Source organism: Tinamus guttatus, unplaced genomic scaffold (assembly GCF_059628265.1).
Source record: "Tinamus guttatus ecotype Peru unplaced genomic scaffold, ASM5962826v1 Tinamus_guttatus_pri_ptg000125l, whole genome shotgun sequence".
Taxonomy (NCBI): Eukaryota; Metazoa; Chordata; class Aves; order Tinamiformes; family Tinamidae; genus Tinamus; species Tinamus guttatus.
The window spans coordinates 489,199-633,377 of NW_028288659.1; the positions used below are offsets into that span (position 1 = coordinate 489,199).

The 144,179-nt window shown below is 41.1% G+C and overlaps 3 protein-coding genes across 6 annotated transcripts in view; 1 reads left to right on the top strand and 2 right to left on the bottom strand.

Annotated features, from left to right (window-relative positions):
• Positions 1–30,927: 30,927 nt before the first annotated feature.
• YARS2 (tyrosyl-tRNA synthetase 2) lies at positions 30,928–36,570 on the top strand. The gene is made up of 5 exons (XM_010222244.2): positions 30,928–31,694; positions 32,899–33,066; positions 35,065–35,220; positions 35,564–35,734; positions 36,212–36,570. Exons 1-5 carry the CDS (start codon positions 30,928–30,930, stop codon positions 36,369–36,371), a joined length of 1,422 nt encoding a protein of 473 aa, XP_010220546.2. The 3' UTR covers positions 36,372–36,570.
• Positions 36,571–41,907: 5,337 nt separating this feature from the next.
• DNM1L (dynamin 1L) lies at positions 41,908–74,409 on the bottom strand. Of its 4 annotated transcripts, XM_088521538.1 has the most exons (20): positions 74,195–74,409; positions 64,117–64,264; positions 58,672–58,710; positions 57,447–57,493; positions 56,842–56,913; positions 56,161–56,247; positions 55,186–55,348; positions 53,621–53,741; positions 52,829–52,960; positions 52,330–52,536; positions 51,992–52,112; positions 51,319–51,474; positions 51,026–51,115; positions 50,186–50,278; positions 48,574–48,630; positions 47,396–47,473; positions 45,440–45,607; positions 44,683–44,792; positions 43,742–43,901; positions 41,908–42,793 (listed from the first exon to the last, which is right to left on the bottom strand). In XM_088521538.1, exons 1-20 carry the CDS (start codon positions 74,294–74,296, stop codon positions 42,737–42,739), a joined length of 2,208 nt encoding a protein of 735 aa, XP_088377664.1. In that variant the 5' UTR covers positions 74,297–74,409; the 3' UTR covers positions 41,908–42,736. The 4 variants fall into 4 exon arrangements, with proteins under 4 accessions (XP_088377664.1, XP_088377665.1, XP_088377667.1 ...); XM_088521539.1 differs by lacking the exon at positions 58,672–58,710; XM_088521541.1 differs by lacking the exon at positions 47,396–47,473.
• A 10,953-nt stretch (positions 74,410–85,362) lies between these two features.
• FGD4 (FYVE, RhoGEF and PH domain containing 4) overlaps positions 85,363–144,179 on the bottom strand; it is a 65,489-nt gene continuing 6,672 nt past the window's right edge. Inside the window, exons 2-17 of the mRNA XM_088521543.1 lie at positions 120,819–120,983; positions 114,725–114,905; positions 111,423–111,909; positions 104,050–104,139; positions 102,313–102,458; positions 97,725–97,881; positions 96,513–96,651; positions 95,569–95,627; positions 94,778–94,924; positions 93,111–93,283; positions 91,065–91,095; positions 90,792–90,887; positions 90,268–90,393; positions 88,500–88,640; positions 86,595–86,735; positions 85,363–86,403 (exon numbers count right to left, since the gene is read on the bottom strand). Of these exons, the coding sequence (XP_088377669.1) occupies positions 86,146–86,403; positions 86,595–86,735; positions 88,500–88,640; positions 90,268–90,393; positions 90,792–90,887; positions 91,065–91,095; positions 93,111–93,283; positions 94,778–94,924; positions 95,569–95,627; positions 96,513–96,651; positions 97,725–97,881; positions 102,313–102,458; positions 104,050–104,139; positions 111,423–111,909; positions 114,725–114,816 (2,283 nt within the window). The 5' untranslated portion in view covers positions 114,817–114,905; positions 120,819–120,983 and the 3' untranslated portion in view covers positions 85,363–86,145. The remainder of the gene's footprint in view (positions 86,404–86,594; positions 86,736–88,499; positions 88,641–90,267; positions 90,394–90,791; positions 90,888–91,064; positions 91,096–93,110; positions 93,284–94,777; positions 94,925–95,568; positions 95,628–96,512; positions 96,652–97,724; positions 97,882–102,312; positions 102,459–104,049; positions 104,140–111,422; positions 111,910–114,724; positions 114,906–120,818; positions 120,984–144,179) is intronic.

A 144,179-nucleotide genomic window follows, 5' to 3' on the forward strand; every position in this document is an offset into this window, starting at 1 on the left:
AGGTAGAGACATAGACCATCCTGTAAACAGAGATTGCTACTGAGGGCCAGCTGTGCAGTGTTCCCGACTGACTGTATCTGAGTGCTCCTGCAAACAATTTGTTTGCACTTGCAAGACCTTGCAGGACATCTTTGACTAGCATTACTGACAGAGCAAAGGATCGGGCATTCTCTGTCTTCAGGCTCTATAATTTTCTGTCTTTGGGGCTCAGGGCCAAGAATCCCGCGGCGTCACCTCGCAGCACCCCCAGGAGCAGCCCATGCTCTGTCCTCACGGTGCAAGCCCCGTCGCAGATACACAGGAGGAGGCACCGCACTGGACACAAGGGAGTCGCCCTGTGCAAGCTCAGCCTCCCCGTGCTGCTCCCAGGGGAGCCGGGGGGCTGCCCCTCGCCAGGCCTCGGCGGCACCAGCACTCACTCTTGCGCTGCCGCCTGCAAGGGGCCACGTGAAGCCATGTTCTCACTTCAGGTGGGAGGTAGCAGCTTCTGACCCATAAACTTGTGTCACTCTAACAGCTCAAGCGCCAAGCAATAGTATCTGAGATAGCTAAATGAATGAAGTCTCAGTGTGAATTAAACACTAGCTCTGCAGTGTTTAATTAGATTCAGTGTCTACATTAGACTCATACCTGCCGATTTCAGCTCCAGCAGCTCCCTCCAGACTTTCTCACTTGAATAGCTGCTGCGCTGTTAGACCTCAGCTCACATTCCTGATTCAGGCTGCAGGGCCAGCTCAGGGGCTAGATAACATGAACTTCACACATCACTTAAATTGAGCCAAAGAATTGGAAACCGGAGCAAAAAAAGAGACCGGAGAAAATGTAAATTTTAGCTTGACATCACAGTGCACCAAGGGCAAGGCGTGAAGAACCTGTCATTAACGTGACCATGTGAATTTATGTGTGCCCTGTTGGTTTTGATGGTGCATGGCATCTGCCCAGTGAAACTCCATCAGGGAGATGTGTTGTCATATAGACATGATAAAAAGAGGAGGGTTTTAGCAGATGGTATATGCAGGATGGGGTTTCCCCTTCTCTCCAATCATGCTTTGTGTATTTTAATAGGTTTGTGTATGATAAGGAAATAAACCTAGTTTATCTTATTTCACATGTTCAGAGCCAAAAAGATGTTAATAGACATAGTAGAGGGATTACCAGCTCAGGATAAGAAATTTCAGATCTTCTACTACTATAAAGCTTAGGGATGTTGCTTGTTCCCCCTAAGAAAACGTGTGCCTACCTCATGCATGTCTTGCCTGTGACATACCTAGCCCCAAAAGGCTGCAGTGACTTCCTACCCCACCCCCGTTAGCCCCAAAGGGAGCGTGTTGCCCCCCCATGGGTCTTCAGGGAGGGTGCAAAAAGAGTCACTTCAGTGAGAGGAGGAGGCGGGAGAAGGTGAAGGCCCGCAGCACCCTGCCCAGAGCAGCCGCTTGGCACAGCTCGTTTCAGGACCCTGCGAGGTCAGACCACAGACCAGGTTCCCAGCTCACATCAGGAGTCCCCAAGGCCTGACACCCTCTGCAATAAGCAGGAACAGGAGGAGGTGCCACTGAGGGCCCGGCAGCTCCTCAGGCAAGAGCCAGGTAAATTGCAGGCACTGTGCAGGCAAGGGGCACAGTGGCAGGACTGCAGAGAGCTAAGAGCTGGCTACAGGTAAATTACAACCATAAATAAGGTTTCTCACCTGAAATCTCATGGTGGAAAGAGGCAAGAGCAATGTCTTTCAGAAAGTTCAAAAACTTCCTGAAGCCTGCGAAGGTCATAAAACAACTGTTGCAGCCAGACTAGCTGTATTTGACTTGGAATAACAACAAAATAAACCAGAAATGTTGCAACATCTGTGCTGAACTCTGGCTGGAAGACACACTGTGCTTCAGGATACAGGAGCACTCTGGTTTAACTCTGAACACCTGACACTAGGAATGGCCCAATCAAAAGCCGTGCAAGAGTGTAAAAACCTCACAGATCTTCAAGGCTGGAGAGCCTCGGATGCAGCACGCAGGCTGAATGTAGCAGAGATTAAAACATGCCCTTTAGGAAAAACAATGCTGTAGGCAAAAAATCAGGAAATAGTGGAAAAGGGGGAAATGCCTTTTCTACGCTAAAACTTCGCCTGTGCAGTGAAAGAGCTTTTGGCAGGGACGGTCCTAGTGTATTTGTTTGTACTGTGGTCACCGTCGCGCTCACACTGCGTTTAAGACAAGGCGCCAGGTGCAGACGCTGCAGCGGGAACAAGGGCGGCTTTCGGGGCCGACCCTCATCCCTGCCCGGGACTGGCAGCGCCGCAGGCTGGAGGGGCTCCCTGCTCACCGCGCGCTGGTGCGTCAGGTGCGCTCGCCTTTCATACACGTAGGGCTCTGCAAGGCCGGGATTTTCGTGTTACTTTTTGAAAATGAAAATAAAAAGGACCTGAAGTTGCTCTTTTTATGATGCTAGGAAAGCAAAAATATACAATTAGCAAACTAACTGTACTTATTAAATGCTATTGTTTCTTAACTTGAAAAGCCCAAATGAAAAGAGACAGAAGAGTAATTGTCTTCTGGACTAAAGGATAAAAGGAGAGGCATTTGGAAGAGCTGCCAGTGCCAAACAGCTCAGCAAGGAAAGGGACAGGGAAGTTAGAGCAGAGGGAAGCAGTCAGGGGCAGGGAAGGGAGCTGGCTTGTGCCTGCTGAGTGAGGGAGGAATGCAAAGTCTGTGGTGAAAAGCGTTATCAGACGGGTCCAGGCAGTAAATACTACGCTGGCAAAAAGCATGGGATTGGTAAACTGTGAGAAAACAAACAAACAAAAGAAAAAAGAAAAAAAAAGAGAAAAAGGATAAACAATTGGTATGGAAAAGAAATTTCAGAAGCTCAGCAGAAGCTCAGCTCAGAAAACAAGACCATGTGGGCAGTCTTGCGGCCCCTCAGTGCGAACTGCAGACCTTGGTCAGGCCAAACGCAGCTCCCTGCCCAACACATAGGTGCAAGGAGCAAATGAGAAGCTGGATTTGGTATTGCCAGGGTTTATGGCTTCTCTGAGTTTTGTTTTGCAGGTCTCTGAGGGAGGTCCCACACAGTGGGCTCAGGTAACCCATGCTAGTCCAGTCTGGCAGTCACATTTTGTGCAATGCCATCTGCAGGCTGGCCAGCGCTGAGCCGTCCAGACAGACCAGTGAGCATCACCTGCCCGCTGAGGACTTACTTTTAATTTTTTTTCCTAATTAATTCAGTTATTTCCTCTTGTTGCAATACAGACAGGGTCATCATGCTTTCTGATAAGGACTGTAATTAAAGACATGGTGGATAGTAAGATAAATGCAGATAGTAAATAGGGCACAATGGATTCTGTATTCTATAATATGTTTATCCAGTAAAATAAGTAGATCTGAAAGGCATGGGTCTGGTTTTTATGGGCAAATTTACATCCCTTAAAGAAAGGGTCTATGGACATGGAGTTGTTAAAAGTTGCAGGAAAAAAAAGGAAAAAAAAAAAAGATGCATGACATGAGGTGTCCTAATCAAAGAAGATACTGGAGTGCCTTTGGCAGAACATTTGCTGGTGAACATTGCGGTTTCAACGTGTGACTTTTTGACAAAACGGCATATCTGCTGCCCTGTCACCACGTGGGCGGCCCCTCGGACAGGGCGAGAGGCCCGCGCCGGTGCTGCAGCAGGGACCCTCATGGCGCCTTCCACCCCCATGCACAGGGGTCTTCTCCTGGTCTCAGCCCTAGGTGTCCCTGCCTGGCGCCTGCATCCTTGGGCTGTCCAGTCAGGCAGCGGCGGGCCAGGCCCCGGCTCCAGGGAAGAGCTGGATGCCCCGTGCGGGCCTCCCGCAGCCCTGTCCCGTGCGGGGCTCCCGCAGCCCTGTCCCGCGCGGGGCTCCCGCAGCCCTGTCCCGCGCGGGGCTCCCGCAGCCCTGTCCCGCGCGGGGCTCCCGCAGCCCTGTCCCGCGCGGGGCTCCCGCAGCCCTGTCCCGCGCGGGGCTCCCGCAGCCCTGTCCCGCGCGGGGCTCCCGCAGCCCTGTCCCGTGCGGGGCTCCTGCAGCCCTGTCTCGCTGCGCCTTCGGAGACACTCGGCACAGCGGCAGCACCGCGCTCGGCCGGCCCCATCGCCTTCCGCAGCGGGCACGGAGAGGCAACCACAGGGAGCACCTCAAGCGTGACTTGGGGCTCCACTCACTGCTCTGTGGCTGTGGAAAGGCCCCTTCTGCTTTTAATTTTTCCCCCGACTCTGCTGCCAGCGCCAAACCGAGGCTCTCGGGAGGGCGGCTACGAGACCCCACATGTGGCAGCCCTGACGGGCGCTGCAGGCCACGGGCTGCGAGGCCTGTGCGAAGCGCGAGGGGGCTGGCGCGCGAGCGGACACCAGGCCCGCGGGGCGGGCGCTTCGGCAAGGGCTGCTGCACCCGCTCTGCTGCCAACCGGCGCTTCCTGCACGCCTTGCAGGCCAGGAGCACGCAGTCCTTGCGAAAAATGCACTCAGCAACCGAGATATGAGAGGCATATTAGCTGCAGTTGGCAAAACTCTCGGAAAGTGCACGTCCGTGCTCCGGTTCTCCTTTGCAGACAGAAAATAGCAGTTACTTGATTCTCTTCCAGGAGAGAAAACAAAGGTAAATAATATGTAACCCTGGTCAACAGTTACCGGCCTCTCATGCTTTTATACAAGCAGTATTTTTTATTCTTTGGCACAAGTTGGTACAACTGGCAATGCTGCACACATGCAGCTGAAAGCTGCACTAGTCGTTTTTACTGTGGCTTGGTGGGCTGTCTCTGAAGGTGCCATCTCGCTGACAAAGTACAGACCAGAGATAATCCTGCACCCCAGCACCTTCGCTCCTGATCAAAGATGGGGCCACGTCCTGTAAAACATTGCAATGAAGTTGCATATTGTTTAACACCATACATTTCAAAGCTCGCTCCCAGAGGAAAAAAAAAAAAAAAGAGAGAGAGTTGGTGCAGGGTGGAGGGGAGGGAGGCACCGAAAACAGAGGTTGCAGCTGTGGCTTGTGATTTTTCTTGCCAAAACTGATAAACATCTCTCTGGGTCCACATTTATTAAAAGGGCAATAACGTGAATGCAAAGCTGGCACCCAGGAAGAGGGAGCGGGCTGCAGTACATCTCTGCGGGGTGGAGAGTGCTCCATGCACACCAGGGTTTTGCTGCACCCCTCCATACAAAGATCTGAGGATCCAATAGGATGAGGAGGAATTTAGGGCTCTGTGAGGGACACCCCTAAAACTGCTCAGAGGTTTCAGAGGATCTCAAGATTTCTTTCTAATCTGCCTCTTCACTGGAAATAAATATGTCAGGAGAAGAAGTCTAACCCATCATTCTTCACATGCAACATAATTTCTGATGGGACAAAGAAGCACCATGGCAAGTGTTTTTGCCTGTTCATTACTCCCTGAAGGGTTTGTCAGAAAGTGCCTTTGGTACCACTGTTCTAGTCACAAGGGCCTCGTATTTCCCCAGCCCGTTTCTCAGAAACTGTATCACAATGTCTAAGGTGGTGTTTGTGGGAATATCCCAGCTCCAGTATTTCTGAGTAGAGCACATATTAAAAAGCCTTGGACACTCATATTCTCCCCTGAATGCAGCTCATTTAATGGTCGCCAGCTCCCACCCAACTGTTGAATTTAGCAGGTCATCTCACCACTTCATCACATTCCATCGTCTTCTCCCCTTGCTTCTTCACACCATGACTTGGAACCTGAGAGGTCTCTGCTGATCCCTGTAGTTCTTAGCTAATGAGAACAGCTTCCTCACACCTGCACTGCGCAGCGCACTGCACTTGGCACCTGGCTGGTAACTTGTTTGAAAGCTCCTTGTATGAGACACCACCACGTTTTAAACCACTGTCTCCATGACCAGCTTTCCGTTTTAATGGCTTTGGACCACGGAAGTAGCTCTGTGAGAGCTCAGCTTGTTACTCTCGCCAAGTTTCACTAGATGTAGAAAAACTACATTTTTCAAAAAAAAAAATGTAACCACACCCTGGATTTTCAAGTCCTATTAGGAGCTTTCTGTAACTGAAACTCTCTTTTTATCTATGAAACAGCAAAGTTTAGACTGTTTAAAAATCATTTGCATTCTTTGACTTGTAGTTTTAAATGCTCGTCTCTAATACAAATAGTTTTAAGGGCTCAGGAGCTTTGACCTCCTGTTCTGCCAGCAGTATCCCACAGACCTATCTGGGCAGAGCATCTCTCCCTGTTGCCGTGTACTAAAAACATCATTGCATGTGCTCCTCATAGCACCAAACCAGTCTGACGCTGTCCTAAACAATCTTTTAATTTCCTTAGATATGCATTCTTGCAAAGGCATGCTGCCTTCGCAGCCACTCTGCACTGCTCAGGCCTTCTCTAGGGGAGCATGTGGCCAGGATTTGCTGTTGAAGATTAATCAAATCCATGATTTGCCATCCCCAAGTATTACCATCAGCTTTGAACAAGCTTAAAAAGAGCTTCGCATTCTGATAGGAATATTATTCAAGGGGCATAGACTGTAGGTTTTGTAAAAACAAGTTTTCTAGGAATACTTTGGCCTTCCTCGGAACAGGAACAGAAATGTGACCAAGTTGTGTCAGGGTCTGTGTTAGGGACACCCTCATCTTTACACACTAACTGAAGCACTTGGCCAACAGAGACCTTCTAACATGCAGCAAGTGCAGAACTCTGCCTCAGGACTTGAATAACTGCCGGCCACCAGGGCAATTGCGGACTAACCAGTGGAGCAGCCACCTCATTGGGGTTACAGCAGACACCAAGTTAAACTTGAACCAGCTGTGCGTTTTCATTGTGAATAAGGGAACCTACCTTATGAGCTATACTAGGAGAAGCGTGGCCAGTAGACCAGGGAAGTTGTCATTCCCCCTCTGCTTGGCAAAGAATAACCTTCAACCCCTTCAAGTTCAAGGAGGGACATGCCAAGCAACTGGAGCGGATCCAGCAGAGAGCCACCAAGATGATGAGAAATCGAGGGCACATAAGCACTGAGAAGAGGTTGAATGACCTGGGCTTGTTTGGCCTGGTGAAGACGAGACAAGAGGGTGATATAAAAGCAATGTGCAAGTATCTGAAAGTGAGTTCCAGAGACAGCAGACCAAACTCAGCTCCGGAATGAGAGGTGGCAAAACAAGGGACAACAAGCTAACATTTGGGAGGTTCAAGGTGGGCATTAGGAAAAACTTTCTTACCGGAAGGGTTGTGTTGCTCTATAACAAGTCACCCAGAGATACCAGGGATTCTTGACCTCTTGGAGTCAACCAACCTCCATCCTTGCAGGTTTTAATGATACAGCTAAAAATCCCTAACCATACCAAGTGACAGTCCTACTTCACGGGGGAGGATAGACTAAGATTCTGGTCTAGTGTGGCATAGTAAAATTAACATGACAGTTTGGTTTGACTTGCAGGAGAGCTACCTCAGTTGTTTCTGTTTTGTGCTAGGTGGAAATGGCTAAGGAACATCTCCAGGATCACCAAGATAGTTGCTGACAGTAGCTGACACTTCAGTGACGCTTACAGTGTTTGCCCTCCTTTATTAACATGTAATCACTACAAGATTTTAAAAGCTTCTTGGCATAAACTGAAAGAAGGAGAAACCAGTTTAGGAAGGAGAGAGAACATCTTTGAGCTAACTGTAACTTAAAACTACAAATATTTTTTCAGTTAAAGGCCCTCTCATTCACTAGCTGGGGATTCAAACTCCTGCTCAGGCATAGAAACAAACCAAAGTAATATTTTTTTTCCAAACAATTTATTTAGTTTGGCCAAAGTAACTAGAACAAGATGTTTTGATCTTTTAGTAGCATCAAGAAAATCTCTTTTCTATTGCCTAGCAGAGAGCTTAGTTTCACTACTTTGTAGAGTGCTGTTCATATTTTTGAGTGTTTCTATCCTTTCCTGTTGTTGCTCAAATCAAAAGAGCATTTCTGCCTCTCTGGAATTTTGTACAACCCAACCCTTATTTGAAAGGAAGAACAATGTTGAAAACAAAACTAACTTACTGACTTTTCCGAAGTAGGTTTTAAAATCAGTGCAACATAAGAACTTACCCATATTTATTTTCAGAACCTATTGTATTTTTCCTTAAGCCTTGATTTTTTGCCATGCTGACAGCTTCCCCTACTGCACTTTCATCCTTCTGTCTTTGCCCTTCGGTGTAATTCTCACATTACAGCTGTGGTAGCCACCACCAGTCAGACTGCACCAGCTGTGAAAATTCCTTTAATCAACTCACTAATCAGGGGCTTACACATAAGACCCACATCAAGAAGTAGTCAGATCTGTTAAATGAATTAGTGAGAGTCTTGCATACCTGATGAATGAACAACACAGACAATAGTGAAAAAGGTCTCAGATAAGGAGGAAACCTAACCTCACTCATTAGCCATTCTCACCAGCTATAATCAGCAGACAGCTTCCAGCCGGACTCAAATCTTAGAGCCCTCAGTGCAAATAACACTATAACATGACCCTTGCGTTTTTCTGTAGGGTTACAATGGATGCAAATTATAATGTTTACAGAGCAAAGATACTACAGCTATTCATTAGTTGGAACTTGGATGTATACATTCATTTAGGTTTCTTAGCCCTCATGCTTCCTGTGGTTGTTTTCCTAAAGATATTAAAATGGTGGTGGAAAGTGCAGAGTGATAATAACGTACTGTAGAAGTCTCCAAAATTTTGGAGTGCTTCTCAGCCACATCCTGAGAAATCAAATGAAAGAACTTCATACAGAAATAATTTACTTGTTACATCCCCAAGGCAAAATCCCACAGTAAACTGCTATTCTAAGTGCAAAAAAGAACATGCAGGTAGTTTGTTCTCAAGATAACTCCTGCTTTCTTTCTTAGTTTATGTAAAATTTAATCTGCAAAAAGACCCAAATCTCAGAGATTACACTGCAGTGACCTCAATTCTGGTTCTGTGAAAATATATGTCCTAATTAGCACTAATTGAGATTCATGCAGCCTTGCAGGGCCCAAAGGCAGAGTCAGAAGGTAACCCAGTGAGTGGAAATAAGTGTTTTAGGAATGATCAAAGACAGCATCTTAGAAACACATTACCCTGGAGACTCCCTTTCAAGATGTTTAAGGCAAAGGCCTTAAACATCTTGAAGCCTAATTCTCACTGTAAGTCTTGTTTAAAAAATGGGATTTCTATTTCTAAAGCACATAGGCTCTTAAAAAAATTATATAACACCATTTGGGGAAAGAGCTTTAGTATTTTCTCAGCCCACACAAAAGGACAGAGGAAATTATAGCCTGAACACTGTGCTGAAATCTCATGCTCCAAATAGAATGATGAAAAAGACCAACAGGTTTTATGTGTGCCTGAAGACTACTGGATTCCCACACCCAGAGATCGTCTATTTACAGTTGCTCAGATGTTAAATCAATGAAAAGCTCTTGGCATTGGTAAAATCTTATATGAAGTTGGTGCTGTCCAAAACAACCAGTCTTTCCTGGCATCATCTAGAATATCAGTGGGTTCAGACACAATGCCGAAGTAAGACTAGGAATACACAATTCCACATCAGCCATGAGACTAAAGAGATGAAGAAAACCTTCCAAGAGACCAGGCAGGGCACAAGCAGGTCGAGGAGGGGATCCTCCCCCTCTACTCAGCTCTTGTGAGGCCGCACCTGGAGTACTGGGTGCAGTTCTGGGCTCCCTTGGACAAGAAGGACATGGAGCTTCTAGAGAGGGTCCAGCGCAGAGTGACAAAGATGATGAAGGGACTGGAGCATCTCTCGTATGAGGAAAGACTAAGTGAGCTGGGCCTGTTTAGCCTGGAGAAGAGAAGACTGAGAGGAGATTTATCAACAGGTACAAGTACCTGAGGGGAGAATGTAAAGAGGATAGGGCCAAACTCTCCTCGGTGGTGGCCAGTAACAGGACGAGGGGTAATGGGTACAAATTGAAACACAGGAAGTTCCACCTCCATGTGAGGAAAAACTTCTTTACTGCGAGGGTTACAGAGCCCTGGCACAGGCTGCCCAGAGAGGCTGTGAAGTCTCCTTCTCTGGAGATCTTCCAAACCCGCCTGGATGCCACCCTGTGCCACGTGCTCTAGGTGTCCCTGCTGGAGCAGGGGGGTTGGACTAGATGATCTCTAGAGGTCCCTTCCAACCTCAACCAGTCTATGAGTCTGTGATCCTGTGAATTTAGATAAACTCACCACTTGACACTTTTTTAGAGTTTGGGTGGATTTGGCAATTTATAGCTCTCTGACCTGTATTTGGCCATTGAATAGTTTATTTTATTCTACTTTATTTTTATTTTATTCTATTTCATTTTTATTTTATTTAGTTTAACTTAGTTTTTGGAACCATTGAATTTATATGTTGTGACACAAGTTGAAGACACCTGCTTCAAGTAAGGTTCTTTCTTTTGCTTGTTCCTGACAAGTTATTTTCAACAGCTGTTAAACAAATGTGATGTCTAAAATAATTGTCAACAGCCCGAGCAGCACTGTGTTCATTAGTGTTGTGACTGCTTACAGCCTGGCTGGTTCGGGAGCTGTGTTGGTTGGCTGGGCTTTATTCCATCTTCAAGGTCAAACAACTCCCTTCTACTTTTGAAGATTTATTACCTCTGACAGACAACTGTAGATGAAATATATTTAACAACTCCTACACACTTACTGTAGGAGCTTTCTCATTCACTGTGTTAGCTCAAGGGCACTCTTTTGCCAGGAGAGCTTTTACATCACCAGGGTTGTTTGTAGAAAGGTGCGAAATCTACTCGGGTATATTGAATTAAAATGTCTATCATATATACATATATGTGTCTGTATACACATGTTTATGAACACAGGTGATAAAAAGAATGGCCTCAGTACTGAGGGGAATAAGTGTTTGTGTAAAATTACGTTTTTCAGTCTGTCTTCTCATGTTTCCATCATACCTTATGAATGGAAAAGGTGAGGAGCAGTTTAATCTTCAAATTAAATCAATATTCTTAATGACAGCCTCATGTTTAAACCCACAAGAGTTGAGACCACTTTATGGGCAACTCAACCTGCTCTAGTAATGGCAATTTTTGACTTGCCTTACTGCTCACTAACATTTTGTGTGGTTTAAATGCCTCCACGCCAGCGAAACGCAGGTAGAAGGCTGTAGTTCTAAAAATTAGTGCACTTTTTTCTCAGCAACATTAAAAACCACACAGGACAATTAAGGCTGGCTAAGCAATTCAGGTAACGCTCTGAACCTGCCTGAACCGCTCTCTCATCTGAATGTGACATACCACTTACAAGCCTCATTTGGCCAGAGGCTGTAATTTACAGCACCTCAGCATTATGCTGAGATACTTCAACGTCTCACACGGCACAGGCCCATCCCATGTCAAGAGAGAGCCAGATGTACAGATAAATGCTTAAAAAAAGAGCTTACATTGGCTACCATCCCTGTAATCCTGGAAGTTGTTGTTTAGGTGCCAAATTTAGGTAGAAGCTTTTGCTACATTTTGAGTGCTGCCATTAAAGCTTGTACGTAGCATGTTTTATGGTTACTAAGTGAGGTTCTAAGCTGGACATTACCTGTAGAAAAACGAGAACGTGACGTATTTGTATAAGCACTTTTAAATCCCGTGTACACAGACAAGAGAAGCAGTGACTTACATAACCACGAGCTCTGCAAATTGAACTGGCACCTAAAAAAAAAAAAGGGACACACAGAGGCATGTGTTTGTGCAAACTCATGTTGTCCGAACCCTGCAAAGAAGAATGAGATTTAGAACAGTAAACAGCTCAGGCAAACTTGAATAGCTGGTTTTTCTAGCCTAGTTTGGGTTAGGAACCTCTTATTAGAAACAAACCTTTTGTTTTAGACTACTGGTGTGATAATAATAATAACAATACTTCAAATATAGTCCTTTGAAACATATTTCTGCAAGAGTCCGAAAAATAAAACCACACAAGAAAATAGCTTCTGTAATGTGTGAAATGTTAAAATTAATGCTTATCCAGGCCAGATTTGAACATTTCTAGAGAGAAACCTTTCATGCTGAATGTAGCTGAGGGGTGCCAGCATGTCAGAACAACCCCAAGCTCTGCACACATCCAAGAGCAGTTTCTCCACAAGGTTCATGCATGGATGTGTGTGTGGCAGCGAGGGGTTGCCTCAAAGCAATACTTTCTGTAGAGGCTCCCTTAATACAGAAATCCCAAAGCAGAAAGTCAGGCCATCGCTGAAGTCTCAGCATCAGATTTCACTACCTGTGAGAACTCTGTCTGCACCGCTGGCGAGCTGACATCCCAGGGGAGAACAAATCCAGGGCCTGTATGCCAAGGAAGACAGCATCCAGAGGCTTTAAAGAACCATACAGAGATCTCATCTGAAAAGTCCTCACACTTCATGTTCAGAACATATTAGGCTTTATGGTCTTTACCGAATAGAAGCCGGTCTAGCTCCTTTAAGAACAATACTAAAAACTGTATATTTGTTGCATGGCGAGAACGAAAGAAAACAGCTTAATTAAAATGATCGGCTCTTCAGACAGTGGAAGATATTTTGTATTTCAGCTCTATATTTCTACAGCTCTGCAGAAAATACATTCAAGAAGCTTACCTCTGTTCAGATTTCAGCTCAGATTTCACCTGGAAGCCTTACCTTGGTATCTGTGCTAATAAAAACAAGCTTCATACTTTAATATCACCTGTGCTTTATATTCCTGTCTTTTCCAGATCTATACTGGAAGATGCCCAGGTACATAGTCATCTAACACTGTGTCTGAACTGACACACACACACACATATATATATATTATATATATATATATATATATGTATATGAACTGACAATTGTCTCAGTAGTCTAACTTCATTCTCGTTAGCCTCAGTACATTCTTAAAATTGGCAAGTCAACTGCCTAAGCTCATTTTCAACTTTTTGAATAGTTCAGGCAGTGCTCTAAGAGACTAGGACCCTTGAGCTACATGCAAAATACAGCTAAGATTAATAGCAAGGAGACTAGAGTATAGAACTAGATCCAAAAACAAGTTAATCACTAATTTAGTAAATTACATATATGGCAGTTGTCAGGGTCTAGCAAAATCCATCCTGGAATGATTAATGTGAAACAGTCCCTGAAGAAAAATGATTATTTCACAAGAGGTGAGGTTCAAAAAGACCACAGAGAGATAAACACAGTATGTATACTTAGAAAAAGCAGGCAGGCATTTACAGACCAGTCGAACTGACTCTAGTCTCTGGTAAAATACATAAAGTTGCATTTTAATGATAAATAAGGATGGAGGCTAGGGGTTCTTGATACAGTGCTTGCTAAGGATCTATTAAGTGATCTCATGATGGCTTCTTTCACTCAGTTTTGAAAAAAAATCATCTACTACTCAAATTAAGCTGGCACAATAATAGGGGAATGGGCTCTGAACCCAAAACTACTGTATTTTTTACACAAGCTCAAAGAAAGAAGACTGGCATCAAGCAAAAAGGCATTTTGTGATTCAAGGTGAGACTTAACTAACTCAGAAAAGCGGTTGCCTCAAGGTATTATATAAGGAGCCGTCAGCTAATTGCAGATTAAGCCTCTTTGGGAAGGGTCACTCTTCAGTGTGATCTGGATGCTGCCTAGTTTTCCATAGCTGCAGGTATTTGCAACACTTCCTCAGTGAAATCAGTTAACACAGCAACATTCAGCGGTTTAATGGAGCACTTAAAAGCCACGTGCTTGCTCAGAAAGGGATTTACTGTGGACACTGATGTAAAGGCAAGGAGCCATGACAGCATCACACAGCATGGGGAAAGCCTTTGTTGCGATCTAGATATCACTGCTGGCTCAACAGTGCAGTTGCACAATAATTCAGAGCAACTTACATGGCCCCATTCCCTACACATTCCCTAGACCTCCCCTTGCTTCATTTCTGGCGTTTATTTGACGCCTCCTCCTCTGCTTTCCCCCTTCTTTGCCGTGGCTGTTTGCCACCAGTTTGGCTTTCCAAACATCTTGCCCTGGCTGGCATGAGGCAAATGTGGCACCAGGCCAAGGCAGGCACACGTGGCCACGGGCAGGCTGAGGCTCTGCCTGGAGAGGCCCCGGCAGAGCTGAAACTGGCCTGTCTCCAGCCTTGGCTATAGCTTTGACATGCACCTCCTGCCTGTATCTCAAGCACTTCAGAGGGAGAACTCCTACTGTAAGTTCCTCGGAGAAATTGAGACCACAGTGACAGTAATCAGTACTCCCAGCTATCTTTTTCCCCCGCTATGTTACGCAACTGAATTATATGCGTGTTTCAGGAGACACATGAGCCCTACCACAGACCTCCAGGCAGTCCTATCACTGACCGGTTCTCTGTGCCGCATCTGCAGGTCTGCACTTTCAAGGTATGATGAGTGAACCAACTCTCAACAAGCGCAGGGCTATTTAGTCAGAAAACAAGCGCTCCAGGAAGAGGATATCTTAATGTTCACACACATGCCTGTCCTATCAGGTCATCTTTTCACATAGTAAGCCAGAAAAGTGGGTAATAACCTTATATGTTAGTGTTTGGAGTACTTCTCCCTTTGCTTCTCCTTTAGAGGATGAGAGGAGTAATAACATTTCAAGTCTCCTCTTGCTTCAAGCTATGTGACTCAGGTTCAAGACCTGTACTTCCTCCATCAGGAGACAAGAAAAAACCTAGAAGCCTTCTATCTTGCATTGTTTCTTGATCACAGATTACATTAACTAACTGCCTCAAAAGTAATTCATTTCACAAAGGAGCCTCTTAGGTTGCCCACTGAGTCAGGAGGACAACCACTAACCACTAAGCCATGAAGATACACCCCATTTCCTTTGATTACAGTAATCTAGGAAGAGCTGTAGTATCATGTATTGCATGCAGCCCGTAAGCCTACGCCACTGGAATATTACCCAGCAATTGAGATCTTTGTTCTTGGCCCTGGCCAAAGCAAGAGCCTCCTGTTTGTTTGGAACTGTTGAGGATTTGCACGGTTGAGTTGGAGCTTCAGAGAGCCTTTTCATCATCCAATCCTGTCTGGCCAGATCTTTCTAGATGTTTAAAGACACTTGATGCTACAAGGATTTTTTGTTCTAGTAGAGTAATACAGCAATATCCTGAAATCACAATACAAGTGTAAGGTATGCTTAGCTAAGTACAACCACTGCAATAAGCAGTTCAATTACAGTATCTGTGATCCCCATTACCAGTCTCTATAATATGCCCACCATTATGACACTGGGCATCACCAGCTGCAAGGAGAAATACATCGGCTGGAATCAACTCAAGCCTCTTGTTCTCCTTGAAATCTTTTCGTTGTTCAGTTTTTATACTCTCCTTGGGCTGAGCTGCAGTTTTTATACTCTCCTTGGGCACTTGCTCCCACGCTGGACTGGGAGACATTTGCACTCTTGATCAACAAAAGGAGAACCATTTATACAACCAGTTGATCATTCAACAGACATAGTCATTTATCAAAAAAAAAGGGCCACCCTCTGTAGGGATTTATTGGTGGGTCACAAACCTGCAAGAAGTGCAGCACCTCAGCCATAAGGAAGCCAGGCACTGATAGCTCCTGGTCAGACCAGTGAGATTTAGGGAAGGGACTAAGTTAAGCACCTTTGCACCAGAAATGAAGCTTGAGCATCGGGGCGCTGAAAGCTCGGGGTGCAGCTATATTTACACACGAGCACTGTGCAGTTCATGCTGAGAGGGGAGTTGCCTAACGCAGTCTCACCTCACCGAGTCCTTTGTCTGTGGCCAGGGTTTGGTCCCACAATCTGCACTCGATGAGCAATAGCTGATTACTTGGGTGAATAAAAGACTGTTAGAGCTATTTCATTTACAACTGGCCAGCTGGACTCTAGACGGCAAAGCCGCACCCATGCACAGCTTCGGTTTAAAAGGGATTGCTTTCATCTTGCAATTTAGTTTCCACAGAGAGGCTCTGCCTGGCCTTATCTATTTACGTGTGAGAAGTCATCTTCTCCCCCTGAATCTGTGCATCCTGTGCACCCTCACTATTGCAAGAGGAGAGCTCTGCCTCCCACCACGTCAGTCCATGCTGGCTTGGCGTTGCCCTTGGCCTCAGCCCAGCGCTGTGGGGCGGCCAAGGCAGGTGGGGCACGAGCGCCCGCTTGGGAAGCGCGCGCTGACTCACTGCGCTCTGCATCCCCGGCCACACCTCACAGCTTTATGGGCAGGAAGAATATCTTTTATTGGAGCCACTGACTAAACGACATTGCCTTGCTGCTGGGACAGGGCGGGTGGAGGTCTCAGGAGGTAAGAGCACTTTCCTACTTGTAGCTTTCCTTTTGTGAAGTGGAGCACAAAAAAAAAAAAAAAAACACAGAAAAAAAAAAGCCAGGGATGCACCAAAGTCACCAGTACTTTCAAAAGTGCCACACTCCAGGCAAAGGAGCCTCAGACCCATCAAGATCACACCTGCCTTTCCATCCTGCAGCATGATAACACTGGTCAACCTCTCCTTCTCTGGTGCTGCTGTAAATATTTAGGTCTAAACAACATAATGAGACAGAATGCTTCCAGAGGCACCATGGCTGGGACATCGGGAGACCTGGTCCGCTTCCAGAGAGCATTTCTCCTGCAGCTGCAACTGAAGCCTGTCCCGAGCAATTAATCTGCATTCCTGTGCTATCCAGGTTCCCAACGTAACAGCCTGCTTCTCATGATATCCTTTGGTTAACAAAGTCCCACTAACCTCACCCTTTCTTGAACTAGTCACAGTTTCTTCAGTAGGGTGGACTCGTGTGTGCTTTCCTAACTGCCAACACATTTATCTCTTTTCCAGGAATTTTGGATTCCAGGACATGTATCTACATAAGACTATGATTTACTGAATATTGTCGGGGCCCAAGAGCTTTTGGACATCAATTCTACTTTGATTCTGCTATGCCAAGACTACTTTTAAAGGCATTTAGGGTGTGGATTTAACTTGAAACAGATTTAGGAAATAAAAATGGCAGGCTATCACACAAACAAAATAAAGAGTATTGCTTCGAGATCTCATAGGGCCTCTGATTCTGATAAGAAGGTATCCAAGTAAAACATGAGGAACTATGACAATAAATCCATTGTTTACTGCTCTAATATTCAGAACTTCAATATTGTTTGCAGTTTCATGTGAAAGCGCCCCTATCCCAGTTGTGAAAATGAGCATTAAAAAAATACAAAAAGGAAAAAACATATTTGGCCTAATTGAATAAGCATACTTTTAATTGAATAGTTGCTCTTACTTCTTTTAGTTATAAAACCCCTTTTAGACTTTTAACTCTGTGATAGTTTGATAGTCCTTTTAGATGGTATTGTACATCTGAGACATTGTGGGGAATGAGACAAAGTTAGTTGGGGCCAAAGCTGTTGTTGTTGTAATGTTTTCCTGTTTCCTATGAACAAACACATAAAAATGGAGAGAAAAATGGAAGCTGGAAAAGGGAGCTTTTGACCCTGCCACTTTATTTAACTTGAACCATTATTACTGAGGAAGTGAAAAAGTTTAACTAAAACATCCCTCCCTCACACCAGCAACTGAGCTTCTAAAGGAGTCATTTTAGTGTCTCATAGCAATTTTGTAAGGATCATATTCGTCAAATAAACTAATACAAAGCAAACAAATTAGATGAACCAGGGGGAGTCTGGGGGCATTTCGGCCAAGGGTGTTTTCCAGTTCAGGTTTTTGGCAATCCAGCAGTGGTGTAGGGAGCCTGAAGAGTCAGGAAACAGTCTGGCAGTTCTGATCATCTCAGCACTTACCCAGGCAAAGAGAGAGGTCATGATCCCACAAAGCCTACTGAAGTGTCCCTGTTACAAGTACCTTAGAGGGTTGAACTCTAGCAATTTCCTCGCTTTCCTAGAGGTTTGGTTGGTTGCTTGGCTGTTTTTCTTTTATGGTACCACCTTAACATGGTGATTTCAAATTCAACAGCCTGGCTCAAGCCAGCTGCTGGCTCCATCTTTTACTTATTTTTCCTGACAATTTTATAATATCAAGTTGAGCTGGAGGCATTACAATTGATGATGTAGATCAAGCCCCTAGAAACAAGCCGGGTGCCCAGTGAACAAAAAGGCAAGAAACTGGTTTCTAACACCTTTTGATGAGCTCCAGAGAAAGCGAGCAACCATTTGGTGCAAACCCCCCTTCCCTGGGGCTTCTTGGCAAGCAAGGAGAACAAATGAATAGCTCAGGCCACATTTTCATTTCAGTTATGTAGAATTGGGAGATATTTTGGTTAACATTTTGATTCTGAGTTAAATCCCGTTATCTCTGTATGCCAAAGGGAAGAAAGAACAACAACTATCAAGAGCTAGGCAGAAGGTCCCAATGTCAGGGAGACCATGGCAGGATCCGCGCTGAGACGGGAGAGGGAGATTCCTATTTCCTATGGGGAAGAGGCTGAGAAGGGGGAGGAGGAAAAGAATGATATGGAGGGAAGCCGTCCTCATTACGAAACTGAGACAAATGAGCTTGGGCTTAAACTATGGAAAAGAGTAGCCAACTAGAGGGGTATTGGAAAAGGCATCGCTATTCAGCATAAGATTTCTAAGCTCTTCAGCTGGATATACAACAGATGAGCAGATCACATTTCAGATGCCAGGAACCCTGTACAAAAAAAAAAAAAAAATACTTGCAGGAAATAATGAACCAGGAAAAGGCTAATGGGCATTTGCCTCATTAAATACTCACAGATGTAACAGGAGAGACAGAGGCAAAGACCCTTTAGAAAATACTTGAGAAGTCATTAGTTGTGCTTAAAGAACATGCTCATGGGGGTCACCCAGACAGATGAGTTATGGCCAGTTGGAGATATGGGTAGGAGTGAAGTGATAACATGAAAATTACACACTCAGAGAAGAAATCTGTCTCTGCAGTTGTTCTCACTGTGCCTCAGATTGAACTGCATTTCTGTATTTATGCCAAGCACTTTTTCCTGCACTACCACATACCTTTGGGTTTATCCAGAGGGGAAGTGGTAAATCTGAGAGTATAGAACAACAGAATAAAAACATAGAAAGTTTAAATTGTGTCCCATCTCCCTGAAAAAAAACTTGCAGAATATTGGCTCAAGTACCTATCCAGGGATACGCGAGCAGCATTAATTTGTTTCTTTTTAAGAAACAGCTTTCTTATTTCATTCCCCAGTTAGCTCCATTCTATGCAAATGTCTGCCTTATTAATCCCAACAGAGGGATGGCTATGCTTTTATCACTGAACAATTATTTTCAGAGATAACAAGCCTGTTGTAACTGCAGTAATAGTTGGAACTCCTAACACCAAAGGAAGGAAAATCATAGCCCTTTAAATTTCCAACTTGAATAATTTTTTTGCTTCTCTCACTGTGGCAGTTCATCCTACACCCGTGCTGACAGTGGAGGCCGCAGCAGATTAGAGACACACTAGTGCCACTAATGCCACTAACTAAACAATGTTCCTTTTTACTTTTATTTTTTTGTGTGTCTCTGGATTACAAGGGAAAACAATATCTATGGAGCCAAAGTTTCCAAAACCAATGGCAAACTAAGGCTGTTCTTGTATGCAGCACAAACACAGGTTTATCCAGCTTTAGAATACTGAATTGAGAGGTGCTTTCTTGGTTACTTGGTTTCACCTAAGGACTAGCCTCTGTCTGTTCCGTTTGAAACACCTCAGTTATAATGTCCCAAGGAAAAGCCTGCCTGCTGGAACTGCTGCCGAAATGCCATCCCTGTAAGCACTGGTAGGTGTTGAGAGAGGGCTAGGGGTGTGATCTGCATCAGGTGGCTGTTGCTATCACTGCACAAGAACAAACTTGCTGGAGGCTGGCGTGTTGATCTTGCAATATCAAGCAACCAAACAATTACCTCTGGGCCTCACCCGCAGCACCCTTCAGCTTCCTGCTGACCAGCACAGGTAGTGGGAAAGCCCAAAAAAGGTTGAATGAGGCCCTTTTGCAATCCTATGTGAACATATAAACTACTCGGGGGAAAAACTGCCTTCCGAATGAGCAAGCCTTTCGCAGACAGGGACAAGCCACTGAATCCATTTCTTAATCTCTGTACAAGACTGATCCCAGCAGTAGTCTCAGTTTAGATGGCAAAGAACTGACATGCACACCAGGGCTTTCAGCACAGATGTTGTCATCAGGTTAAAAATCACACTCCTGCACAGCCTGTCCAAGGAGATCTACAGTTTCTGTAGTTTTAATACAGAAAAGTCACTATTCCTATTTTACTCTGCTAGGGTTTATGTGAAACAAAGTACACAGTAAATTAAGTCTGGTTTACATATGTCATGAAACACATTTGAAAATAGACAAAATCTTTTTTTGGGGAGGGCGGGGGGTTAATTGATGTGTATTTAATTTGCCATTTTTGCTATACTTGAGACACAATAATGGGACCTCCCCCAGGTTAATTTAATACAGTTTTGTGAACAAAACATCTGCTTCACTTCTCAAAGCAAATGAGTTTAATTTTTTATTACAGGGTAGATTGCATTAACCTTTCTAGCTATTTTTCTCCTGAGAAAGCACTTCCAAAGTTCTCCTGACAAAATATATTTCACTCCTTAAGTAGATTTACACTGACAATTAAAACCAAAATGAACACAGACATGATCTTATAAAAAAAAAGGCAATCTTCTGAATAGCAAAACTGTGAATGCAAAATGCAGCCTCAGAGTTGCTTGCAGCTCCAGCTGATAACAAACTCCATCCAGCACAGTATGTGTACCAGCTACAGATTAACCAAACTAACCAGACCCCTGAAAGTTAAGGCCTGACATCAGGAATGTGTTTAGTTTCCTCATTTACCAAAAATTCCTATGTCCACACCAGAATTCCTGTGTCTGCACCAGGAGAAGCTGCCTGATTTATGTCAGAAGATCCCTGCCCCTGCATTCCAGGCTGACCCAGGACTCCTCCTTATCACCAGGACAGTCTCAAGATCACTCAAGGGATTGCTAAAAGCCTGCAGACAGCATGTGTGCCCTCCTCTTCCCTGCACCCCCAAACAGCACAGAACAACCAAGGCACTGGACTGGACTCTTCTAATGTCTTCCAAAAACCGACAGCAAAAACACATATGCCGGGAAGGCCGCGCTCACAAGAGTACGGGGAGCTGCAGTGACAGGGTAGCAAAGCACCCAGCGGCTGCTCCCTTTGCAGGGCTACAGGCATCAGAGATGGCCAACTAGAAACTGGCACCTTTCCCCCCCACTCCGCCAATGGCCTTCACAAACCACTTGGATTTTCGGCTCAGATATTCAAAGGGCAACATTTTTTTCCAACAGTTATGCTGAACGGAAAAACAACAGAAAGTTGCTTATTTGATGCTGTTACAAAACACAGGGTTATTCAGGATTAAGTGCAATTGTTTTGGCTTAGTTGAATTGTAGCCATCTATTTGTATGAGGCGCTTGCCTCAATTTATTTTGAGTAATAGCAAGTAATTCATCCTAACGTGTGTAATTAGAACTGAAATGTAGCATCTGCCCAGGCCTCCTATCTAGGGATAATGGGAATTATAGGCTTATGAATTAATACTTTGTAGAACTGCTTAACAACACGACTGGTAAAGATTAATCATCTATCACAGAGCAACAGATGAACTAATATTAAAAATTAAAGAAAAAAAGACAAAAATCATGCTGCTTAGCACAAAGGAGACCCATTATAAACACAGTGGAATCTACATATAATGAAACTAAGTTAATCCTTGACATAAATCCACTACTAGGAGGGAGAAACATCAAGAACACATTTTGTTCTCTGTTTCTGCAGACAGCCTGGCAAAATGGAGAGGGAAAAGTGATGGTAGGGACGTCCAAGGAAGCAGAGGGCAGGAGTCAAAGCCAGCATCGGGACAAACTTGCTCTGCATTGCTGTGGGTTGCTTTCCAGGTCGCTTTTCATGGATGCGACTTGCTTGTTTTTAACATTAGTCCTGAGACAGTTTCCTTTGCCCTGGAAGTACCGGCCACAGAAACGGCTGTGTTTTCACAGCGAGATTTGTCAGGTGCAGTGAGACACCCTCTGGCAGGTGGCTGAAGCTCTGCAGAAGGGCACCAAGGATCCCAGGAGCAAAGCCTCCTCCTGCATATGTGTGTGTAAGAGGCTGGAAGAGCAGTATATAATCAACATAAACTGTATTTTGGAGGGCAGAGTTTTCGAGTCACCCATCAGCAGGAGAAGAGGTGGTCGGGACGCAGGGAAAGGGGAGCTGCTGCTGCTCAGGAGGTCCCTGCTTCCACCTTACCAGCGATCACCACATGCTGCATGGCAAGGATCCCCTATCAGTGTGGCCACACTGTGACCGAGAGGATCTTCATCCTTACCATCATCTTTAATCCACAGGAAGGACCACGGCCCCCTCCCTCTCCACACCCTTACCCCTTAGCTGGACGTTAGGACAAACGGAGAGGAAAAGACAGGACCGACCAGAAGGACAGACCACAGCTGGCCACCCTGTCAGCAGCTCACACATGACAGGAGAGGACTAGGGCAGCCACATCCTACCCTCTGAGTGCCTCCCACTGTGGGTGCCTGCAGAAAGGCAGGAGGAGCTTTCACCTGGATCAGCTTGACATACGTGAGCTGCAGGGAGTACCTGAGCACCAGCAAGCACAGCAGGATCCCTCCACGGCTCCCAGATCTGTACAGCTCTTGCTTTTCATACATTACCGATACCTGCGCTAGCCAGAGGAAATGGAGTCTTCATTTCATTAGGGAGACCCTCTGACCCCTAAGCCTGTTTGTACCGCCCAGTACTGAAGATGAATGACAGCAGCATCAAAACCAAAGATGATCTCCTGTCATGCTAAAAGCTGCCATTGACTAAAGCAGTTTTTGTGTTTGATGGTAACCACGTCTTTGCTAGTAAGTCTTTTTTTTTCCCAGAACATTTGCACTTTGCAGGCTAAGCAATTAAAGACATGAGGATTGTGCTGTTGTATATCAATCAGAAAATATAAATAAAAAATATCTTCAGGGAAGGTACTGACATGGAAATCTCTTTGTAGTCTGGAAAGAGCAAGTAGAATACGAATAAAAGGCTTTCAACTGTGTTAAAGTACAGTCCCATAAAAAACACAGCCTGAAAAATATGGTAACTTACATAAAATGAAATAAATGAAGCAGAAATGTCACTATAAGAAAACTCTTTTTCTTAAAAAAAGCACCATGTAGCACAGGGCAACCAAGCACAATTTTCGGCTAATGACTGCCTGCATTTCTAAGTACATTTTTTTCTCCCAGTAGCTGCTGCATAATGTCTTAAACTGGTGTCTCAGTGAAGCTTTCACAACTGATTTATAGTCTAACAATTATATTTAATGAGAAGATTTACATTTACCCATGAGTGACTGTAACTGAACCCTTTGTATCCTGATTATTGCATTCTTTGATTCTGCTTTGTTATCCATCACTCAAACCAACAGTAAAATTGGTTTTAAGAGCAAAGCAGGGGTCTGCTTTAGTCTGATGTAGTCTGAGACACAAGCCCTAACTAGGCAGCTATCAAAGAACAGAGAGGATTCCCTTTCTTTTTCAGTGTTTTTTACTGTAGGAGAGTAGCACAAAGAAGATGGACAACTGCAACAAACGCTGAAGAGCTCCAAGTCAAACAAAGAGCAATTTTGCTAAACCTCTTCAATGAAGTAAGTTTATCTGAAGTATCTTTTTTTCTCAGCTGTTTTGTCCCCTCCTCAATCATCTCATCTACACTCCTTGCAGTCACCAGTTTTGATCATTTTGGTTCCAGTTGTTGCCCTCAGCTTAAGCTGAAAAAATACTTCACTGAGTGAACACGGCTCTCAACACCTCTTAGTTCTTGGAGCTGGGAAAGGAAGGCAAGTCCAGAGGGCTCTGCCAAGACTGTTGGGCCCATGATACCTATCTTGTACTCAATAGCTAGGAAGAAGAATTTCAAAGAACCAAAAGAAACAAATTAGGTAAGATAGATGAGAAGGGAGAATAAGAGAGGAGCAAAACTTAAAACGTTTGTCAGACCATGATAAATTCCTTAGCATATTTCAGAGTTAACCGTTATTCTGAATTACAGACATTAGTTGCAGTGTTTGAGGGACTCTTCTACCAACTAAAAAATGGGCCCCACAGTTCTGTTTTGTTTTCTAAAAGTTACTTTCTGATATTACCTGTGTTTTCTTCTTTGCTCAATGTGTCTGGCCTAACACCTGTCTTCAGGCCACAATCCGGTTTCTCTGGAAGACAGGGACCAGACGGCCAACTGCACATGCTTCAGCCAGCTGGGAATCTCCACCGTGAGGGAAATCCCTCTGTGCTTCCCCTTTTTGTCTTTTCCTCATGTAAGCTGCAGAAACTTCGGTGTTTCCTAAAAGAGCAATAGGGCAAAACACATATGTGTGTATATATACAAACATGCACACACATATATGTAATTTTTTTAAAAGCTTTCATATATATGTATATAGATATAACCTAAAAGGTTATACAGCAAATAATAACTGGTAAAGATGACCCACTGATTGTGCATGACCACAACATCAAATCAAGTTATGCAAGAGGCTCCTTTACCTACTACTATTAATGAAATTGTTGCTTATAAAAAAAAAAAAAAAGTATGTTTGCTGGTGTGCTCATGCAGAAGTGCTGAATAATGATTTCCTCAAGTAGAATTACCTGAAGTTCACACACAAAGCCAAGTGCTAACATACCTGGGCTTTCCCCCTGCCATTTAGCAGGCAGGAGTTATCCCAGGTTTTGAAACAGCTTGTCCTGTTTCAAGCTGAGCAATGTAAGCAGCTGATTGCACCCTCGAGCAGGCAGCCATGCTAAGATACACGTGGATGTACTGAGGAACTGTATTTCTATTCACTTCCGAGGAAAACTAAGCAACTGCAGAAGGAGAAGCAAAAAGTCATTTTTTTGCCTGGCTCTCGTGCCACTGGAGTCCCACAGAACTGAAGATGCCTATCCGTTGCCCTGAGCTATCTTAACAGTTTAAGGATCTCCTTAAGCCTTCATTACTCAAGTGCTGACTAAGCAACGTTGACTTCCGTGGACCTCTCCCAGCTTCCAGTTGCTGTATCGTATAGGATTGGCAAAGGGAGTGTGAGTGAGAGGCCAAACAGCACCATGTTACAGCTCTGGGAACATGGCTGTAGTGTGGCTGACAACGAGTGCGAGCGTTAGGCTGCCCCAACGCTTTTCTGCTGGCAGGGCCTGCAGCAGGTTCCTTCTAGACTTGACTGGAGAGGTTTTAGTACTTGGCCTGAATCACTGCCAAGCAGCAGTATTTCTGGCTGCTCTTCAGTCTCTGCTAAACTGGTGAGGCCGGCATGATAAAACAAGAGCTAAAAACAGTGTTCTAGGCCAACAAAATATTTGGCTTTGACTCACTGCAACTCACAGCCAGCAAGACTCACTGCATTTTTAATGCCTCGCAACTCTGGACTATTGATTTTTACGAGTATCACTTAGAAGTGATGCAATGTCCTTAAAGCATCAATAGCAGCAGCTACGATAAAGCTAAAATTGTGGTATAGGCAGGAGGGAAATTGTTTTAACTTATGGACTAAGAGCTAGATTTAGGAACGATTTAATGTTAAGAGCTGCAAAAAAAGATAGGCACTTCTCAGGAAAATCAAACGCACCCTCTGAAGGCCTCCAGCACCCCTAGACCTCCTATTTTTCATTAAAGGACATGTCCATGCCACTCACACACAGTACTGCTGCATTCGGGCTGCCTGGAGCTCTGCTGGAGCCGAACTCAAGGGCAGAGCTGGGAAGCAGCATCTGCCAACTGCCCCATCTTGCAACGGTGGAAGAGTCTCTCTTTAGAAGAACCTATAGGAAAAGACTCTTTTTTTGCCATGTTTTCTAACAGACTTAGGCAGTACAGTGAGCCCATTCATTACATAGGATTTTGTTTTATTGCGAAGATGGTAAAAAAATCTACAATCAATCACATCAGTTTTCCCATGTTTGAGCTTTCTGTTTTACACACAGCTTCCCTGACATAAACAGAGAGATGTGTTACAAGAATTTAAAGTTTCTTAAGCCTCAGCTGATAAGAGCAGATACACATTGCATCTGTACCATCTGTACAAAACTGTTGCATTCTGCAAAACCTTCACTTCTTACTTGGATTATTATAGCAAAAACACGGGTATTTCTCTCCCTCCAAAAATGGCACCATTAGATGGACCACTGGACTAATGTCTAAATATATCTTCTGTCACACTGCAATTTAGAGTATGGCTGTCCCTCATTCCCCATAGTTTCTTCACACTCCGAATCTGTTTGTAGCAACTCCTGATTCATTTTGTGAATAAATTATGAAGGCATTTGGGCACAAATTATCTCTATATTCCATGTTCATTAACAGGACCTTGTAAAAAAGCAGCTCTGGTAACAAAAGAAAAGGTGCTTTTCGCTTCCCTGCTTTTGACACAAAGAATTTTTTGTAACCTGCCAAGTCAAGGCACCACAACTTCTCCTGATAGCAGAGAAACACAACCCATATTTTAGCTGGATCAATTTGGCTGTTGCTATTTAATTTCAATTAAAACATCCACTGACTTCAAGGCAGCTGATTCTTGGCCTAACAAATGCAGAACAGATTAACAGAAGACTGGAAGAACAAATTAGAATTAAATTTGCAGCTCTGAACAGAGAATAGAAAGTACTTTGTCACCACTGCTAGAAGCCATCCCATGCCCTAATGGAAAATCCTGGCACAGTCCGGGCAGATTTTAAAGTGATTCCTGGGAGATATTCTGGGCTGTTTGGCCTCCTGGTAAGATTAGCAAAAATACTTCAGTAATAATGAGGAACCAGCTTTTCAAAGATACATCCTCTTCTCCTCTCTGCCTTCCTCATAGCCTTTAGTAAATTCCACCCTGAAGAGCACCAAAATTCAGGGAAAGAGAGAAGTGATTGCTGCAGGAGAAAAGACACTGAAACTAGGCACCTGGAGTGGAGGATTTACCATAATACTGGGCATTTCCAAGAAGGGCATTTCTTTTTCTAGAAGAATATGCTATATAGCCTCTCTTTTTAGCACTATACTTTCACATTCTTCCTTCTCAGGGAGAAGGCTGCTTAGCAATCTGCACTGCTGCCATTATCAGGGTCACAGCCCAGAAAGGTGGCCTGATAAAAGGCAGAAATTCTTCATTTGACACTACAGAAAACTATAGGTAGGCAGAAATACTCTGAAAAATCTTTTGCTTGTGACACTGAGTTTAATCACCCTTCTGCCCATAAAAGCAAGCATATGTGATCTCTGAGCAATGGCTCGTGACAGGTTTATATCTAACACCTCGCCCTAGAGCTGGCAAATGTAGGAGAAAGCTGTAAGGGAAGAACATCTGCCATCCAGTTCCTCAAACTTCTTCTTCCAAAGCTCCCTTTAATTTCCCAAACACCAGCCAGCCTTTTGAAGCTTATTTCATGTAATCTGCCAGGAGCATGGCTGGAGGTTTGTGTGGCTGCAGGCTCTGCAATATGTAAACAAGAAAGTCAATGTCTCCACACAACCTCCAGAAACGAAGTGGCTTGAGGGATCATATACATTTTCCTAGAAGAAAGCTACTGTTATCAGCTTTGAAGACAAAGTTTAGCAATGATCTAAGCAGGTAGCATGAAGCTTACAGATAGCCTGTAGTTATAGGCATCACAGCCAGTTACAGATAGGCAGATAGTTACAGGCATCGCAGCCCAGCTGCCTTTCAAAAGTATGTGCGCCTGTCAAACACCAGTCCCCAAGCACAGAACAAAGTTACTTGGTGGACTCAGGGGTCAGTCTTACGCAGAGGAGAGACAACTCTTTCCTTCAAGTTTTAGGAACTGCAAAACTTGAATTTTGTGAGAACGAGAGAATTCCTGCATCCATGTCTCCTGCACAGGACTGCTTGAAATAAGACAGGAGGAAAACGGGCTGGTAGCAGTAGTTGAAGTTACACAGCAGTCACAGAAGCTCTGCGCCCAGCACATGAGAGCACTTGTGCACCTGGTTCACACACCAAATTTTGTCTCCAATGCTTCTAATAAAAATTCACATCTCAAAAGTTATTTACTTCTTAAAGTAAAGCTGCCAGTTGTGTCCCCCTCCTTTATATTGCCACTTATATACTAAAGCACAAACTTGTATATATTTCCATAAATATGACTGACTTTGCCACATAGCACCTCTTTGAAAATAAGATTTCTCATAAAGTGCCCTGGTGAGTGAAACAAACAGCTGGAATAGATGCCCTCCAAACAATCATACTACATGGAGGGAAGACAGGAACACGCTGCTGTCACTGCTCTACAAATAACAAAACGCTCATCCATAACAATTTCCCCATGTCCAAATCAATACTATGGTTAATATAGTGACATGAGACAGAGGCCAAGAGAACTTTCCATTCTTCGTACTACAAGAGATTTGGGGGCTATTTTTTTTAATCTATTGTATTTCAATAAGGAAAAAAAAAAAAGCTTTTGTAAAATAGCATTGACTTACACTGAAAGGAGTAATGCTGAAATAAGGAAAAAAAAAAAAAAGGCATGAAAACACTTTTTTTCCACTACGATGGAAGGAAAAATAATTGCTAAAAGTCAGTGTAGAAGACAAAAATACTTGTGTCCCAAGCCTGAAAACGACACAAACACTTTTAACTGCAAGAAAAGGTGAAAATTACCTGCTTGCATCTATTACCTGTTTGCATTTAAAACACTATCTAATGTGCTTATAAACCTTACAGGAGAGCAAGAATCACCAATTCTGAAAAGTGACTGGAGAACCTGGACAAGAGAAACAGAATTCAAGGGAGTGAGGCAACCACTTTTCTGAGAAACGCACAAATACAGGGCGTCCAAGAGCCTTTGGACCTCCAGAAGGCCAGGAGTTAAGGCCAGGAGAGGACTCCAGCTATCCTTACTCACAGCAGGACAGCTTCATCCCCTTTTCAGGCCTAATTTGCTTTTAACAGCAGCTGGATTAGGAGCTCTGCATCCGCCGTGGACTCTTGAGCCTCTTAAATATAGGTTATCAGTTACCAGCTACACAGCAGGCATAAAAACAAGCTGTCTCTCTTGGCTTCAGCATGGTCAGTTATGCAGATGTGCAGCACTTATTAAATACTGACAGAGTCATATACTGCAGTGACACTGTACTTCGGTTTTCTTAGCTAATACTGCAAAGCTAACAGCACGTTGCAAACAAAATTTAGTCTATGAAGCTCTTGTACTGCCACCTAGTGACACAGATATGTCTAACTCCTCGGTTTTAGAAGGCGGCATTGCAGAAAATGCAACTATGAACATCATTTTCTGTTACACCATCCACATTTTCATGTATCATGCCTTGTGTCTGTATACATCTGAGGACAGTCATTATGGATCTAGGCTGTGTACTGCTAATTCCTATGAGATTGAGGATGTTGCACCAAACTCAGAGTTTCAGCCACCAAAACTGATTGTCTCTTTTGCCAAAGAGTAAAAACTCATTTTCTTAGTAATACCAACTTTCCTGAGATTGTAAAGTGTAGTGATCAGTAAGCCTCTATATCACAGAACGGTTGAGGTTGGAAGGGACCTCTAGAGATCATCTAGTCCAACCCCCCTGCTCCAGCAGAGACACCCAGAGCACGTGGCACAGGGTGGCATCCAGGCAGGTTTTGAAGATCTCCAGAGAAGGAGACTCCACAAGCTCTCTGGGCAGCCTTTTTGAGGGTTCTGTCACCCTCACAGTAAAGAAGTTCTTCCTCACATGGAGGTGGAACTTCCTGTGTTTCAGCTTACACCCGTTACCCCTCGTCCTGTCACTGGCCACCACCGAGAAGAGTTTGGTCCCATCTTCTTTACATTCTCCCCTCAAGTACTTATCCATATTCACCAGATCTCCTCTCGGTCTTATCTTCTCTAAGCTAAACAGGCACAGCTCACTTAGCCTTTCCTCATAGGATAGAGACAGGCTCTAGTCTCTCAATCACCTTCATTGTTTAACACTGCACCCTCTCTAAAAGCTCAATGTTCTTCTTGTACTGGAGAGCCCAGAACTGCACCCAACACTCCAGGCGCGGCACCACCAGAGCTCACTAGAGGCACAAGATCCCCTCCCTCAACCTGCTGGCAACGCTCCTCCTGATGCAGGCCAGGATCTTAACGCAGCTTCAAGCAATTTGAGTGTATCACTACAAGCGAGCAAACAATGTAAACACACCTACTGTGCGGAAAATCTCACTGTCAGGAACTGAATGTCCAGAAAGGAGACAGAGGAGTCCTAAAACTTTATTCGAATAAAGGGAGAGCCCACCGGGCATATACCTGTGAGATCTCTCCAATTGCTGGAGGACGCAGCCCCCCTTTTATCCGAATTTCCCGGCCGACGGACACCCTCTCCTTTTCCCCATTGGCCAAGGTACTCAGAAGTTACAGCCTTCCTGGCCCGCGGATACCAAACTCTGGCCTCCCGCCATCTGTTCTCACCTAAGGTCACCTGACTCCTTTGTCCCCCTTGCTGAAGAATGTGGGGGAATTGCCCTATTTCCCTCCTTTGTGAAGGCCCCCACCTCTTGGCAGATGGCTCTTTTTGTCCCACTCGCTCATGGCTCCGCTTAGTCTCCCCTCCCTTTGTCCTGCTCTTCAGCCAGGCAGGGGGAAATCCCCTTATTGATGAATACATAAACTTGACATAAACTTGAGCATTCCGTTCACCACAAAACCTGTCAAACTCTCCCACACACAGGCATGTATACGTGTGTAGACACACACACACCCCATTCTGCTATCGCACAACGTCCTTTGCAAGCTCCTAACGACCGGAGGGCTTTTAGGCACAACTGCCTTTTAGAGCTTTACTTTAAAGCAAAGGAAACCCATGCACACCGAAGACTGCAAAGGGGACAGCAGCCGTAACGTCTGTAACGGCGGTAACGGCTCTAACGGCCCCGCCCTCGCCCCGCCCCGCGCCCGCCCGCCGCTCTCCCGGCGTGCGCGGCGGCGGCAAGATGGCGGCGCGCGGCGCGGCGGCGACGGCGGCGGGCCGGGCTGCCCTGCGGCGGCTGCACGAGCAGGCGGCGCCGCGCGGGGTCGCCCCCCGGCAGGGGCTGCTGGCGGCGCAGTGCGAGCGCGGCCTCTTCCAGGAGGTGTTCCCGGCGCGCGCCGCGCAGCAGCAGCTGCCCGCGCTGCTGGCGCCGGGCCGCCCGCCGCTCACGGCCTACTGCGGCTTCGACCCCACGGCCGACTCGCTGCACGTGGGCCACCTGCCCGCGCTCATGGCGCTGCTGCACCTGCAGCGCGCGGGCCACCACGTCATCGCCGTGGTGGGCGGCGCCACGGCGCGCCTCGGCGACCCCAGCGGGCGCGCGGCGGCGCGCGAGCCGCTGGGCGCGGCGCGGGTGCGCGCGCACGCGCGGGCGCTGCGCGCGGCGCTGCGCCGCCTGCTGGACAACCACCGCGAGCTGTTCTGGGCGGGCGGCGGCGGCGCCCTGGGCCGCGCCGCGCTGCTCGACAACGCGGCGTGGCTGGGCCGCGAGCCGCTGCTGCGCTTCGCGTGCGGCGCCGGCGGGCGGCTGCGCATGGGCGCGCTGCTGAGCCGGCAGGCCTGCCAGGCGCGGCTGCGCAGCGCCGAGGGCATGAGCCTCGCCGAGTTCCTGTACCCGGCGCTGCAGGCCTACGACTTCCTGCACCTGTGGCGCCGCCACGGCTGCCGCCTGCAGATCGGCGGCGCCGACCAGATGGGCAACATCATGTCCGGCTACGAGCTCGTGAGCAGGTACCGCGCGGCCGGGCGCGCGCGCGCTCGCGGGTTTGCACGGGCGCTTCCGCCGGGCTCTGAAGCCCGTGTCCGTTAGGAGTTAACGTTTTATCTCTTAACCAAACGTCATGTGTTCTGTTGGTAAAGCCGTTCTGTGATCCCCTCTAGCCATCTGCTGCGTCTTCTGCAGACCTGCGGGTTGTGTGTCGGTATTTGCGTTTCTCCTCTTGGAGAGGAAGTGGAACCTTCCAATGATGGGTCTTTGTTGGAGTCTGGGGAAGTCACCCAAGGAAACAAGCCAAGGGGAAGAGAGTGCATGGCAATCGTGGAATCATTATTGTTGGAGAAGACCTTCATGGTCATCAAATCCAACCGCAAACCCATCACCACCCTGTCCCCGATGCCTGCTAAGCAATGTTCCTAAGGGCCTCATCTACACATTCCTTGAACACGGCCAGGGATGGTGACTCCACCACTCCCTGAGCAGCCTGTTACAGCGTTTGACTACTCTCTGTGTAGAAATCTTTCCTAATGTCTAACCTGAACCTCCCCTGGCACAACTTGAGGCCGTTTCCTCTTGTTCTATCTGTAGTTATTCTGGAGAAGAGATTGACCCCCACCTCACTGCAGCCTCCTTTCAGGTAGTTGTAAGGAGTAATAAGGTCTCCCCTGAGCCTCCTTTTTTCCAGACTAAATAACTCCAGTTCCCTCAGCTGCTCCTCATAAGGTCTGTGCTCCAGCTGTTTCACCAGCTTCGTTGCCCTTCTGTGGACATGCTCCAGCACCTCCATGTCCTTCTTGTAGTGAGGGGCCCAAAACTGAACACGATGCTTCTACTTCACTGGCTTCTTTCGAGATGTTAGAGAACCAGCATGGAAGAAAAGCATTTAGCTGTCCCAAGCCCACAAGCAGCTTTAGCTAGTGCTTGGAGCCCAGGAAGAAAAGACACAGGACACTTGACACTGCTACTGCTTTCGAAATTACCTTTTTAAAATACTTATTTATACCTCCTCACTGCACACAAAGGAACTTTTAACTTCATTTTTTTTTTACCTAAAACACCCTGCTCAAGATACTGCTTTGGTTTATTCTTTATTTTTTGCTGGTATTATTTCCCTGCCTCTGTAAAGTGTAGAGGAATCTTAGAGAATGCTTAAGTTTTATTTGAGCTTACCAAGATATTCAATATTTGTTTATTTTAATGTGTGCTCCTCCTTCTTAGGGAGACAGGAGAAGATGTGTTTGGAATCACTGTACCTCTTATTACGAGCACCACTGGAGACAAACTGGGAAAGACTGCGGGTAATGCAGTTTGGCTGAACAGAGATAAGACTTCTCCATTTGAGCTGTATCAGTTTTTTGTCAGACAACAAGATAACATAGTTGAAAAGTGAGTAGTTGCTCTTCAGATGCCCTTTTGTCATCATTTCTAAGACCTGCTCCGAGCTGTTCCATGTAACCGTTTCAGATAGGTGCAACACGAGGTCATCTAACTGTTACTATTTCCAACAGTAGTATGCAGAAGTAAATGTTAACAATAATTATATTTAATATTCTTGCTAAGCAAGCGTTACTGGTTCATAAACACATAGGATAGTAGGACTTGTTTCCATGCTGGCATATGCATCGTAAATCAGTATTCAGGTATGAGTAAAGCATAATAAATTCTAATCTGCCAATCGAGTGACTGAAAGCTTTTTAACTAGTGGTAAACAAACACACACAGTTCAGCATCTGGAGCTGCTTCCTATTACATGCTGCATTATTCCACCAGAAGAGCCTCATGAAAGAGTGAATGTGTCTGGAATAGGAAAAAAACTACAAAGCTCAAACTTCTGATTGTTTCTGAGTGCGTAGAAAAAGGTATACATAGGACGCAAATATGCTATGTAGCAGCACAATTTTAAAGTGGGAAAAATGATACAATTTCAAGCTCCCAACAGACAGTGTGAATGTATTTTCAGGGTAGAGCTTTTCAGCAGTCAGGTTGAAGTTGTTGTTGCAAGATAAACTATTAAGGAAAAGGAGCAGAGCAGAACTCAAAAAATTGCTTGCTTCAAAGGTAATATTAACCACTACCTTGGGCTATCATTTACATATTTCTAGTTTTGGAGTATGGAAGCAAAGATTTTTTTTTTTCACATTCTTATTTGCTGCTTGCCATTATAATGGATTGATGGGCAAACAAATATCATGAGACTGAGGTGAAGCAAAACTTGAAAGATGTCTGCCTGGACCACGTATGTTTTTTAAGGCATGTTGTAGCATATATGAAAACAAAATCCTGAATGGCCATCTATCAAGGTAGGGCAGTTCCAAAAATGCTTTGGATTAATTTTGCTGTCCCCGTCAGCCACACACAGCACTTGTATTTTCAATGACCAACCTAAAAATACTAAAATTGTATCGTGAAGACATGAAAGAGTAGCAAAAAGCTCAGAAAAAAAACATTCGATATGTTACCTTCTTTGATGGCTAACCTCTGTGTTGGAATGCCAGTGGCATGGCTGAAAATAAAGAGCTAATAGCTTTATTTAAGGTACTATGTTTAGATTTTCTTCAAAAAATTTTCTTTAAGCTCTACTATCGCTGTGACATTTGAGTACTCATGATCCTGGCACACCTACTTGCCTTTCGCACTGCGACCTCTTTCATAACCTAGTTACCTCTCTGAAGTTTACTCCCCGGTATTTTAAACTTAAATTCTTCATACATAGCACCTTTCAGCAGAGAGGTGTGTGGGTACTTAAGATTCAAATGTTTCATGCTTTCAGACTTCAAAGGTAAAGCTCCCCTTTTTAATAAACAGCTTTAATGACAGCACACTACTGCAAGTGTATAGAAATGGGATTTGTTGTAAAGAGTATGCTTAGGTTGTGCACATCTAAATCCCTGCTCATTGTGAATAACCTTCCTGTTGAGATACTCAGTCATTATGTGGCGTGCCTTTGTACCATAATCACCACACCATAGCAATGGTACTTTGCTTTATCATATTGTATTAAATACGAAGATCTATATAATAGAGATCCATGTAGTAAAGCATTCCATTTATAGATGCACATTTGTAATAAGACCTGTAAAGTAAGCATTTCATGGGAAAAGCAAGTTCTTGATTGCATTCTGCATTATTTTCCAAGACATGATGCTCCAGGGAATATTAAATTAACAAAAAAGCCCACAAATAAACATGTTAAGTTGAAGCACGTGGGCCGGAACAAAGAGTTCTTTGAAAAGATGAAATATCTCTAGTACAGATTTCATGAAGTGCTTCAGAATCATTTTAGTGATGTTAATGCAGTTTGAATGGCAATCAGAGCTAAGGTGTACAGCTACATAGACAGGTATGACAGCTGTATAGACAAAATCATTTCTTCCCTGCTTGTAGATACCTGAAACTCTTCACCTTCCTTCCTCTTGAAGAGATTCACCACATCATGGAAATGCATGCTAAAGAACCTGAAAAATGGGGCCCTCAGAAGCGACTTGCTGCAGAAGTCACGAAGCTTGTTCATGGTAAAGAAGGGCTGGAATCGGCCAAGAGGTGAAGTCTGATTTGTCAAGTGGTTTTCTTCCAAGTTTGTTTGATGATAGTTAGCTGTGGCTTTTCTGGGGCTGCTTTCACGAAGCTAATTGGTGCTCAGCTCTTACAAGAGAAAAACGTAATAATTCTGTAGGCTGAAAGGAAAATATATTAAAGAGCCAAATTTGCATATAATAAAATGTTCACTGGGGGATATGTGTAACTCCTCAGTACCCCTGGCAGGGTGCAGACTCTTCAAAGAAGCTGAGAGGGGAATAATTTGTTTCATCTCACTAGTTGAACTGCATTTTGTGTGAAAATGAGGCTAGAACTGTACTGTGCATGATCATACTTGTTTTCACAGGTGTACTAAAGCCCTGTACCACAGCAGCGTGGAGGCCTTAGAAGCAATGTCTGACCAAGAGTTACAGGAGCTCTTTAAACAAACCCCTTCTGCTGAGCTGATGTTTGAACCTGGCATGAGCGTGCTCGATTTGTGTCGCAGAGCAAATGCCATTCCCAACGGACCCAGCGGGTAGGCTAGCAGTTGTGCTTTTCACTGATACTTCACCTAGGTGGGCTGCATCAGAAATTAAACAACAAAAAACGACAGCCAAATGGGCTAATACCTTCTTAGGAACCTGCATACCAATGTTAAAGAAGAAGGGGCAATAGACCTCATTCCACTTTGAAGCAGAAGTGTACGAGACGGGAGTCTCTTGTACCTCAGTTGTAGATTAGATTAGAAGTGTAGATTAGAAGTGTTATGGCAGTTGATGAAGGTACAGACAGGAATAGCATTAAGTTACCTTATGTTCTCCGCCTCTCAGAAGAAATGGGAGAGGCAGAGGCTAAGGTTGATTCCAGTCACTTTTCACATGGACTGAATTTAGATCTTAAAAAAAAAAAAAAAAAAAAACTTCTGAAATAATTCTTAATTGAACTTTGGTTACTTTATAGCAATAAGTAATTTCCTCTTAAAGCTACTTTTGTTTTTTGCTCTTTTCTTAAGGTACCAGAAAATCACAGATGGTGGAGTTTCCATAAATGGGATTCGAGAAACTAATCCTGAGGCTATTCTTGTTGTTGGACAGCATATTCTCAAGAATGGAGTATCACTACTTAGGATTGGAAAGAAAAATTACTACATTATAAAGTGGCTGCAGTTGTGACAAAAGGTTATTTCCTTAAAATAAGGTATCATTTAGGCACTATTGTCTGAAGAGGTACTTGCAGATGTTTCTATACAGTGTATTACTGTACAGCTCACAAAAACTGTCTAGGGAAAAACTACCATAGGGTAGTTTTTCTTAAAATGCAAGAAACAAAATAGACTGAAGGGGTTCAAATAAAGGCAGCTAAGATCCCGAAGATGAATTACTTCATGTTTTATTTGCAACAGTGAGTAAATCGTAAGGCTTGCTAAATACTGAATCAGAAAGTTACTAATAAATAGAAATTCTTAACAGATTTCCCCCCATCTGCTGCACCTCAGATTCCTTTAGGATAGATCATACTTAATTCACGTAGCCCTCAAACTGCAAACAAACACCAGGAAGAGCTGCACAATCTACATTATGGACTTGCATTTGGATTTTTCAACTCTATAAGAATTAATGTTTTAACAGTTGGGCGCTTTTAACTGACAGCATTTAAAGTTAATCTGGGGGCTGTGAATGTTAGCTGTTACCTATGAAGTGTAGCCAGGTCTGAGTGACAGTTTTGTCCTGTCCACTAGGAAGCAGGAACGTACAGAAACATCAAAAATACCAAAAAGGAGCAGCTGGAATTGCCATGGGACCAGGCACAGCTAAACTGCAGGACTGGAATGCTGTCATGGGCAAATCTTTCATCGTTTTATCTTGCATAGAAGTTATGCCATGGAAGATTCTCTGTTATTCAAAGCACCATTTGTAAGAGGATATGCACAAGAAACCAAAACGATTAGTTTCAAAGAGGAGGACTATCTTCTCCTCCTTAAAATCTCCGTTCTGAGGGAAGAAAAAGAGTGACCTGCCCCAAGTGCAGAATGCACAGCAAGCTGAGGAAAAGCATCTTGGAAACCAGCAAGGGGAGGGTTTGCTGTTGTCCACTGGGGCTTCGTCCTAACAGAGAAACCTGCCTCGGGGATAAGGGCAAACTCCCTAAAACCAGCATATCTTTAGACCAATCCTGTTCAAAGCAAGCTGGGAAAGATGAGCTGTAGAGGGGGAGGAGAGTGGCTAAGTCTGAGCCATGTGAGTTTCTTATTGGTCATGTATGGGACATGGTGCATAAAAGCTTTCTAACTTAATATTGTATAATTTTGCTGTATGTAAGAGGGAAAAAAATGAATGTAAACTTACAAGAAATTTAACATCAGCCTCATGGATGTCTTTTATGCCTTCTGTGTGTTGTTATTAAGAGCCTGAGTAGTATTTGTTCAGTTTCTTTAGCCCTGTGAATTACATGGATGCATCTGTGCTAGCTAAAAAGCAGAGCAGCTTGCTTACACGCCTGAAATCACGAAAGCATGAAATAGAGTTCATGGTCATTTCAAGTTGTTCTCTTCCTCTGATAAATCTTAAGCTGGGGTTGGGTTGCTTAGACAAGAGAGGGCGTCCAGGGCCTCTCAACACCATCTGAACACCACAAACTCCCCTCCCTGTGGTTACCAAGACCTGTTTTGCGTACAAGCCTGTGCTCAAACTACTTACAAGATAGGTTGTTACTGTACTGGTCCTCTAGCAGTCATTTGAGGGAGCTGTGGCTGAGCAGCTACAGTGATTCTCTTGGCGGTGCCTTTTGTGTCAGCACAAAGTGGTGACACAAGCTGACTTACAAGAGAACTGCTTGGGTCCTGGATGCAGTGTTGCCTCCAAGGTCATCTTCACTCTTCGTAGGCCAACAAGAAAGAACCTCATCCTCCTGAGGTTAGAATTAGTCATAGTTCAGCTGGAATAAAAACCCAAGTAGGAAAACAAAGGAAAAGTTAGCAACTATCAAAAAGCCTCATATACTAAATTTAGAGGGAATTTCTTTTGGAGTTTATTGGATTTTGTCTTCTTCCTTAGGATAAAGCCAACGTTAAGGTGTCCGCACTGTCCTTGAAGATTTCAGTGGAAATAAATTTATAGTAGCTTCTTTATATCAGTTTGTTCAGATTATTAAACTGTAATATGACAGTGAACTAATAGTATTAATTCAGTCTCTAGCTTCATTTCTTCATTTACCTGCTTGAGGTAAGGAGAGTGAACTTATCTTTTTTTTATTATTATTATTTTATTTTTTAAATACATGAAGTACGTACTTACCCACCTTGAAAAAAGAAAAAAGGCCCTACCTCTCTTCTCAGCTCCCAGAATCAGTCTGTGTTACATGATGAAGCACCTTCAGGCAAAGCAGTGATCAGAGCTTTCTGAGAGAAAGCAGAAAAATCCTCAAATCACATAAGCCTGAAATACAGTACAGGGCTGCTTCCAGTTGTTCTCTTCCTCTGATAACCCTTAATAGAAGGGAGGAAGTTAAATGTTTTACCAGAAGTGTGTTGACTTCAAAGGTTTTAGAAACCTTGCCCCTTCTGTGATTAGAAGTGTTACGGCAGCACTGAAACATGCTAAGGGAGCACATGCCTGGGAGCAAAGTCCTAGTTCTCATGTGTCATCATTCCTGCCCTTTTCACCTGCAAATGATGCAGACCAGCATATACCCACAAAACATACCCAAGAAAGTTTTGTTAAAGCATTTACTACCCATTTCAATAGAGTATTAAAATGATTTTATTTATTTTTACAAATACACACAAAATGAGAACAAAAAAGTTCTTTATATACAAGAAATTTAATAAGATTGAACTGCAAGAAATTTACTCCGTGCTTCCTTCTGGCTGAACCTTTACCTCTTTCTAAGGAAAAAGCTGAATAAAACCACCATTTTTCAAGGACAGGCTATTAGCTAACCCTAGAGCATGTCATGCCTGAGTGGTAAAAGTCAGGTCAGAATTGAAGATGACCAAAAATGTGGTATTCGTTCTTAGGTTACTCTTAGTGCTCATATACCGCCAACACAGCTCTGCTCAAGTGAACACTGAAAGACATAATCCATTTCAAATGTAAACAGTATTTTAAAGTGGCTACAAATGTGTGGTTTAGAAGTGCAAAAAAATAACTGGGGCAGGGTTGTGTTTATCTTTAAAAAGCAGCACCACAAAACCCCCACACACTCGTACACTGTCCGAGGAACCTGCAAACTAGAGTTCCTGAATATGAAACGTGGTAGCTAGCAGCAGTAGCAGCCACTTTCCCCGCAGTGCTTCACACCATGAAGCCATCACAAGGAAGAGGTAAAGGGGTAGTGGGCATGCAGCAAGGTGGAAGGAAGCTGTCCAAGCATACAAACATCTTCACTAGCTTAGCTTAAGCAGCATAGCTACTTCGGCATAAAACTACAGTCCATCGGCTCGTCTACCTTGCTTTAACACTTTGAAGTATTTATCACACGACTCCCTTCAAAGCCAAGAAGGACTCTGACTGCTACAAGATAAAAGCAGAGGCGTTGGAGAACCTGAGTCTCTCCTGCACGTTGCAGCAGTTGCCCCCCTAGCTGCAGGGGTGACACTCAAGTCACCAGCAGGAACACAGCAGACACACTTACTGCACCGAGCAGAACCAGTGCATCAAATCCAGCACCTCGGCAGCCAGTCCTCCACAAAATGTACAGGGAAAGCAACTTTTACTTACATTTTGTTACAGCTGCTTAGCAATACAATCCTACCATCTCCCAAAACCCCATCTATTCCACTATAAAAGTGAAATTTGAAATGGACTGCTAAACATACCCAACCGATTTATTGACAAGTTATGTTCAAGCACTTAATGTTACCTTTTATTTACAGGTATACCACACATATATCAGGTAAACATCAAATGTTTACTAATCTAAACTTCAGCTACAGAGGTTATTCTACCCTGTGGTTCTATTTCCTTGGATCATGACTACTTTTTCCCCCCTTCAAGTCTGCTGAAAGTTGCTCATTGATGACAAAAATCCTAGGTTTAAATTAATCAAGGTGGACAAGAGTTGTAAGCAAGCAAGCTCATCTACCAGGCGTTAGTCAGCTGCTGTCTTCATTACCCTTTTTTCCAGAGTTCTCGTATTATTTCTTCTAATCATGGCAGCCACAAAACCACTAAGTATTTCAGTCCAATTCCAGACAACACATTATTTAAAACCCAATATCCCCCAGCAGCCTGTTTGCATCATTTCTTATGTTACAAGAACTGTAGATTCACTGGGGCAAGGGCAAACATAAGGCTCTAAATATAGTTAATCATATAAAAACCTGTAAAAGTGTAGATTCCTGTCACCTGAACTACAAGTCATTTCAAAACTCTATGCCTGGGATAATTAATTTTGCATATTACATTTTTATTAAATAAAAGGATTGTTACAGCATGGATTTTTAAAGATTTGCATTGAGGATGACAAATCAAATTCATTTCTTGGCACTTACACATTATCAAATTTAAACTTTTGGTGAAACAGAAAAAGTAACGTTTCAAAAAACAAAGTAACACTTTGGAAATTTCACACGACATTACACCACCAGTTATTACTCGCAAGAATTTCTTAAACAAATGGAACTCATTTTCCTTATGGAGAAGCACGTTGTAACTTTTACAAGTCAGTGCATTCCTTGACAATACTGCTGGCGGACATCGGAGAGCTCAAACCTTTGGGAGCAGTTCACTTGCTGAAGGTCCTGCCTTGCTAAAAACATCTCCTAGATGGCAGGAGTACAGGAATTATGGCAGGTAGATTCCAGCTAGAAATTTGATGTCTTTGATTTGAAAACTAACAGTCACATTTCCGAAATCAGAGAAGGAAATGCATCTAGAAAAGGTGCAAAAACATACTATTTTTTCTGTTACAATCATTATATATAATTTGTATCTAATGAATTTAATTTAGACTTTTTTTTTTTATAAAACATACAGAATATATTTGTCTTGCATAAGTTATTTCAAATAATGCATAAACCAACCAAAAATTGCATTTGTCAGAGAACTCCTGGTGTATATACTGGTGCCAAACTGAAGACTGCCAAAACAAAGAAAAACAGATTTTTAACAGATCTTCTTGAAAACTGGGGGGAGGAGCTTAGAAAAGGCATCCTGCTCCTGTCAATTGATAAAATGGAAGGGAATTGAATGTGGGAATAAAAACCTCACTCTGCTGGTCTGATTTTCTAAAAGCAAGCCATGGACATTAACAGCAGTGTCTTATGTTTCATGCAAGTTGTGTAAAGATCAGCAACACCATAACAAACATTTTTACTTTATACAAAAAAGTAAAGGTGTTTGAAAAGTACATGCCAATATGCTGGAATCTCACTAGATTTTTAACTCATAAAAATTTAAATATTCACCCTTTCGAGGTTAGTGTGATCCATATATATCTGTATGAATTAAAATTGTAATAAAAAAACTAATTTCCAACCTAGCAGTTCCTAACTCTAAACAAAATGGATTGTCTTCAAAAAAAAAAGAAAGAAAACCCAGCATTGTGAAATTGATTCTCAAGTAACTGTAAATACTGGTAAAAATTCCAGCCCCACACACTTTTTCTTACTGTCATACATTCCAAAATCTGGCAAAAAAAAAAAAAGTTATGAAGATCCCCTTCTGCTAGGCCAACTTAATCTGCTTTAAAAAGAAACACTATCCCATAACAGTTTTGAAATTCATTTTTATTTTTCAATTCTGCCAGAACAAATTTACTAGTGGATGGTCCAGGCGCTTGGTCCCGGGAAAGAGGGAGAGGAAGATGTTCTTGCACCTGATTATCTTCCCCAACACTTACACACAAACTCCAGCGCACATTAATAGCTTTGCACCCACTCTTTAGTGGGCTGCCACTTCTCTGCAAGCCCCAGGCTATTTTACCCTCACTGTAACCCCATTAAATGGGGTTCAAAGCTCTGCCCACAGTTTTAACATTCTGAAGAAAATGGGGACACACACACACATAGTAATATGGTAGACATCTCTACTGTGCTATAAAACTGAGATCTCCATCTGCCATAGTGCATGCAATATATTCAGGAAAGAAAATACGTGGTGCTCTCTTCTCTTCACAGTATTTAAACTTCTATTGTAAAAGCAGCTTAAACTATGCCACAAGACTACACTGTCCATCTTAAACCACAGGCAACCTGTTTAGCAAGTCAGGCACTGGAACTTTAACGTTTTTTTTTTCCCCCAAGTTCAACGAGACCGTCAGTGAGACAGTAGACTTGGTCTGCTTTAATTTGCACCAGAAAGCTGGTAAGGAAACATTTAGAGCCATTTATTATGTAGATTAAATAGGACATTTTGCAAAATACAGCATATCGTTTCTGTTTGCAAATCAAACCAACTGTCTTTACATGAGCAGATTTACACAGTTGCAGGACACAGCTAAGAGTTCATAAATAAAAGTTCTACTCCGTATACCAGGCCTAGCAACCTCCAAGCCAGGGCGTCCTCCGATCCGTGCGAAGAGCGTGACTGGAGAGTCTTCACCACAGGTGCGTCTCCCGAATCTCGGCGATGATCTGACTGGCTCGCTGCAGGGCCTGCGCACAGGAAGACAGGCACGGTTATCTGACCCGTCCAAGGGGACTTCTCAAGACACGAGCGCGTGCCAGGAAGGAAGGAACCATGCAAATCTTGGTTAAACGAGTGGTTACAACCTGCAGCAGTGCTGATGAACAGCTCTGGAATGTTCCATCTGCGGGGGATTACGCAATTTAGAAATACTACAAAACAAAAGGTGCTGATAAAACCACAGCATTCCTGCCACCAGGTCATTTCTAGAGAGGTAAGAGTTAGAAATGACTTGAAAACAGAACTCCTGGTTAGAAGTGGAAAGAATTCAATTCATTGTTTTCAGCAATTTTTAGATATTCGGTGTATGACCTGCAGGTTTGTCTTAACATTCTGTATCTATTCCTACTTCTTCAGTGTAGAGAGACGTTCTTCTCTACGCAGTTCAGTCCAAAAAGCTGACTTATCCTGCAGCTGTAGCAGGTTCTGACACATCACGTAATATACAGATGCATACAGCAGTCTGGATATCCGAGTCCCAGAATTCTCAATATTTGGTCTCTGGTATTGACCACAAACACCTGCTATCTAGGCCAGCTGGCTTTTACATTGCAGTTAAAACACTAATGTGAATCACCTAAGAGAAGTGCAGAACACTTAAAGGGAAGCTAAGGGCTAATGATTAAAACCAAATGCATCAGTGAAAAGGATACCAGATCAGAGCATCTTCTACTCCCAAAATACAGTTAATCTTTCCCTTCCTGACACAAATGCATCATCCTCAATCCACGTAATACTTGCTGCTCACGTATTGTTTCCATTTCCTCCAGTACAGGGAAATAATACACACGCATTACAATAAAACAAAAGGAACACACAGCATAGGATAAAGGAATGCAACTCTGTGGAAATCCAACGTTTATACCATGGTTTCAATGTAATTAACTGGTCCTATTAAGATTCTGGTTTTTTAATACCTTTAGCATGTCAGCTGCCTCTTTTCTGCGCTGCGCCATGTCCTCAGATTCAGTGAGAAGGTCGTCCAACAACAAGGATTTGTACAGCTGTCCGACCAGCTCGCTCTGGAGAGTGTCTTTCACATGGTTCACCAGAAAATGCATCACTGCCTTTGGCACGCTGCAAGCACATAAGGATTGTTTCTTCAATAACAACTCAGAAGCAGCTCTGCTTTTTAACACACAAACTAAAACCACACAAATAAACCAAAAAGCCCAAATACTAGGGTGTGACCACACAGCTACATAGAACCAGACCCAGAACCTACCAGGAATCTACCACTACTGAAAACTAAAACTTTCTATCTCGAGCAAATCAGAATGTTGAATTTCTTGCAGGTGGGATTGCTGTGTTGTAAAGGAAGGGAATATATAAGGTGCACAAAACACACTAAGAATAAATCACTTCTTCACTGGAGGCCACAAACTGCATCTCCACTGTGCTAGGTGTGACAAAAACATTCAATATTTCAGTTTAGAATCTGTTTTCATGGGTGAGAAGAAAGTGGCAAAGAAAACTGATGTATCCAGTCTTACTTAGCAAGTGAACTGAAAACTGTACAATTCTTGGGTCAAATTAATGTCAGACAGTGTAAAATAAGGGCACCTCAAACAGAAAATAAACATTAAATGTGCAAAATATATCTGTCTATAATGGAACCAGTCAGGAAGCCATAAGGATCAAGAACAATCCATAATTATTACTTCATTATAACGCAGAACTGAACCTATTGAAGGAAAAAAATCATTTTTCCAGCTTTCTTCAAGTGTCCCTTCTAAAAATGAAACCAAAACATATTTTCTCTCTGCTTAGAAAAGTAAAAGAATGATACAAAACAAAGATCATGTAGGTGACCCTTGAGGTAGCCTGGGATTTGTGTGGCCTAGGAAGTTTTTATTACCTGTCCTGAATGTTCTTCCTGACAATGAGGAAGTAAGACTTAATGAGCCGCTCAATCACTTCACAGTCTCGCTGTTCACGGGCGGAAAGCTTGCGTGCTACGGGTACAGGCTACGGAAAGAACAAATCTTCAGTTTGGCAATTCAGCTCACTTACATAGGGAAATAAAACAAAGGTTCATCTAGTGCTATATAAAAAGATCAATTTTTCTTTTCGTCAACTGTATTTCTATTCTTCAGAAATCAAACTGAAGGAAATAACGTGTCAAAATCCACAGCTTTGAAACTGAGAGGCCAGAGGGCACTGGGCATTATCACAAGTGGTTAAAAAAAAGTTACTGAAGGATATAAGGTTTCCATAGAGGGTTTTTTTTTTTTTTAAATGATGTTCTTAGTGTTTTTTTTAAATGACTCTTTTTCTTTAATACGAAAAATATCAACTGTAGCAAAAACAAGCAGGCAACTGAGTTATGGCATGAGCTGAGATTTAATAGTGTAAAGGAGTGACTTAGATGAGTTCAGTGGCGTAGGGATTTGTTCAGGAAAGCCAGTTACCCAAACCACAAGTTGAAACTGGAGGGGAAGAGGGAAAAATAGAAGACTTGGGCAGCAGGAAGCAAGAATAGGAGTAGCTAGAGCTCCTTGTCCCTATAAGGCCAATTATTTACACAGGTATCAAATATTAGCAGCGAAGACACGAGATTGGGAATTCACAGGTTTTCTTTCCTCAAGAGGAGGGTGCTCTCTCTCACGACTCACCACATCCAGGAGGTTTACAGCATGTCCCTTCTGAGGACTAGCAGGAAGGGCTGCAGCTGATTTGGACTTCTCCTCTGCTGGCGCCTCTTCTGCTTTGGAGGGTTTCAGCATTCCTCTCCAGCTCCCTGTTCCAGCCTCCTGGGCCGCATCTCCCACTCCCGAGGCAGCCTGCACCAACAGCACATGAAGAGACGCTGCAGAGCTCCAACTCGGGCGCTGCAAAGCAGCCTCTGATCCAACCTACCACCTCTGAGCTACATGTAAGCAAGACTCACTACAAGTCAGATTTTCACACCTATATCTCCCTCTCTTCACTCTGTTCGTCACATTCCCTATCTTTGCCCTCCCTTTGGGAACCACTTTCGAAGGAAGCCTATAATCCATTCGACAGGGTAAGCTCGCAGACACGTTTTGTTCCAGGCCTCAAGCATGAACATGACATTTCCCCAAACAAATCCCAACAAAATTATGTAAGGCTCGTGGAATTCAAATGCTATAGTTCTGTTACAGACCCAGCCCTTCTTTTTTGGTCTCTGCTTATCCTATTTCCAAAACAATTTGAACTAATCCAGTAAAAGAAATTTGCATATATAAAGTAGGCAGAAAGTACCAGAAAAATGAAAGCTTTTAAAACTTATTCTTCCTAATAATGGCATGAAATGCCATTAAGGTCTAGATCACTTCTGCAATACAAAATATTCTTAAGTTGTTTGGCTTTTACCACTCTTCTCCAAGGTCAGAGTCATTCTGCAAGTCCATTTTCAAGAACATCACAGCTCTTGGAAAACTTGAAATCACTTAAATTCTTTGGTATTTTACTATAAGAAACTTTATTATTATTATTAAAAACAGCAGCCAAAAAAATTTTATGTTTTCAGGTACCAGGGCTCCAAACACATTTGTGCAGCCAACCCTCAAAGACGACTTTTTTTTTTTTTTTTTTTTTAAATTAACTGAGTCACAAGAAATCAAGAATCTCCATCCTCTGGAAGTGAAGAAAAAAGGTGGAGCTTCTGGAAAGTGCAATTTTCATATTAGGAAGCACAGGACAAAAGAAGTATTAATAAGGGGTATTCAAACTTATATTAGTAAAGACAGTTACTTTTGATGTGGGACATCAGCAACTTTTTACTTTGTACCTTTCAATGAATTTAGGATTCCTTCTATTTATTACTGTACTTTAAAATTTCTACACCGTTTCTTTTTAAACAGGAAAACTCTCTGCTGGCCATTGTAGGCTATGAAACTAGTACTGATATTTGCATCTTGTTTCAGGTAGGGGGAAAGAAGCCAAACATATTTGGCTTCTAATTAAATAACCACTATAAAATGATCTTGTTTCTAAAAGAGCAAGAAACAACAGATGGCAAATAGAATACAATGGGTTACGTATAAGGAGGAAACTGAGATGAACTGCGCGCTTCAAGAAATTCATTAAAAACTGCAGTAAACCAGGGATTGCAGGGATTATGCAAGACAACAGAAGGAAGGTTCAGTTTGAACAAAGCCTCTAAAGATTCCCTGCACGAAGCAGGAAACTCACATTTTTAGTTTATCTTCTGTTCTCCTTCTTTAACTGTCAACACATTAAAAACATGCAGTTTAACAACCATGCTGCAGATTTCATGACGATACTGTTTCACCAAAACCCACTGACTTTGGCTTGAGGCCAAGGATGCCTCTGCACACTTGCATGATAAGATGTTGCAACCAGAAGTTCAAACACACAGGAGTGACTTGACCACTACAGGGTACACAGATCTTTACCTGCCACTGTATGTATTCAGGTGAATAATGCCAGGTAGTCTATAGACTATAGGACATGAAGGTCAGAGGACCCAGAACATGCTGTGTCACTGACAACGCACTTAATACAAACTGTCTCCATAGTATCTAGGGTGCACCACAACATCAATGTGCATGCCGTGCTTATAGGAAAAAAACGTCACAACAGACCTTGCCATCAGCCTCTGCAGAAGCAGCAGCAACACTCTCCTGGGAGGCAGGTGTCAATGCACCTGGAGCTTTAGTAGACTAAAGAAGGTAAAAATGCAGGAAAACAAACAAAAAAATCAACTGAATACCACCAAGTCTACCTAGCGATTACATATACTTCTGCCTACGAGCATCTTTGAAATTTCAGAGAGAGAAAAAAATAAGATTTTTTGGCTTTGCAAGCAACATCGTAATATGAGTGGGGAAAAAAACAGCATTTCAAAGACAGTTACAGGACTTTGGGCTTATCAGGTTTTCAGTTTCGTTTCAGTTGCCCTGCTGACCATGCAAGCTTTTCTTTCCACAAAAGTCAGTAAAAAGGACCAAACAGCCCAGAAAGCAATCCCTGAAGAGTTACCTTGCATTCCCAGTTCACCATTAACAATCTTCTACTAATTCAAGACAATACTAGATCTATTCAGGCACTCTGTCTCACTTTTTAAGCTTATAAAAAAATGCTTTATATTAGCTGTAATAACCCCTGTTACAACCTGAGCTTAAACTATATTCTGCAGATTTGGATTCCACATACTTTACAAAATATTTTGTAAAAATATTTATATATTTAGCCAATATAGCCAAATATAGCCAATATAGCCAAAATTCCAACAGATTGCCCAGATGTTCTTTTTCACAATGAGACAACATTTTTAATTAGCGTTGCTCTTCCACCCATGTATCTACTTGTCACTGAACTAATCCCCAAAACCATGCAAATCAAACCAAGCTCGAGAGAGAAAATACAAAACTGGATTTAAAATTTTCAGCTCCATCATCTTCTCACAGAGAAAGCAATCTACACTAGACTTAATACTCTTAAGAGTAACAAATTCTATCTCCATCTTTAACATCCGCAAGCATTTCAAGCCTCACCTGAGATGACATGCAAAACGTTATAGAAAGGTCTTCAAAAACTCCCTATGTGAAAATCTGCCAAACCTGCATCTTTACAAGAAGAAAAATAACATTCTACTTCTATCTTCTGAGATTGAAAGGAAAACAAAATCAATACCTGGAAGTTCCCAAGACAGTTACTGGGGCAGCACAGTTCCCAGAATTTAATCAGATGAAAAGAAGAACGCATTAAACTTAAATGCATAAAGCATTAAATGAATAAAGAAAAAGCAACATTCACTCACCTTTTCTCGTGGCACAGCAGAAGGCAACTCCCGGGCTAACCTGTTACGCCTTTGTTCCTTAAAAACAAGCAGGTGAGGCCTCAGTTAGGTACCATCCTGTACCCGCGTTGCAACCCGCAGGCAACGCTGGTACTTTAGGAGCCAGCACTAAATCTCGCCCAGTGTCATGTGGCCATACTGTGAAGCTAAGGTGGCCTCTACTGCTTGGAAATACCTACTCTGAAGGATTACCAGGCCAAAAGCAAATCTGCATACAAAGCCATCTGCAAAATTTTGCAATGCTCTCCAGAATCAGGTTAGAACGCCTTTAAAGGACAAGATAAAAGCTTGACTGAGAGTAAATTCCCTACACACTCTTATATAGCATTATATTTACGAAGTAAACTGTCAGGATTTCATTGCATATAGGGCCAGGTTAACGATGATTAGCTCAAAAAGCAGGAGGAGGAGGCATTCACCATGAAAGAAAGTAGAATTTCAAGTAATCAGGATAACTAAGTACAATTTCAAGAAAAACAAAGCTGAATAAAGCTTAGTCTTCTACATGCTCTGTTTCTTCAAAGGATTCCAGTGTCCTGTTCAGGAAGCTGTTGGGAAAGAACTAATCTATGTAACACATGATTATACAATAATCTCGTATGTTCATCTTCGCAAAGTTCTAATTTTGGCATTCCTAACAGCTTGGGCAGACACTGTTCCCAAATAGTCCACCAGGTCAAGAAGTCTGCCAAGGCAAATTCAATCAATGCAAAATTTTTACATGAAGAAAGTAAGAGGATAGAATTAAACAGTAGAAATGAAGACATAAACATTTTTAAAAGCATGCTACTAGAAAAAGCATGCTGGATACGTAAGGAACACCAGAATATTACCAAGCTCTTAGACACACAGACTGAGCAGCAGAGTTCTCCACAGCATGATGACAGCAAGAGAGATTAGTAAATCAAAACTGGGCGTGAAAAGCAGGCTACTGAAATTGTAAAAGGCTAATGGGAGAATTATACAGGAAATGGATTTGGGAAATGGATTTGGGGAAGACTGAGGCATGGCAACACGGTGCTTTAAGAATAGTACCAGGCAGAAACAGAAGCTAAACAGAAGAAACAAATTGTATTATCATTTCGTAAATGAAAAAAAAAAGAACAAAACACTTCATATTTCTGCTAGGGATGACAGCAGCAAAATAAACATTAAACAGTATTTCACCACTACCTACAGCTTCCTCCAAAATTTACTAGCCAGTTCTCACTTAGGTGTCCATCTTATTTTCCAGAAGGAAATACAGGCAGAATTGTTTTAAGTGGAGTAACTGCCACTAGTCCTCAACATGATGCATGAGTTTTAAATATTAGCAAATGGACCGACTGCAACATTGGATTACATATTTCATGCTTATACGTAATACTTCATATTTTTATACTTCAGAATGTACAAGGCATACTTTAAAAGTGACAAATTTTCTCTTTTACCACAAAAAGCTCTCACCTAATTAATCAAAATACAAAACAGATATAACCAAGATGAGAACCATCATCATGGAAAACCTTTCAAAATATCCCAAATTAGCCCTGTGCATGGAGTTCACTTTTAAGAGAATGCACTATTTTCTTACCTCTATGTTGTTATTCATTAACCCACAGGCATCAGCAAAGTCTGGATGTTTCGTGTTGATATAAGCTAACTCGATGGCGACCAAATTATGGACCTGCAGCACAGTGCAGTAGGTAAAGCAGTCACTAGCACCAGTGAGCAATGACAGAGCTAGAGAGCACAACACAACTATCTACAGCAAAAGCCTCTGTTCTTGCTGCCCCAAAGGCACTAAATACCCAGATTTTTTATTTCACTTTTCACATCAGACATACGAGCATGTACAGACCAACGCAAACACTCTACTTTCTCCCTAGTAAGTCGCCCAAAGCAAACATTGGTCTTTCACATTAAAACATGTACACACAAAGCTGGCGAGATGAATTTTTGGTTCCCATCAGCTGGAGGTCATTACAAATGAAATCAACATTTTACATAATATTTCTGCAACACACAGAGTGAGGACTGTCCTTTTTTTCACTGCATCCCTAACTCCTGAGGAAATGCACAGCTTCAGTTGCAGGGGGAGAGAAATATACCTACAGCAGAAAGCTAACAGGTTTTAAATAATAAATAAAAATAAAATAAAAAATAAAGTCCTTAGTAAAACCTTATTTTGAAATTGAAACTTAAGAAACAAACAGCTGAGGACAGCTCCTCCCGGCACCTTTGTTTAAGCACCTATCTTCCAATACTAAACGTTTTCTACGCTTCTAGCATTGCAGATACTAAATTTAAAGAATACATGTTAAAACTCCTTAAAAAAAAATGGTTCCCCACATTGCACAGCCAACAGAAGCATCAAGAAATACTATGGGAAACAAAGCGTTTTCCAGCAAAACTATAGCAAATGGAAAATTACCATTTCATTTGTGACTGGAAGTCTTCTACGCAGAAGACAGGTCACGACTTCCACTATGGCATCGTGTAATTTAGGAAACCTCAATAATTCCTAAACAAAGCAAAAATTTAGTGATGAGATTTCCAGAAGTTTTGAGGAAAGTAAACTAAGTGAAATTACCAAGCAGAATCTGAAAAGCAGCAGCCAAATTTCTTTAGTTCAATTTTCAGTAAGTTTAAATTTATTAAAAAAATGAAGTAATACTTAAAAATGCCTGTAGCAGTCTTAAGCTTTTTTTTGTTTGTTTTTTTTACCTGTGTACTGTAATTGCTACAATGCTGGATAATCCTCTGCATTTCTTCATGAACCAGCTCCACACAGCGCAAACTTGGCTCTTCTAAACGTTTGATTTGCCTTTTTACCAGCAATTCAAATGAAACTTCAGGAACAAACAAGGCAGGACGGGGACCCTAGTTCAAAAGGAGGGAAAAGACTCCTGATATAGTATGAATTAAAATAATACATGTTTATAAGAAGCAGTAGCTGTCTGTTGTATGGAGTGAAAATATCTGAATGTGTTCTAGCCCACCCATCTCAGACTGAATATTCATAACTGGCAGAAGTTTTTAATGCAAAAATAAGTGCATAAACAGTCCTTCACCACCCTTACGCTAATATACAATAGTGACAGAACAGAATTGTCAGAGCTGGGCCTGAGCTTCCTTTCAGCCTCTAAGTACTAGTAATTCGATATAAGTGTTCACCTTAAAATTATTCTATATCTGATAATGGCTGTAAATTTGGAATTTACTTTCCCCCACACACACACTTAAAACACTGAAAAGCAGTTTTCAACCTATTTGGCATTTGCTCAGCTGAAGTCATTAATCCAGAGCATAACAGCCCTGAAGCAGCACGAGGCTGTTGAAGCCTCATTTCGTACCCAGGCTATAGGAAGGACCCTTAGACCAAGCGAGCGAGACTCACAGTGGCATTTCTAATGGCAGTCAAGATATCAATAGTGTTAAGGCCACCTAGTGGATCTACAGATTCCAAGGTTCGTCCAAAGGTCTCATGAAAGATGTAACAGATTCGGGCTCCACCACATCTGAAAGAATAAAACAGCAGCTGAACAGCAAACAAGCAACAAGGCCTCGCTGCAAACACTTCTACAGTCACCTGGATTCAAACATTTTTTAGGAGAGCAGGATTTGCAGAACATCTTATTCTCTGCTGTAGCACTACTGCCAGTACAGGCCATCAAGGGCTATTGGGTCACAGACTAACCAGACAGTCAATATTCTAGAAAACCATTTGGTACTTACAGCTCCGAAGTCTCAATGTATTTTGCCGTTCCCTCAATAGTGTTACAATATTCAGTTGCAAATTTGGTAATCAGCTGTAATAGAGTGGCACTTTTGTCCTCAACGGGTTCCCCATAGCTATTTAGTAGAGATTGATACTGAGCAGCTAAAACGTTTATTCTAGTTTTCAGTTCTGGCAAACAGTCTCGGATATGATGCATCAGTAGTCTAGAATTAGAGAGAAAATAGTCCTTTGTGAGAAGGGAGGAAAACTTTCAGTTTTATCATCTCCATTAAACAGAAAAGAAACAAGATAATCACAAAAGGAAAATGTTTCCTGAGAAAAATTCAGAAATTGAATTTTGAACTAAAAAGTACTTTCCCCATGTTTCACTAAAGAGCATCAAAAGAAAACGGGAAGGTAAAAAACACATGCTTACGCATGTTTTTAACACTCCAGTTTATGTCTGAAGCATCTTCAGAAGCATGCATTTGTTGTGTTTTACATAGTACATAATACCTATTCAGTGTCCGAGCAAGATACTTGGTTCCATTGCGATTGGCTAGGGAAGGATACTTCTTCTGGAGAAAACCGTACTCATCCCGGATGGAATCAGCTACACTCTTCTTATTGTTTATGTCCAACTGACTCCTGAATTAAAAATAAAAAAAGCAAAAAACAAAACAACATCAACAAAAAAAAAACAGAGTCATATGCTAGTTAACAGACACGGAATAAAAATAATCTGCATTTTTGTTCTTCATAGCAGGACACAAAGAACTGGGTTTTGCTTTACATGCATAACTCATCTCCACTAGGCACTACCATTGGTTGTTGTTCCAGCCAACAGAGCAGAACGGGTAGCAGCAATCCACAGACTAAGTTAACACTTCTGTCAAAGAGACTACATGAGATCTGACCTATCTGATGCAAGAAGCAAAGTAAACAGTACTAAGGTGTTAAGCAGCTAGTGCTAAATTAGCACTCACGTGCAAGATCCCTACTGGATCAGCACTATTGCGAACAGTTGACAAAAATAAAAAAAGTGTGGGGGGCAGGGGAACAGAAAGATGAAATGACACTACAGTTTTTACTTCAGTTGTCACTATTCCTTTCTTAATTAGCAGTTAGATGCCTGGAAGAACAGTCAAGTTGGCATAGGTGAGCAGCAAGTTTCTTGCTTGCTTACTTTAGCTTATTTCCATATCAAACCATCTTAATCTTAAATCCCAATTCATGGTTAGAAGAGCTTAAAACATTAATTCGTATTAATACACATCTTAAAAATAGGATTACTGTGCCCAGACAAACCTGTTAACTACTCCAATGATGCCAAGCTTTACTGGAATCACTCTTCCCATGAGCACATCCATAGCATCAGTGCCAGCATCCATGAGATCCAGCTTTGTGATAACAGCAAGGGTTCTTCGACCTGTTAGAAGAGAAGGAAAACTCACATATGGTGGATGTTTCAGCCTGATAGGCTAAAGTTTATCCTTTAAAAAGTTCCTGGTGCACCAAGTGCAACAAGGTAAACCAGCAAAAGGAGTGCAAGAACGCGGGATTCCTCTAAATGGAGTCATTTATTAACAAAAGTGTGAGATATGTGGCAAGTACTGTCCACTCCACACATCTACTACACAGCTAATGGTTTAGTTACCATTCAGTTCAAAATTATAGCCACTGCTTATTGCAACGGTTACTCTGCCACATTATGAGGTTACAGGAGTGGCATTGAGTAAGGCCGGCAGGGGACCTGTGAGCAGAGAGAATGTAAGCAGGACTAGGTGTAACAGCAACACATTTGGAAGTGCATCTGAAACACCATTAGTATAAGAGAAACTGCCAGAGGAGTCAACTGGACGCTTTCTAGAATCATGCATCAAACACACAGCTGAAAAAATACCAAGAACTTGAATAGCTTCAAAGTCATCCACTATAAAAGCAGTAACACATTGATTTTTTTCCTGAGTACACGACGCTTTACAAACGAAAATAAAAACTCTGTTATCAGATGCTGTGAAGGAAAGTGACTCAAAAAAAAAAAAAAAAAAAAAAAAAAAAACCTAAATATTGGGTATCTAAACAGGTAGATTAAAATGCACGAGATTTGCTTGGGACCTTAATATTGCCCAGGCTTTCAGGTCAGAAAAAAATGGCAAAAATGTTTTCTTAAAAATGCCTTTCATGTCTAAAATAAACTGATACCTCAAGGAAGTCAGTAGGCAGTTGAGTTGTCTCCTGAAACTTCCCAATTACGTTTACAAAATCTGTAACATGAGCTATGACTCCAGACCTTTGGGAACTGTGGGAAACGATCCAGATGTCACAGCTGATCATTTTACAAGAGTAAAAAGGGGAGGGCCGGCTGCCTTGAAACAAAGCAATCTTACCGAGGAGCCTGCCAGGAGAAGAGATTCGCTGTCTCTCGAGGTTGCGTGGCTGTGGAGCCCCTAAAGGCTTAGCCAGAGGCTAAAAGTTTGAAAATGGGCAAAAAATGTTGCTCCCATGATTTGAGGGCATAGCATACTAACACCATACTTCAGCCTAATTTCCGTACAGTTATGTTCAGAGTCTACATATCCGCATTCTTTCAAACCATACAGTGCTATTTATCTCTACCATTTACTAATAACACTTTTCACAGGCAAGAAGCAGATATGCAGTAGCTTAGGATCTGTTCAAAATCATTAGGTAAATAGAAATACCCAAATATAACTGCTGTGTTTTCTAGGAAAGGCAGTGACATTTTGGTGTCGTCTCTCCTGTCCTTCCCCACTACTTTTTTCCCCAGAAAAAAATAGTTTTAAGATTTACTTTAAGAAAGAAAAACTCAAGAACTTGAATTACAGGGCCAAGTTTTATTTTCCGCTTACCATCTGGATCCACCTCCCGTGCAATTTTAAGTGCTTCTGAAGTGGCCATATCTGTGTTAGCAGCCGTTACTGCCAGAATAATTGAATTTGGGTTGCTGATGAATTGAAGGATTAGTTCTCTGATTTGAAGTTCAATGTCCTTAGGCTGGTCACCAACAGGCACCTAGGGAAAAAAAAAAATCCATGCAGAACTGTTCAAATTATACATTTCTCCCACGTGAGACCACTCATTGAAGGTTTACGCATTAGACCAGAGTGCAAGACACAGGTTTCCAACTCTTCTGTTCCCACTTGCAAGTAACCACGAAGGAATTCAGGAAGATCTTGAAAGGTATCAAAGTCAAAAATATTCTTGCAAAGTGAGAATCAAGTCAAATTATTTGTTTTGATACTGCCATTAAAAAGACTTAACGTTTAAGAACCACCTGTGCAACTGGTGGAATGGGGTATAGATGTGCACATGCGTAAGTGCTGGCAGAAGAGTGTAATCTCCATCGTGCCACAGAATATTATTCAGTATAAAGCCTGAACATTTATTTTACTGTATTGGCGATTTGTACAATCTCCTATACATAGCAACTTCCATTAGAAGAAGCAATGGGAAGAGCATTTTAAAACTTGTCAGTGATTTATCCATTTGCAGATACTGCTATGAAACCTCTTCAATTAAAAAAAAAAAAAAAAAAGCAAGTTTTCTCAGTGGTTCTTAACCCTCAGCTATGTACAGAAAAAGGGGAAAACAAAGTAAATTAACTTTCTTAAGAATGAATCACATCAGAGATCTAAATCTTATAAAAGAATATGGCAATAAATCAGATTTATAAAACCAGTTACTTAACCTGAGGAACAAATTATCACTTCTTTTCTTAAAGCTTCTTCAGCTAACAATACAGGACAATGCCGAACAGTGAACAAACACTCCCTTTTTTCAAAGCACCTTGCATCAAATCAGAAGAGATCCATGCCAAATCTTACCTTTGTCATTCCTGGTAAATCCACAAGTGTCAGATTTACAACGTTGGATGAAAAAATCTTAAGGTGAATAGGTTCAGGACTGATCCCCTAATAATAATAATTAACAATAAAATTAAAAATAAAAATAATTAAGAATTACAGTTATGGATTAATTAACTGCACACTTTAGAAAGCCAAGAATCTTAACTTCTATACTAAAAAAGTTCTTTCATCATACGACCTTAGCACTTGCTTCATAAGAAACAAAACCTACCATATCTATCAAATAATTCCCTGATCTTTAGAAGCAACCCTGCTTTCCTCTCAATAAAATGCACAGAAGTTTCTTACATTTCAGCAAACATGTGCAACAGTAAAACGTTTGATTTTATAATTTACAAAAAAAGTCATGTACATGGAAAATATGAAATTTTAACTCGGTTTATTTCTTGCAGAATTATTCTAGACATTTTGGCATACAGCAACACCAAATCTCTGCATTTTCTTCACTTAAGATATAGCATTATCTCAAGTGATAAAAGTGAAGTGAAAAAATCTCAATATAGGAAAACGGAGCAGCTCCATTTTATCCTTTAATAGAATTTTCAATGCTTTTCATTTCAAGCTGCCAAAACTGTTGAAGAAAGTTCTAAGGAACAAGAGAATTTACAACATGGTCAGGTTAGACAGCTCAACATTTACCTTATTATTTCCTGAAATCCTCTCTGTTTCATTTTCTATTTCCTGACGAATTTCATCAAAATCTGTATAGACCTAAAGGGGAGGGGGAAAAAAAAGTGAGAAATTAACTGCATATATAAAAGGTGGAAAGAAATTAAGAATGACTAATGACACTGAAGCAAATATTAAAGGGAAACAAACTGAAGAAAGGTAAATCTTCCTATTTAATTCGCTGTCATGTGGGAGGGCAGTTACTAGTGCTTATTATCACCTCCACGTAAGTCAATGTAGAAAGCCTTCACCTTAAGAGAATTTCAAATCCTTTATTCAATTTTTAATCAAGCTGTTATGCTTCAAGTTAATGTAGATAATGTAGTCTGGACCCTTCTTGATGAAGAAGGGGACAATGAACTCAGACAATATCCTCTTTAAAATTTCTTCCATTCTTGTCTAGGCGGTTCTTCCACCAAGCCAAAATAAGTCAGCACAGAGAACCCTTTGCATGTTCCCTCTACCTCCCTTCTTTAGATCTCCTTGAATTTCTAGCACTGTGTGGAAGAGATCTGGAATTAAGCATATGATAAAGTGGTTATGACACTGCTACTCCACCACAAGAGTAAACATACCTTATTTTTGGTGTGAAGAAATTTACCCCACTCTTCCGCGTCAATCTCTGAAAACAAAGGTTTGATATATGAAGAAGAGGAAATGGATGTTTCACTTGACACCTCATGTGACACTTTTCCAAGAGCTTGTTTGTTGAAAACTACAGGGTGTTTTTTTCAAGCAGCAAGAGAAAAATTAGTGTCTTTACTGCTAAATGTTAAGTAGTTCAGTACAAATATTTATTTATCATTCACACTTATCATTAAACATGTATATAATTACTCATTTTAATTTGTTTTCTTTTACACAACACCCATCAACCGAATAGTGAATTGCACCAATGAGCTATTCTACCATTTTTCAGAAACTGTCTAGTTCATTTAAATATTGTATTACAGCAGAAAATAAAAGAATTACTAGCAATAGCTTAAGAAAATGCAAAAATAATCAGCTTTTAGCATCTTTTCTTTTTCCATGCAAGCAAGATCAAATTGCAGCTGAAAGAAAAAGTTAGAAAAACCTGTAAAAATCAGAAACAAGCAAACAGAAAATACATAAGTATTCTACTCAGCAGTGAAATCTTAGGAAAACATGTCTCTTCCCAAATCTGTCAAGAACCAAATATCTTAACTGTTGTCAGTCAGTCCACTGATGTCTGGGAAATATTTGGGGCTACTCAAGCAGATCCAGAAACAGCAAAGGACCTTGGTCAATTCCTGCTTCATAGAGCAGATGGCAGCTTCAGTCAGGCTGCAAGGTATTCACCCTTCTACAACTAGGTTTCCAACTACTTAATGAGTTTCAAATTTTTATTCTGTGATCATTTCTCCTCCACTGCCTGATACAGCAATCCACTCCACAAACGGTCTACAGAAATCTAGCTATTTGACAACCACACTGTTTTCCTAAAATTAAATCATCGTTCAAAATTTTTTTCCATCATCACTGAAATTCCTAAAGATACTTATCAACACAGATTTTTAAAGGATTTGGGAATTACAACTGCTGAAGGTTACATGAAGCAGCAACGACACATAAGAAAAGCAAAATCATCTCATTCTAATGTAACAAAGTCAAAAAAAAATCAACATGGTCACAAGATTCAGGAAAATAATCAATCAACACAGTAGCCAATGTGTAAACTAAAAGTATAACCAACAATAAAGTGGTATGAAATGTATGTGGTTAGTGAATATAAGCATGCACTTTATGTGTAGGGAGAAAAAGCAAGTGGATAAAGGCAACCTTTAGAAAGGTGTCTTGGATTTTTCCATGTAGCAGGGTCTGCAGTTAAAGAGAAACAGCATTGAATGATGTTTAAAATTTGTCATATTTCACAGAGCATATTCTTTACCCTTCAGTCCTAGCCTGTATTACGAAGATCACAAATGCATGCAGACAGATGCGCAAGCTATTCTACTATTAATGAGAATGTGTAACATACTAACAATATACACAGAAATAAGATTAACTAAATGCTGTTAAACGATGATCCATATTAACCAGATATTCTGTAGTACCAATTTTGCTTGATGATGACTTTATTACTGCTGTTCACCTCACTACATCAGTTTACAATCTTTTTACCTGAGCACAGAAAATAGCACCATACAGTTCTGCAAAACTGAACTTCCTTGGAAAAATGTGTTTCTCATACTTTATTTATGGCAAGAACAAGACTTTAAACCAAATGCATTTTTAATATCACTAAAGGTAATATTAATGCACTGCAAAGAAACCCAAGATTCTGCATCAATATTTCTAACATTGAAAAATAAATTTGCACAAATGAAAAAAGCACAATAATTGAGACAGATTTAAGAAGAGACAACATCAAGTAATATCATTCTCACCTTTTGATTTTCTCAATAAAATGTATGCAAACCCCATTATAAAAAATAAAAATATTTTATTAACAGTCCACAGCTTTAGAACTCCATATTCTGCCAGTAAGAATCCAAAAAAATGTGTAGAGGTTTTTTTTTTTTTTTTTTTTTTTTAAACTGCACTTACCTATTCAGCATAAAATGGAAGCAGCACAGCAAGAATCAGTTCATCAGTTTGAAAAGTTTGAAAATAGATAGGAACAGTTAATTTGAGTATCTTGCTCGTGTGGATACGGATTGGAAAGACTTGTCCTTATTGTTCTTTGAGAATGAACAGAAAACTACAAGCACATCAGCTATAAAGAAGCTATTATCAGGAGGCAGGTGTGGCTTTTCATTTGGTAAAGAGACAAGATTACATACTAGTCACAGAAAAAAAAAGTGCAAAAAAAACCATTAATGCCGGAATATAAACAAATCTAGTTTATTTACAATACAAAGGGGGAAGAGGAAAAAAAAGCAAGATCCAATATGAAGCAGATTCATCATGAAGAAATTACAGTATCTGCATAGTTCTTTTACCCATTGCCTCTTTTCAGAAATGGAGATGGGGCAGGAAACAGGCATAAAGCCAAGAGGAAAACAACAGAGCAAAACACTTTGAGTGTTACGTTTAAAACATGTCCACCAAATGCTCTTCTACCTAGAAAGGTGATGCCCTCTTCAGACACACTGGTTTAAGTCTTAAATAACTGTTTTTGTGCAGCACTGGAATCTACAGCGAGGTGCTAGGCTTAGACCTAAGTCTAAAACTTTCAAATTATCTTATTTCAGGACTATTTTTATGAATATACTTTTCCCTCCTTCTCCTGAGGAAGTCAATGCTGACACCCATTCAACATACAGAGCTATTGGAAGTTAATGCTAACTTAAATGCAAAGAAGTTTTTAAGAAAGGAAGAAGGATTTGCATCATTATTCAGAACACACAGATGCTCAAGGCAAGGAGAAAATAAAGCTATGACTAATATACACCTTCAACAACCCAGTAAGTTCTGGTTTACACCCAGAATACTTTTATGTTACTAAATTCAATAATTAAAAAAAAAAAAAGTTTTTCCCAGTTGCATTACTCCCTGGATGCATCTCTTCTCCATCCTTAAGCATTAGGATAGAATATGGGAGCATGAAACAAAGCTGTCCAGTCATAAAAGGTGACCAACATGGAATATTTTTTAGTGCAAGGCAACAAAAAAATTCCCAAGTTAAAAGGTCAAAATATCTTACCTTTCTACTTCTCATAACTTCACAGCCTTGCGCTCAGCAAACTACCATTTCACCTCAGTTTTTCATTACTTTGTCCCTTCCTAGCTCCCTTTAAATAAAAAGAAATCCCACTGATGAAAACAAATGCCCAATTTGTCCAATTCCTTCCTTACGTTGTTTTTCCATTCTTGATCCTAACTAGACAACAAACTCCTTGTGTGAAAATTCTTCTCTTGTGCCTGTACATAGTTCGGCACAAGGAGGGAGCCCTGACAGTTCAGGAGCTAGAGGTAACAGACCAATATGTGCAGTATTTAGTGGTATTTGCAGCAAACAAAACAGGTGTATTAATCATTCCTGCCTTCCATACCAATTTTATCTGTTTAGGATCTAAACAACGTTCAGCTTCCTATCTCAGTTTAAAAAGAACCTATAAACATTTACAAGGTGGCAATTCATATGTTCCCTCTTCTTTTCCATGTCCTAACAAACGGCTAAATTATTGTCGCAGCTCCAAGACCAATCTAAATTAATGAGACTAGGCACAGCTCGCAAATTGTGCTTCTCCTGCAGTTTGATAGGAGGTCACCACAGCATGGTATTCCCACATCAACCAGACCAGGTGCCAAATTGCCAGAGGCCAGCAGTAAACAGCAAATGAAAAATGAGAACATTTTCTTCACTCCAAAGCACACACATCTCTGGAGAATATGCGTATTAGTCTGGAATAATGGCTTTATGAAAAAGCACAGCACTTCTTCATATTAAATGGAAAACTCATCTCTATCCTCACCCTCTCTTCTTTCTTTTTCTCTCTTCCTCTCTCCTGTTTTCTGATTATTTTGATCTATCTCAGGGGCCACTATATGAAGGGAGTACATAGGGTACGGCTCATCAGTTACTGGGGGGAGTAGAGAGCAAGATCTTTAATGTTGCCTGGTAGGAAATCAGAAGTTAGTTCAAACGTCTGGCTGCAAATCTCATACAAGGTTGCCTTCCAGTGGGCTCCCAAGAAAAGTGGAAAAAAAAATTGAACTCATCTTCCCTGGTAGATCACATGGATATGCATCTGATGACCAAGTGAAGAGAGAAGCTATTGGAAAGATTTCTCCTCTATCCAGTCCTAAACACAAGGCATTTTCTATGTTTAAATAAGTACCACAGCAATCTGACTTGCTTTATGTTATAAACAGTAAAGCCTTCTGGATGCAAACACTCATGTTGAACTAGAGCTTATAAATACATAGAATACTACTTTTGAGTGGATATATTCATCTTTGATTCTAGTACACATCTACAGTAAACATTCGCATGGATAAAGGTAATAAAGTTTTGCGTAGCAAAATTATAAATCAAGGATATATTTTTATGAACAAAAGTATCTGGCACACAAGGAATTCACTACCAGCACATCTGAAAAGCAGTATATATATATATATAGGTGCACAAAATGATGTACTTTCATTTTTGATTCACTTTGCATAGATAAGGCTTTCACCTGGAGAATACCTTTATGCAAAATCATGCATAGCTACTTTCCATTTGCAAAATGCCAAACACCCCATCCTGCCTCAGCATCCAACTCCTAACAAACAAAAATGTGAGCTGTAACAACCTGACACCCTATTCCAGCTCCAGGCAGCAAAGGCAGGGTGAGCAGTTCCCACCTCTTTCCAAGTTGCTTGATCTCACATTCTCACTGAAGCAACACAATCTGTACACATGATTATATGCTAAACTAGCTCAGTAAAAAACATTTAGACTGTGATTTTTCTTATTTAAGAAGAATTTCCAACACAGTTGATAAAAACAACAGAAGTTTGTCTGTTTTAACTAAGCAAGTCCACCCACCTTTTACAGCAACATGAAATAGATTATAACATGTAGACTTCATGGATTTTTTTTCCTCCAAAGATCTAAATGGGCCTTGAAAATACTAAGTTAGCCCAACATCCTTATGCAATAGGTATCATTATTCAATTTCAGAGTTAAAAAATTGAATTTACAGACCAAATGCAACCAGTGACAGCCTTCATCTTTTGACTCAATACTCTATTTTCAAAATCACAGAATCATAGAACGGTTGAGGTTTGAAGGGACCTCTAGAGATCATCTAATCCGACCCCCCTGCTCAAGCAGGGGCACCTATATCTGTAAGGCTGCAGATTAAAACAAAAGCGTATCTTATCCTACAACACAGAATCAATGTATTTTGTAGAGCACTAAAAATTATACAGTGTAACACATATAACATTAAAGTACATTAAGGAAAAAGATGAAGTGTATTATTTGTTACAGGATGTCCAGAGAAGCTGTGTATTCTCTATCCTTCGCTAGGATAGGATCCTTCTCTACGCTAGGACGGAGAGACACCCTTTCTCTATCCAGACTCAACTGGATAAAGCTCTGGGCAATCTTGTCTGAACTCAAAGCTGACTCTGCTTTGAGGAGGAGGTTCAACTAGAGACCTCATGAGGTCCTTTCCAACCCAAACTACCTGTTCTATGATCTCTCACAACACAGCACAGCCTGGATGGCAGACTCTGCACTGTATACTACAAACTCCTCAATTGTTATGAACTGGAATTGTGTTTTTTGCTTGCAGCAATAATGATATTCGGAGCTTTAGTCTTTCAAACTGCACAATTCCGATAACTATTCTTAAAAGAACCAAAGGATACAAATATTACATGAAATACTGCAAGGAATGTCCAGAACCTTATTATTTCTAGAAATAAATTCTGAACCTTTTAAATACAACACAAATAACTATGGTCATATGTTTATCATGCCATGAAAAGCCTGTGCACTTTTACTGTCTAAATCAAAAAGCCAAGAAAATTTATCTTATGATCCAGAGAGGCGGATATGCCTCTGCTGCTCTTCCATAAGATCAAGACCATTAGATAAAGTGTTCAGATTCCCAAAGGGCAAGCGAGGTAACTCTGATCTGCTAAGGGATAATACAGAACCATTACAGAAGCGGAAAGTTTCAAACTAGAGAGCTTCTGAATATCTGAACTGTTGTGTTTTATGTGTTTAGGATCTCTCAGTGTGGAGGAAGAAGGTGGTATAAGCCACAAAACACATTCGACGTTTCCTGCACCTACAGAAGGATTCTTTGTTTGATTTTATTTTTTCTCTCCCTGCACTTTGTTCAGAGCTTATCTGTTTCTTAACCTCCTTCTACCTAGTCACGTTCTCATCCTCTCAAGGAAAGGTTTTATTTAATCTCAAGTAGGTGGGAAGGAAAACACAAGAAAACTGTTCTCAACATCCTAAATTGCCATTACCAGAAGTGAAATATTTCTTTGGCCTGCTTTTCTCAAAAATGTTTACCAAAAATGAACAGGAAAGTTTAAGATATTAAAGATACTTTAAATAACCAAAAGTTTTTGACTTCATGACATCTGCTATATGGATAAAACAGCTGTGACAGTGGCTGTTTTTGTTTTTGTTTTCTTCAAAACAAGTTAAATGAGATAGCATACTTGCATTTTAGGATTACAATAATGTTTTAACTCATTTTAAATGCAAAAGAAAGATTAAAAGCATCTTTTCTACTAAGCAAAACACACCAAGTCTTGGATCATACTTACCATTTTCATCTCCAGCTGTTTTCCGTCCATCCTCTGGGGAAACATGCACCAGCTGCAGAATAAGGGGTCTCCGGGTGACAACTCCAGTACCTCGTGGGAGCAGATCCCTTCCCACAAGACTTTCCAACACAGAACTCTTTCCACTGCTCTGAAAATTGGAATACAGCTTTGTGACTTTCTTAAACATCATAATGCTGCAGTTTTTTAGTTTCAGTTCTTTTTCATTATTCCTATAACCAATGCTCTAGCCCATTTTCTGCTATACATTTTCCTAAGAGGCATTTAGCCTAGACTGACTGCATCTAATGTACAGATATCACACCACATAACCACTAGAATATAGAATACAATTCTGCTACAACTCAGTAACTGTCCAAACATCGATATTTAAATGGCATAGACACAGATGTGTTTTCCAGTACTTAAGGCTAAAATAAACAAGTAGAAATGTAATGTTCAGAGGGAAATTTTTTCTTCTGTCATTTTCCATCATTTTGCAATAGTGACTCACTGTGTACACTCTGCAATTTAATTATTAGTAGTAACATGGGATCATGATGTGGTCACATATAGAGAGATCCTGAACATGCATATTTGGGTATATGCAAAGGAGTTTTCTTAGATTCTTTCTAGTTCACTCTTTTTTTTGTATAACATATTACATCATCTTCATAGGTGAGCAGGAAAAATGCTGCCTCAAATTCACTTATGCACAACCTTGTCTTATAGAGTATAAGAATATATATGTAACTGAACTGACTGCAAACATCTGTCTCCATGATAACAAACTGTTAGAAGGTGTGAAACACTAACATTGTGAAACCCAAAATTCTCCTCTAGAGCCTGTATTTGCAATGTCTGACTATAGCTCTTTGATATAAAAAGCAGAGTTCTCCTTACATGGTCAGTCCAATAAGCTGTGAACATGTGGGGAATAAAAGTGGTTCAAGACAATGACCATGTTAAAAGCTAAAAATAACAGGCCACCTGCATAAACACAACGCTTTGAAAGTCTGACAGAGGGTTTTACTTTTTCGCAGAGCTGTACTAAACTCTCAGCTTTCTGACGCTGGAAGTAATGTGGGTTTGACATGAGAAAGCCTCCTCTGGCAGTCATAGTCTGTTAGTATGGATGCTACCTATCACCAACCAATTCAATCAAGGAAACGAATCACGTTCCTGACTGCTGGAATGTGTATTACTGTGGTACAACCTCAATTCAGCACCTTAACCCTTCTAAAAGTACAGATCAGAGATGTTGTATAAACCACAGAACAAATACATAACCCAGCATAACACAAAATATGAAGTATTCAAGACTTAAATTGCCACTAAGTAGGTAATTAATGTGGATTCCCTGATAGTGAAAAATAGATTAGTAAATACCAAGCAACACAGCGCAGACAGTCCTACAGCAGTAGCTGAAACGGACAGGACAGGCACATAGTACATAAGAACATCAAAAATTGTTAAAATGGAACCTGCATGCACAAACACAAAATAAATGTTCACACACGCACACACACACACACACACACACAAGACCTTGATCAGATGAAAGCCTTCTTTTCTTCTAACACTTTACTATGTTTCGTGGCAAAAAAGAAATGCTATTTATCTAGTGTCATTTGTCTCAATATGAACAGCAAAGCATGACAGAATTTTGTAAAATACACAAAAAGCCAAATTCAAAAAGATAAACTGTACAGAAAGATTGGGGAGAAGAAGAGGAATAGAAGAAATAAAAAGTAAGATTTTTCCTACAAAAGGCTCTCCTAAAAGCCTAATTAATAGTGGTTTTTTGTTTGTTTGTTTGTTTTTTTCCTGCAACTGATCTTTAATCTTGGGTTCCATGCAAGCAACTTTGAACAGGACACAGAGCACTGAAAGCTTATCCAGAAACAACTGAAGAATCATTTGGCCAAAACACAAACAAAGCTTTGGAAGCCTCAGGGGTAGGTCACTTTTGAAGTGTAAATATCAGAGAAGGTGAAAATAAATGAATAACAAACAGACCACTTTTGACAAACTTCACAGTGTAGAAGTGGAATGCCTGCCCATAAAAACATGATAACCATTCATCAGTTACACTGAACAAACAGGGTTTCCGTTACTAAAATTTTGAACATCTCTGAGTAGGATTGCTTATAAAATGGTAAAATGATCATTCAGTCTAAAAGGGTTGGGGACAAAGCTGGGATGAAGTGGCTCCTCTTGAACATGACCCAAGCAGAATACAAGAGAAGGCAATAAATAGATCAAGTCCTTACCAAGAACCTAATCAAGACTGGAAACCAAAAACAAAACAACAAAAAATGCTTAAGTTATTGTTCATTACAGCTCATTGTTCCATCTCTCTAATATAGTGCAGGAAGCCAAGATTGGCACATACCAAAATGTGAGTCCAAAGCACTATGTCCCACATGGCTCCCCACAGTCCAGTTACTTTCAGATGTAAAAGGAATGATCTGAATCCTTTGCAGTGGTTAAGTAAAGGACAATTGTAAAAATCAACCCTCATTCATTAGATTACATTAGACATTACAATACTCTCCACATCAGAAAAGTCATTTCAAATTTCATTATATTTCCTTATAAAAGCAATTTGTTCTTGGAACACAAGACAATATCTTAATGATGCACTCCCTAGTCTGGGCAACATACACATCCCTAACCAAGAATAATCTGGGATCATGACATGAAAAGCAGTAAACACAAAGCTGATCTCTTCCAGCCAGTGGGGAAAACGGTGTATATTTATTTGGGGCTTACTCAGAACATAAGTCAAGTCAGTGAGTCCTGCATACAACAAGTGTAGGCAGGGACTATCACCAAGGACTACACGTACTACAGAATTCTTAAGAACAAGCTCACGGCAGCATCATGCTTGTTTTGTCATGATGACAGAGCTACTGTGACAGATTTAAAGCAAGGAATGAAATGCATAGGCTCATTCAGAGACAAATCCAGACAAGCAACAATAAATTCTGATCTTCTGCAGCACGTCAGGTAGATTTTCCTCTGGACCTTGACCTGACTTAGACTTGAAATATCAATAAGCTGTGCTGACTATAGAATTTTATACAGGTTGCTCAGACATAGGAGCAAATATACTGTTCTTTCTGTTGCTTCTTTAGCTGATGTTTCAAACTACCATTGCTCTGCACTCTATTAACCATAATGAGTCTCTCATATGAACACACAAGTTTGATGGCTAGCAAAGCAATTTCTTCCAGAAGTGCTACAGTGAGGAGAAGAAGCACACAGGGATTAGAAAATGCATTACTTCAATACATATCAACAGCAACAACAGTATATATATGATGTAAATCTTAACAGCTTTTTTGCTGCCTGCTAAACAGTTACATTTTATTCACTGTTGTCATCTTCTTCAGATAAATCTAGAACAATCAAGGATGAAGGACAGAAAACTGGAAAATAATTGAGTGATTAGTTTCCACTCCAAAAAGCTGCCCGTTACATTAATTCTTACAGGAAAATTTGCTTCATGACCTGCAGCCAAACTTTCCAGGGATTCAGCAGCAGCAGATAGTAAGATATGGGCTTTGGGACTGTTTGGTTTCGTTAAAAACAGAAGACATTTTTAAAGCACTTTGGGGTTGTTCACAACCAAACAGAAGAAAACTCAATATTGAAAATTCTGAAGTAACACTATATATATAGCATATATAGGATATATATAGTACACACAACTATTCACATTCAACCCAATCAGTGTTCTTTTTTAGTCTCCAAGCCCAAAATATCTCACCAGCATTCCTGGTTTCAGAAAGTCCATACCATATACAAAGTAGATTGCAAAGATGCCTCTCCACTCTTGTTCTCAGGTCCAAGCAATCCCAAGCGCATCCTCTTCCACTACCGATTACTCTGCTCCTCCAAGTCCTGCTGCTTACAGGCACCAAGGCCAAGGGGACCCTCTCGGGGATCAAGGCAAAGAAAGTGCTGACTGACTCAGACTTTACCATACCCACTATCCCTGAACCACTGATGATTAAATAGCAGGTTCCCATTTCCCTTGTTTCTTTTCTTTCTCCTTTTACTGCTAATGCAGTAGAAGCTCCTCTTGCTGCCTTTTGATGTCCTTTGCCAGTTTCAACTCCACTTCCATTTCCTGCATATTTATATAGACACTTTAGTGCTTGGAGGAGGTTGTCATTACAGACAGGGTATCTGCCCTGCCTCTCAAAGGATCCCATCACCCAGTTCAATGAACAAGCTGGAGCCTGCCCTCACTAAGCTCATGCAACAAGAAGGTTCAGTTACACAAAGGCTCAGTTAAAGACTCACTGATGCAAATAAAGCCATGAGATTTTTACAGTCATTCCTTCAGATTGTTGCAATTTTTATATTTCATGTGTTATTAAAATAATAGATTTTTACTGGCTGCAACAAACCTCAAGTTACTTTACAAAATTCTCTTGCCATTTCTCAAATTTACCTTTTAGCTTCTGTAATTATTCTACGGAAACAGCATAAAATAGGGAAAAATCCATTATAAGGAAATATGTCAAATAAACTAGTGGGTAGCTTCCAACACAAGTTGAAACGGGTGCTGTCTTCACTCCTTGCTTTTTATAGGACCAACTGATTAATTTTTCATGAACTGCTCAAAGCAGGAAATCAGCAAAGCGCTGGAACATAGTACAGTTTGGTTGCAGCACGGCACAAGACAAGATGAAGGCAGCAATGTCAAGGTTCCTGATAGTTTTTTCCAGTGGCACAGTGATTGTGAACATTTGAGAATGACAGTTAGCAGCTGTGAGGTAGGAGAGAGTTCACACCAAGGGGTAATCATTCCAGAAGAATTCTCTTACGGAAAGCAAGGCTTCTGCTTTGAGAACTGAGAAGGAATTGCAGCCATTCCACATATCCTGTCACACAAGAAATCAGAAAGGAAGGTCTTGCTAAGTACATAATTTACCCATCAGACAAATGTATATGACTTACTAAAATCCAGTTCTATTATTGGGAAGCATAACCTACTGCATCTTTGCTGAGGCCTCATTTGTAGGGATATTGACCATATAGGTACTTTGAAAAGAAGCATTCGGCATGTAGCAACTACCCAAGAGCAAGATAGCTCAGGTCAACGCAGCTGTATCTCCACAGCAGCGACAACAAAACAGCTTTACCTGGAATAGCTACTGTGGGAGAACTTTCCTGTGTGAATTAGTCCCCAGCTAGGCTGGTTCCAAAGAGCCAACAAATCTAAAAACGTGTTCACTAACCAGAAGATAGTTTTGAAGTTGTTAGCAGGCCTGATGAGTTATGAGACATTCTCTGAAATCCAATTTGCTCAAGGACTCAGAAGCTAATAGGCTCCCAATATAGGAGAGCAGTGCAACCAACAAATTACATTACTCGTTTCAAAATACATTTCCTCTGTGAAAGATCCTGTCTGCATCAGAGTTCTGTGTTTTGAGGAGTACCTGCAGGAGCAACAGAACTTTCCTGAGCCATTAGGAAGAAACCCAGTTGCACCAATCTCCCTCCAGAAAAGATAGCTTATGCCCAAGTAGTAATGAAAGGCAGAATTTACACGGCTCAGTCAAAATGCTTCAGGAATCTTTTATTTACACCAAATTTCAATCTAAACATATGCCAAATAACAACAAGTGCATTGAAGATTAGTGGACTTTTCTTTCTTCCACTATATCAATTCCCAATGTCCCCCAACACTTCACCTCTCGTAACCAGAAACCAGTACTAAAACCTCTCAAGTGATTACATTTCGTGATGCACACCTCAAAGCAGTACAGAATGATCTTACATAGTATTGCTTGAACTACTCTATCACTAGTTGTTCAGCAAAATGAGGCAGATTTAAACCAACATGTATCTTCAAATTCAAAAGGTTCTAAAAACAGAAACACTTTGACAATGGAAAGCCACTGAATCTTCTGAGTTTCATATGAATAAATCTTCCTTATAACTAACAACCCTGTCAGCAAACACACAAAACTAGCGCAGGAGAAAAAAAAAATACTATTTCATTCACACCATTCTACAACTGTTTATTCACCTCCAAAGTAGCTAGGCACTTGCTCAAACAATATGAAAGCTGCATTTCAATGGTTGCTTTCATATTTAAAAATCTGTAGGGAGTAAGGTAGAATGGGGAGACCACACTCTTAGTATGGATTGCAATAAAATCATAGGTCTAATAAGTCAGTAGATAGACACAGCAAAAAAGGCTGTCTTTCCTATCACAGAAGCCTTCAAGACCTAAAAAATTTAACTGCTCAGATACTGACAGGCCTCATCAGAGCTACAATGCTACACCAAATGCTGTTTTCACCATTTGACTTTAGCAGCAAGAGCTTTATATCATGCCTGGTAAATGTAAACAGCTAATTAATGTCAGTCTCATTTTGCTCATGTTCAAAACAGACACCAGAACAGCCAGAGTAGGATTTGACAGGAGGAAGGGATGGCAAAAAGGAAAACAATTTTGCCCTCAAACAGATGCAGCAAGCATCAGATATCAAAATAAAATAGAGCAAGCTTGTTAAACAGGTAGGTAGAAAGACACACTCTTTTCTTTAGATGGGCAGGTGCAAACTCCTAGCTTGAGATAGAGAGCAGATATATTTTGTATCTGCTTGAAATCCCAGGAGACACCACTGGCTCAACAAATGGACGAGCAAGGAGGAAGGGCATTCCCGAGGTGACCCTGGCATGCAGTTCTGCTGGTTGACTGGTGCAAACGGAAGTTTCCTCTCACCTAAAACTGGCTTTTGACCACAGTGTAAGCACCTTGGCGACTGAGTAAGAACTGAAGTAGCTTCATTTTCCATTTCCACAATCTTCAGATCATGGAAGGCCCATGGAGTATCTCAACTTTAAGCCAGCCACACTGGTCTCTCTAACTGCATGCCTTGTTACGGTATCCACTAACTTTTTCTCCACCAACCAGGACCATACACTAGCTTCTACAGTTCCAGCTTCTCAATGTGAAAATTACCATCCTAACAGTTTTGCCTAACTATATATGTATTAGTCCTACAAATTCAAATGCGTAGCCTACCTGTTACCTCGGATCTTAAAACCTTCCTCCCTGACAACAAGGGTGGGGTCAGTGTTGATCTATACAACATGACACTTATTCCACACAGCAAAAAAATGAATAGACATAAAGCAAATGCAAGTCCACAGCAGATCCTTATAAAACAGTTATTTCAGATGGAAACATAAAAGTACACTCTATGTTAAATACTGCAAACTATACTGACATACTTCCCCATTTTAAGTGCCAAAATGGCAGAAACTGAAGAGTGAACAAACTAGCACACACATCTACATCTCAACTTTGCTAAAAAAAAAAAAAAAAAAAAAGAAATCCTAGAGCTGGTGCTTACCTAGATTAACCATTTCTAAAAACCCAAAACAGATTCCAAGTATTAACCTGGGAAAATATAGCTAATTCATTTCTCTATAATCTCTCTAGGCACAAAGATTTTGTTGTTAGCCTTTTTGAGATAATATCTATGTACCCTGAAAATGTTAAGAAAGCCATCACAGTTGTTTTCCTCTCATTCCTTCCTTTTATTATAGTATTTTACGTCCTTCGTGAGGCAGTTCTGCCATCTTATTATCCCTTAGAAGTGCAGATCACAAAACATTTATATGGAAGGTTGGGTATTACAGCCTTATCACACAAGTATTGCTTATATATTATTGTTTATATACTCTATATATATATTGTATATATATTATTTATATATATTATGAGCTTGCATTTTTTTGTGCTTTAGAGAAATAATTCTTTAAATGAGAACTGAAGTTCAAAATTTTGGAAAAAAAAAAAAACCTACAGTAGAATGGCAGAAAAAAGATAAAATAGCAACGCGGAGATAGCGCTCCAAGGGCATTCTCCAAGTTCCCTCAGTAAGAAACATAGTCTTCAATTTTCTTAATAGACTCTGGTACGATACGGAAATCGCTTGCACAGTATTCAAGTAAAAAACGAGAAAGAGCTCCCATTTGACAAGAATACAACTAGAAAAAGAGCATGAGACCATATAAATGTCTAAAATCAAACAAGAAGTATTTTGTAATTAGTACCAAAAGCCATCTATAAAAATGGAAGTTAGGACATCTCAGTTGCTCAGAGCGCATTTTTCAAGGTGGGAAACAAATCCTGAAACAACACAGAAAACATATAAAGATAACTTATGTATTATAAGCAGTCTCTAATGCTACATTAAAAAAAAATTCAATTTGCCACATTTGCCACACAGAAGCAGAAAAAAGATGAGAACTGAAGACAGACATAGGTACAAAACATATATGAAAAGGGTACAGAACAGATAAAGAACGTAGGTTAAAAAAAAGGAATATAGTGAATGTGTTTAAAAGTTTTTTCCTTCTCCATGTTGAATAAAAAAGCCCATTTAAGAAAAGCAACAGGCAAACTAGGAAAACAAAGGAGCTACAGAGATGTTAATAAAATTTCTGCCACGCAGTAAAAGACAGGTGCTAAATTCATAAACAATTGTGAATATCACACAAGAAAAAAAATGAGAGAGACTGCAATTGTGAGATGGCTTAAAAAAAAAAAAAAAAAAAAAAAAAAAACACTAAATTGACCAAAAGCTATAAGGCGGCACATTTAAAGAAAACTAACAGACAAACCCACAGAAGCAAAGCACCAACAGAAATACTATTGGTTATAAAGCCATATAAGGCAAACTCATAAATCCTGTAGCCAATATATTGACTTTCAACGAATAATGGGAAATTTATCTTCAAAACAATCAATTGGATAAAATAAGTATCTAAAGAATTACCATTTCTATGAGGACAGTTATTTCTTCTAACAATCCTTATTAAAAAATAGAGACATTTTGCTGTATTTTTTCCTGAAGTCTATTAAGGCCTTGGTGTAGCAAAAGGTATATACTGATTTACCTTATTCTGCATTTTTTCACAAGTATTCCAAATATGGAATCATTAATACTCAAGAGTAGGCTGTTCAAGCCAAATGGGTGTCAGAATAATTTTAACGTGCATCATTTACTCTTTGTACCTATGAACAGTTAGTGGGGATAGAGTTGTCACAAAACAGTGATAAACAGTGATAAAAGAGAGTCTCTTAAATGTATTTTGTAAAGTGGAACAGAAAAGAATACTTCTCTTAACCTGACACAGAAAACTGCCAGGTCTCTGCCTTATCTCTGTATAGGTTACAGAAGTTAAAAAAAAAAATACAACATGCTTGTATGACTCTTAACATAAGAGATTAAATGTCTTTAGAGAGCAATGGCCTCCTTTTGGCTACAAGGGCCTAAAGTAACTTGCCAACACAAAGTTTCTGACACACAATGCAAGTATTTCAGATCTGTTTTTTTAAAAATAAACCATATATAATTGGCAAAGCCATGATTTATATTGTTTAAAAAAAAGAAAGAAAAAAAAAAACGCTGGTTGCATTTCAACTGCTTCAGGGCAGTAACTGCTCTGAGCAAGGCCACGCTCCAATGCTGTGTTTAAGGCCTTAACCATAGTACGAGTTTAAGCCACACAGTGACACCTCGAACCGACAGCAGACGAGCTGACACTGCTCTCCCTTACTGAGAAGGTATCAAATATTCATAAGCACCGCTAATTTCCCAGAAACAAAGGAGAGACCCATTAGCCCCACACTAATCACGAAAGCGCTGCTTCGGCGCTGCCTAAGGCTCCATTTTCGGGCTACGACCGTGACAGCTTTGGGGCACGCACGCTTTGGCGCCGGCTCGGGGTCCTGCGCGAGCACCGAGCCCCATTTCTTGGGGCCTCTGCTTGTTTGCGAAAGGGTGCGAGGGAGCCTGGAGCAGCTGCAACCCGCGTGCCCGCCGCTTTCACACCCCGCCAGCCCCGAGCGCCCTGGAGCGAGGAGCCCGCGGGCCGCGGCGCCCTTTGCGCGGCGGCGAGGGAGGGCGGGCGGAAGGGGAAGGGGAAGAGGCCCGGCCCGCCCCGCGCGTCCCCCCGTGCCCTTGATGGAGGCGCCCGCCTCAGCGCAGGCCCCGCGCGGGGGGGAGAGCGGAGAGACGCGGCGGCTCCCCCGCCTCACCTGCGTGCCCACCACGACGATCTGCGGCAGCTGGATGATGTCGGCGCCCACCGTGTTGAAGACGTCCTGCAGCTTGTTGATGACGGGGATGAGCGCCTCCATGGCGGCGGCGAGCGGCGCCGGGCCGCGGCGGGGGCCCGCGATGAATGAGCGCGACGGGCCGGGGGCGACGGGCGAGGGCTCCCGTCAGCCGCCGCCTCCGCCTGCCGCCATTGGCGCCGGCCCCCGCGCACGCCCGGCCCCCGGCCCCGGCAGGCAGCGCGCGCCGCGCGGCACCGCGGGAGCTGTAGTGCGCGGCGGCCGTTAGAGCCGTTACGGGGATCCCGCGCGCGGGGAAATCCTGCTCCTGCGGGGAAGGAACCGGCGCCAGGAGCTCTGCGGAGGCGCTCCCTTTGCTGTTTCCCAAACCGCTTGGCAGTTGCGGCGCCTCTTCAAGTGCTTTCGGGTTCTGCCGCGTCTAATATGCAGCCCAAGAAGCCCTGGCCCTGCCAGCAGCGTTTTGATAACTGGGCAGTGTAGATGACAGAGCTACGTTCATATCCCACTACGTACGGATAAGTATGCATTTGCAAATGCCTACTGTGAGTGCCCGTAGCAGTGAACCCATCTTAATATTCTGACTCAGGTGGATGTTTGGAAGGTCTCCAGATAGGAGACTTTACTCCTGTTTCATGATCTTATTCTTAGCTCTGTCAAGATCTAAGAGGAATCATCATTCTGTTGTATTTATCCTGTGTGCTTCTTTGTTTATGGTTCTGCTTTAGGTGCCAGTCTTTCACCCAGTCTCGTCACCAGGAATTTCCCAGCTCAGGTGCATAATAGGATGAGATATCTGGTGAGGCTTGCGGAACCCAAAACCTAGTATTCATCTGTAGCTTAGAAAAAAGAGCGACTGACAGCTGAGAATGACTTGTGATGCAAGATTTTTAAATGTGATGTCTGATCTTTAAATAACTTTGTCTTGAATGCGTTTTCTCGAAGATAAATTCTGAACATGTAGCAGTACTGACCTGAATTCTGCCTGTGCCCTTCCTGTCAGGCAACAGAACACAAATGCTTCTGAAAATTTTCTGGATTACGTAAGACTTTGCATTTTTATTCAGTCCAAATTCAGTCAAATCTTTTCCATTTTTCATTTCTTGAAATTATCAAGCAAGAACATACAAGGGGAATACGTCCTTACCTATGTATCTCTTCAACCCAGCTTATCACTCCAAGCCAATAAATTTCACATTTTTCTTAGAGAACTGATGCTTCACTGGGAAAAAATTAAGATGGTTAAGCAAACTGAAACAGTCAGAAATGATTGTATGCAGCACAGAGAGATACAACTAGTTAATACATGGAAAAATGAGTCAAGATACACCTAAATAACTTGTTGACGAGGAAGAAAGCAAGGAGAGCTCTTACCATAGTGATACAGTGCTCTGCCATGGTTTTCCAGTGGTTTCACCCATGAGCTTTCGGTGAAAGCTGAAAAGTGCTGAAAGCGACTGGTCTAAAAGACATTAACATCGTTAGTACCAGGATGCCTTTCAGGATCTGCTGCTCCTGTATCCTGCACAACGGTGAACGTTTCCTGTGTTGCATACGCTCTCTAAAGGGTATGCAGTTCCCAGATCTGAGGTCTGTTGTGGAACCCTGTCTCATCTTCTCCTCAAGGTCCTGGAAGGAGAAAGAAAAAAGAAAAGACATCCCATTCCATTACACGGGAGTGATGGGAGTGGAAGCTGCTGGCCTTTATAGTGGATAGATGACAAACATTTCTCTATACTGCTGTCTTTTCTCCCACTGCTTTCATTTTGCCACATGACATAATAGATGCTACTGTGAAATATGAAACAGCCTGTTTCATATATTAATCTAGTCTAAAAGTGGGACACCTCAGAAGAGGATATAGAATTGGGAAGGGTTCAGTAGAGGACAGCAAGAATGATGAAGGACGTGAAACTGCTTCAATATGAGTAACTACTAAGTAAACTGGGCATCATCACTCTACAGAAGAAGCAGGCGGAGGGACTTAAGGTCCATATAATCACTAGTGCCTGAAATGGGTGGAAAGGTTCAGTTTGTTTCATCCCCCTTCCAATACAAGAATGATGGGAGCATGTGATGAAACGAGAAGGTGCGAGATCAATGATAGTAGATCCTCCTGGGTGTGTTGCTGTCCTGTTGAAGTCCTTGCCAAGGATTGAAATGAAGACCAAGCAAGTTTAAGGAAGAGAAATGTACTGCACATAAATACCTAGGTAGGAATTGCAGGTAGCTCTGAAAGTATCATCTGAGCTGGCAATGTTTGGAGGCTGAGAGAGTATCAAGCAGCAATACGATGTCTGCTTTGCCTTTAGTCTGTCCCGGTAGCCATCCTTGAAATTTTATCAGTATTATATTTCAAAAGGCGCATACACACACATACACAAAGTAATAAAAATCAGTTGTTGAACTGAGCTAAGCTACTCTGGCCTGCTCAGCAGAGATGTCAAAAAGAGGGAGAGAGGGAAAGATGCCAAAACAGAGAAGCACAATTCAAATACAGAAAGTGAAATAAAGAAGAGAATTAAAGTGGAGGAAAAAGCTAAAGAAAGACAAAGCTGCAAAGTTTAACATTGTACATTTCTGGCTAAAAAGTGGGAGCTGGAAATACCTTTGCTATGAAGCATCATATCCTTTATCAACTTACGAAATGCAACACTCTCCTTATGCAAATTTGGGTATTGTGTCAAAGTAATAATTATTTTAAAGAGCAAGTATCATCTGTAGCTTTAACTGTCTATTTTCTACTTCAAACTCATTGCACTGAGCAAGAAAATAATGTGATAAAGGTAGTGGTCAGGCTGATTATTTACTAAAACCAATTGGCATAACAGGAAAACAGCAGCTGGTACACTGAATCTGATCTGACACCAGTCTATCTCAGAATCTCATCTCTAAGGCCATCCAGCACCAATCCTCTAGAGAAAATATAAAAATTCAGTAATTAGATCTCCTGATTCCAATACTATGTATCTTGTAATGTATTTTGATTTTGCCAAAAGCTCTGAGGTAGACAGCTCAATATTCTTTCGTTTTATCAGCATTACTTGGAACTAGATTGTTTAGATACCATATAATAGTTATTCATCCACCAAACTAAATTCTTGGCTGTAATGACTTCCTGTGCTAACGATTTTCATGATCTAATTATATGCACAGTGCAACAAAATAACTTAATGTCAGTCTTGAATTTGTCATCTTTTAATTTTATTTTAACCCTCTTATGTAGGAAAACAAAGTTAGAAGTCAAAAGAACAAAATTTCCAGTCTTTCTTCTCCATGGTTGGAGAGTTGGTTACATAGTTTTGCATCATCCTCATCATTTACTTAGACAGCTGGAGTCTCTTATATTGACACACGAATCATAGGTAAGTCACTTGCAATATAATGAATTCATTTTAGAAAATGAGACTGCAAGCCACCACTTCAGTAAAGGATATTTCTGTGCCATCATACTAATCTAGAGAAAGAAATATTTGACCAGCGCATTCCGTTTTTTTTCAAATATTTAACAAATGCAACATTTGCACTGTAAACAAGTCATACTTTTGCGTACTGCACAAAAAGTACTGGCAAACTATTTCTGTAAATTTTTCCCTGCTAATATCACATTTTGGAACCGTATAATACAGATATTATATGGGTCTGGCAGAGCCTGATTTTTTGTGAAGCCAAATCGAGTGGTGTTTTTGTATCCCCTACAGATGCAACTGCAGCTCTCTCACAGCACATCTATCAGACATCTGCACAGCAAACATCATTAGAAGCTGAGATAAATTATTCTTCAAATCCCTTAACAGAATGACCATTCATTTGGATGTTTACATGGATTCTCCAAGCTACCGGATTCTAAACCTTGGCTTTACTCCAGGAGAGACAGAAATCAGAGGTTTCAACCCATACTGTGGGAGTCCTGCTGACTTGTAGGGTGAGCCCCTCTACTGTATCAGCTGGCAGTAGGAAGGCCACAGTACTGATGGGGATCCTGGGTTCCGAGTTACCTGTACTCTGACAGGTCCTAGGCCCAGTCTCTGGCAAAAAAAATGCTTGCTGGGGCAGGGATTCAACTTTGCTTGACTAATTGCAGTTCTAAACTATTAGGGGTTCCTTATATTCTCTCGTGGAATATTCTCATCCACTGGGAAGTTAGCCAGTAAAATTAATGAAATGTTTGGGCTGTCAGCCTCTCCTAGAGCATGGATGCAGAACTGAAGGCAGCTTGCAGGTTAACGAAGGGGCAGGGTACAGAAGGTAACAGCTGCAGGGCGAACGGAGCCTTCCAAGTTCATCAATCAGCAACACAGCCAGGGTCTTCTGGAAGGCATTTGTAAGACATACGCAATCCTGGTAAGGCCAACAGAGGTAAGAGTTCTCCCTGGGGATGAGAATAATCTCTCTATCAGTCTGTACTTTTGTTCAACAATGCTTCCCCCATTCCCTGATTTGGGGTGTGTAGACATCTAGGAATAGCAGAGAGTAATAATGTTGCTTCAATGCCCGATTTTCGCACTGAGCCAGCACAGATCTACTGCAATCTGATAGCTGAAATTCTTGATAAACTCTCTTGATGAGAAAAAAAAAGCCCCAAAAGGGTAGCTAACAAATGGAAAACTTACCATGACACATGATGGATTCTTTGTATTTTTAAATCAAGACCTTAAATCAGGCCAGAAAGTCACTTGGAAAATTTGCTGTAACACAAACCTAGCAGTTTGAAGTAGATAAAAACGCTAATGTATATTCTGCTTAGGATACTGGAAAGTTAGATGTTTGAGACAGAAACAGTAAATAGCAACACAGGCACAGGGTAGATAGCAAGCAAATAATGTCTGCTCGATGTATACGGGTTTATCACATCATCCAGGTTTGATGGAGCTTAGTGTCATCTTAGTTACTTGGTGCAGAGAGCCAAGGAGGCAGAGGCAGGACAAAGCTGTCACAATGACAAGGACCTTTCCTCTCGTTCATTAAGCTCCCTGCAATTGTTCTTGGAAGCTCATAGTATTCTAAATACCAAAGGCAGGCACAAAATTCCTCTCAGGAAGCTCACAGGGTGCCAAGAACAGCTCTGTGGTAACAAAGCATTGTGAACACACTCTTAGGGAGATCCAAATCAGAGGATACGTCACCTACCATTTACTTACCACCTCCTTTGCTTGGTTGTTCCTGAACTATTCACTACCAAGTATAAATGCCTTTGCTGCTAAAACATACTGATGCAATGGAGATAAGCAGGTGCGGTGATGATGGACTTCCACCAGAGTCTGAGCTTTATGATTGTGTTTTCTTAATAAAGCACATTTTAGAGAAAAAAGATATTTTTTTTCTCTACTTAGAAGGCATTGCTTGTGTTTAACCACAGGAAAGTAATGGCTTTGGAAGAGGTAATCACGGGAGAGAAAAAAAAGACATGAAAAAATATAGTGGAAAAATTGTATAAATGGAGGGAGAAGCATTACTTTCTGTGGTTTTGTAAGTACTTCAAAGACTAATTCATTTATTGTGTTTGCCAAGGAAGGGGAAAAAAGGAAAAAAAAAAAAACTTCTTGTACTGAGCTTCTTCCAGACAAGTATCAATAAATACATTAATTTTTCCATTTTTTGGAATTTTTTTTTTTGTAATATTGTCTCTTCCTGCAGAGGAATACAAAGTAAAAATCGGATACCAAACAGGTGTATTATGTGCATAGATTATGGTAATTGAAGGCTACTGTAGATGGTTCTGTTAAATTCTACTTGTAAAAGCAGCAGCTGCAGTTTAAATGGTACTTTTACATTACAGTAACCACATGTTTTGTCTGCCCAATTTGAGATGTCACAAAGCTTAACCTTCAGGGTACACAGCATTATGTACAGCTCATGGCATTACATAATGTACCTTCATATATTCTGAATAAATTCTCCCCTGACTTAGTGGTACCTGTGAGTAGCCAGCACTTCAGCAAATTATTCAATAGAGTTCGAAGACAGACAGGTCCTTACAGTCACTTACACAATTAAAAAAGTTTTTTAAAGCGTTCATTACAACAAGGAAAATAAATAATGGCCAAAAAAGTCAGCCAGCTATACTTACTTAACGATGTTTTTATTTTTACTGGATACAAATATTTTTAAGTACTCAACGGGAATTAAAGTGCTTAATTTTTACAATTCTCCAACTCCCACCTTATGCCCAAATATACATATATTACAGAAAATATATACAATATCTGCAAATATTTTACATTCATATATTTCTTGACCATAAAAATTACCACTTACATTTGCACAACTTACAATGGCATTTAAATTTCATGTTTTTAATATTCTTCAGTTTATTGCAAAACCAGAACAAATTTACACCTCTTCAAAATATTAGTATTTTTACAAACAAAAAATATGTTTTCTCAAACTAAATCCAGAAATAATGCTTTCATAATGAAGGGGAATTACAGTGCATAGCCTACATTTCTGATGTCACATTTTACATCTGATCAAGCTCCAATTACAATTAAAGTATTAATCCTGCCTGATGGCTGTAGAATGTAGAATATACAAGTAGAAAGTATAAAAATTCTATTGCAAATTCCCTGTATGCAACAAATTTGCCTTTCTTAATAATACTAGGGCATATACATGCAAAAATGTTTTGACACAGTTACCTCCTTTTCTGTAAATATTCACCATAAATAGTTAATGAATCTACAAGAATGAACTATAAACTGAAGTAGGTTGGTGTTACACACTGGAGGAAAACATGTTTTATTCATAGAAATCTGCTTGGAGACTTTAGTAGAGCAAAACCCCAGTCTACATTCACTTGTGCAAGGAAGAGCGAGGGATGAAAGTGAAATGCTGTGGGTAAGTTGGGGGATAAATTTCATCAAGAGGTTTTACAGAAAGCAGACGGAATGACGTACTGAATTTTAGCTTATCTTTTAAATTAGTTGGGAATCGTAATCATGCTACAAAAGTAGGTCTACTTCTGTGGATTTTTTTTTTACTCCTGAAAAGTATACTCAACATTGTCAATATAGATTACATTTTAAATGTATCACAGTGTATTTTTGATTGTGAAATACTGCCATTCTGGCTAAAACAGGTCATCTGTATATTATAATAATCTCTAGTCTCAAAAACATATATCATGCATTAAGTTACCATTATGTTCTACTACAGGGGAAAAGAATTGGGAAACAATTTGCCAGGCAGCTTAAAAGTCCTATCCAAAGGATATGCTTCCCTACAGTCCTATGGGTCAGAATCATCTAGGTAAATTCCTCGTACCAATAGGGCACAGGCTGGAGGAAAGACTCCATACACTCCATGTATATCTTTTTAGCTTTCAAATGCAGCAGCACACTATCAAAGGACAGTCAACAAATCACTTCTCCACTCATTTGTTTCGAGATGCTGTATTTCCAGCTGTTCACGCTCCCACCTTTATCAATTATGTCCAACTGAAACTGGTCCAAAGTTCAGCTGAGCGCTGCCATTCCAGGTAAGACACAGTAAGTGAGCTGGTCTTCATTTGGAGAGATCTTGATTTTCTGCAAATGCCTTTACACAATATAAAGCAGATCCTACCTGAATACAAAGCATTGCAGCTAGAGCAGCTCTAATGGGGCTATGCCAGTTTACACCCACCCAAGACCTCCAAATATTTTTGAAGACAAAAGTTCCTTTTTTATTGCTAAGAATTACTCATACTTATTTTTTTTGTCTTCAAAGTCTTTCCTTTACTACCAGAAACTCCTAAAACTGAAGTCTCAAAGTTTTTTAAAAATAGGGGCGATTATTTCTGAAATTCTTTGTGTTCATTTCCTTTATCCCAATCCTGAAGTGAAAAGCTGACAATTTTCATACCAGCTATATGGTAGCAACTAGAGAAAAAAATTAACACCACCACCACAAGAACCTGTCAAGTGTTTCTGCATCTTTCCCATTGATATATACATATGCATATACATATATATATACACATGCATATGCATATATACACACACATGCATATGTATACACATATATACACACACACACACACACCATACACATACTCCCACCGCCCCCCAAAAATTACTTAGAGCGTATTTATTTTTTAACTTCTAAAGCTTGTACGTGTCGTGGTGTTTCATCCTACATTTAATCAGTGCATCAGCTTCATGCATTTTTAAAAAATACAAAAAAAGAGTCCTACAAAATGGATTTATATAATCTCTGAAGAGATACAAAAAGCACTTTGAGATGTTTTTGTATAAAATGGTGCCATTATATTTCATATGCTTTTAAGGTAGCTTAATAATCTACTCCAAATAGAAGAGAATATTTTCTGTTCTCAGTAATTATTTTGTACACCAAAAATGAAATATCTTTTGGAGTAAAGAGAACTACTCAAAGTCAAAGGGATTTGGAACTACTAGATGCTAGAGATTTTACAGCAGTTCCTCAGCCAAGTAGGAGTACCTTGTATGAGAAAACAATGTTTAGCAGATTTGGAAGAGTATCTGCTGATTTGGAATAAGCAGACATGCTGATGCCATGATGCACTATCTTTCCACTATCAGGGAATAATATGCTTCAAAAAATGTCGTGATAAAATTAAGCCATCGTCCAGCCTTCCAGTTTTGACATGGACAAAAAAAATGCATAAAAATTAAGTTTGACTAGCTTTAAATCGCACAAAAGAGAGTGATTGTGTTTTTTTAAAGTGAGAAATATTTCTTGAACACAAGCATCACAAAGCTTAAGTAATGTAGCAGAGCCATTCATCTATGCTCATATATTATGAATGCTCAGTTATAGTTTATTCCCTACATGTCCAGCTTTATGCTAGCAAAATTAATGCTTTTTTTAGTTTAACAGCTGAAATGGGAGCAACATATACCATGTTAGAATTAAGATTTTAATCCACCACTTGAGTGCTTTAATAATGATAGCCATGGTAGTTTTTAATTTGAACTTGTCCCTTTGCAGTCATAATTTAAAACGTAAAATGAAAAAAAAAAAAGATTTGGCTGCTGTATGCGTGTCTGTGCAGATGGAATAAAACATTTAGAGTGGTAGTTAAATTAGAAGCAACCTTTCTATCTTCTGCATTTCTTTTAAAATTGGTGGTAAACACTTTTCCTACAAAATACATGCAGAAACCATACATTTGACTATTGTTACATTCTGACTCAGAGAAGAAAATTCTGAGCACACAATTAATTATGAGAATATAAAATAAGTCTCACTAGGTTAAATATAATATCCCACTATATAAGATTTAATGGCTCAAAGCAAACATGAGCAAATGTCCATAAAGTAACTCCAAATGCTAGCTTTAACCCAAACCCTTTATCCCCACCTCCACCTATGCCCATAGCTTCACTTGAGAGATGCTGAAGCCAATGGAGCAGCCTCAGGTTCTGCTCAACACCACTAGAGCAACGATGCAGCCCAAAAGTTGCTGCTGCTTAGTTTTCCCTAATCATTTAGTGGAAGAGGTCTTCCTACTTGGCCGAGAAGGAAGTTGGCAGGAGCTTAGAAAACACAGTGTGATTGCAATCATACCATCAGATTTTTTTGAATACAGGTCAGTCAGTCTTATTTAGGGTCTTAAGGCAACTTATCCCTTCACGTTGAGTAAGTTGAATGTGGGAAGCAAAGGGAATGTGGGAAAACATTAGGATGCATTTATTAAGAAGGCCCTGCAGAGCCCACAAGCATATTTGAGGCTCTTTTAAAAGATAACCACTTTCAGGAGATGGCCATGGAAAGAAAACACAGCTGCAGACATCATGTTCTTGTTTCCTGAATGTTCCCCCATTCCTAACCAAGATGCACACATGACACGTCGTGAACAGCTAGGGAGATCCAGATGAAGATTTCTTTGTACCTACCAGCATGAATCAAAAAGGGCTTGAGGTGCCTATAACTAAAGGTAAATATAGCTTGCTGTAGAAGTAACTGAGAGAATTACAGAAGAGTTTGCACGTCAGATAGCACTGAAGTGATGTCAAGCAGGGTTACATGCAGAATAAGGTAGACACACAGAGCACCCAGGGAAGAATTGAGAACGGACACGTACAATGTCAGCTGTGGAGTTCCTACTGTACGAAGCCATGTCCTCATACTACCAATCATAGTGTAAAGCTTTGAAGTCTAAAGTCCATGGTAGAGTTTGTATTTGTGTGAGTGAGAGCAAAATCCAGCCCACTAACATTAAGTTGCACAGAATTTGTAAGAGGGAATAGTAGACTTTGCACTCAGGTGTGCACAGCACTAAAAATGGAGGTGGTTCCCAAAAAAAAAAAAAAAGAAAAAAAAAAGTAGGAAAAACTTGAATAAAAAGAATAAAGGGAGAGTTTAGTGAATACTTTGCTTTGAAAAGTCTTAAAAAAAGAATCCAGTCTAAGTCTGCCCTAGTGTTACTTACAAAACCAGATTTTACCTGAGCTCTTTAGCTTGAGATGTTCTAAATTCAGCAGTTATATTCCAGAAGTAAGATTGCTGAGTATTCTCATGAAAGTTGATAGTAGAAGTTAAATATTTTCCTTCCTTTGAGGAGTCAGAAAAGATGGAAACAATTTCAACCATCTATCTGATAGTCAGTCACTACCTCTCTATTTACTGTATTTCATCCAAGGATGTTACAGAGAAAATTCTCAACTGGGGAAGTCATTTGTCTCTACATACAAAAAGCCTAATAGGAATGGAAGTTCCCAGTTGACTTAATGCCACAAAGCCTGCAAGTCTTTATTTCCAGAAATGGAATGCAAGCAAGGTCTGCTAAGGCAACTTGAGATTTGCAGGCTCAGATTTCATACTAGAGTCCTTGAAAATTATTGTCGTAAGTATTGCAATATCTAGCCTTCTGTAAAAGTTAAATCATTTTTGAAAGCTCAGAATGTTTCAATAACCGTAATAACAAAAATTCAGGAACCCAGAAGATAACTAAAATCTGTTTACTGCCCCAAACCACATACTACTTTTTAGTAATGGACTATTGTACTCTTAAAAGATAACAGTGATGGGACACTGAAGAAAAGCGACTACATTTTTGAGCACAACGGGAACTTCCTTGCCCATTGCACGCCACTTAAACTACTGCTATTTTTTTAAAGCATAAAAATAGTAAGATCGTTAGCTATTAAAACAAATCACTGAACAGTATATGTTAATTTAGGACTCTGTTTAATTTCAAATGGAAAACATGCTTTTTAAATAAATTATTTACTAATAGGAACCCAGTATCATGAAATCAAAGCAAAAATCAAGTATTGTACATTTCTAATACTGTACATATATATTTTCTCATATTTTAGATAGTCTAGACTGAAAATCATTAGATTGTGTTCTTGATCAGTTGAAACTTTAAAAGCCAATATATTTGTAAAAACAATCTGCAATACTTTAATTAAGAAAAGAAACAAATGGCTACAACATATGTACAGCTCTGCAGAATTAGATCTATAACTACATACATTAAACCAAACTGTCCCTGCATATTTGACTACAGATCTATTTTGGCAATGTGGAGGTATATCTTTCATCCTGTTGCAAATCCTAACATGTAATTAGGAAGCGTCAATATTTGCATACTTCATGAAAGTAGCAACTTCGATCAAATTGCAATCAGAATTTTCAAAAACAACTGCAACATGACAAACAAGTAGTACACTAAAGTTAGAAGGTATTTTTAATAGCATTCACATTTTTTAAAAAGTCTCTGAAATGCACCTGTACATCATCTTTACTGACAGAACATAAATATAAGAAAAAGATCCCAAAAAAGACCAGAATTTTTCCCAAACATAAAGTGCTAAGATGTGTATAGTAGTTAGAAGTTTCTTTCTTTTTTCTTTTTTTTTATTTGATTGAGCAAAGGAAGGTTAACACAAAGAAGGTTAACCACAAATTCAGTTGAAATCTTTGAAAACACTATGTGCTCTTGAGCTTCAGCATTCAGTTTTTTTAGAAGATTCAGGCTCATCTTCTAAATTCACCTGCAGTTCATTTTGACATTCTGGTGTCTCACCTTTGACAGCTAAATGGATAACTTTTAACCATTTCTGTTTGAGTTCCTCATTGTCCGCAGCAAAGCTATGTACAGATTTGGACTGGGTCAGTTTGAAGCTGTGTGGGAGATCAGCACTTCTTGGAGTGTCATCTACGGTATAGCCCAGAAGTGGAATTGTAGCCAGAGCTCTAACATCCTAAAAGGAAGGAATAGTTCACAATTAAGAAGAATAATTCACTAATTTGCCTACTACTTTTGCTTTAGTGTATAGATTTATAAAAAAGAATATTTTATTTTTTTCCTCCATTCCCAAATCTATTTGACTTCTCTTCCTCTGGTGTCCATGACAAGCAACTATTAAATCTTTTTATTTCCCTCTTCACATACCTGTGGAGCACCATACATGTACAGCACAAGAGCTTCCTGTTTAGGTATAACACACCATGCTTTCTGCCAGGGCTTTGATTTTTCCATATATTGAAGAAAGCTACATATGACACTATTTCCGGAGACTTCAGCAGATTCAATCTAGGAGCATACACAAAACATATATGAAGCATAATAAGTAAACAAACAAACAAACACACACACTTTCCTTAAATAAAGACTAACAGTTCACAAAACAGCAAAGCTGAAATACAACACCATCTACCAAATCTTGGCTAGCATCTATGTAAGAGCTTGGGCAAATACCCAACTAACACGATGAAGGACAGGATTTATGGAGAATATTTGTATATTACATACATACAGCCTTAACACATGTGCAATCTGCTCCTTTTTACACTGGAATTTGTGGACTATATCCTTCTAGATCACTCTAGATGTCATTCTGTGACCACAGTTGGCCAGCCATTTGCCACAGCTTAGCAAATTATAACAACGTTGTATTTCTAATGTAACCTGATGTTAGGCATTCGAATGCTACTAACTATCCAACGTGACAATCACTCTATTTCACCCATCAAAATATGATGACAGAATGAAACGCAAATACATTTCTATGGATAATGCAAGCTAAATCGGGAGAAAAGATTAGGTGAATTACTTAAAGTCAGAAGGCAGCACGACATGCCAGTCGGGTTAAACAGTGATCCTGAGCAGCACGGAACGAGCAGGGGACGACTCTGCGTTCACGTCCCCTCGCCATGCTTCATTCCCTCAGCAGCGGTGCTGGCTGGACGCTGCCCCAGGGCACCCAGCACTCTGTGCCATGAGGTCTGTCATGTAGATGGATGTTTCTAAGAGGCTCTGCTGCTCCCCCAGATACCTTATCAAAGTTTCCACACCAAGAAAGAGCGCCTTGGCTCTAAGACAAGCTGGTTAAATCCTGTGCTCTTTACTCTTTCTCATCTATCATACTACCTCTCTGTCAAAACCACGAAGGAAAGCTCCTGTTTCAGAGAAGCAAGTGTTTCATATGGGGATTCTTGGTATCATTTTTTAAACTTACGCACTTATAATATTTGTTGGAGGCAGGCCAGTATGGATTATGAATTGTATATGGAATTACAATCTGTGTCTTTTTTTTCTCCCCTGTCTTTTTCTACCAGTATTCTCCTCAAGGATTAGTCCCTCTTTACCACACCCCAAGATAAACGTGTATATCTGTTCACAGACTTAGGGTAAGATTTCTCTCCTCTAAATATTTAAAAGTGGCCAAAAGGAGAGATTTAACAGAAGTCAATGTTGATTACTATTTCAAGACGTCTGTTTCCCCACCCCAATCATAACAAAAATGGGTATCTAAGTTCATATTGGTGTCGCAAGTTTTTAGGTGTTAAAAGCTAAGAGCAAGTTCAGTGACTTAAAGTCATATACAAGGGTTAAAACAGTATCCTGCTCAGACTCTCTAGGGAAATTCCCTGCCAATAACCTCTCTGCATACCCCAGTTCTTTCAGTTTACTAGATGTTTTCAAGAACAACTCGTATTAGCAGGGTTTTTGTTTGCTATGGTGACTTAAGCATAGAAGGAAAAAAAGAAAGGATTTCTAAGGAAAAGTAATATCACCTTAGCTAATTTAATTGGAAAAAGACAAACAAGCTGTAAGGCTCATAATTCCTACTTTTAAAAAGTTTTAAGAAATAAAGTAGTTTTATGACAGATGGACGGTGAAAAACAGAACTCATTAGATGGGATGACCTTGGTCCGTTTATCGTTCCTGTTTGTTTCTAAAACAAAACAAAAAACAAACAAAAGACCCCCACAAAACTCCTACCATTTTTTTCATCTACTGATGAGCCAGGACTATTTGCAACAATGTACATTATTTATTTTTAAAATGACATACCTCCAAGATACCCTTTTTCTTCTTTTCTTCACTGTCTGTACAACCTATTATAACGTGATAGCAATCCTTACAAACTTTGTTCAACTTATTACCATCATATTCAAGATGAGCCTTATAATCGGAACATTTCCAGCAAACCACCTTAGAAGAAAAAAAGCAAATTTATAAGATATAAAAAAACTATATATTTATTAATAATATACTATTTAATAATACAGACCAAGAAAGATAAATGCTTTATGATGCTACTATGTCCATAATGACTTAAAGGAAAATCATGATTTTCTCAAATTTGTGCTGCTGTCTGTAAGCTAGAAGTGTTTTTGTACTATCTAAACTGGTGGAAATTTTGGATCTTACACAAATCACATTAGGCTTTCAATTACATCTGTAGATTAAAGTTAGAAATAGAATAGAAACATGAGGCAAGAAGAAAGCCTTCCAGTTTTTCTAAATGCCAGCCCTGAAAGGAACACTTACCTTTTGCTTCCTACATAATTGCAGAAATGTACAATTGAAAGACAAAATTTTAATTCTATCAGAAATAGCAACTTTCTAATTTCCCAATAAAAACTAAATTGACAGTTCAGAACCTCTTGATTAGTACACAGAATAACTAGGCAAGTGTCACAATGTTGATTTTTCTTTTCTACAAAATATGAAGGAAAGCTGAAATGCTGGAATTTACGAGAAAGTCTTTCCATTGGAATTATTTTTCCACAGGAACACGCTTTCACAGAAACTGAAAGAGATGCCCTGCATGAAAAACAGAAGTGCAGCTATTTCAAGCAAGAAAGTTGACCAGTGGCCTGGAACCACTTGAATACTAAACAAAATCTTATTGTGGGATTTGTAGGACTAATTTAGATCTCTACCTTCTAATCTCTAGAGAATACGAGTTAAGTATCTCCAATTACTAACTTGTGGAAAGACACTACGACTGACCCAAATTAATTCTCATAAAACAATGTTTTAAAAATAAAATGGAAAGAGAGGTCATAGTGCTTGACAGAGGGAAGCAGTTAGGAATCCAAACCAACAGAAGGATAAAAGGTGTGATCTTAAGGACAATACAGCTTCAAGACAGAAAATCTAATCTGAAAAAAAAGCTACGAAAACTGAATTACCAATATGTACATGAAAGACAAGCGGAATTTTGCTAGTCTCTAGCGTTCTGCAAAGCACAAAAGCAGAGTTGTTCAAGGACATAAACCTTCATGTCATGTATCACACTTTTTTATAGAGAGATCATAGCAGGTAACCAGTGAGACAGCAGTTAAGATTAGGTTTTACTACCATCTACTGGAGAAAGGCATAGCTGTGTGGTGTCAAAAAAAAAAAGAAATACAGTATGTTTGCTCTATTTCCATTAACTTTTGAACAAAACTCTCAAGTCAGATCACTATTTCATGGTCACTTAAAAGCTTCACAGATTACTGTGCCCTCACATGCTGAAGGCAGCAATCGTGCTCTTTCCCCACCCCAGCCTGCTTTTTTCCTTATGCTTCCCATGTGTTGACACAGCTACACACTGAGCCCAGCTGGGAGCAGACGCAGGTCGCTCCAACCAAAAAGCATGAACCCCTTGGCTTCATGGGCTGCTTGCAGTGATCAAAAGGGTGCAGGGAGCAGGCAGTGCTGCCAGAGATAACACTGCTTATGCTAGTTCTGGAAACGGTGTAGTCTGCTCAGGGGTTTGGCACTCTCTACACAAACCTGCATCTTCCTCTGCCACAAGCGGCACCCCAGTTTCCCGTTAGACACTCACGTGTCCGCACGCTCGGCAGTGGTGCCTCCTCCTCGTCAGCGCGTTGAAGGGTTCTTTGCATTTCATGCACATGGTCACTTCGTTGTCGCGGATCCACCGCGGCGCTCTCTTCCCAAGCTCCGCGTTCTGGGGGGAGCAGGGGAAAGACAAGAAAGAGAGCCACTTGTGCAGTACTTTTAATAGAGAAAAAATAATTATTCTTTTCCTCCGGAAGGGAAATGGCAAAACGCAGCTCAAGATACTTTTTGAGATCTGTGCAAGCAACAACAAAGAACCCAGTCAAAAATCATCGTGCACCACAGAAAGGGTACTCTATTAGGCACTTCAGGAAAAGGAGGCTTGTTTATAAGATTGGGCATTATGAAGAGAAATAGTTACTAACAAGATGACTACTTTGCAGTTCCTTTGCTATGAAAATGATGACCTTGAAACATGTTTCCATCAAACTTTTGTAATATCCTATTTGCAGTTATAAAAGAACAAAATGGGTACTAAGAAGGTTACAATTGTGGGATAACACTTACAGAAACTTCAGCGGGCATATCTTCGTATTCTTTAGCAATAGCATTTCTGAAGGTTTCATTCCTCTGCTGAAAAGCTTCTATAGTGTTCTGAAGTGCCTAGGGAAAGAGTGGAGAAATTCCTCAGACATACTACATTTACAACAGACTGACTACAATCAGACCATTTAATGACTAACAGAGGGAAACTACAGCCAGAAAATATGAATATTACTAATTGATTGCTTCAGTGAAAATGCATTTAAAAAACAGAGTTAAGAATATAGATAAATTTACCTTTATCCATTCTTCCTTATCTTGTTCTGAACTAAAAGAGACATTTGACACATTAGTCCAAAGCTAGTTTAGGAAACATTATCTCACTATCAACAACTTGCTGCAAAAGCCAAGGTTCTGAAGCAGTTCTCATGTACACAAAGTAAAACAATAGGGCTTATTAAAGGTCTAACAAATAAAAATAAATAAATTCAAAGCATGACTTCATGTTTCTGCAATCACTAAGCACTGAATTCGAGTTGAAAGATAAATTCAAATACACATAAATGCGATAACATTTTCACTGTCGGACTTTCTGGGGCATAGGATAGAAAGCAAAGGGTGATGCCTCATAATTTAGGTGTAGGTGCTTTCTTCTTCTCTCATTTAATAAACTACTGAGTTCACATACTGACACCCTTTTTCCTGTGCATCTCTTACATCTTCCTCCCTCCCCCACAGAAAATTATTTCCTTATTGCTGTTTTTAGTTGTTTAAATTTGTCTATAGTGGCAAGAAGAACATTTAACTAAAACCAAGAAAATGCTGCTTGAATATTCATTATACACCAAAGAGCAAGATTTTCCCTTTTATAAGCACCTTATATCACACATAACAGCACTAGTTCACTCTACTAGCCAATGCTGGTAACAAACACAGTTTATCTGTAAACTTTAAATCAGGAACAGGAGAATTAGCACCACAGTATATGTTCTCTCTATAGAAACAGGAGGATATTTTCAATTAGGTGAAAAAATCTGACAGGAAAAATTTCATTTCTCTGTGGGTTGATAAGAAGGATGTGAAAGCAACTGCTTACAATACCTCAATAAAAATGTCTTCTCAGATGTTATTTTGCAATATTATAGCAACCTGTAATAAAATTATAATACGTGTGTTTCCCCTTCCCATTTTCCATCTGTATGTGAGGCAGAAAGTGTTTTGAAATACTTCTCCCTATCACCTTTCATAAAGAGGAGCTGAGTTGTTAAACGTCATACAGAATTAGCAACCTCTTAAAGGAGTTACCCACTAGTTATTTAAAATCTCGAGTTGAGAATGCTCTCAAAAGATACTTTGAAAAAGAAATTAATAGAAGTAACCCAGTAAAGAAAACCCCAAAGAGATACTAAACATTACAACGGAGCTAATAGGAGCTCATGAAATAAGACCGTTAGGTATAGGTGGCATTAAATACTCAAGTAATAACCAGGATTATTCTAATCTAAATGTGCGAGACTTAGCTTGGTACTTACTCCTTCAAAATTTGAACAGACTTAATGCATTCCAGAGAAGTCCATAAAAAAAAAAAAAAACTGAAAAAAAAAGTTATTCTCACACCTAAATGAACTAACGCAATGCTCTTTAAAGTACTGATAATTCTGGTAAGTTTACAAAATAAACTTTGAATTTTTGTGGTGTTTTCCTCCAATTACAAAGTACTTTACAAATGGTACAGCTGCTGTCTTTTACCACTGAAATGGATAGGTGGCCCAACAGCTTGCCACATACTTGGCAAAATATCATACAGCAATTTCTAGTAGATACGGCTAATAGTCAAAAATGGGTCTGGTAAGTTCTGCGAACCTTAATGGAAATATTCTGTAATTTTCAAATATATATATTTATTATTATACATAATTCCATATTCAATCATAGTGTAGCCAAATTTCTATACGCTATTACATTGCTGCTACTCTCATTAAATACTGTAACTTCTTTTTCATAAAGAAAAACAGCTTGCAAGCCCTTGTTCTTTCGCAAGCACACGCTTGCTACATAGAACTACAGCTACCACAGGCAGCCTTGTGCTCATTTAATCCTTGCCTCTCTGTAATGAAATCTTAACTGCTAAGAATGGGGCTGCAGCCAGAGCTGCAGCAGAGGAGCAGATAAAAATGCCCCCTACTTTTATTGGAAGTGGGCTGGGCTGGACAGGAACAGCTGAATCCAGTCCGCTCAGGAAGAAGCACCAGTAAGATAACCCAGCAGGAAGAGGATAAAAAGTCCAACCTTGTGTTTGTATATATTTAAACTTCCAAAAACTAGATAATGGACTTCACTTACCTGGCCTGCAGCTCCAGCGTTCGCTCTTTTCCAGACACTTGAAAAGTGTGTGGATATTCTTCATTATGAGTCTCTATGATCTTCATACCATCTATGCCAACTCTGGTTCGAACTGAGAATTTTGATCCTACCAAGCTGAATTTGGGGACGCAGTAGAGAAGCATGTTGTTAAACTGGGAGAGGGAAAGAAAGCACAGGGCTTTGCATCAACAAAAACACAGATACAGCCACTGTTTCTACTGGGCTGGACAATATCACAAAGCTAAGTTCAGTGGTGTGAAAGCAGGTTCTGTTCTGCTCAGTTGATAGACAAGAAAATCAAGGCTTAAATTCAGGACTACTTATTTTTCTTATTTGTTCCTCAGTTTTAGAAACAAAATTAAAGGTCGATATGCTTATATGCTCAATGCATATAAGGATAGTTGTTCTATATATACAGCAGTCTCACTAACATTTATTAGCAACCATAGAGTTGATATTTGAGTGGGTATATTGTCAAAAGAATTCTCCTATCTCAATTCTGTAAAAACTATTCTGAACTGCAGAATAAAAACCCTTTTGTGCAAAGTATACTTTGATATTTACTCTGCACCAAAAACACTTGATTTTGTAGAAACTGTAACTACTATTATCTTCATGGTATTGTTTAAAAAAGAAAAAAACATTTTATTCTTATTAAAAAGCTCAAAATCAGAGGAAAAAATACACAGGCAGCACAAAGATATATTCCTTTATGAAAATTAGATTTTAAAATAGCGTTTAAATGCCCAGTGCCTCAGCCTCAAAGCAGTTATTAAATCAGATCTACAGAGGTTAACACATATTCTCGCAATTAACTTTTAAAAAGATTCTTTTCTTTTCATAGAAATACTGTCATGTCTATTGGCTCATCTGTATCACAGACGCAGCATGCTTGAACTTGTCACTTCTCATACAGAGAGCATGGCATTTTAATCAGCTGCCTATCCCATTTGAAGTCTGACTACTCAGTCATTTCTTCTTTTGTTTGAAGCACAGAACGAGCACTAATTCTGCCTCCATGGCTCATTACTAGTAAAGAACTCAACAGGACTCTATTATAAACTAGAACATGTGCAATGCTGAAGGCCCATCAGCAAAAATAAGAATTTGATACTAGCACAGTTTTTAATGTATGAAAATAAATGAACTGTATCAAGCCTTTTGTAAGGGAGCTGGAAATAAAAACTAAAGAAAAAGAATGCACTGCTTTGGTCTGTTAGTTCTAAGACAAGACATGGGCATCTGAAGAGAGGATGAGTTTCCATAATATTGAGTTCTTACAGGACCAGGAAGCCCACTTGGACCCCAACACACACAGTCTATGATGACTAAAGTCCTAAGCTTTTACATTTCAGTTTCATAAGAAAGGCCCAGTTCTCATGCTCCAAATCAGCATTTAAAGCCAGCAGCTAATTATTTAAATGTGAATTGCTGGATAGTGGTTCTGTGTATTTAAAACCATGTACTCTAAGTGGTGTTTGGAAATCTTCCTACAAACAGCAGAGGACTTGCTCAAGCTCAACTATGATCATTGGAGTGGTTCTCACTGACACCAACCAGGAGAGAATATTCCTTTTCTCTTAGCAGTTATTTGAAGTCTAGAAAAAACACAAAGACTCTCCTGCAAAATAGGCCACCATACTTACTAAGAAAAGATACCGTTCTTGAGCAGATGTATTGCGAGCAGCAAGTTTAAGGATCTGTCCTTCTTTTATCAGCTCATTTGAAGGGTTCACAATATCTTCCTCTTCTCCCAGCATCTCATATATCTCCAGCAATTTCTTTAGATTCTCCTTTTTTAGAGAAAAGACAATAATAAAACATAGTAATGGAGATTTTTACCCATGTTCAACTAAAATTTCTGGACCTTGTGCAAGCTTGGAGAATGTTAGTTTTGAAAAAAAACATACAGATACTCAGTAATATATAGTCAACCATGCAGACTGATTGACCTAGTTGATATATTAACAAATTCACAATTTAGAAATGTTATCTCAGTGATAATTTAAAAAAATGCATTTGTACATACAGCACGCACATTTTCCTGACCATAACATGTCACGTCAAACCAGTCATGCCAATTGCTAACAGGAGAGAAACATTATCTACTTCTTACGAACATTATCTATTTACAGAAACAAATGCAACAAGAGCCCTATATGATAGCAGATAACTTAAGCCAGGAAAAGAAGCTAGCTTGCCCAGTTTCCACCTGAGAGAGTTAGGTGTAATGCCATTTTTTTCCCCTGTAATTTCCAGGAGTTATAAAGATCACAGTATGTAGCAGCAACCATTTGGACCCAGGGAAACACTTTTTGCCATGTAAGGCAAGAATCTGCAGTTCTCATTCCTGGCAAAATTTGACAGACACAATTTCCTAATTGCTAATACTCAAATACAATATTAAAAAATGAACAGAGAAACAAGAACTGCTTACCATTTTTCTTATTGCACTATTAGAATGACTTGCTGCGGTGGATATAATTTCCAGGGATTCTAGATGGAGGACAAAGAAAAAAAAAAACATGAAAAACAAAACCCTGCATTTTTACATTGTTACATATTATATAGAGATTTGTATCATTCTACAAAATTATGTTTATAATTTTTATCTAAATTACATATTCAATATATATGTTAAATTATCAATCAAAAATAACCAAGCTAAATGTAAGCATCTACCAAAGGGAAATAATGGTCTGGAAAGATCACATGGGAATTATTGCAGATTACTTTACAGACAACTTCAATACAAAGAACCACATTTTTGTGATGTGAACAGTCATGGTTCTCTCTTGTCTTTTCAGAAGGTAGTTCAAGAATGTCAAACTGTGCTTACTGTCAAAACAGCTCATATTATAAATATTTAAGAAAATACTTTCAGCACTGAATTATTTCCAAAAATTATCTATCAAGTAATTCTGAAAGATGCATGGAGATAACTGTTAACTGTCCTTGTTTAAATATAAGAGATATTATAATATATAAACTTCCTGTAAAAAGAATCACACTATATCCTGTTTAAAACAAAAGGACATATATGTCACATGTGCATAAAGCAAAACTGAATGCCAAAAAAGGGAAATTTACCAAAGCAAACAAAATAATCCAAACTCTCATGCAATTTCAAAACTAAAGCAAATTTATAACCCAAGAGCATAATTTAGTATATTTGGTAACTTATATCTTAAAGGCAGCTTTTATAATAACTCCATCCATTATCTAAACAGATTTTTTTAACCCTACAACTCCCCTGAAGAAATTCTGTCATACTTTTCACAATGGCTTTGCTTTTTCACTTTCACCTGAAAATAGCTTTATTTACAGTATCGTCCTACTAAGGTCTTATTATGTCTATTTTAAATTCTAGAAAATATTTACTTTCAGCATCTTTCCAGTCTGGGGAATCTTGAGGCAATTTCCTTAGGTAGTCCTTTAGAAGCATCTCATAGCGTGGAATGCGTTGTACTGGCTCTAGCATGTGATGTTGCAATGTCAAATTTCCACACACTTTTTCCTTCTAAGAAATTACAAACATATTCAAATATAATAGGCAAAAATTATTTTCCCAGGATACAATAAAATAAAATGTAATTGATAAAGCATAAATAATGTATTTTAAAACATGCATTATAGCCCTTCTGAAAGAAAACAGAAAACTACTTTGCCAAACAAAATAATCTTCTAAAAGCTATAGTAAAGAAGTAATGAGTAGAATTTATAAATATAAATCACACCAAAAAACCCTCCCAAACTCCAAACTATTTGAACTTAACTTTGAAATATCTCAGAAAACAAGAGAAGTAGCAACCGAATTAGTAGGAGCAGCTCATGGCCTTGTGGCAGCAGAAAACCTTTTTTCAAAGGGCAGTATGGCATATATTTTATCTATGCATCCAATGAGGAAATGCTTTCTTTCGGTTTTATTCATAATGCAAATCCCACTAGTATTTTAAGACGCATATTCACATCCACCTCCTTAGACAGAACTACAAGATTCTATTATGCTACATGCAGCCAGCTTAAGATCACAGTACCCTATAGCTCAGTAAAATTTACCCAGAATTAGCTTATTCCTTTTCCGGCTGCTAAGTGCAGACAAAGCGACACACCTGCCAATCCTCGGAGAAACCTGCAGGGAGCACTAGAGGGAACAAAAAGCCCTCTGGAAAAGAGCGCGGCACAGCCACAACTGCTGAGCTTCATCTCTTGTGCTCAGCAGTTAGGGTCATACACCTGCATGCAGAGCCCAGTGTTCTGGACAACTGCTGCAAGCCAATACCATATTTACAAATTTACAAAGTATTTACAAAGATCTTTACTTCTTGGCTGATATATATAGCATTTTTCAATCTCCTGTCGCAAGCTTTATACTTTAGTCCTCTAGATTGCAACAAAAAGCCTGGATTTGCACATGTATTTGTGCATATATGTGCGGGGTGAAGGAGAAGCAAAACACGGTATGAAGTGGACAAAAACAACCCTTAATTCTGAGACACATGATATATAATTTTCTATTTTAATCCTTCTCCTCCTCTTCAAAACATACATTTTTACGTATTACTTGGCCTGTGACATTGCTCCCCCCATTACCTGAATGTCTTGAATAATGAACTTGAACAGAGGCGATCGTTCAGTCCACGTTTTCACCAGTTCCATGGCGTTATCAAAATTTTTCACGTACTCTCCATACATCTTGAGGAACGGAGCTAACTTCTGCAGAATATCTCCGATTCTGGGAGTGGTAGTCCTGCAAAGTAAGAGGGTGGAATCTCAGAGCAAAATGGAAAGAAAAAAAGTCCCATAAGGTCCTAAAATGTTTGAGAGAGCTTTGTTTCATAGAGAATCCTTTCCATTTGGGATCACCTCATATTCAGTTCTAGCATAATCACCAAAACTGAGCCAAATGACCCTGGAAAGATTGTTCGTATCCCCACTGATGATCTACAACGCTTACAGCTCATGTAGAGTACTAAGGGAAGAAAAGTGATCTATAATGAAAACCATGAAAGGTTTTGTTTACAAAACACACTCTCATTTATTTCCTTTACAGTTCGGTCAACTACATTACATTTTTTTGACCATACTCTATCCCACAAATACCTAACTTATGATTTTGTCTGAGGTCTAAATCCAAACTACAAAGAGCTTCCCTTCCATGCCCATATATGCATAGGTATTTACAGTCTTTTACAATTATTATTTGAGAAAACCTAGGAAGTAGTGCGAATCTCTTGGAATCCAGCATTTGTGCCAACTTCTCCACAGCCTTCCCAAGTATTGATGGTATCTTCCAATAAAACAGAATAAAAAGAAGATGAACTAACTGGCAGAGAGGGGAGGACGCATGGAGAAGCTGCACCTCTTGATGCCCAGAATGAAAGCAAGAACAATACAAATGCATGTCCTAGAAGCGCAGGGTGAAATATGTGGTTCACATTTCATATTGAACAACATATTCCACAAGTCTTTACTGCTGACTTTCTGAAAGTCTAAGACAAATGTTGTGGCAGTGGCCTAGTGGTAGTTTAACATCCCATATACCATTCATACACCTTTATACACCCATGTATACACCTTAGCATTGAGGGAAAAGTGAAGCAACCTATCCTATTTCTTCAGGAGTCCACTGCAACACGCCGCTTCTCCAGGAGAACAGGGGACAGCCCCCCATCCACGTGCCTGAGCGGGGCTGGAGGTACCTGCGTGAGACCTGGCCAAGGGCTGAGCTCCTGCTGGAGCTCCTGCTGCGCCCGCTGAGGAGGCGGGGGGAGCCGGCGGGTTGGACGGGGCCACTGCAGTCACAGAGTCACAGAGGCATCGTGGTCAGGAAAGACCTTCACGGTCATCGAGTCCAAGCGCAAACCTGTCACTGCCATGTCCCTGATGCCTGCTAAGCCGTGTCCCTGAGGGCCTCATCAACGCGTTTCCTGAACACTGCCAGGGACGGCGACTCTGCCACTGGGCGGCCTGTACCAGCGCTTCATCACTCTTGCCGTGTAGATGCAGTCACCAAGGGTCACCACCTCAGTACGGTTCAGTTATTTGCTAACCCAGACTGGACATGGAAATACACACTCACACACTTTCAAAAGAAAGCTAGCAATTTAAAACAAAACCCCACTACTTCTATTCACTGAATGCTCCTTCTGCAGGTTGCCATCTTAGTTCAGTGTAGCGGCATATTTTTGAACTTAAAATAAAATACAAACCATGCCAAGAGAACCGAAGAAAGTGTGAATTCTTTCTTAAAGGTCACCAGAAAATAAAAAGATATTAAAGTTTTAAAATAAATTTCATAGCTAAGTCATTGTAAGGTTTTTCCAATTAAAAAGCCTCAAGCGGAAAGGACTTCAGCATTGCTTTGTATCTAACGAGACTAGCACAAAAAATAAATACTTCTGCGTAGCTGTTTCAGAGCAATTACGAGACACATGTTACAAGCAATTGTCAGAAGTTTTATAACCAGGAAGCAGCAACGGTTTGCTGTGCCCGCTGCCAGGATACCTGTGGTGGCCAATTCGCACAAAGCTCTACAGTTTCACCCTTTATGGCCACACTAAATATTCACAGCTACCTTTAGTGCAAGGCATTTATGTGTCCCAACGCTCTGAGGCTGTAAAAACAGAAATCATTACCATTTGAGATAAGCTGAACAAGGTCCATGGAGCACAATGAGCTCTGGAAGAGGAGGAAAGATAGGGGAAGTCACAGGCTTCTGAGACCATCATATACTCTTCCCTTGATGGACTTGTGACTACAGATAACTAGTCCATTTCTTATTTAGACAGAATGCACCATGAACCAAAACGTGAAATTTTACTAGTTGTCCTCACTCTAGGACAGTTATCATTTTCTTGTCTGGAAAGGCTGGAGGGAGAACAACTACTACAGACCCAAATCATTACAGGGCTCAGGGAAGATGCCTTCACATTGCTGTGTGTGTACGGCAACACTTCTTATTTCTGTGTTACTAGACCAACATGGTATTCACCAAAGCATTCCAAAAACCTCAAGGATGAAAGAGCGGAACTACTAATCATGATGTGCAGTATCTCACTTAAATCTGCCATAGAATATAGAACAGCCGAAGGAAAGGTCTACGAAAGGTGACTACAGAACAACTGCTTGATCCTTCCCCCAGTACAAAATTTTAAGTCGTAGGCTCAAAACAAAAGGAAAGGTAAGGGGCAAGTCAGCTTTGAAACTGCTAGAGGAAACTATGGATTCTAAGGAACGAGCGGCAATTGGGCAATTGAGAGTGACAACTTAAGCCAATAGCTTGGGTCAAACAAATCCATGTGTGGCAACGGTAACATGAGTTCAACTCACTAAGCACCATCTATACCTGCAGTCAACAGATGAAGATGCTAGATGTGAAAGCTACATTGCAGGCTATTTCAACCCCAATGAAAGGCAAAACAAGGACAGTTGCCTCTGATCTGCTTTGCCAGTTTTAAAAATCTATTGTTGAAAACCAACCACAACTCAGGAAAGCTCTATCCATTTTTACCTAAAAAACAAACAAAAAAAACAACAACAAAAAACAGAAAAGCAGAACTACGAACAAAACATACTTGAGCAGTTTCTGCATCTAATTAAGGGAACTGGTAAGGAAAGTGAACTCTGGCAGAGGCTGCTGTGCCAGACAATTTGTGAGACTGGGGGTGGAGCAGAGAAATTACCCCTATGATCTTTCTTCAACAATAATCCAGAATTGTTCCCCTCCTCTGTACTCTTCCATCCAACCCCTCCCAAATGCACACTCTTTTAAGGACATTTAACAAGCTGTCTCAGATAAAGCAGAGAGGTTATTTCCAAGCAATGTGTAAAGTAACACTCTTAGGATGCAACCCACTAGCTTTGCAGCAAAGATCAAAGCTCACCTGTAGGAGCTCACTTCAGCCTCTAAAACTACGTAATTTTACACGGCACCTGTGTGCATTTTGCAAATAGACAAGACAGTACAACCTGTCTCCTGTGAGGGCATACTATGAATTTCAGCTCATACATATAAACCACTGATATAACGTAGTTCAAGCAGATTTTAAGCATCATTATAATAAGTTCTATTCCACTTCTCATGAATATGAACTCTATCTTACCATCACTTTTAAAAATAAATTAATAAAAGTGGATAAATGGACCTTACACTATCATGGTACAAGATACACTATGTACATGGTACACTATCATGGTACAAGGAAAACCTTAAGTAAGCTTAAGGTTTCAGTTTTCCTATATTTCATGTATTTCATTCAAGTTTCTTTTGTTTGTTTGCTCGTTTGTTTTTGCATGACAGAAGATTTGGGGATAACCTATTTTTTGCACATGACATTATCCATTAAATACCAGAGAGAATCTGTATTGCCAAAACAAAGAAACAAAGAAAATAAAGACAAAATAGTACCCCAAGCTATTGCTGCTCCCTATCTAATTTGAGAAAAGGGAATACCCTACTGAAGGGAAAAAAAAAAAAAAACACCCTTTTGTGTTCTTTTGGTAAGGTATTTGACAATTACACAAGGAAATCAAAACCATATGGTTATATATTTAAATATTCCATATTTCTCACAGCCCAAAGATACATGTAATCATGTACACCAAGGAAGAATAAAGACACTGTAATAACACATGATCATTACACAACATACCTTGCTTGACCTTCTTGCTTGACCCAAACGGTTCTTACAAACAAAAGTTGGAAGAAAAATATGACTGAAACATATACCTGGCCTGGATTTTACTGATAAAACTAAAACACAGAAAAACAAAACTGAATCCCACATGAAAGCAGTAATAGCAAAAGCTAGGTCCTATGAGAGTGAAGCAACCTAACACATACATTCTATTTATCTCAATCTTTGTATTCTGTCCAAAAAAAAAAAAAAAATCAAGTAGCATGTAGTTTTAATTGAAGCTTTTAATGCATCAGGGCATTTAGTCATGAGTAATGTCCTTGGCTTCAGTGAAATACATGTCCTTTATTTTAAGCAAAGGAAGCACGTCCTCTGCTGAATCAGATCCTGATGAACAGCAACAGAGCAGATGTTCTTCTACCCACAGTACTTCCTGGGACTGCAGCACTTAATTATGAAGGTACCTTCCCTTCCTCAACCCTGTGACAGAATTTCTACAGACACTGTTTCATTAGTATGTTAACCAGTAAATCACCTCTTACCATTCTTGCATTCTTTTCTCAAGTTCTGGAAGCAAGAATTCACTGTGGAAGACATTTATTGATGAGATATTAGAAAAGATTTTGTTAACCACTTCAGCTGGAAATGAGCCTCTGTTAGCTTCTTCCAAGAGTCTGGAATAGAATACCTGCAATACAGAAAAAGAACCCAAAACCTATCAGCCCACTATCTTTTATCAATGGATTAAGACTTATTCTTGCCTCCTACTCCAGCTGGGAGATCATTAACACAGCAAGAGTAAAAGCAGATAACGACAAACTATTTATTATCTTCTCCTAACATGAAGCAAAATACGACCTCTCCTCCCTCCGCACCCAACTTAACTATTTTTTCTTTTAAAATCAGAAAAGTGGTACAGAGTGAACAGACTAAGGGAGGCCAAGCTAAAGCAGCACCGTTTTGGTTTGTTTCCAGGCATGCTGTCTATTTCAATGCTAGACCACAGTTTTCAGAGTCTCTCAATCTCATTTTCCACTGTTGCTTTCTCCTGAATTACCTTGACATCTTATCAACATTAGCCTGAATATTCTGCTTTTATGTTGTACCTCACTTTTAAACTTACTCTTTTAAAACGAAAGTCTATGATCAATTCCCATATACCATCCAAAACACAAAAGGACTCCGGGTCTGATGTGACTCTTTAGAAATACATACATACGTGTGTTTGTGTGTACGTATGTACATATTTCTCTATCAATGAACTATAACAAAAAAAAACTATGAAGGAAGTAAACATTTTCCATTATAATAGATATCTTCTATGTCTCCAAAGTGAAGCTCCTGCTTTCAATACCTGGTCTTTTAAAATACATATAACCATCCCAATGGGGGCCAGCCTGGTAAATTCGATTTCAAAAAGACCATTACTGAATCCTCAAACTGTCTGAACAAATAATATATTGGCTGAGACTTTGTATTTCTTTTTCAACTCCAGGGTAGCTTATGCATTAGACATGAGAAATTTAAATAAATAGTGATGCCTGTCATGGAATAAGGCAATGTATCCTAGGTATCTAAGTAAAATGAACACAGGTATTACATGAGAAAGTAAAGATGACTTGAAAGGATATTCAAGAACTACAGACTGCTTCACCGTTAAGAAATAGCAGCTTGATTCTTCAGAGAACCAGAATTCAACTCTGTCCTTGCAGAAGGATTAATTTCTGCTCCCTTTAATAGGATTTAGTCCAAATGTACAGTGAGAAAATAGGGCATAAGCATTTTCAAATGGGCACCTTGCGGGTCTTTTGATGTTGATGAAAAAATGCTGTGCAGATGGCTCAAATGTGAAAGATTTAGTGAATCATGAGGGGCCAGCTGACTTCAATATTATAAAATATGATACCTTTCTTGTCAAGTAAAAAAAATGAATGAGCAAACATTATCCATCTCATTTGATGGATGCTTGAGCCATCTCTGGAAGGGCCACCGGTATAAAGTTTGCATTTCTATTGCTCATAGTGAAAGCTGCATGTGCACACACTCACAAGCAACACACTGTTACTACCTATACAATCCAAATGGACGTTTAAAAATTTTGTGTTCTTAGTTAAAATAAAGGCAAACTCATGTGGCAACCGCAAACAAGATGCTGACAGTGTCAGCAGAATGCTCAGGCCACGCTATCCCTTTCATGTAGTGTATATCCACACACACATGCATAGCTGGTCAAGTGAACTCGAGGTAAGAAAATAAAAACAAATTTGAGGAAAATTTACCCGGTCTAGGAGGTCAAGTCGACTAACATAGGCTTTTTCTGTATGCAGAAGTTCATTGGCAATTTTGTGACGTTTCTGTTCATCTGTCTCCTGGAGAAAGATAAGATCTCTTAGTACATCGGAGGAAACAGAATATAGCACTTTTAAACAGAGTGTTGACGGGACAGGTGTTTCCCCCAAAAAAGTGAAGTGTAAGTTTATATTTTGCATTACTCACTCTTTTTAAAATACAAGCTTTCCAGCAATTTGATCAACAATTCAGAAGGTGGGTAAGAATCAGCAACACTGCAGAGCAAAACTCAGAGCCTAAAACATTTAATACTTTGCAGTATAGGAATTTTCACCAAAGCACCAAGCTCCCTCACATCCTGGCAATCAAGCACCACTAACACTGCAGAGCTGGAGGAACTAATTTGCAGAGTACAGTGTAACAGATGGGATTTGTTGGTGTTCCCCCCCCACCTCCGTTCTGAGTTATTTGAACTGACTGTTCTTTGCCTAAAGGAACTATTGAAAAACACGGTGCAAAACATTTTATGGTCATGAATACACACATTGATAATAATTTATTGACAGCAATTAGATTATTCTTTCACTAGGCCTTTGTGTAAGTTATTTGTCCTTCTTATGGGAAGTTTTCACATCAAAGTCTTTCATTCCACATAATATATTTTTAGTTCTTCTCCTAAAATTGAAGCTGAAAGTGGTCCCACAAATTTCAGTTTTATATCAAATATATATTAGAATAGGAAACTATGAGTTGCTTTGAGAAGTCACTTCCAAGCAGAAAAAAAAAATGAAAGCATTCTGTTCTAAAAGGTTAAAACATTTGGCAAATGCCTCATTTTTCTAAATGTCAAATTCAACAAAATGACACTTCTGTTACAAGATTTTCCTTCAGATTTACTGCTAGCACGGAAAAATGTTCACTTTTAAAGACACCCGAGCCTGTCCTGGGTAAATGGCAATCTTACCACCGAGCTTATAGGAAGGGGCTAATTTTCTGGACAAACCGCACATACAAACCACAGAACGAGGTATCCTCAGCAGGAAAAAAAAAAAAAGGTACTTTCAGAGGTTGTTTCTGATTACAACCCACAGACGGTTTTCCACAAGACTAAGACAAACATTTGCGAGTACATTTGTAAAGACTCTCTGCTGAACGCCGAAGTACAGAGCTTCCACCTAAAGGACCTCAGTGGCTTTCAGCATTCAAGTATTCCCAACTCAATCACACTCCGATCCCGATCTTCAGTCTTGGCCTCCTCCCTGAATGTGGGTTTCCAACAGCGATGTCGAAGCTGTTCCCTAAACCCGCTGGAATCGCAGAGCAGCCACGGGCACCTACAGAGCTGCTCCGCACGGGGCTAAAACTTGTGCCTTCCCCTCAAGTAACGCTTTGGAGGAAAAAGGCTGCAACTACCCAAAGATTACTGGAAATAACTGAGAGAGGGAAAACCATGCACAGCAGACGTATAAATGTCACGCTTCTTTTTAGTTTGTCATTTTGTATCAGGCCAGATCACTCTTGCTCTCCGACCATACTCGGACTCGCAGCTCAGTATCTCCCCTGCATTACTTCCCATATTCTTGAGCTTCCATCTCTTTTCTACGTCACTCACGGTACCTTGCTCAGGAATCCATGTAAACATGGCAAAAACACACACCACGGACCAGTTATCACTTAAACACAGCAGCATATTCCAGTTCAAGCATAACGGCACTCATTAAATGGTTTGCTCAGTGCAAGAATAACAAGAAATCATATTGCTATCTTTCTTTTAGGAAAATCCTCAGTTTCCCAGCACTCCGCCTCAAAATTTCCTCCGTTTTCCATGCACTCAGCGTGTTTTCCACAGCTAGCTCCATCTTCCTCCCTGCTCTCACTCCCAGCTTCAGCGTCTTCTCCCACATCCCATCCAGAGAAAATCCCCCAGTTTCCCCGAGCTCGTTCCGCTTTCCCTTTTGCTGAAAGCAACGTGCCCAGGCTGTTTGCAACCAGCGGTGTCCATCTCCAACAAAGATTTTCCTCATGGAAGTAGCAACCACGCGCGGGCAGCAAGTTGGTTGATGGTGACAGTGACACCAGTTACGCAGGACACGTACACAGAGAAGCACCAAGTCAGCAGAGGCCCTTCTCCTCCTCCAGGTGCTCTGAGCCTGGCAGGGGGAAGAGGCTGGACAGGGAACGTGTACGTGTGGATATCCTGGTAGCCCACGGCACAGGGCACGTGTGCTGGGAAGCACTCGCAGGGAAGCCTCTTACTACGGCCATTCAACAAAACACCCTCGAAACACCCGCTCAGAGGTCATGGGGAAAATGCTTAAGATAGTTTAAAAACACGAGGTTATCCTTCAGCCCCCGAGTGCTTCTGTGACTCCCTAAGAAACTACTGCTCTGATGAATAAATCAAACCAAAACAGCAAAAGGGAATATTAATTCTGGGTTAAGATACAAATCAAGCTCTACCACGGAGCTACACTGAGATTTCCATTTTATATACACACACCCAGTATACAGGTCTCTCTACAAGTAGTACAATAAGATAACAGAAATCAAAGAAATAAAACTTTTTTTTTCTGAAAATTTTCTATTTATATCCTAGTAAACCATTATTGATATTGTATTCTCCACAGTTAATAAAAATATTGAGGTAAAAAATTACTGTAAGATATACCTGGATTTTAAGCACAGTTTTTCATTGGTTTCAGGGAACTTTTCACACTAATGTCCATGAAACATCATGACTCAAAACGTAAAAACAAGCAGGAATGATTACTTTCATATACATAGAATGTTGACGTTGAAAGCTTCAGACTTTATTGCTGATCAAAATGTCCAAAGTGCAAGGTAACGTTTTTAAGTGCCTAAGCACTTAAACACTCAGAACAGCATGGGATAATGTAGAAAATGCCTCAGCATTTTCAACACTTCAGCAATTTAAAAAACACACCTCTAATCTCTTCCAAAGAGAGAGTTGAACAAAATATTACTATTAATTTCATGACTACAGCCGAGCTGAATTCTCAGTTTTAACTGTCTTGTGAAAAGTAACTGTCAAAAGTACAATTTAGACATTTAGTTGTCTATTTTTAAATTATAGGTATACACATTTTATCAAGGCTCCTAACTAGTCAAAATGCTATAACTTTTTATTTCTTTTCATAAATGAGCAATTTTTATTTTAAGCATGAATATATGAACAATAAAAAAAACATATTGCTTAGTGAAGACAAGCCATGAGAGTAACTTAACTCAGTTGTGATCTAAGACTTCAGAAACTCTCTAAAGGACTGAAATAAATATTTTGTTCAATCATTTATCAACTAAAGTATTTCAAAATTAATAATCTCGACCATACCATCCTTACTTTAACAAACACACTATTTTAAAGTAGACCTGATGTAAACCAAAATTTCAATCTACTGGACCAGTTTCTGTGATTACTCATTACTCCAGCCAGTGAAGAACCCTCTCCCATCAAGAAAACAGCTACCTTTCCCAACATAACAGCAATGAATTATATGATTCACTCTCTTTGGAGCAGTCCTTGCACCGAGGACTTTGCAGTAACATATCGAGCAACACAGATAGGATAAGAGCTGTAGAATACAAACAAATAACTACTCAGTGTATGTTTTGTTTACTTTTAATGCTGAGCTTGGTCTGAAGTAACAGACTAAGTTTGGTTGTTTTTCTTTTAAGCTGTTCACACAATAAATGTTTTGTGATCCAAAGCTTTCTTCTGTAAGCATTAAGGATAGAAGTGTAAATTTCTGTAGGAATTTAAGATTTCCCTTCATTGCCCGAGACCTTTGTTTCTGAAATTAAAACGCACTGCATCTCACAAGACTTGCAGGGAAAATCCTGAGTGCTACCACCACCTCCTCACTAACTAACAACACAGTTAGTACTTGAATTGTATAGTCCATGGACTCTATATAGTTAATACGCACTGTATACTAACTATATATGGAATACTTATTAACCGTATGTCCATTAAACACATGACTGGCAAGTTTTTTGCACAACAGCCAGGACAGTAAAACACCTGGTATCCCTAAAGAGGTGATTCTTCTCATGAGGATTCACACATTTTATAGAGGATGCTAAAGACATAGAGCTTTATTCATGAATCACTGCTGAGGAAGAACACCAATTTGTAGAATCAGGATTTTACTTCATCTGTTTCTCAAGTGTTGCAAAAGCAAATCATTTCTCAATAGGGAGTTAATTTAGTAGGGAAGTTTCTTCCCACTTTCAAGTGTCTCCACATCCACATTTAGAAACATGTAATCGCCAGGAAGTTTTGCATCTGTAGCACTGGACTCTCCAATATTGCTATTAGAAAGACCACATCAAGTAAATGCTTTAATGAAGACGCACAAGGGATTCTTCTCCATCTGTGGAACACACGCAGCCTCTATCTACATTTCCTACCAGGCTCAGAACACACACAGAAGGATTTGCCTTCTCGTCTGCAGTTAACTCTTGTGGCAGATTTCTCACAAGATGTTCTTCAGGAAGTTTCTTGATGGGGATGTTCTTGTACTGTTCAGCCTCCATATTTTAGGAAACCAAATCTTATGGCAGAAGGAGCTTCTGTTGCAAGGAAGAAAATCTTCACTTTCAAGTGTCTTTTTCCTTGCATTATTTGTGGTTTATGACTTTTGGACTATCTCATACAGTCGATAAAATAAACATGCTCTATTCTTTGATCTTTTGAGGAAAACATTTCAGAATAACACTGCCAAATTCACTAAGTTTTGCCTAAACCCTTTCAGAACCTGTAAGAACCTGACTGGAATCAGATTTACAGTGATGAAAGGGAAAGAGAAACACAAAACAAAAACAAAGAGCAGCATTATTTCAAAACAAATTTTCTTTCCAAGCCTAAAGGCAATTTGTGCTTTGGTTTTGCAGCACTTCCCAGTTCAATGCATCTGCTTTTCCAGCGATGGATTTAATTTATTTCTGCTGCACAGGCACACATTCACAATGCAACAGCACCACCACCTTTTCTTCTTCCCTGTTCTAAAAAGCACGACATGCAGGAGACAAAGAAGATGCATTGCATCAGCGTCAAATTATACAAACAGATGCCCAACTTAAAGTCTGCCTATGACTCACAGGCATTTGCTCCTACTTCTATTACTCAACTATACCTACATTTGCTTAATTAAGAAGGATGTAAGAGTGTGGCTGCTTATTTCCAGTGCAACTTTAGCTGGGTGGAATCCACCTGTAAGACCCTTTACCCGCCCTGTGGCTGCACAGGAACACCATAAACTGTAAATGCTCTTGCTTACTTGCCTGTAGTCATAGCTAAGCTCCTCAGCACCTCTCCTCCTGCTCCAGCATGGCAACAGCAACTCGAGGCTTCACGGGCTGATTTCAGTCTGTAGGCAGCATCGAACGCATCCAAATCACTTGCAAAGAGGGGCCCTCAGACAAGCCATGGCATGAGCTTCTTAATCTCACCAAACTAAAGGTGACATTCATTTTGCAGACTCAATCCTCCGCTGCCATCCTCTCTGGCAGCCATCCTGCATGCTTTGGTACATCTTTCTAGCAGCACCAAATAATACACTAATCGCAGTTAAATCAGACCTCATACTTTAACTTTTGATTGACACAAGGCAGAGACCAGCTGGTCACCCGGCTGGTCAGGCTGCAAAGAGATGGCTCCCATTAGCATTTTCTCCAAGCATTTGCCGAGTTCCTTCCTGGATTTTACATCACAACAGCCTTCGATTTCTACCTTTTCCTGCCAGCACCTTATTGTGTAATTTGGATTCCAGCTTAACATTGGCAGTGGGTCATTCAGCGTGTTTTATTGGCACAGAGAGCGGAAACAGGCATTACCGAACAGGAGACGGAAACATAATGAAAGAGGTGTGACAGATGAAAGGTACCCTGGGTTTTTACCAGACTTCTGTATAGCCAGGACACAATGTTCGTTACTGGAAGGGGGGAAAAATCCCAGGCACCTTCTGGTCATTGGCCAGGTTATTTTGCACTGTAATGTGTAAAAACCGTGACCTACCTTCCCTACGTAGAGAATTTAACCTCATAGGAGTATGCAGGAGATCCCTAACTAGCCAACCTCAAGGGCATTCAGAGATGCCATTCCTCTAGGAGTCAAAACTCAGAGTTAGTTGTATATAAAAAAAGATACAAAAACGCAGACTAGAGCTATGAAACCCTCTATTTCAGACTCCAGAACCGTCCTGAAGCTTGGCAGTTAAATGACATGAGTGTGCCACTGACAACTAACTAACTAGCTTTCCCAGTGCTCCGCTATACGTAGCTGCACCTCCTGCCAGATACTTTCCCCTTTGCCTCAGATGTGGAGAGAAGAGCCCGGAGGGCCCAGCCCAGCCTCCTCTGCAATGGCTCATATATAGCAAAGTAGGACTAGAACTATTAATAAATTCATTGGGCATAAGTGCTTCAGTGCAAGGAGGCAAATAACATGATCAAACTTTTAGCAGGGGAAATGTGCACTATTCTTCTGCTATTCATTTTTCCATGACAGATTTTCTTCCACCCACTCATTTCCTTTAATTATTTAAAGCCCTCCCTACTAGGAAGCTCAAACTCATTGCCATATTCCTTCAGTCCTCCTTGCTAACAAGGCACATATTTAGTGTACTGATACTTGTGTCTAGCTGATAGCTAGCAGATGGCCAGTGCCTTTCCTGTTTTGCCTTGACAACTGCCTCCATAGACATTAAGGATTCACATGATAGTTCTGCCTTGAGCCCCCTTGCTGCAGTCCACTACATGTGGAATTTTATCTTAGATGCACGTTCCTTGTAGTTTGTCGCAGCACAAGCTTACTGCTAAATATACACATTTCAGTTTCTTTTTTTTTTTGTAAAAACCTGAGACACTCCACTCAGTGAAGGCAGGTCGGGTGGTGGGAAGGTGTGACCAATTATTTTCTGTCGCTGTTTAAATGCTGAGAGCACATTAGAAACATATCAACACCCTTTGCAGTGGCACAGCCCCTGCTCTGGAATCTGTCCTTCTACAGTATAAAACTACCAACGCCAAAAGCGTTTCCCAAAGACAATTTCTAATCCTCTGCTTGCCAGTTCCAAAATCATGTCATTGAATTGCAACTGGATGGTGAAGCTTTTAGCTCCATTTGTGTCTTAAGACAAAATTGCTGTTTTCTTTGAAATAATCTTCTTTTTTTTTCAAATAGTGAGGCAAATTGTAACAAATGCGCAAGTTCTTGAAATAACAACACAGAAGATTTCCTACTTTCCTACCAGCTTTAAGAAGCCTATTTTTTTCTATATAGAAGCCTATAGAAAGTAGCAGAGTAGCAACACAACCAGAAAGACATAATTTATCTTTTTACCTTTGTTTCTACAGGTGGATCTTGCTTACTGATTTCCTCATTCGGTTCTTCCTTCACATTTGCATTAATTTCTAGAGTGTCTTTTTCGGATGGGAGCAGTGTGTCACTGCTTGGAGTCCTGTAGCAGCTGTTAAGCATCTGTCCTTCAGAGGCAGTTGTAGTCGGCAAGGACTCTCTCGTAGTGCTTTCTCTTTCCCCATTCACCAAGCTACTGCTGATTGCATTACCTGGCACCTGGGTGAGCTGCGCGGGGCTTTGCTCAGGTACCCTCCTGTCCTCATGTGCCACCTGGTCTTGTGCTACTACTCCGTTGGCTGTGTGTGTCTGTGCAACCTGAGTTTTGTCGGTATTGTTATTTCCCTGTTTTTGTAGTGGGTGCTGGGAGGGGAGTTTTGGCTGAGGTGATGGTGTTGGCCCATATCTTCCTTGAGATTTAGGAATGTTGAGAACGGAGGATTCTTTCTTCGATTCACTATGACTCAAGGGGCTAAAAAACAAACAAGTAAAACACAGATGAGATAAATGTTAAACATGGCACTAGAGAAAATCCCTGTTATTAACCGTAGAGCAGTTGCACTACATAATCGATTTCTCCCAGACCATTTTTGATATTAGGAACGTCAGGCCATCGAGAGTTAAACTGCATTATTTCTTTAGGCCACACATAAACACGCATCTCTTACTGGAGACCTACAGTAATGGTCATTCATTGCATCTCTCTCGAATCTTTTTTTTTTTTTTAATGGAAGGCAGAATAATTAGCAATGCATAAAGATAAGGAAACTGAGGCACTAACAAGTGAAACATTTTGCTCAAAGCTTCCCAGAAGATTATCAGCAGAAATAGGGGAAAAAAAAATCTGGGTTTCCCAGCTCCCAGTGCTTAAACCAACTGGCAACCTATTCCCTAATGACACTAATGACACAGAATGCATGAAACACGTCCATATTTATCCCTTTTCTCACTTTAACACATTGCTGGAGAAACCTTGCTTCTCCCCTTCTTACCCCAATTTCCTTGTTCAGCACTATACTTTTATTAAGCTACATCTTTGCTGAAGATTCTTCTCCTCCATATTTTCTCTCAGCTTTTAAGATATTTTATCCATTTTCATACCTTTTGCTATCTCTTTCTTTGTTATATTTGAGAGCTTGAATTTTAGGATAATATAAGCATATTCTGTAAGAAGATTTTTGGCTTTATTAGGATAAGAAATTCTTACCACCAAATAAAACATATACACTTCAATTTTGTTTGAAGTATGTTTATGTTTATCAAACCATATTCAACCTTCGGAAAGATATCGTTACTGGCCTTCACCACATTGTTCCTAATATTGAACATCAATCTTCATGAAACATGAAGAACAGTTATCAACTGTATGTTTACTCCTTATTTACAGGACAGTTTACATAAATATCAGAAACATTCTGAACTGTAGCATGTAGACCTTGAAAAATATTTTACACCAGCTTCTGTCTGCTTCCATCATAAATAGGTTTTTTTGTGTGTGTGATTTTGTTTTGTTTTGTGTGTGAATATCATGGGTTTTTTTTAAATAAGCTCTCAAATTCTGAGAAATTTAACTGCCTTTCTCACTGCAGCAGGCAGAGAGATTTATTTAACAGAGGTTTATTTAACCTTTTCCTTTATCCATCTGTTTTAGGGTAACACGGGCTAATTGATAATGATAATTTGCAGCTGATGGACACGTGACTCAGGTATTTGAAGACCAATAATTACAAGTGAAAATTATCTTCATAGAAAACATGCTATGAGCTGAGTTTCCATAGCTACAGAAGGTCATTCCAGAACAACTGGGAACACTGATTAAGGAACTCTCTTATTTTTATTCAGACACAGAATTTGGAATAGCGGAGATCACAGATTTGAAGAGAATTATTTCTGACTTCAATGAAAAGCTTTGACTAAAAAACTAGCCAACTTCCCCTAGCTTTCCCCCCTACCCCCTTTTTAACATCAACAAATAAGAAAGTATTCACTTCTTTATTTATAGCTTCCTTCATTTGTATAATATAGAAAGTGTTTGGTAAAACTCAGCAGGCACAACTATCAGGATGAAATGGTAGGGCTCAGCTGAGAAGTTCCCTTTCAGAAAAAATAATGATATCAAAGGGCATTTAAATAGACTCATGTTGCTTTTTAAAGGATGAAAGATACCCCAAAGCAGCTAAGATCCTTCAGGAGATTTCTCTACAAGGCTTGAAGACAGAATGCTATGGGAACTCTTTCATATGCCCCTTATTTTTCACCTTCACAAACACGGTCAAATTCTAACTGCTCAGTTTTAAAGAGGAATTAAAAACAACAAACTAACATGCAGTTTGCATTTTATTCTAGAACTTTTTAATACTTTACAGGCACTAGGACAAACTATGCAAGAGATGAAATCTTTTTTTTAGGGATACTACACTGTAAAAAGAACTCAAAGCAAATTATGCTTTGAAGGAAGACTGGGCAACAAAGTGGTAGCAGCATGGCAGACCTAACACAGAAGAATTCATAAGACCTCTAGCACAGCATTTTTTTTTCTCCCCCTTTCTTGACAGTTGCCTTGACAGAGGTGTGAGTAAGTCTTCCCCAAATGACAGAAGATTCTTGCAGACAAAGCTCTGAAATGACTTCTCTTCCACTAGACAAACCTACTTTTGTAATACATGGCAGTTGATGCATATGATGCATAATGACTCTCATCTTGAGGGCAAAAATCTTTCACTGAGGGTCTTTAATACCCTGGCTTCTTTGGAGGATATGCTATTGTACCCCACACGTTCATTCCTGTACACAGCACTCCTTCAGAATATCAATTCCCTCAAGACATAGCAGAAAGCCCTATCCAAAACAGTCAAGCCAACATAAAAGGAAAATCAGGCTTTCAGTTTTCCCCATTTGTTTAAATAAAGTTAAGAGCTTTTCCTGTAATTACAAAGGAATTTAAAACCAATTCCAAAGTGCCATTTAAATACAGCACTTGTTTCAAAGAGCTGACATGTTTTAGAACATTTTAAAAATGCTACAGGCTTTTACAAGAAAAATTAAGCCTACCACCTTATAAAAAAACCCAACACATTGTACAGGCCAAAACACTATTAACTTCCTTCACTTTGACACGTGCAATGTTGTCATGAGTTCCCTGGGCAGGGCTAGGTTTGAGCCACACCACGCAACCAACGCTCCTCATCACACCTGCAAATTCCATTAACCTGCACGCCACAGAGGTGCAAAACAGTTAAAATCTTGTCTTGCTCCCCCGTTCTTCAAAAGGACAGTCCATGACCTACCTTCCTCCTTCAAAACGATTTATGAGATCTGACACTTTGCTGGACTTCTCCTTTGCGCCGCCGGACGCAGGGGCAGGTACCTCTTCCTCCATCCTTGGTTTCGGCTTCGATAAAGCTCTATGCCTAGGGGTTTGGTATGTAACAGGTGATAAATTCTGCAGATGTATTGGCTTTGGAGGCACTGCAAACAACCACAGCAACAATCGGTCACTCGGGAACTGTTTCTAACTGCCAGACCATATATGAGAATTTCATATAAGAACTCGTAAGAACGAGGGTTTTTTTGATATGCTTAATCTTAAACTTGCACTATTAATATATGACTTTCCTATAGTCTCTTACTTCCTCTGGGGTATCAGGTGCCCTATTATCTTTTTTGCCAAACCTTGTGCTACTAAAATAAGCTAGAAAAGTAGTTTTATGTAGCCTACTATAGTAAGCACCATTTGTGGCCTCCATAACTGAAGATCCTAAATAAGAATTAGAGAAACCAAAGAATCGAGGTGTTCCCAGAGACAGCCTTTCAGCTGCCTTTTCCCAAGCAAATCAAAGGGCTAACCCAAAACTCTGGTGCTCTCATTCTACCTTCTCCCCACCTACTTCAAAAACAATAGTTAGTGGAAAAGATACTTGGCTTCAGTTTTGAGCTTTATTTACTCACTGACCCCGTGGGCCTATTTATACAGCTGCAAATTTGGCCCACAGGAAATATTCTATATTCCTCTCTTTATTCCCCATTGCTACCATGTATCTTTAGCATCATTGAATCATAGAATCCTTAAGGCTGGAAGGGACCTTTAGAGATCACCTAGTCCAACCCCCCTGCACACGCAGGGTCACCTAGAGCATGTGGCACAGGACTGCGTCCAAGAGGGATTTGAAGATCTCCTGTTCCAGTGCTCTGTCAGCAAAACAGTGCTCACTGTTAAGAAAATTTTCCTTAAGTTCCTGTGGAACTTTTGATGCTTCAGTTTCCAGCCATTTCCTCTAGTCCTATCAGTGGCCCCCACTGAAAAGAGGCCAGCACCATCCTCCTCACCGCCTCCCTTGAGGTACTTATAGACACTGCTCAGATCCCCTCTCAGCCTTCTCTCCTCCAGGCTGAACAGGCCCAGCTCCCTCAGCCTCTCCTCACAGGGCAGATGCTTTAGGCCCCTGATCATCCTCATAGCCCTGTGCTGGACTCTCTCCAGTAGTTCCCGTAATTCCTTCTTACTAACATATCTATAATAAGAAACAGACCAAGCAAAAAAAGGAATGTTGTGCAGAAAGGCTAACTTTAAAAAACGAGCATTTCAAACAAACCCAGGAGAAGCAGAAGGCCAACGATTAACTACCAGTGTATGAGCACTGACTGAAGTCTTTATTGATGAAGCTGCGTACGTCGGCTCCTCCACCTTTACAGTTCTGTGGAGCCCTTCTCCCTGTTTCCTATCAGCTCGGGGAGTTTTGGGAAGGCCTGGAAGATTTAGGCCAGCGAGCATCAGATACAGATGCCGAAGAGCCAAAGCGCTTGCCACGCCGACAAGGGAAATGAAACCAATGGAAAACGCGAGAGAAGCGGGCTGGGAAAAAGCAGGGCACAGAATGGAGCGTGGGGACCGCGGCTTCCCGAGGGGAGGAGACAGAAAGGAAGGAGGCCCTGGCACAGACTTGCTGTGCAGCGTTAGGGCAGCTTACAGAAACGCGCTGCGTAACGCAGGGCCCGGCGAGCTCTCTCCTGTGCGTGTCCTAAAAAGTCAATATCCGCACAAGGCTACGGTAAAACTCCTGAACTTGAGGGAGTTAATGTCTGCTGATAAAGCAAAAAAGTTAGCTCAGAGCTATTTGTACTGGAGCCTTGTGGGACAAAGAGCAAATCTAGCACATGCTGTGGAGCTGTCACACTTTTACAGTGGTTGAAAGGAAAAAGCAACCAAAAGCGCCAGAGCTGCCGTTCAGCAGAGCAAGTAGCGGTACCAGGAAACTCCGGCCAAACTGGACAATCCCAACAAATCCAAAATCTCTGCAGCATCTTCAGGAGACAACCCCAAGCCAAACAGCTGCACCAAGCCAGTGCCACTAGCTAATTTCATCAGCATCTGAGAGGCAGCTTTTCCCCTAACCAGGTGCCCTCCTGGCTCCCGGAAGCCTTAGAAACAGCACAGTGGGAAAAAGGCAGTCACGAGATCCGGGAAAAGCAAAGAACCAGCAGCATAAAAGAGCCTGCAAACCCTCCTGCAAGGTCAGCCTTGTTAAGAGGGATTATGGAAAACAAATGCCATTAATTCTTCCCTCAGTGTACTGCTGAAGTGTTTCATTTTAATCAGATTATTTGTTTTCTTGATGTGCACACAGCAAACTTCTTAAAAGAAACCACGAGGAGACTGGGCCATTGTTACATACTGCATGATACAGCGCTCTGTTCAACTCCATAAACACTCTTGTTTCTATACTGTAGAGCTGTGAGAATATTGGAAGATATGAACTGCATATTCTGCCCAAAGAACCACCCCACCACCACCAAAATGCCCTGCTAACTAGATAACTGCTACTGCAGATTGCTGGCTGAAACATACGGTCAGAATTTAAACTGTAGCCTGTGGTTGTGCATCCAACTTTGTGCAAGCACAAGAAAATTGGAGGTACTGCTACAAAGGAATATCACAGGTGCAACAACCACTGCGTGCAAGGCAGACTAGCAAAGGTCTTTCTTTTATCACTTTAAGTTTAATGAATTGATTCCCCCTCTAACCATTGAACTCCTGCTGGTAACATTTCTGCTGCATTTTGATTCAGTGAAAATATAAAAGCTCCTGCAGTCAGCAAGTAAAGCTCCCTTTCTTGAGTCATCCTTCATCATCCCCTTGCATGCTCCATCATGCTCAGAAAGATCAAATGAGCCAAGCTGGACAGATACCAAACCATACAGGAACCATACAAAATAACAAGTAACCCGGACTCAGCAAAAGAAGTCAGCTTCTCTAATTTTCTAAATGAGTATTTCCACGTTTCCACATCAAAACAAGTACCCTCCAATAATAAATTTAGAGATAACACCAATAATTATCAAGTGTGTTTTGCTCTCTCATCCCTCTCCTTTCTGAAAACGATGCCTGGGCTTTAGGAGTCTTGTTGGTAAGAGAGACATTGCTGTAGGTTTCTTACAGTACCACAAAGCAGGAGGAGAGCAGCTAGAAACACTCCTCAGTTTTCGTTCAATTCAGCTTTAAATGCAGGGGTCTCATTTCACTAGGGAAGGGACCATCAGCAGCCCAGCACTTTGAAGAAGCCCTTCAGCTGCTCCAGGCCCAAACCGCTGACCATCTGCAAAGTCCCCCACTATACTACAGCTAACGGGAAAAGGAGACGGGGCTACTTGCTGCTGCTTGAGCCCTCGGCTGCAGCTGCTCGGTGCTGTGCCCGCTCGCAGCAGCCCAGCCCGGAGCCAGGCCACCGGCCGGGACGTCACCCCCGAGCCAGGCAGGGCCGTCTCCTCGGCCAGAGCAGGAGCTTCACACGCAGGGCTGAGCGCTCACTAGGAGCATCGAAACAAGCAACCAGTGCGTAGAGTCAAGCCTGATGCACCGGTAAGAAATTTTGTTGGATATTTTAATAAAGGGAAGCTCTTCCTAAAGAAAACTTTGAAAGGTTTCCATGGCACTGTTTTTAAAGAAGCATAAAAGTGGAGAAATGTCAATGCTTCCTCAAAACAGCAAGGTTTCATCCCAGAATCTCACTAGCGCCAAACACAGCCAAGGTCTGCGCTCTGCATGCGCTCTGTATGTGTACCAGTGTACCTAGTCCACTATCAGTACTTTGCAAACTTCAGTGTATTAGTATTCAATGTACTTCAATGTATTTACTAGGCAGGCACTATATAAAACTCATGCAACAGTTAGTTCAAAGGACAGGGAGAAGCAGAACCCCCTAAATAAATAAATAGATAAATAAATAAAATTTTCCTGTCACTCCGCATGCACTTTGTTAGTGCTAGGCCCAGATCACTGCCCAGATATTTGTAGGTAAGAGCAAATTCCAATTTACCTAACAACTTCCTCCACCTCTTGAGCATCACGTGTGATTTGCAACTCGTTAGTGAATTCTGCTGTTTCCAGCGAGTGCCTCCCATCCGGATGACTCCACTTTGCTGGAGCACACGCTGTACTGGCACAAAGGCAAAGCCCCGTCGCCCGCAGCCGCTGCGGCCCGCGCGTGCCCCTTCCTCTGCGGGCCAGGCTGCCCTGCTTCCCTCCCTCGCTGCCTTGCAGGAGGTTTCAGGCTTTGTTCCAGAATTGCAAAGACTTTCACGAATCAAACTACACTCGACACACAATTCGGACACTGGAGTTGCTAAATTGTTGCTGGGGAACAAAACCTTGCTCTTTTATTTAGTGCATCAGACAGATAGATTGTTTTCTCCTCGAAACGCCAGGAAAACAAAATGAAATTGAAGGGAAAGAATTTTATATTGGGGCTGCAGATTATTCACTTAATGTGGCTGCTCGGAGTGATTAAGTTCCAAAAATATAAGTTACTTCTCTGAGACTAAGCATAGAACAAAACAGGCCCACGGTTCACTTTGAAGTGCAAGATTTTGAATATTTTTATTGTATTTTAAAGCAAGCTTACTAAAAATAGATCTACCCCACTTCATGTTTCTTGATTTGAATTGTATGCATTTTGGTAAATTAGAGGAAGTTTGTTTTGTGGTTAATTCATCAACAACCAAACTCACTGGCATTACAATTCAGTTTTTCGATCTCACTTGCTTTTATTACCAAAGGACTTCTAGTACTTACATGTCAAGAGCAACAATTTGGAAAAGAAAATATCCTACTGTTATAAAACAGAAATTGTTCTCTACACCAAAAGCTGCTAAAAAAAGTTTAGCAACCAAGTTTAAATCAATAAACTAAAGCAATTCATCTTGCTGGGATCATTTGGACTCCTAAACACTCATTCATTCTATTTTGCTTTGTTTCTTTTAACAAAGAAAGCCAAAAATTATACTTTATAACTTTGACATATGTATTCAAGAGGAATAGATGCAGAAAGACCCAGGCAAGCTCATTAACAGAGCACACACAAAATACTATTTACAACCATGATATTGCCCGTAATTTTCACAGCTGCATTTCTTAGACGACAACATTATTCCTAGCTGTGCCACTTTTTGGAGCGAGCACTTTTGAGATAAACATAGAAGTCATGGCTGGGAAAGAGCAACAGCAGCTGCATGATTACTCGAATGAATATAGTCCCATGTTATCCAACTCCTAATTTATCTAACAGCTATAATTACAATTAGTGGGCTTTTTTTGCTTTTTAAAGGTTTAAATCTTTCTATGGATTGACCATTTCTCTTTATCCATTAACAGATTTCTAAAATATTTTTCTTAGGATCAACATTTGTTCTCTTGTTAATTTAGCTTCAGAGAAAAGTTGCAGAAACTAGAGCATAAAGGCCATACAGGCTGCCAATATGGTTCACTAAATTATGATGTTTTACCAGAAGTCCTAGAAAAACAAACTATACAAAAAAACCCCAAACAAAACAAAAAACCCACAGCTTTATTTTGCTCTTAGGCACCCTAAATAAACTAAACTTTCTTGGCACTAAACAATTTTCTTTCCCTCTTAATTCTAAGATGAACTCAACAGTGATGCAAAATTCTTTAGGATGCAACTTTCAATGGGTTGATACACAGATCGTTTAATTCACTAGAGGCAACAGTGATTCTAGTCTATTGTATCACCAGTATGTCTCATAATCTACGTTACTGACTAGGATGATGATATTAGTCTTCAAAACTTGCTCTTTTTTCTTTTGAGAAGAGCGATGATGCTACGTGTCACTCCTAACAGCAGGTTCTTGGATGGACAAACACAGGTCCTCTTTCACTTTTGCTTCTATCCCACCCCAACAGGCCACACAAAAAAAAAAAGTTTGAGATTTAGATAAATATTCTAAACCTGTAGATGAGAAACCTACATATTTTGTATCTCTTCCCCCTGAGAAGCACAGTTCTTTCAAGGTGCTCTAGGTTGTTTTAACAATTGCCTTGAGGGAGGAGCAGAAGAGCAACTTATGGATGTATTTGAGAGTATTTACCTTGTGGCTTTGGACTTGAAGCTGTGCGTGGGGCCTGTTTGACTGGCACACTTCCATTTATTCCCTGAGCCGCTTCATTGTGTGCATTCTGCTCAATTAGCCTGGCTGTGGCACTCGCTGGACAAGACTGAGACGATACTAATAACTTTGGACAGGTGCTGCTGCCTGAAAAACAAGCACATAGAAAAGAACAAGTTACCAACAGGATTAAATACAAGGTGGAATGATTATAAATACACCTGCTAAGTGCTAACACTTCAGAGAGAATCAAAATGCTTGCCTTCACCTTGAACAGTGTCTTATGCTAAAACATGCCTTGCCTTTCATTAGAATTTATTGTATTGCTAAAATTGTGAAGAGCTTGATATAACAAAAGAAAAATTACCTCTAGGCTTAGCCTAGGCTATCCCACAGGAAGATCACTATCCTTATTAGACTTTTTTTTCTATGTGAATTGTCAACGTGTTTGTTCAACACTATAAAAAAAGAGGATTCTTGTTCAGCCATTTCATTTGTGCATACAAAGCGCTTACAAAAATACTACGCATTCAAAAATGTTTCTTTTACTATGGAAAGTAGCATTCAAAATTAGTTCAATGTATTTCAATCTTTTAGGAAAGAGATCCTATTGTATTAAAAAAAAAGAGGAAAATGCAAATTAACCTGACACTTCTATTACATTTCTTCCTGGCAGAATGCAATATGCTCTAATTAAGAGATCAATATGTTGGTTTTTTTCTTAAGCAACTTTAATGAAAAATATAAAGCAAAACATACACTCCAAGAAATAAACTGCTTCTAAATCATCTATCACTACAATGTGGTCACAAAAACCTAATCTGTATGCAACTGCTTTGGGATGTGGAAGTAATAGATTCTGTAAACATGGTCAAAGAGTGAAAGGAAATAATGTCATGAGATCTTGAGATCTCAGTCACTATTTTTCCATTTCCGAATCAAAAATTCCTACAACTTTTTCTGCAGGAAGGAACAAGGGAAAGGAAGACTATCCACTTGTCACTTATTGCAGTGTTGTCACCATGATTTATAGTAATAACTAAACAAAATTTAGTGCTCTTCAAGTTGTTATTTTTATTTGCCCTCATTTTTTCTTGCTTTTTGCTTCTACCAGTAGCAATGTGAACACGCACAGGGCCCTTTTTTTTGGTTATTTTCGAAAAACAAATCCAAACCCCAGTCAGCCATTTCCCAGGACAATCCCCTGATGTCTTCTGAACAGCAACTGGGCTGCACAGCTCCAGAGGTCTAATCTAATCCATCCTCCTATCCCAAGGCAAAATCCATTAGATCAAGCCACTGCTAATGACAGCTCTACTGATTCCTAAAACAGCAGCAGGGAGAGAGAGAAACCTACTGCTTAACGCTCTTTCTAAACCCTTCAACATTTTGTGGCTTCCAACAACATTTTCAAATAGGTATGCTTTTATTTTTTTATTTGAGGTTATTTCTTCCTTTCAAACACTGGAGGAGCCCGGAACCAAGAAGTTGCCTCGGCAGACAGGGATCCTTGCTCTGTTCCACAGCGTGGTCAACATCTCCTCCCGCGGCACCAGCACCCACAGCACATGCAGGGCCCTTGAGTCTGCAGGACGCTGCGGTCCCTCTTCTCCTTCCTTCAGTCATAGAGTCATTATGGCTGGAAAAGACCTTCAAGGTCATCAAGTCCAACCGTAAACCCATCACCACCATGTCCCTGATGCCTGCTAAGTCATGTCCCTAAGCACCTCATCTACACATTTATTGAACACTGCCAGGGACGGTGACTCCGCCACTTCTCTGGGCAGCCTATTGCAGCACTTCACCACTCTTTCCATGTAGATTTTTTCCCTGAACCTCTCCTGGTGCAACTTGAGGCCCACCAGGGTCTTGAAGCTCCCAACAGGGGAGCTTCCAAGGACACAAAGGTGTTTGGGCCCTGAGCAATGACAGGGGTTTGTTGAGGTCTGCCATACAAAGGGCATCTCAGGCATCTAGGCACCTCGAGCAGAAAATCTTCTGCTTAATTTGTGAAGGCGTCGCTCCATACACGAGAAGCTGCCTCCAATCACGGCAGTGGAAGCTCTGTCTCAGACCATTCCCAAGGATGCAAGAGGGAGCCTGAAAAGCCAGCTCTGCCCTTCCTTGGAGATGGGAGCACTGAAAGCTCTTGGCCAGGCCGAGGCGATGGCACGGAGGGCTGCTCTGACCAGTCGTCTCCCTCTCCCTCGAAGAGCTGAAACCCGCCCCCTACCCCACGCTGTGCCCTAGCAGTTTACATTTCATTTCCAATTCAGAAGCAATTTTAGGAAAGAACAACTGCTAGTGGGATCAGAAGGTCACACAAACCGGGATTTAAATATAGATTAGAAATCTACACTAAGCTCACACTTCCGCCTCCACTGCCAAGCGTAGACTCGCCTAGGAGCTTTCTGGAACCTATTTTCACTGCAGATTTGACAGTTAAAGCACATCCTAAAGACTGCCAGCTCTACAACTGCAGCCCGGTAAGGGGTGTCACTGCTGCCAACTGCTCACACTGAGCCTGGAAATCTCCATCAAAGTGATGGGATTTGCTAAGAAAATAAGAAGCAGGTGGGGTTGACAGAGGAATGTATTTTACACACACAACCTTCTCGACACACTTGCTCCTGCTTTAGGTTACAATCCATGATTGCTTCAAGCCAACATAGATTTGGGGCTGTCGCTGGACAGGGCAAGTCCATCACTGGCCGTTCCTCCTCCCTCTCTTCCTGGGCTACCCCAGCTTCATCTTCCCCCTACTCTTTTCTTCATGCTAGTGCTAAACATTTGTTCAAACACACAGTGAGCTGAGCAGCAGAAACGATACCACTGAAAATCTTATTATCAAGACAGACTAGATTTTAACCCGGTCACTTTAACCAACCATTTGAGCTCCGGTTCTACCGGGTTAACACACACACACACACAAAAAAAATCCACCTATACTACAAAGGCCAGCCAAAGGACAAGAAACAAATATTTAATGCAAAATATCAGGCTGCTTTAGGAATAGGTTTTGTTTTGTTCGTTCCCCCTCTGCTAGATGAACAGAGTACCAGTTGCACCAGGGAGCGAAAGCCACATAGTGTCTCCACTGCAATACAAGCAACAATGACAAAAAACGCTTCTTTGCAGTGGGATCTTCTGCAATTGCTTCCGTCAAACAAAAGTGCCAAGAGGCAGCCTGGCCTAACCCGTACTTGGAGTTTAACACACACAACAACTCAACAAAATGGGGGGAGAGCGGCTTTCGAGTTTATTATTCCAGTAGAAGCCATTATACAAATTATCCCTCCTATCTGGAAGCCCCATTTGCTGGAGACTGAAAACATTACAGACATTTAATCTACATGTCAAATTAGTAACAGCATTAATCAAACTACATCCTCCAGTCGCCAGTTATGAAGAGTAACAGAGGCAGGCCAAGATGAGCAAGCTATCTCAGCTGCCATCAGATGTAAAGCTGGAATGGAAAGAGGCAAAGGAAATCTAGTTAAGCCAGAGACCCATACAACATCAAGTTCACTTGATAAAAAGCATACATTAGCATCCCTAGAAATGCCAGCCTTGACTTCTAGCCAGTGAAAGATATGACCTTCCAGCTGATGCAGACATGTAGGAATGCAAGATTTTTCACTGCAGATTTGTATCTAGTAACACTACCAGTTGCAACAACATTATGAAAATAGTCTAGTACACCTAATTTTCAGTACATTGCAAGAAGCCAGAATCTTGCTCCACACTCAGTGGCATGCATTTCAATAGGGCTGCTTAATGCTATCCATTTAAGTAATCAGTAATACAGCCTACTTATTAGAAATTCAAATGTTGCCCCATAAGTACTACTTGAAATCCTATTGCATACGCAAAAAAAAGCCAGGCAGGCTGCAAAAGCCTGCAGCTTTTACTGGGCTGAAATAGATTCCCATTGTAGTTGTTTTTGATGTAATTAAAGAAAAAGAAACACTTCTTTATTACTGCGATTCTTTTCTTACGCATTATAAAACTGATTTTACTTGAATGCAGAACAACAATGAGCTGCAAAATATTACTAGCCAGCTGTGCTCACTAGTATATGATTAACATCACTTCTTATAATTGAGGATGATTAAAATTCACTGAAAAGGAGAGAAAGGAAGTTTTTTTAAAAAATAAACAAAGGCATGCGAGAATGTAAGACAGAAAGAGGAGGTAACAGGAGGAAAGAAAATAAATACTGTAAATTTAATAAGCAATTAATTATTTTACTTATCTTCAAGAAAATTAGGAGATGTTTGAAAGTAGCAGATGGTAAAAGCTGAGATGCATTATCTAATTTTTCAGAACATTTTAATTAAGAGTAACTTGGGGCCATGAAGATTTAGACAACAATCAGCTGAAAACAGACTGCCAATAGCACGAAAAATATGGCTTGTTTACATTCACAAAAGTTAAAACTTTTTTTTTTTTTTTAATATGGGACACATCCTCCATCAGCTGCTCTATGAGCTTGAGGATGACACTTTCAGCAGCATTAGGTTTTCTGTCATATGTACTTTTAGTCCTGTAGATAGCTTGTAGTGTATCTATGCTGTTGCAAGAGTGTTTAATTTTTACTGCTATGGTGACTGTACTCTTGATTATATGTACTGAATGAAAGAAATGCAGTATTTCTGGATGTAACCAAAGTCTAAGAGAAAAAAAAAATTGTTCTCTGGCTCCAAGAAGGAAAATTTAAATCTGTAAATCAGCTTTACTTCTGTTAAAATTACATAACTATATCTACCCACAGCGTTAAGTCCCAAGAACACCTGCCATAATGACTGTGGCCTTGCTATTGCGTTGCTAGACCCATTGCATATAACTCTCCATCAGTGCAAAATTCCCCCTTCCTACTCACCCTTTGACGAAGGCTCAGCTGGTTTCCCATCTACCAAAGCCTGTAGCTACGCAATCTCGCAGCACAACGTCCTGATCAGCTGAAACCAGCACCGAGCGCCCCTGACAGGCACCGAGATCAACTCAGCTCACCCACTCGCTCCCCAGACGCCACACGAACCGCAGCAAGGCCAGGGCAGGAACGGGCAGTCCCTTCCGCACAGACAAGAAGGCAGCCAAGGGCCCCGTACACACTGGCCATGCAGAGCAGCCGAGGCCTGAGCGGGAGACCTCGTAAAGTAGGTCACGGACTGTGTCCGCATCTGCGTCCAAATCTGCACCTCGAAACTAAGTTTCCCGCAGTTTAGGGACTACCCTGTTTTTGCAGCAAACCATACGATACTATGAGATTCACGCTACTAATGCAGAATCAAACACGTTGGAATAAAGTTTGGGCTTAGCTCCAGAAAGTGTCTTAGAAACTGGGAGGGGAGAAGTTTGGATGGAGGTCCAAATTTCTCTTGTGAAAAATAAAAATATTCCTCCACACTATTTAAGTCTGTGTTTTGACATATTTTGACATATTTTCCCCTCTGTCATCATGGTCATGATAAGAGCTGTGAACGGTTTGGAGCACCAAAGTAGTACAAAAATTTCACACTATTATTCTGTTCCTGTGCAGATGAGCTCTAAAGAGTGTATGTCAGACCAGTGTTTACTGTGGAGAGCTGCTGCTAGAATACTGCAAACAGCTGATATAGCAATGCTGTAAAAAGAGAAAAAAACAACTTTCACTGAAGTCAGGAGAGATGTCTTGCTGAAGAAGAAACTTGTTTGTTTCCGGACAAGAAGCCACTGGCCAAAAAAATAAAGGTAAATATACAAAGGTTTAGAATTATGTTGAAGATGGAACCTTGGCAAAACTTGGGATACAGATCAAGATCTGGTAAAGGATTAGCTCAGATACACATGAAAGCAAAATGAAAAAATGTAGGTTGTCTCTTGCAAAGCTGTTCTCCAGACATAGGCCAAATATATATATACATACATATATATACATATATATATATATATATGTATATAAAAGTTCAACAGAAGGAGACAGAGCACTTGCTGGGAATAACATGGGTGCAATGCATAAAAGGCTGTTATTTCTAATATCATGAAAAGGTAACATTTCTAGCATTACCAGGCAAGTCTCATCCTCCCTCCCATAGGACTTATTGCAAGCAGTAAATCAATCTTCACGTAGATACAGGACACATTAATTGTAGACTGCAAAAAGTGTGGGGATACTACTCCCTCTTTGTTCAAAGACCGCATTTCAGTGTTAAGTTAAATAGAACTTCAGTTCAATAAGAAGTTAAATAGATGACACAATCCTGAACTTAAAACTGGAGTGGAAGGCCAACTACTTGCCACCCAGTACTTTCTGGGAACAGGAGAAAGATCCAGCTCCTGGATAGGTAAGTTGGTTCATGCAATAATGGAGAAGAGAGGTTCCCATACTGGGGCCGTCATAATACCGAGCATGGGAGCCACTGCCTGCAACACACAGAGGAACGAGACAAAAGCAGAACTAAAAATTTCCACAAATGTGACTGTGCAAGACAGGCAAAAGCGGAACAGCTTTGACTTCTGAAACAATTTCACTTCTAATAAACTCAGGCGGGTTACGCAGAGCATATGAGCTTTGCAAAAGAGCATGAGAACTGAATTCACTGTACGTACAACAGCCACATCTGCTCGGCTTCTGATAAGACACTACTGCATCGGTTTGGTTTGTGGGTATACACGAGAACTGAGTGTTAAATGCTGCCTGTCCTCTGTCCCATCAAGCTCTATGGTTGCTCTGGCTAGAAGAAACCCTTTACCCTTTGACTGAAATAGGGCTCTCAGTAGCTGCTACTAAAGAACTACAGTTTGCCAAGTCACCCGCTGTTGATGCCACCACGTTCAAACAGGCTGGCAGGATCACAGAGACTGCGGTTTAAAAGGAAGCGCTTTAATACAGAGTAAGAATTAATGCTAATCATCTTTGATTTCAGCCTCAGTATACAGTATATCATGCAAAGTAAGAACTGAATTGTCAATTTCAGATTTGCTACCAACTTCCTGCCAACATTGGTTAACCCAAAAGCAGCAGGAGACTTGGTGCACCTCAGCCCCTTCACTGCCTGGCTGCGATCTTTGTTCTTTTGGGTCTCATCCTCTGGGTCTCCTCTTACACTTGGTAAAATGAGTAAATCCTAAGTAAAAAATCAACGGGCTTATCTTCCAAGATTTTTCTAAATTTTGGATTAGCACAATAACATAACATGTGCTGTTGGTGCTGTTTCAATAAAAGAAAAGCACTGTACAAGACTTCAGAAGGCTCTTTGCCAGACTGATCAAAAAACAATTTCCTCAGCAGCATTTACAGTTTCTCAATGCAACGTGAACTGGTTACAATAGATTCCTCACCAGAAGGGACACATTCTGGACTCCAAAATACAGGAATGCAGAAAGAAGGAAAAATAATGCAAAGCAGGTTGAAAACCAACATCTTAGACATGTAGTCTTTAAAAACAAAGTTAATTTGATAAGAAACAGAAGTCCAAGTGGTATATACAGTCAGTGCTAACTAGTCGTATAAAAATCAAACAGAAAGTGAGAGCGCCAGCAGCTTTTTAAAACTGGATTAAGGCCACAGCCTTCTGAGCCTCCTGGGAACAAGCCTCCCTGCTGGCATCACCCTCTCCAGCCCTGTCCCGCTGGGAACAGGGGCTTTTCTCCAGAGCCTGGCAGTGCCCCAGCCATCCAGGGCCCCGTTCCTGGAGGACACGGCTGGGGAGACGATGCTGGATCAGGACCCGCCAGGGACATCCGTGGCGACAGCCAGGGGCAGGTGACGGCCGCGGGGATGGACACAGCTCCTGGGCCTTGCCACTGCCCGGGCCCCTGCTGGGGATCCTGGCAGGAGCCCTGGAGACGCTGCCGCCTCCAGGAGGACGGGAGGCAGCGGGGCACCAGCCGGCTCAGCGGCAGAGCGCGGCTGCAACGCGCCAGCGTCTCCCTCGCCCGGGAGCCTCCGATCGCTCCCGCTGCTCGGCTGCTGCTTTGCAAGGAGAGGCGGCGGCGGAGGCCCCCGGCCAGGCAGGCGCCGTCCGGCGCCCCGCAGCTCTCCAAGCCGCCCATGTGCCGATGACAGCGGCTCATCAGCGGGTTATTGAGCACTGGCGGTTTCTTGCAGAAACAGGGACAAGGAGCTGGCAAGCCGCGTCTCCAGAACACACCCGATTAATGAGAGCTCCAAGAAAAGCAGCTCTGCTTGCGGGAATCGAGGACTGTTCTTCCACATGTTAGTTCCTCTGTCACAAAACATTCCCTCAAGCTCCTGTTTACACTGTGGTCTCTGAACAAGCAAGCCTGAGATCTAAAAGCAAAAACTGTAATAGTGTTCTTCTACCTGTGGAGACTTTTCATAGCTTGTTTGCCATAAATACAATCAGTAGCTTTTTAAGCAGCACTTGCCTTCCTTTTTATCAAACCAACCTCCACAACTTAAGGGCGACCAAAGTTTCTGACCCTACAGATATGAGCCAGGAACCACAAGCTTACCTCAAAAACTCACCAGAAAAGAAAATGGTTAGAGGAAATAATAGCAGCACTTTGCTCACTGCAGGATAAGAAACCTAACAAAGTCCGTGACCCTGCTCTTCTTAATGTCTCTTTTCTACCCCAGTCAAGTAATTCAGCTCCATCCTTGTCCACGCAGCCTTCTGCCAGTCCCATCACACACGAGAGCCACCTTCACGCCAAGAGCGCGTGTTTTGTAGAGCCTCGGCAGACACTGCCGCATCCCTGAGGCTCCTCCAGCGCAGCGCGCACAGCGAGCTCCGTTTCCGAGGGTCACTTCCTCCCTCCCTGTCCCTGGGAGCTTTTTCTGGCTTCCTGTGCATTTGCTGAAGGAACAGGCTGAGCAGTTTGTGTGGCTTTCTCGAGCTCCTACCGCATTAACAGCTATTTCGATTAGGAGGCCCAACGCCATGAGAAGAGATGAACTGCAAAGCACCTCTGCAGAACTCTCCCTACAGCAGGTGATCCTTTCAGTTTATCCCGTAAAGCTGCGTAAGGTACAAAACATCTCTTCCATCATTTTTTTTAATTAACACTGATTTTATTTTCATTGATCTCGCTGAGTTTTCACACTTTTGCACAGAGAGCAACCACCATTTTCTAAATGTCCTGAGCTCCTATTTGTAAACAAGACACCCCACTCATATACGCAGACTCTGACCGGTGGTTATGGCACTCAGCCCTGTTTCTTTCACTTCTGCACTTTTTCCCACAATATCTTATACAAGATAACGACACTCTACCCATGACATAGTCGAACCTTCTGCATTAAGGTGAGCATCTCCCACGCTCGGGTCATGCTAAGAAAACAAGTGCCAATGATCACGACATGTCCAAAAAAATGCAGTTTTTCAAGCTGACATACTAAAATATAATTACTATGTGAGTGCATGAAAGAAGCCTCCCCCCTCTGTAATTCATAGCCTCTTTGGAAATAATATTATATTTCAATTTTAAACAAGTACCGCATAACTTGTTTAAGGTTTAAAACTCAAGGTTTTCAAAACACTTGAAAAATACGACCTAAACGCGAATTTCACCCCTTTGCTCACTCCACACTGCAACTACATAACACAACTTCTCTAACAGGATGATCGCTGACATTTTGATTTTCCATTCTGACCAGTTATCTATGCAGCTATTTCAGGTTCCTCTCACCTCATCTCACAGCTGTTTTAGAAAACCCACATACGCTTTGAGTTTCTACAGCTACTTTGAGTTCAGCTATATCTATCGATGAAAGACGGATTACAAAGAGAAAGTATGTTTAGAAACAGGACGCTGAGAAAAAAAAAATACCACAAGGAAATAATTATCCAGTTACAGAGGGACTGAACTGTAACTCATAATTATTTTTTCAGAAGGTCTGAAGACAAGTTTTTTATATGTGTGATTATGTGTGATTTATATATACACGCACATACGCAACTGGACTGGAAGTATCCAAGTAATTTAAAGATATAAGTAGGAGATAATGTATCTGACCTGCAGATCATCAAAGATCCAATGAAGTACCCAGCACAGGCCAATCAAACCATCAGGGATAGATGGCAACGCTTCCCACAGGCAGCTGCTGAAGCAGGAACGCGTGTCCATCCAAGAACCAGCCGTCACGGCACGGGCACCCGCTCCCCTCCATCCTGCTCCCACCGCTTTCCTTGCACCAGGGCCAGCAGGTATCCCAGCTGCACAAGTCCAGCCACTGGAAACGATACCCCACAAAAAGAGCAGAGAGCTCCCTCCCAGCTTCACTCCCTCACTGATTTCACCACAGGGTCGGATGCTCCGAGCTCAGGCCAAGGTGCCAAGCTGCGTGCGCCTTGCAGCAAGAAGCCACTGGATCGTGTTCATCTCACAACGCAGCACCCCGGCTGTCCAGGCTGCTGCAAACAGTAGGAAAAAAACCCTTTTTGCCTGAAAAAGGTGAACAGAGATTTAAAATAATATGCCCTAATGAAGGCACTGGGGAAGGACCTTGGCTGCACAACAGCGTTAACGGCAGGACACCGGGCACTGCTCCCTGCTGCTTCAGCGATGACGAGTAAGCTGAGAAGGCCAGTAAAGGAGGAAGCGCGGGCGGAGAGAAGCGTGCGGCCCCCCGAGCCTTAAATAAGTGTAAATAAGTCCCGCGTGCTCGGCCAAGCGGGGAACAGCCGTCAGCCACAAAGCACAGGAAAACCAGCGGCTCCCTGGGAACGCGGCTGCACCAAGGCAGCCGCATAAAGAAGGCAGGGCTGGACTCAGCACAAGAATTCACAAGCTTCCTGCTTTTGACCTGGTTGGGAGGAAAAAAAAAAAAAAAACACCAAAACACGTGATAATGGCCCCAAAAAGTCTGGCTTAAGCACATTAGGGGCCTTCCTGTGAAACTGTTCCAGAAGGACCTTCCTTACCCAGGCACTTCAAAATCTACCATTGCTGTGCCAGTCTTTACGTGCTCTCTTGCCTATAAAGAACATGTGAACGTTTCAGAATAAAGAACATTTCAGGCCACTCATCAGTTTATAACCAACCTTATAAAACAAAATCAAATACTAGATTAACAGAGGTGCACGTTCAGTGCACCCAGCCCTTAAAGATTATACGGGTTGATAGAGCTTTATGTTTTAGGCTATGAACTGGCTGAGAGACAAATTCTTAACAGTTTTATGAAGTTCTCTTTCCTCTTCTCCAAAACCCCTTTAAAACATGTTCATTCAAAAGAACACAAAACAAAAAAGAAAAGGCAAAAAAACCCTGCATGATGAATTTAAAACGTCATTTCATACGACTTCTTAATTTGGGGAATTAAAGTAATTCTTGAATGGATATTTGCCATACCCTTCCACAAAGCTTAACAATCCTGTGAACATTTCAAAAGCTTCCCTGTCTCTGAGGGTCCAAATGGATAGGAAATTCTTTTAAAATTTAGTCACAGTGTAGGAATTTCTTAAAATCACTAATATTTCATGAAAAGAAATAATTTTATTGTTGTCCAACACATCTGAAGGAGCCTCTCAACATCTGCAGCCTTCTGCTTTGCAAATACTGCACTTGCACTTGGAAAGTGAAAACATTTAGGGTTCTTTGGCACAGAGCGTGCTCAAAACCAGAACGCAGGGACGCGAGACAGGGTGACGCAGCCCCCACCAAGAGGAGGAGGTTTCCTCCCCTCCTCCCCTTCACTCCCTAATTCCCATCACTTCCTTCTCACCAGCTCTAAGGCTCGCGGGATTTGTCTCTAGGCCAACGCTCCTCCTGCACGCTGCAGAAAATGCTGCATCAATTTTACTACAGTATTTTTCTGCTGTGTGAAAAGCCTCATTGGCCTGTGAGAGAGAGCAAAGGTCTGGTAAAGTCCTGGGAGAGCCTTTGGCAGCCCCGATCTGAGCGTTTGAGCTCCTCATAGAAGTGGAGCCCAGCACAGCGTTGCTGACTCCTGTGCAGTATTCACTGCTCTTCTTAAAGACTCTGCTGCTGGCATCAGTAGAAAGAGCATCAAAACATTTATTCAAAAAGCTGACAGCTCTCATATTGGGGAGTAAACTCTCCCAAAACAGAGCACAAATAAAATCTGTGAAATTACTCTTAATAAATAAATAAATAAATAAATAGAATTCCATTGGTTTGAGGCAAGGTTTTGCAGTGATTCCTCTCCACCTGATACCATCTAACTAACTCAAGTGGGGTTGTTTTTTTTGGCTTTTGGGGTTTTTAAGCGAGCAGGTCACGACTGTAATGGTTTCTTTGCAAGCAAGCAGGAGTGGCTACAATATGCCGAATATTTTATGACTGTCTAAAAACAAAGATTATGTTTCCAAACTACCTACCCTTTCTGTCCTTCTGAAGGTCAAGTGTTGCCTTGGCAGTTGTCAGACTGTAAGGATACTCACAGGCACTAAATTTCCTACTTTGTAATATTAAGGGACTTGACCCGTTCTTTTATAATAAGCATAAATGAGGAGGAGAGAGGGAAAAAATGAGATTCTGTAACTGCTCTGAATTTTGAGTCAAGACTCAACAGCTGGTCTAGACTTACAGGCACTGGCCTAGGCTATTTGACCATCTCTCTCTGCAGCACCTATCACTGAAAAGACCGAGTCTAGCGGAAGACTCTCGAGTGCTGCACTCATGGCCAAGGGCGCTGATGGTCCGAAGGAGAACAGCTATCTCTCTGTGGACTTCTGGGCCAAAGCCTCATGGAACCTTTCAGCACTACATTGCTTGAAACTGGTTTCTCAGTGATGCTTTGTATAGGGAATCCAGAAAAAGAAAAAAAGATCTGTAAAATTCCTATCTTCAAGAATGAGTAAAGACACAGAAAACATACGTGCTTCAAGAGCGCTCCTTACTTGTTATGAGCCTTTGACACCTGAAAAACTGCTTTGCTCAGGCACCTGGACACCAACTGCATGGCTGAACCAGGAATAAACAGACATGTGAACTTATATCTCTGTGTAGGAGCCCTATGCTGGTCCCTTCAGGTATGCAGTTCCTGAAAGGATTTTCTCCTATTTCTGACTGTAAGCAGCCAGCACTGGGGCAAGCGATAGACAAGGCAGTAGCTCAAGAGTTTCTTTCAGCTCCCATGCAGGAGTGTAAAGGGACATCTGCCCAGTCAATTTCAGACCATTTTTCTGTGTAAATACTGTCTATACGCTGGGGTCTCCTGATGCCACTGTGAAGAGGTCACGTTATGAGACCCTGGCACTACTGCTCCTCTGCAGGCAGAGCGCAGCTCGGGTTGTTGGTTATTTGCTAGGGCACTATTGCACTAACTGCTTGATACAGCTGCTGACTGGAGCCTGAACAAACTGATTGCCTGCAAAATACCATGAAAGCACAAACTATACCACCTTGTGGCACCTACAGATACATTTGTATTTCATGCTTATCTCTCAAAGTCAGAGCTCACAGCTTTACAATAAATGTGACACTGTTCTGCAAGCTTGCACTGTAGACCTCTGCAAAGAGGAAGAACCACAAGGAAGCCAAAAAAGTCAGAGGGAAGATAAACAGCAATATGGAAATAGTAGCTACAGCATCACACTGAGCTTCCTGAAAATCCAGGAGGGTTTTATACATTTGTAAGAAGAAAAGATGCATTACAGATCCTAGAAAACAGCTTCAAAGAGCAAGACTGATGAATTAAAGTTTCCCACATCCAACACACAGATCTTCTCAGGATACAGAAAATGCTACGTAAAGTGTTGGAGGAAGAGGGAGCTTCCCATTCTACAGGTCGATTAATAAAATCCAGGAGAGTAGTTTCATCGTAAAGAATGCAAGAGTTGTAAAGCAGATAAGGCACCACTGGAATGATTTCAAAACCAATATTCTTTCTACCAAGACAAAGTAGGTGCCCACAAATACTGAAAGCCAGAAGAGCTGCACAGAGATACTCGCACACATCTACTCCGAGCTCCTCTGTCAAGTTTCTCAAAATCACTCCTACAGTAACTCCCTTCACTCTGCTTAGTCTCAGGGGGCTTTCAGAAACCAAACCATTCATAGGCCTATTTCGTCTCCAACTCTATGAAAAAAAAGAATCAAAATATTGCTTTTCTTATAATAAGCTACTAGAGCTGGGTAAGCCTTTTAATTTCTTTTAAGTTGAGCTTTTCTCAAAACTGAAGAATGAAGACACTTATTAGTAAAGTAATATTTTCAGTATTGTTTCTAAAAACTGTGAAACAGAATAAGATAAGAGGGAGATGATAGTCCCTTATTCTGAAAGACAAATCTGGACCTTAAAGGTTGTGTAAATTCAAGCTAAATGGATTACTGCAAGACTATATGAGAAAAGTTGAGCATGAGTCACAAGCATGCATCTATTTCCTAAACCGGTAACAGATAGACTTTTTAGAGCCAGAGATGAGCAAAGTGTACTATAGAAACCTTGCAGCTATAAACTGAGCTTAATGAACACAGCAAATGAGCCAGAAATAGATACACTTGCAAAAATCACAAAACTTATTTGCTTTAGAAAGTCTTGAGCCAGTGAAAGCAGCAGCCAAATGAGCCCAAAGTAACACAGTTCTTTGTATGGCAGATCTAGCAGGCAAGCAGCTTGAGCGACTGCAAGCTAATTTACTTAGAACAGGAGCAGAGAGACACCACAGCATTCCAGCTGTATTACATCAGGAAGCAGCTGAATTTTTAATGTGCTTATTTGCTTCAGGTCACCACACTATGAAGTTTAACTCTGTGCATCTCTGGATACAAATACCCCCAAGTCCTGAAGAGATTAAGATTTAACAGAATCGTCCCATTCAGTCTTACCTGGTTCAGAAGACATTTTTTTTTAATATATTCCACTGCACCGGGAATTGATTTCACACCAGTACCAACCCCATGACAGACTCGCATGTATCCTATTTATAAGATCTGTAAACTGCCAGAAAAGGCTCTTCACCAGATGTTCAATATATGCCGACAGTTTACACACTGGGTCTTTCAGCTCCTCCTCTTTGAAGGCAAGCCTGTTTTCAGAGGAAAAGCGTAAGCGTGCAGCCCCGTCAGCTTAGAGGAAAGTCTGCTCACTATTAAAGAGGAAAAACAAAAAAAAAATCAGCTTATGTAACCTACAAACTCTGGAGAAAGGAGGAGGAGGAGGGAATACTGTAAATTGTTTTGTCTAATGCCTCTGGTCATTACCAATTGCATTCCTCTTGGAAAAGAGAGCAGTACCAAGTTTAACTGCCAGATTACTCAATTTCTCTGGTCGCTAGATAGTTTTCCATTCATGATGCTCATTTCTAACAGTCTTTTCCATTGTATAATGTGTGTTTAAAGTTCTTCTTAGAATGAAATAAACACGACAGGAGTGCACTAGAGCAGCAAAAGATTACATTAGGATTTTTTCCTGAAAATATTAGCTCATTTGGCACAAAATTGCGAGTTAATTAGAAACATTTTAATATAGCATGAGTTAGATACTGTGTTCAAGGGATTGTGTTCAATCAAGACATTGATGAGAATGAATTGTGAATTGTAAAAACATAGATTTTTTTAAAAGTGAAAGGAGCAACTGAAAGGAGAAGTTACTGCAAGAGGCTTTTTTTTTTTCCTGTTTATGTGTGAACTCTCAAAGATCCCTAACTGGCATACCTTCAAACCAGCAAGAGAAAGAAAACGGGCTTTAAATCCAGCCCTGTCAAAGCGGGGAATGTGAATCAGAACGTAGCAGGCAGCTTTTTACTTCACCGCGGCTGAAGTCATCTGCAACCACCGCTCCAAACCGCATCTCTCCGCGGGCTCCTCCAGCAAGGACCGAGGCCTCCCGACGCGCAAGCGCCCGGCGCGACGGCTCCCAAGGACAAGCGCGGAGCCTCGCAGGGAACCCGCCTGAAAAACAACCCGTTGTTGTGAATATTTGCCTACAGTTCTTCACCGAGGAGACAGCTTTCTGGAATGGGGCCGCTAATTAGTTCCTTTCTGTTACAGATGTTCAACTAGTTTTTTTTTTTTTTTTCCCCCAATTACAGTAAAAACAACTGTTATCCTCCTGTTATTTTAAAAACCCAGTGCATCCTCTCCCTGGGATAAACACAGGCGAGTTCTGCACATATGGATTTGAAATCTAGGTAGAACCCACTTTTAGCACTTAAGACACAATTTCGTGTTTGTTGTTTTTGCTTTGGGTTTTTATTTTTAAACTGCTATGATAGGAAGTTGTTGCAATTCCCCATCCTAAATACTCCTTGCAAGCAACTCCCATCTTCTTAAAGGCACACACAATCCTATTCCCCCTGCTGATCGATGCTGGAAATTAGGACAAAAAGTAATGCTAATTGCAGAGGCTGCCTCTCACTTGAGCTCTAGATGGAGTAAATGCACAGCAGAATACTTCTGTTCTCCTAAAGAGCCTCTGGATGCAGCAAAGATAAATTTTATTCCCAATTCCTGCATTACAGACAAACTGCTTTCCCAGCACCCTGCTTTGTCCACCTGCCAGTGAGATTTTGTCAGTCTTTGGTCAGTCCAATGCCCTACAACTCGTAACCCAGAAAAAAAACCCAAGTGGCTTCAATTTTCTCATTTCCAGTCACCCCTCTACACAGACAGAGGAGGGGGGAAAAAAGGTACCTGCGAGCACGATTTGAATTCCTTGCCACACGCCCTCTCCAAAGCTCACGCATAAGCAATGGGAAGGGAGGGAGATGAAATGACCCATTCTTTCACTCTGAAGAGCCCAAAGCGCTGGACTCGACCCCGGGCTGCTCCACGCCAGGTGCTGCCTCCCGGAGCAGAGGGCGTCGCGGCAGGAAGACGGATGCCAGGAGCTTTCCAGGCCACCTCCCAAGGCGGAGCACGGTCAGGGCAGGGCAGCAGAACAGCCCCACGCTGGACAGCTGACCTGGGCAGGGCCTGAAGGACTACACGGAATTCACACAGAAAATGGAAGTCATAGGACGCACGTGACCGATTTTTATTGCTGATGCCACCCGAATTTAAGTTTCCAATTTTCCAGTGAGTAACACACTAGGCTACTGAACTGCAACAGAAATGGCTGCAACATAAATAATAATAATAAAAGCAATCAGTCCCCATAAGCAGTCACGTAAATGCTGGTTACCAACCTTTGCAAGCAGAGAGAGGAGAAGGGGTCCCGCAAGGCCAAGCACAGAGGGGGAGGCTGAGGGGGAAGGGAATGAAAACAGCTCCCGAGCGTCCCTGTTTGGGAAGCGCCCATGGCGTGTTGCAGACAGGGCAACCCGGTATGTGTGGGAGGGACGACATTTGAGCACTGCTCTCTGCGGTCACTGACATTCACGGCAGGCACGAGGCAGAGGACAAGCCACAGAGCAGGGCTCTGGGCAGCCCCGACAGGCCCACGTGTTCCTGCCCCTCAGGCTCTCCTGTAACTTGCAGCGCACACGGAGAGCAGCCTCGGACACGGAGAGCAGCCTCGGCTCCTCCTCAAGGAGAGAGGGGGAATTTTGCAAATATGAAGGCAGCTGGGGTTTTATTTCACTTTCAAAAGCACCAACAGATACAAAACAGCTTCCAGACCCCAAGTGCAAAATACGTATTTGACTCCTCTCTGAAAAAGGTTAAAGAAAAAAATTATCTCTGATTAGCTAGCAGATAAGGGGATTTGGGGGAGATTAGAAAAGCTACAGTGGGGACATCCCACTAACCTCTTCTCCCCGGTCACTCTCGAGTTTTATATCCAGCTTGGCTTGCTCTGGTAAAAGCAGAAAGGGTCCAGAGCACCAACTGCACAGCACCCCTGCATGGTCAAACCTCTGCTGTAACCTCACTGACGGGAGAAGCAGCTACCGTCCCACCTGCCCTCACAGCGTACCTGCACACTTTAAAGAAAACGTCATTAAAGAATAAAGTTACTTTCATTAAATTTCCCTACAAGCAGATGAAGAGGTATAGTGAATAGCTATTTTAAATAAAACGTTCTCATTTGTGGGCAATTTAATACCATGCTATTAAGCACTTGCTGGTATACAGTATGAATAAAATTACTCAAATCAACATGTTTTTGGCCCAGAGACACCTGTAGCAGACTTAAACTCTATGAAATTAATTTATGCCAAAATGAAATCACATACAATGAGCCATTGTATGTAAGGCTTATTGTATGACCCAATTGTTTCAGGAATTAAGAGTTTATACAAATGTTTCACAATAAATATACAGCACTTACTCTGCTTTCCACCTCCAAGTGCTCTTGAAACTCATTTCACAAGCCCTCTCTCACAGATATCTTCCCCATTTTGCAAATAAGGGAACTTAAATTATTTGCTTGAATCTTTTGAATATTCTTATCAGCTAACCTGATGAAGCTGGGGTTGACAGAGAAGTCACGTGCCTATGAGGGCTGTTATGAAACCTAAAAAGATGGAACAAAGCATCCAGGAGCTTGGACAATCTCCCATACTGACACACATCCCCAAAAATAAATTAGCTCATATGACATCGAATCATAAACTGACATTCAGCACCTCTGCCTTCAAAAGGGTTTTTTTTTTATCCCATGCAAAGGGTGGGTAACCCCAAATGTCACTCTGGCAGATGGGTCACAGCTGGAGCACTCGTGAACATCAACAGATCAGTGCTCTGCATTGAAAGCAATCCCTGCCCCTGCCTTTTTCTCCCCTGTGACATCCTCTAAGAAGCTCCAATAGTCTGAAAAAGGCAAAAAGCAACAACTAAAAGGCTTCTGTAGGGCAGGTGTGACTGGCTCATACCATACCCTATCCATCTGCCTTTTGCTTTACACCCCAATGCTTCAAAAAAACACACTAGTTTGGCCCTGAGCAGAAATGAAAACAAGCTTTGTGCCCGTGCCCAAGCAGATTTCAAGGTGCTGTTAAAAACCTGAGCCAGGGGCCCTGCACTTGTGTGCAGAGGGGCTCAGTTTGGGATCAGCTAGTGAGATTCCCCCTCCACCCGCCTTGTCCCACTCTGAGCCCCCTTCCGTACGACCTCCTACATCATCCTGCCCTTTGCTTGAGTCTTGGGATAATCTAAAATCAGCAACAAGTCTTCAAAATGTGGGAGAGGGTCACCCTGACCCAGGCATGCTGCACGAGGAGGGCCAGCGGCCTCGCTGTTTCGGTCCCTCCCGCCTGCATCTCCTAGCTGTACTGAAGCGGTGACCGTCGTCCACTTTGTTTGAGAGCCAAGAATACGAAGGGCTCGGTTTTGCCCAAGGGTTCAAGCAAGCCCTAACACTGCTGCCCTGTGGTTTCCTTGATAGTAAAGGAGGACCCGACGGGCGCTTCCTGCCTGTGATCACCACAGAGTAGAACTGCAGGGCCTAAACATGGCAGCAAAGCAAACGGCTTTAAAAATAATACAAAAATAAATAATAATAATAAAAAAGGGATTGGGCAGCCAACCACCAAGAGCTACAAATGAAGAAAACCACATGAGTATTCAGCAGTTTCCCTTTCTGCCAAGGAAAGGAAGCAGGTGACACCCTCAAGGAAGTGGTTAACGTTATAGCTGCCTATCAGTTAATGTCTCTGCTACCGAAACATGCCAGGTCCCCCTTCCCTCGTTCCGGCCGCCACCTGCGGGCACGTCCCCCCTCACAGAAACACCACAGCCCGCGGCGGCAACGGGCGCCCCCGACCGCCACAAGGGCTCCTGGGACGGGCCGCGGTAGCTGCGGAGCCTTCGCAAGGGCCCGCGCGGGGTCCCCGGCGGGTCACGGTGCGCTCGGCCGCCCCATCCCGCCCCATCCCCTGGAGAGAAGCGAGCGTGAGGGTCGGCGTGCAGCCCAGGAGCGCGGGGTCACCACGTTGGTGGCACAGGGCCAACCGGCTGCTCCCCTCCGCGCTGCGGCTCCCGTCTGGCAGCAGGGCAGGCCGGTCTGGCTCACCAGCCTGCCAAGGAAAGGGCTACTAGTGCCCATCCTGCTGCAAAACACAGCCCTGGAGTCCACCCCCAGCTCTGCTGGATCACCTGCAAGGACGCAAGACAGGCCGACTCTAGGCAGGTGTGATGTACAATCCCTCTACCACAATTAGCAAGCAAATAGCAGCAGTTTTGCATCACTTCTGTTTGTTTGTTTGCTCAGCTGCTGAAGGCTACATGCCCCAAAGAGAAAACCGTCCTAGTGGTGCGAAACCCCCAAAGACCGGGAACAAAAGTCCTCTGGGGAAGCGTTCTCCTTTTTGTCCCAGGTGTGCGGAGCACTTGCCACTGCACCATCTGGCTCTGTAACTTGCTCCAAGTACTACAGCAATACAAGCAATTAAAAAAACCTCTCCAAACAAATAATTCAATGGTCATCGCTCTACAAAACCAAAGAACTAAACAAAACACCTATGTGTGCCAAGTCGTTGACATCTGGACTAGCAGCACTTGCAGGAGGGATGCACTGGGAATTGCAACTGCACAATTTAGTCTAACTTTACAAAGCTGGTTATTTGTAGCTTAAAATATTTCCAATGCTCTAAAAAATATATCCAGGAGGACTTTTGTGGTTCATTTGTTAACTAATCTTCTCTAACAATGAAAAATAATCACTTGTTAAAGGATTTTTATTTTTAACATGGGAGGTGGTCACAGGCTTTGCCTCTATCAGCTTGGGCTTGACTTGCCAATTTCCTCTGTTTAAAAAAAGCCCTGAACATTTCTTATCCTTCTTTTTTTTTTTTTTTAAATCACATTTAGTTTTTTACAGAATTGAGAGAAAACCTTCATGCTGTCATGATCTACCAAGAGGGAAATCACTATTGATAGGGCTGTCCACCCTATTGCACTAACCCATATTTAGCAAATAAACGCGAACAGGAGGCCCCGTGACCCAGGAGCTCTGCCTGGTCCCGTGTTGTCCCCACCGCCTTCCACCCCGCATCCCTCCCGCTGCAAGACGGCTGCTCCTCCAGGCGGCTCCTCCGCAGCTGCGGCCTCCTCCCCGGCGGCCGAGCCGCAGCTTTTCCTGCCAGCCGGGATGCGGAGCCAACTAACAAAGCCCGGCGGAGCGGGGCCGGCAGCGGAGCGCCGCCGGGGCCTCCCCAGCTAGCGACACGGCCCCGGTTGTCACCACCTGGACATGTTAAAGGGGGGTGGGGGGAAAAAAGGAGAAACAGAAGACAGACCGGGAAAAAAGAAAGGAAAAAAAGGAAAAGAAGAAAGCCGTGACTGTAATACAACTCTAATAGTGTTGTGTCACCCATCTTTACTTGCCTTCACAGACTGAATATATATTGCTCCCTTAACATCTCCACAAAACAGCTTAAAACACAGACTGCCACTTTCCAGTGAATTTAGCTGCTAGGATTAGGATTTTACTTAAATTTAGCAGTTTAGCAAATGTCTGCATCCACATTTTAAAGATTACCTGTGCCATGCTGGAAATCAAAGGCAGCAGAAAGACTTGAAAGTGAAAGAGGTCAGAACGCAGTGACAATGATTTTGTTTCCATATACCAATATCATTGAAAAAACAAATTTGTGAAGAAACAGACTATTAAAAAATAAGGTGCAAATTATTCTTGCTTTTAGTTAATTAAAAAAAAATAAAAAATAAAAACAGCATGAAAGAACATCCCACACCAGTAGGACACATCAGTACATTTCCAGAGCACATTAAACAGGGTTAGAAAAATGACCATCCAGACAAAAGTTCTGTGTCTGAAAGGAACCAGAAGCAAATGCTTAGATACCATATGGCAGAAGGCAGCAAATACATGATGATCCTTCCCTTGGTTCTACAGCTTTTAGCATCAGTTCTTTAGGGATCACCTGAATCAGGAGATGCCATGGTGTCTACCAGCTGCTGACAAACTCTCCATGAATTTGTTTAATCTCTTCCCAAATCCCATTTATACTTCTGGCAAATAATATGTGACAACTTAAACGATTTTTAACCTATTCTACCTTAACTCTGTATGCATCTTGGAGAAGAGAAATTTGATGGCATGATACTGTTGCCCTTCCCCTTCTATCCTTCACCACTGACCTCATCACTCTGTAAGAAGCCCCAGACTCTTTCCAAAGCACATTGCTTCCTAAAAACATCTCATAACAGGAAAAAAAAATCCACTGTTTGTGCCTATTTCATCTTGTTTCAAATATACAAATAAGTTTAGTCCTTCAGCTTAATCTTTTGGCTGTTTTCTTCCAGTTCATCTAACCTTGCTAAACCCATATTTCACATCTTAGTGCAATAAAGGTGCAAGACCAGAGACAGCTGTGACTTTTTACTTTTATATAGTTACAATGAAGGTTAAACACCCTCAGCGGAGACCATCAGCACTAATGAAACTATAATTTCCTTTAAACTACTGCTACTCACACCCCAGCCCTCACCAGACAGACAGTAATAGCTTTTCATCTTTTTTTTAATACAAAAGCAATCAATAAGCTTTTCCCAACATTGATTTTACCGCTATCTATAAACTCTAAAAACCTTGAATAAGAGAAGGTGCCAGCACAAGACAGAGTTAACTTTCATTCTTGTCTTTCCCATGGAAGAAGATTTTAAAATTCCACTCAATTTTAAGACAAGCTACATTACAGCAGTTTCAGTAACCTACAAAGAGATCCATGTTCATACACTGAAACACGACAAATAAACTACCTTATTTAGGTACTATAGGTAAAACATTGAAACAGCTTTCCTGTTTCAACATCTGTTTGAAACATTGAACAGTTTTTCCTTCTGATAATTACTGTGTCCTGTGCATGGTTTTCTGTATCATTCAGAATTGGTTTCTAGATGCTTAGTTTTAATATTAACATTTGCACCGAAAGAGATCTAATACTCAATTGCAATAATATCACCTTTCTTTTGCCTTCATGGATGATCACATGAGCAGCGTGCATTAAGTAGAAGATACATATACACACACACACACAGAAATCTCAGCTACCAAAGGAAGCTTTAATCTCGTATTAATCAGCAAGCAAAAAGCACTCGACAGTTTCCAGAATTTTCCAACAGGAAAATTTTCAAATATTCTAAGTCATGCCAATATAACATCAACAGTAAGACAAGTCTACAAAGTTATGTCTATTTTCAAGATGGACTAGATTTTATCCTTGATAAATGCGCCTTCGTGGACACACATCAAAACAAAACAAAACAAAAACCCTCAAGTAATCATTATATTATGCCAGAAGCCAGTGCAAGAAGCAGAACAAGCAGCTAAACGGGGGAAAAATGGCAAGCAGGCTTTTTAGCTATAATGTCTAGACCAGTTTTTAAAACAAGATAACTTACCAAAGGAAGAAGATGCTAATAGACAGTAGAGCAGTACAGTATTACTAACAAGTGCAGTCAGTGTTCACACTGGTAAATGTGAACATTTCATCCTTATTAGAATCTGTTTGGTTTCCATTCACCACCAAGTCTTCTATTTTATTTCGACTTAGTAAGCATCCTTAGCTGTAAGAGCTCCACATGTAAAAC

What these genes read in the sequence shown, in the direction of transcription:
- DNM1L (XM_088521538.1), bottom strand. Translation starts at nt 74,296, where the DNA reads ATGGAGGCGCTCATCCCCGTCATCAACAAGCTGCAGGACGTCTTCAAC. An exon ending in ACGGGAGGTGGATCCAGATG is followed by an intron (nt 53,742 to 55,185) that starts GTAAGCGGAAAA and finishes CTCTTCTAACAG; the next exon opens with GTCGAAGAACCCTTGCTGTT. An exon ending in AGGAAGAACATTCAGGACAG is followed by an intron (nt 43,902 to 44,682) that starts GTAATAAAAACT and finishes ATGTGCTTGCAG; the next exon opens with CGTGCCAAAGGCAGTGATGC.
- YARS2 (XM_010222244.2), top strand. Translation starts at nt 30,928, where the DNA reads ATGGCGGCGCGCGGCGCGGCGGCGACGGCGGCGGGCCGGGCTGCCCTG. An exon ending in CAAGATAACATAGTTGAAAA is followed by an intron (nt 33,067 to 35,064) that starts GTGAGTAGTTGC and finishes CCCTGCTTGTAG; the next exon opens with ATACCTGAAACTCTTCACCT. An exon ending in GGGCTGGAATCGGCCAAGAG is followed by an intron (nt 35,221 to 35,563) that starts GTGAAGTCTGAT and finishes TTGTTTTCACAG; the next exon opens with GTGTACTAAAGCCCTGTACC.